This window comes from Phaseolus vulgaris, chromosome 2 (genome assembly GCF_051622355.1).
Source record: "Phaseolus vulgaris cultivar YP4 chromosome 2, ASM5162235v1, whole genome shotgun sequence".
In the NCBI taxonomy this organism is placed as follows: domain Eukaryota; kingdom Viridiplantae; phylum Streptophyta; class Magnoliopsida; order Fabales; family Fabaceae; genus Phaseolus; species Phaseolus vulgaris.
Window position 1 is genome coordinate 10,373,848 of NC_143499.1, and position 144,179 is coordinate 10,518,026.

The following is a 144,179-nucleotide window of genomic DNA, read 5'->3' on the forward strand; positions in this document are numbered from 1 at the left end:
ATTGGCATAAGGCACCTCCCGAGGAGTTGAAGTCCATCCATAGCCTGTGGCCATTTCACACATGGGGAATCGACATCCTAGGACCTCTTCCCCTGGCGATAAGGCAGATGAAGTTCCTCATCGTGGCCATCGAGTATTTCACCAAGTGGGTGGAGGCAGAACCAGTCGCGCACATCACCGCACAGAAAGTTGAGCACTTTGTCTGGAAGAACATTGTCTGTCGTTTCGGAGTACCCAAGAGGCTGGTCTCCGACAATGGCACCCAGTTCACAAGTCATCAGCTAAGGAAGATGTGCGAGGAGTTAAAGATACAACAGGTTTTCGCCTCGGTGGAACACCCACAAACCAATGGGCAGGTGGAGTCAGCCAACCGAGTACTACTCAGGGGGCTGAAGCGAAGACTAGAGAAAGCTAAAGGAAAATGGGCAGAGGAGGTCCCCAGAATCGTATGGTCCTACCATACCACCCCACAGTCCAGCACCCATGAGACACCCTTTAGCCTTGTCTACGGGACAGATGCCATGATTCCCGTGGAGATACAGGAGAGCTCCCCCAGGTTTTTGAATTTCATTGCCGAAGAATCCAACGAAGAGCGAAAGGTGAATCTCGACGTACTGGACGAAGTGCGAGAAGAAGTCAGAGTTAGTGTTGAAGTCGTCAAGAGAAGAGTAGAACGGAGGCACAACTCCAAGGTGAGGCTCAGGCGTTTCCAGGAAGGTGATCTGGTGATGAGAAAGGCGCATTAGAATGAAATGGAAAACAAGTTGTCTCCAAAGTGGACAGGTCCATACAGAGTGGTTGAGGCATTGGAGAATGGAACTTATCGGCTGGAAACTCTGGAGGGAGGAGCAATCCCCAGAACGTGGAACGCCACCCACTTGAAATTTTATTTCAGTTAAGTTGTAAAGTAGTTGCGTTCTCGCGCTAAAGACACACTCGGTGTATATACTGAAAACAGTTGAACAGATAAGGGGGCAGTCTTTTCCCTAAGGAGGGTTTTTAACGAGGCCACCCAATGAAAAGATTATCAGCATATCAAGTGTGCGAGAGTTTTCAAGTTAAAATCCTCCTCGCCCCAGGCGCGAGTGCAGGTGATCGGTTAGGCCCTATTCGCCCTAGGCGCGAGTATGGGCGCTAACCTAAGTCCTCCTCACCCCAGGCGTGAGTGCAGGCGACTAGGGTTCGAAAAGCCAGGGGTGCTAGTAAGACCAAGAGAGGGAAAGGAAGGATTTCGACAAGCGTCCTTACACACTTGGCATATACCAATATTGGCCCAGTAAAGCTCTTACTTTAAACCCTTCTCACCCCAGGAGTGAGGCAGGGAAAGAACGACCCGATCCGCCCAAGGTCGATGACCTTGGGGAAGATAAGAGGGGCTATCGAGAAACACTATTCCTCCCCCAAAACAAGGCATCACCTCTGACGATCGATGTCAAAGTCCTTTATGCACTTAGCGCTAGAGCGACAGAGAAGCAAGGTGAAAACCGAAGAACGATGACTGATGAGTTGTTGGTGGATATGCTAGTGCGTAGTGCCTTGTCGGAGGAAGCTTTTCCAAACAAGTTCTTACGCAACAAGCCGAAGCAGACAGACTATGCCTAGTCAGTCATCTAGTACAAAGCTGTGCATAAGAACTGTTAAAGACAAAGCTAAGGGAGTTGTTAGTCGTGATCAAGGTAGAGGCCAAGATCAAAGACTACAGATCGCGCTAAACCTAAGCTAGTTAACAGTTGGTCGTGTGCAAAAAGAAAGACGAAGCTTAAGAAGATACGAGAGAAGAAACATATAGCTGAAGCAAGTATATATTCACACCAAGGTCTATACAAGTTTCAAGTACAAGGATTGTGCAGAAATATGAAATTACAAGAAGAAAACTCAAGAAGGAGGAATGAGCTTGCCATCTACCACTTCGTGGTAGATGCTGAACTGCGTAAGGTCAAAATCTGGAAAAACGCAACGAATCTGCTCGAATGCCAACTCGAACCCATCAGCAAGGGCGTCAACACCCACGTTCATAAGTTCGGCGTTCTCAGCTTCGAGCTTTTGCTTTGAAGTCTCGAAAGCGTTCTTCTCAGTGGTGAGGGAAGCAATGGAAGAGGCAGCTTCTCCCAGTTTGCCCTTTGCTTCGGCAAGCTCGACCTTCACCGCAGAAAGCTCGTTCACTGCCTTCTCAAGTTTCTTCCCCCCATCAGTGGCCTCCTCCTTGGTAGACTTGAGATCCCCCGCTAGTTGTGAGTTCAGTTGGCGTAGGGAGGAAGTCTCAGCCTCTAAGTTGATTACCTTGCTCCTCAGCTCCACCACTTCGCTGTCCAGAGCATTGACAGCTTGCCCCCCATCAAGATCTCAGTCTTGATGGTCTCTTGGACCTGCGATAGGTACTCTTTCCTGGATTTTTCCACCATATCCCTCATCAGGTCTACGGACCCTTGGGCAGCCTCAAAGTCACTCTGCAGTGACTCCTTGTCGTGCTCAAGCTCCTTGACCCTCTTCTCCAGGACCAGTTGCTTGCGGTGCTGGGTGGAAAACTCTAGGGAAAGCACTATCTGCTTGGCCAAGTGCATGTCCACCTCCTGCCCACTCCATTCGAGAAGCTCCCGCCTGAGTATGAAATGTCGAACCAAGGCAATGACTCGACTGAAATTTTCATTGCTAGCGCCAGAGCTGCTTGGCTGTGAGCTGGCCTCACCACCTTCAGCAGTAGCAGCAGAGGTTGGTGGTGGTGGTGATGCAGGAAGTCTTGAGAAACCCCCCGAGTGGGCAGAATCACTCCCAGCAGGTGGAGGGGGTTGACCAATAGCTTGGCCCGCTGGGGGTGGGGGTGGAAGTGATGCTGGAGACGGAAGTTGGGGCGTTGGAGATGGTAGGCGCTGAGGGGAGGGGGAGGAAGTTGGTGCTGGGGCAGGTTGAGTAGGACGAGGTGGGGGTGAACCCTCCTCGATCTGCACCACTTCGATTTCCCCAGGCCTAAGAAATGAAGCCCCCCCAACCTCTTGGTGTTTCCTCTTGCGATGTATAAGAGGAGAGCCAGAACTCTCCTCCTCGGTTGAGGGGGTAGGAGCAGCAGCGGCCGCAACAGTTGCGGGAAAGGCCTTTACTAGCCTTCGTCTCTTCTTCTCTGGCTCGGGGCCTTCAGCTGGCACGACCGAGAGAGGTGGAGCCGCGATGGGCTCGGTGGTAGAGGAGGAAGAACCAGTCCCCTTGGCACCCCTGGTCCGGGCAAGCTCCAGTAGTAACCTCCTATCTTTCCATGAAGTCATGTCTACATCAAGGGTAAAAAGAAGGGTTAGATGGCATAATTATGCAAGTGGATAAAATGTTATGCAAGTATGCATGAGAGTGTGCAAGTATTCTAAGAGGTGCGAGAAGAAGAGCCTACCTATGTACTTCTTCAGAGACACCACATCAAACTCGTGTTTGATGAGAAGGGCCGAGTTACATTTTGCCCCTAGGAGCAACCTACACAGCTCGCGGTCGTAGGGAGCCATGGCTTCAAGGCCCCGGGGTTTCTTAAACTCGACTCCAGGAACCCAATAAAGGGGAAACCCCTCGAGTAGCGTTGGGCTTTGCTGGGTAGCAGATATCATGTAGAACCTGCCCTTCCAATCTTTAAACGATTGCTGGTACAGTCCCAAGATCACTTGTCCAGCAACTCTATTCAGGCTGACCCAAGACCTATCCCCAGGGTTCTTCGCCTCGAAGAAATGTAGGAAGACGTCTACAGAGGCGTTATGCCCAAAGTAGTTGCAGAGGATCTCGAATGCCCGTATGAAAGCCCAGGCATTCGGATGGAGTTGGCAAGGGGCGACGTTCAACTCCATCATCAGCTCCTTCTCAAAGAAGGTGAAGGGCAAGCGCAGCTTCAACCTTTTGAAGATGGCGGAGTATATGAAGGTGAAGGGCACCCCATTGGTAGCCCTATCGTCCGCGCAGATTGGCATCCCTCGAGGAGGAATGCGTATACGAACGTTGAAATCATTCTCCCTGTCGATGGCACAGGAGGGCTCCTCAGGGTCGTGGCTCAGAAGGGTTTTGAGGTGGCCTTTCGGTAGTTGAGTGGAAGTTTCGGCCAGCAATGCCAGGGGAGCCCAGTCATAGACCCTGGCGTAGTCCTGATAGGAAGTTGCATCAGGTGGAGGTGACGCTGGTGCACTTGCTGAAGGCTGTGCACCAGAGGATGAGGCAACGATGCGAGCAGTTTGCTTCAAGCGAGCCATTGCGAGATAACTGCAATGGAGGAAAGCAAAAGGTCAGATGAACGGAAGAAGAGGGAATGATGAATGGTTCGATGAAAAACAGAGGAAGGGAAGAAGAAAGAAAGGTCCAGGCGAAGAAGAGGAAGAGGGAGAAGTAGAAAGCGAAGTGAGAAACGCAAAAACCCTAGCGCGGGTTGAGAAGAAGAAAAACAGAGAAGATGAATGCATGGTAGTGAAAGGGGTGAATGCAATCGGTGAAAAGAACCTAAATGGATCAAGGAAGAAGAAAAGTCATACCTTTAGATGATCGCGGAAGGTCTTGAGGTAGAAAGCTTGAAGAAAGTTGGGCGCGCAGAGAGGAGATTCGAAGTAAGTCTGAGAGTTGGAGTATTGAAGAAGATGATGAAACAGTGAAGGCGCGCGCCTATTCGAATAAGGGAAGCATTAGCGACACTCCACGCTGGCTGTTGATGCGTCCACGTGTCGCAAGATTAAGGGAGGAAGTCATAACGTCAAAAGGCAACACGTGAGGTGGCACGTGATGTGGCCCCACTTGCCACGTGGACCGAGGGCGCGACCACTTAGTCTCTTCGCTGAGAACGAGTTCAAAGCTCGAGACTGGGGGGCTCGTGCCCGGTCGGTCATCGGTAGTCGATGACGTCAGCAGCAGATAACCACGTGGACCACTCGCAGGGTGACACGTGGATCAGGCGGCAGAGAAATCAGGGAGGAGATCACCCAGAACGGTGATCGGTGGTCAGTAACCGAGTGGCCACCGACAGATCAGTTCCAAGATAAACACCTGGGGGAGAACGCGAGAAGCAGTAGAGCACCGATTAGTCATCGGGTGCATGGTCATCAGGGTTTCGTGTTACACGCAGTTAAACTGGGACTGAGATTCCCAGCGAGAGCGTTACGCATGGACCTCGCATGATCATATCTCAGGGAAAGAGGAGCTGCTCGCCGGTAGAATCGTGCACGAGAGTGGCCTGAGGGAGTTAGTAAACCGGTCAATGATTGGTGACTCTCTTAACCCATTACGTGCATGACATCGTGAAGGGGAAATCGTTTATGCAGAGAGCAATGCTTGGTGAGTGTGCCTAGTCCAGCCACACCTGCGTTCTCCTGGGAGTGTGCGATTCACCCAGATGGAAGAAACGCGCTAAGTTACTCCGCAAGGGAATAACTTAGGCGCACACAGAGATGCGCTAGAGCCCTTCAGGTAGTGGCACGTGTACGGTTAGATGTGGTTGCATGCCTCCACGTGTCACCATCTGAGAGGGGCGCGGCCAAGACAAAGGTGCACTCCGCGTCGTGAAAGGTACACACAGAAAACACAGACACCCACGTCTTTACTGATTGTGGCACGTTTTCGCACAATAGCATAACAGAATTCTGACACACGCAGTGGATAGCGTAACAGAATTCTGTTAGGCACAGACACAGAGAGAGAGAATCAGAAAGAGATTGAGGGGATTATTTTTGTTGGTGGTTCTGTGACCTAACTTGAGCGTCGGAGTGCAAACGACCGCTAGAGGCGCCGTCTGTGTGTTTTGCAGGTTGCGTTTGAAGTTCCCGGAGAAGGTTCTAAGAGCATTCTTGCAGATGGCACAGTTGCATAGGCGGGGTAAGGAAGCGACAAAGCAATTCCTCCACGCTAGAGTTGGCGACAGGATCAGAAGCACTCACTAATTCAGGAGTACGAGCTGTTCAGAATGCAATCAGAAGAAAGTATTGCAGATGTGTAGAAACGATTTACACATATTGTAAATCACCTCACTTGATGGCAAATTCATGAAGTTCTTCTTAGAATCATGTGTAAGATGGTGCGAAAGCCATGGATGTGTATGAGCAAGATCCTCCTAAGAGCTATGGTGATCTTAAAGGTGCATGGTATGTATGGAAGTGGGAGGTTCGGCCAGCCCAATGAGAGGTGAAGGATGTGAAGATTAGAGCCTAGAGACTAGATAGAAGCAAAGCTTGGCACAAAGTTGGCAGCATAACTTCACTATCAATAATCTTGCAAAATACAAGAGATGGCCCTCCTATTTATAGGCTATAGGGTCGTAAAAACTAAGCTAATTCCTAATGAAATGAGAGCCAAATGAAATGCACAATGACAAGGCACATGTGCTCATGATCGGCCAAGTAAACAAGTTCTAGAATGTTCACTCATTTATGCTTTCTAACACTACTCTAATTACTAAGCACCCCTAATGGGCCTCCATGTAACATGTACAAGGCTTTCTCTCTTCCATCCATGGCTTCATCCAATTGGGCGTGAATGTGCTTAGCCATTGACCTTGTAATAGGGCCTAGACGGTCTAGGTCTCCTCCTAGACGCTCCATGTGTAGCCTTCCCTCATCACGTCCTAGACGCTCCTTCTTTGAGTTTAGACGCTCATCATGGTCTAGCTTTGGGTCTTGGCTTCCATGGTGAGATGTGCTTGGCCCTCCTCCATCATCACTGGCCTTGGTAAAGTCTTTGACAAGGAAGAGCTTAACATAAAGGTGCTAAAATGCCTTGATAGGAGCTGGCAGCCTAAGGTAACAGCAATCTCAGAATCCATAGATTTATCCAAGATGTCCACTGCTGCACTTTTTGGAAAGCTGATAGAGTATGAAATAGAGCTGAAAAGATTGAAAGAACAAGAAACTATGGAGAAGAAGGCCAAAGGAATTGCTCTGAAAACTACCATGGAACATGATACAAGTGAGGAAGAAGTTGATCCTAAACATGATGAGACTATGAGTCTGCTCACCAGAAAATTCAACAGGTTTCTTAGAAAGAAAAACCGTGATAGAACTCAGCAAAGAAAGAGGTACTCCAAACCTAATGATTCAAATTCTTCCAATTACACGTGCTTTGGATGTGGTAAACCAGGTCATATAAAAGCTGATTGTCCAAACAATCAAAATAAAGAAAAATCAGCAAGCAAGAAGAGTGAAAAAGGCAAAGGTAGAAGAGCATACATCTCATGGGAAGAAAATGATGTATCCTCATCTAGTAATTCCTCAACTGAAAGTGAAGAAGCAAATTTGTGCTTCATGGTGAATGATGAAGGATCCAACTCTGATTCAGTAAGTGATTTTTCCACTGATTCTGAAAACTATGATCAGCTGTTAATAGCCTTTAAGGAAACACATGATGAAGCAAACAGGTTGGCTATAATTTGCAACAAATTGAATAGAGTAAATAGGGTACTTGAACCTAAGATCAAAGCTCTTGAAGAAGAATTACACAAAGCTAAAACTGAATTGGTAAGCCTTGAATTAACTTGTTTGCATGCATCAATTAAAACCTGTGATAATTGTAAGAAGCTGGAAAAACAGGTTGAATATTTGTTAAAAACACTTTCAAATTTCACTAAAGGAAGAGAAAATCTTGAAACCTTATTAGGTTCACAGAATGCTGTTTTTAATAAAAATGGTCTAGGATATAATCCTGGAATGAAAAGTAATGTGAAAAAGCTGTCCAGTTTCTTTGTTCCTTCCAAAACAGGTTTTTCTTCTTTTAGTTGTTCAAAAACAATGCATACTTCAACATGTTTTTATTGTATGAAGTCTGGTCATGTATCTAGAACATGTAAAGCTAGGAGGTACCTTGTTCCTAAAGGATTGGCCAAATGGCTTCCTAAGGAAAGGTATTAATCATGCTGGACCCTAGACTAAAGGGGTACCATATGTGCTAAATCTGTTTTGTTGCAGAAAAACAGCAGGAAAAACCAGTGGTATCTGGACAGTGGCTGCTCAAAGCACATGACTGGTGATGTGACTCAGTTCATAAATCTGAAACTCAAAGCTGAAGGGCATGTCACATATGGGGACAACAATAGAGGAAAAATTCTTGGAAGAGGAGATGTTGGTACTAAAGACTCAACCACTATTGAAAATGTACTGTATGTTGAAGGGTTAAAACATAGTCTTCTAAGCATTAGCCAGCTGTGTGACAAGGGATACAAGGTCAATTTCGAAGCCAACACTTGTACAATTTCAAATGAAATTTCTGGTAAGGTGTTGTTCACTGGAAAAAGGGTAAAAAACATCTATCTCTTAGATATTATAAAGAGCTGTTCTGAAAATGAGTGTTTGTTATCTAAAAGTGATGAGTCATGGCTGTGGCATAGAAGGCTAGCTCATATTCACACAAATCACTTGAATAAGCTAAAATCTAAGTGATCCTGCCTGTTGACCGGAACGCTGGAAACTGCCTCGTCAAAGGATCATCGTGTGCACCGCTTCGAACCTCCGTTCCTCTTCGAGATCCACCTCAAGAACCTGCAAAGAAACAGAGCAGCGCCGCTGCGGCCGATCGCACTCCAACGCTCAAGTCAGTGACGGTACCACCAAATACTAAGAACAAGAACCGTGCAAATCCTCTCTCACAATCAGCTCTATCACTCGCAAGCGTAAAGTGTATGAACTGAACGTGCGTACCTCAGAAAGTTTGTTAAGAACTCTTATATACCTGGTGGCTTTCTCTCTCCTGGCAGTTACAGACTTGGACACGTGGCTCGCATCCAACTGTACACGTGCCATCATCTGGAGGCTCCCTGACTTGGCGCTGCTTCTACTCTCATTTTGGCTAAGTTACTTATGCATGGTACTGCCCAGTGCATAGCTAACTTGGGAGTGCGATCTCTGCTGGAACTGGCGAGTTTAGGGCCTTCATACACCTTCCCTGTGGTCTCGCCGGCCGCCTTCACAATCTGTTTCTCCTTCATCTTCGGCGATGTGCTTTCTCTGGCAATCTCCAATGACTAGGTCGCCTGAATCTACATCGGGCGACTTCATCTTCAACCTGGCGATCGCCTATTCTGGTAATCTGGAAATCGGAACACGCCAACTTAACAACCGGTGACTACACGTGCCCCCCGACTTCCTTCCCTTCTGCCAACCTGGCGCCTTGTCAACACGCCTATACTGTAGGAGGATGCCACGTCATCACACCCGACCACCAGGGCGGTACACAAGCCCCCCAGTCTTAAGCGAAGACTTGTCTAGCGAAAAGACTGAAATAGCCTTCGTTAACACCGATCTACGTGGCACTGACGCAGAATTCCAAGCGGTTGTACCTTCTGCTGTTCTGACGCTCCACCAAACCCTTCACTCATCGTTCGACACGTGGCTTCATCAACGGCTCTCTTCATCTGCCGTTAGCGCTTCCTAAAATCATTTCGAAAACCCTTAAACCCATTACGCTCCACTGTTCCATCACTTTCTTCGTGCTTGCGAACGCTCTCACTTCCTTCTGCGAAAGCTCTCGACGCTCTTCAACGCTCTAGATCACCATCTTCCTCCACCGTCTTCCTGATCATCGAAAGGTAACTACTTTCCTTCATCTGCTGGGTTTCCTTGCATTTTCACCGATTTGCATCATCCTGTAACTGCCTGGTGCATACGCTGTGGGTTGTTCTTTCCATTTCTCATTCTGCGCAACTTAGGGCTTCGTAAATCGTCGCAACGAACCTTCATTCGTTCGTTCTTCTCCTTCCTTCTATGATCGAGTCAGCCTCTGTAACCCCCTGACCATTTTTCCTTTCTTCTTCCTTTGCAGCTGCTATCATGACTCGCACAAAGATTACCCCGAACCCACCTCCTTCAGCACGAAACCTTCCTTCACAAGCACACGACCCAACACAAGTTCGTGGCGCTTCGTCTTCGTAGGCTGTGAGGCCTGCGTCTTCCCAACCTGTCCTGGCCCAGGCGACTCCATCTAACGCTGGAGGAGCCCCCGTCCCTCTGCCAGACTTCAAAACTTTATACCCCTGGGCTAACTCAACCCTTCTGAAGGAGACCTCGTCGGTGAACATTGCGGGAGCAGTTTTGCGGCTGACTAAGGGGGACGAGGTCCATCAATCGTTTCACAAGGAGCACGACGAGAAGATGATGGTGCTGCCTTGCCCCGCCGATCTGCCCGTGTGTGCTGATGACAGAGTAAGCGCCGACGGGCCCTTCTGCTTTGTCTATACGACTTTTTTCAAGAAGGTCAAGCTCAGGTTCCCTCTCACCCGATTCGAGAGGGAACTTCTGACCGAGCTCAACATTGCTGCCGCCCAGCTTCACCCCAACAGCTGGGCGTTTGTTCGAGCCTTTCAAATAACATGCGACCACCTGGGGTTGCCCGCGTCGGTGGACGTGTTTTTGTTCCTTTTCGAAGCCAAGCACCCAGGAGACCGCCTGTGGGTCAGCTTGAATGCGATTGCTGGGAGATCCATCTTTACCATCTTCCAGCAATCGTACAAAGACTGGAAGGGGAAATTCGTCCAAGTACGTGCAAACGACAAGGACACCTCCCTTCTTGATGGCTTCCCCTTGTACTGGGTGGACAAGGGGAAAAAGGAGTCCAAGAGCTGCTTCAGGAGGCCCAGAAGTCCTAATAGCATGGGAGCATTGGACAGAGACCTCTGTCTTTTCTGGAAGAGGGTGGCGGACGCCAATATAACATTCCTGACCACCACCTTGATCTCCTTCGAATTCTTTGAGGATCAGCTAGAATTCCAAATAGGTTAGGACATCCAAACTGTTGCTTCGATACTGCTTCTGTTTAACTGTTCTGGGCGTCTTGTGCGTTATGCACAAGACTTTGGTTTTACCTTTCCTGCACATACCATCTGCTCTGCTGCTTATTACCTTATACACTTATCTTTTCCTTCTTTGAGCTAACCCATGCATTTTCGTTTCATGCAGACAACATGTTGGGCAGAGGCATGCTCGCCGAATTGAAGGCGCTCGCCCGAAACCACGGGTTGGCGACCGGTTCCCAAACGGTGCCCAACTCGGCGGTCGAGAAGGCCATCGTTCATGGGCGATCACCGCCCAAGGAACCCACCCAGCGCAAGAAACTGGTCCTTAAGAGACCTAAGCGAAAAGCCCCTCAAATCGTCCACGAGGAGGAAGAAGAGGATGACGAGGTCACAGAGGATGGCCTCGTTACGAAGAGGAAGAGGGTGGCACCTTCTTCACCACCTGCTCCACCCCCTCTTCCAACCTCAACACCACCATCGACGCCTGCTCCTCCTCCATCATCGCCAACGCTGCAGGCTCCTCCCTCTCCAGTCCAAGCGGTTCCACTGGCCACTGCGCCACCTGCAGCTGAGGCCCAAGAGCCAAACTTCCTGGAGGACCCCCCAAGCGCCTCTACGCCATACATGTCAGCTGGAGGGGGCCCCCCTTCAAACGCTTCAGCTGCAGAAAATGCTCCAATCGGGAATGAGGTGGCTCATACTTCTCCAATCCTGATTACCGAATCCCCGATTGCGTCGCCACGCCAGGAAGCAACCGCTGAAGATATTGCTAAGGAAGGTGGCGGCGAGAACCCTCAACAAGCCCCCCTGGCGCCTCTCCAAGCAGCAAACCTTTCCCTTGAAGTCACAAGGATGTGGGAGCCTCTAACTGCCAAGCTGAAAACCATAGCAGAGGATATCCCCGCGATCATAACGAGGGCTGTGGAGAGCTCCACCAGGAGGCTTCAAGACGATCTCTTCAACCTCAAGACTGAAAATAGCACTATGAAGGTCGAGGTGGAGAAATTGTCATTCAGCCTGACGCTCGCAGAAATCGAACACTCCCGAGTGGAGGATGCCATGAATACCGAGCTCAGGCTGGCGCGCAAGGAAGCTGCTGACCTTCGCCACAAAGTTCACCAGCTTGCCCAAGAGAAGATCGAGCTGGAGAGCAAAATTGTGCCTCTTCGCGCCAAGGCGGTCGACCTGGAGGCTCTCATGAAAGCTGACGCCGCCAAGGTGCAAAAACTGGAGCAGAGGTCGATCGACCGCGAGAAACTACTTGGGCAAGTAGAAAAGGCGAGAGACGACGCCATGGCTGATCTCGCCGAGGCAAACAAGGAGAAAGGAAAGATGGCTGCTGAGTTGGCCCAAGCTCAATCGGAATCCAAGAAGGTTACTGAAGACCTTCTCCACGCTCAAGAGACCAACGAACAACTCAGAAAACAGGTTGAAGAGCTGGAGCAGCAGAACAAAGAGCTCAAGAAGTAGGTTGATGAACTTCAAGGGCAAATTGAAGAACTTAAGCTAAACTCTGCTCAGATTCTGGCTGCTGGATTCGAAGCCGCTCGGGAACAATTCGCATGCCTATTCCCCGATCTCGACCTCAGCATGGTGTCGCTGAACAACGAAGTAGTGGATGGAAAGGTCGTTCCTGCTGAAGATTAATCAACTCCACCTCGTCTGCTACTTCATGATTTCCCTTGTATATACCTTGTAATAAACTCGTGCATATGTGCTTTAAACAGATACTTATCTTAACGACAAAGTTTGAATATTCTTTCTCCTGACTTCTTTAAGCGCTTTAACCTTCTTTGCATGTTTAACTTTGTCGGATTTAACTTAGTGATTTTGCAAACGCGACTTTTGACTTAACTGCTTCGAGCCACTTCAAACTTAAGCAATAATCACTTTAAACAACTTGTACTCTTGAGGCACTAACCTTATCACAAGAATACCTTCCAAGCAACGAACTGTCACTCAATTATTGGCTCAAAACACCGTCCCACTCGACCTGCTTCATCAAACAGGTATTTTAACCTTCTCGCCGCTGTTTGAACTCTTCCCGATCACCAAGAACTCTTGGTAACATCAGCTTTTCCCAGCCTCATGCTTTGGCAATCGTTTCTTCATCTGGGGTAGAAACGCCCTTTGGGATCTTTCTTTGCCCCCCTGAACTTCAGAGCAAAAGACCGGCTGACTAGGCGTTCTCTTCGAACCTACCTTAGCCGCCTTCCAACTTCTTCCACCCTCTGCGCCATACCTGAACTCGTTCGAGACGAGAAGGATTTTATCTTGCCTATGCTCGCATGTAAGCGAGAAGGTCTTTAACTCGCCTGAACTCGCTCAACGGCGAGAAGGACTTTATCTGGTGCCTCAGCTTGCCCAGGGTGTACATCTCCTCCCCCCTGGATGTACTGAGAACCTTTTCTCTTTCTTGCCTGCGCTCGCTCGACGGCGAGGAGGTCTTTATCTTGCCTGTACTCGCTCAACGGCGAGAAGGACTTTACCTGGTGCCTCAACTTGCCCAGGGTGTACATCTCCTCCCCCCTGGATGCACTGAGGACCTTTTCTCTTTCTTGCCTGCGCTCGCTCGACGGCGAGGAGGTCTTTATCTTGCCTCAAAACGCGCGAGGGCGTTGAGGTCTTTCATCTGGTGCCTCCGATCGCCGAAAGACGATGAGGACTTTGAAAACTTAACTGATGCCTCCAATCGCCGAAGAACGATGAGGACTTAAAAACTTTAACTGATGCCTCCAATCGCCGAAAAACGATGAGGACTTAAAAACTTCTTAGAAAGCACGCGATATATCTTTACTTGCCTTAAATCATGTACAAATGACAAGGTCTTTCTTCAAAACTTTTGAAAATGGCACACATGCAATCTGAAAACGCCTTATACTTCGGAAACTCTTCTTTTATTGGGTGGCCTCATTAAAAACCTTCCTTAGGGAAAAAAGAGTGCCCCCTTCAAACTGTTTTAACAGAAACATTGTAACATAACCTTTGTGTTTGTCTTTACTTACAAAGCTCTTAACTATAGTACAACTTCAGGTGTGTGGCATTCCAGGTGCGAGGAATCGCCCCTCCTTCCAGCGTTTCTAAGCGGTAGGCTCCGTTTCCGAGCGCCTCGGTTATTCTGAACGGTCCGGTCCACTTGGGTGATAGTTTATTCTCCATCTCATACTGGTGGGCCTTCCTCATCACCAGATCGCCTTCTCTAAACTGCCTTGGCATCACCTTTGAGTTGTATCTTCGCTCGATCCTCCTCTTCACCGCCTCAGCCTTCAGCCTCGCCTCTTCCCTGACCTCATCCAGCAGATCCAGGTTCAGCCTTCTCTCTTCATTCGAGTCTTCCTCTACGAAGTTCTGGAATCTCGGCGAGCTCTCCTGGATCTCCACCGGAATCATGGCGTCACACCCATACACCAAGCTAAATGGGTTCCTGACTGCTCGGTGGTGTGGTACGCCCAGACTATACGGGGCACCTCCTCAGCCCAACTTCCCTTGGCTTTCTCAAGCCTTCTCTTCAAACCTCTCAACAACACCCGATTAGCTGACTCCACCTGGCCATTTGTCTGAGGGTGCTCGACGGATGCAAACACTTGTTGAATTCCAACCCCTTCACAAAGCTTCTTCAACAGGTGGCTTGCAAACTGCGTCCCATTATCTGACACCAGGCGTTTAGGCACTCCAAACCGGCACACGATGTTCTTCCATACAAAACCTTCGATCTTGTGTGCGGTGATCTGGGCCACTGGTTCTGCTTCAATCCACTTGGTGAAATACTCAATTGCCACCACCAAGTACTTCATCTGCCTGATCGCCAGCGGGAAAGGTCCCAGGATTTCGATTCCCCAAGTATGAAACGGCCAAGGGCTATAGATCGACTTCAACTCCTCGGGAGGTGCCTTATGCCAATCGGCGTGCTACTGGCATTGTTTGCAACATTGGGCATATCTCTTGCAATCTTCTCTCATGGATGGCCAGTAGTAGCCTGCACGGAGAGTCCTCGCGGCCAGAGCTCGACCCCCGACGTGGCTTCCGCATATACCTTCGTGGAGCTCTGCCATGATTCTCGTGCACTTCTCGCCGTGTATACATTCCAGGAGTGGGTGAGTGAACCCAAACCTGTACAGATCGCCATCAATCAATGTGTACTTGCTGGAATTTTTCTTTACCTTCCTAGCCTCTGTCGGATCCAGCGGGAGGAGGCCATCTGCCAGGCACCGCTTGTATTGTGTTATCCAAGTGTCTGGCTCATGGGCGGCGCAGACCTGCATCACATCCACCTTCTCTCCTCGACATGCTCTAATTCTCGGCGATCTCAAAGTTTCTTGCGTCAAAGACTTATGGCTTCTCGCTGCTCTCTCCGTCGACTTGCTTATCTGAAGGACCAGGTGATCTGCTACAAATGCCCTTGGCGTCTTCAGAGTTTCTTGGATCACCGTCCTCTGCCTACCCCCCTTGCCTGAGCTGGCAAGCTTAGCAAGCAAGTCAGCTCGGGCATTCTGCTCTCTGGGCACATGTACTACTTCAAAATAGGCAAAGGAACTCTTCAATTCCTGCACGTACGCCAAGTAAGCCGCCATTTGTGGATCTTTAGCCTGGAACTCGCCTGTTACTTGCCCCGTGACTAGCAGCGAGTCACTCTTTGCCATCAACACCCTAGCTCCCATTTCCTTTGCCAGCAAAATCCCGGCGATTAGTGCCTCATATTCTGCTTGATTGTTGCTGGCTTTGAAGGCAAACCTCAAAGATTGTTCAATCAGCACGCCGTTGGGCCCTTCCAATATGACTCCAGCACCGCTACCCTGCTGGTTCAACGATCCATCCACCGAGAGTACCCAACGGAAATCGTCTCCTTCAACCCGCGTCGCCTCTAATGAGAGCTCAACCACGAAATCTGCAAAGATTTGCCCCTTGATCGGGCCTCGCGGTTCGTACTTAATATCAAACTCTGACAACTCTACCGCCCACTTCACCATCCTTCCCGCAACGTCGGGTTTCTTCAAGACCTTCTGGATGGGCAGGTCAGTCATCACCAGTATTGTGAAACTGTGGAAGTAGTGGCGCAACCTCCTCGCCGAAAACACCACAGCCAGCGCAGCCTTCTCCAGGGCCTGATATCTCGTTTCTGGGCCCTGCAACACCTTGCTCACAAAATAAATAGGCTTCTGAGCCTGATCTTGATCCTGGGCGAGCACCGCACTCACCGCCCTCTCAGTTACAGCAAAATACAACCTAAGAGGGGCCCCCTCCAGCGGTTTGCACAGAACCGGCGGGCTCACCAGATACTCCTTCAGTTTGACGAAAGCTTCCTCGCACTCTTTCGTCCAAACGAACTTGTTATTGCGCCGCAGACATTGAAAATAGGGGTGCCCCTTTTCTCCGCTAGCTGACACGAAGCGAGATAGGGCTGCCATCCGACCTGTCAGCTGCTAGACTTCTTTCACTGTAGCCGGGCTCCTCATCGCCAAGATGGCGGCACACTTGTGTGGGTTGGCTTCTATTCCTCTTTCAGTCAAGAGGAAACCCAAAAACTTTCCAGCCTCCACGCCGAAAATGCATTTCTCCGGATTGAGCTTTAACTTGAACTTGGCGATCGTCGTGAACAATTCTTCCAAGTCTGCAACGTGCTTGCTTTTCTCCTGCGAGGTCACGACCATGTCATTGACGTAGGCTTGCACGTTCCTTCCTTGCATTGGTGCAAGTACTCGATCCATCAGCCTCTGGTACGTGGCCCCCGCGTTCTTCAGCCCAAACGACATCACCTTATAGCAATAACACGATCTCTCCGTCATGAAGGTTGTTTTCTCTTCATCCATGGGATGCATCTTGATCTGATTATAGCCTGAGAAGGCATCCAGGAAACTCAGCAACTTGCACCCTGCAGCACTATCAACCAGGGCATCAATGCTTGGTAAAGGATACGAATCCTTCGGGCAAGCTTTGTTCAGGTCGGTGAAATCGACGCACATGCGCCATTTCCCGTTACTCTTCTTCACCAGCACGACATTTGCCAACCATTCAGGGTACTGGACTTCCCTGATGTGGCCTGCGGCGAGGAGTTTCTGCGTTTCATCTCTAATCGCCTGCCTCCTCTCCTCGTTGAACTTTCTTCTCCTTTGTCGCACCGGTATTACCAAATTGTCCATCGCCAGATGATGGCACAAGAAGTCGGGATCAATCCCGGGCATGTCCGAAGCGGACCATGCAAACGCGTCCAGATGCCGCTCAATCACCTTGGCGATCTGGTCCTGGAGATCGACCTCCAGAGATCTTCCCAACTTGAAGATTTTCCCTCCGATCTCCTTTTCGAGCCACTGCTCGACGGGTTTAGGCCTGGATTCTCTGGCGATCACCGCCCTGGCGATTCCCTGCTCCCTTGCTTCCTCAGGGCGATTTCGCGCCTCTTCCTCCTCTAGGCCAGCATTCCTCTCCCCCAGCCCAGCGTCTACCATCTCTACATCTCTTCTGGCGGCCTCCTCCGTTACCGTCGATCTGGGCTTTACACCGGGAGGTGGGGTGGTTGTTACATAACTCACTGATCTTTTGTTTTTCAGGCTATTCTCATAACACCTTTTCGCCTCTTTCTAATCGGACTTGATCGTGATCACCACCCCTTCCATGGACGGCAACTTTACCTTCATGTGCCGAGTCGACGGAATGGCGCCTATCCTGTTAAGAGTGGGCCTTCCCAACAGGATGTTATACGCTGAAGGAGCGTTTACGACGAGGTACTTGATTTTCTCCGTCCTTGACCCAGCTTCATCTGTAAACGTGGTTCTCAGCTCAATGTACCCCCTGACCTCCACCTGGTCGCCAACGAACCCATATAGGCACCCTCCATAGGGCCTTAGCTGGTCAAGGGGCAACTCCAGCTGCGTGAAAGTCGGCCAGAACATCACGTCTGCCGAGCTTCCTTGGTCCACCAGAACTCTGTGGACCTTCCTCCCTGCTGTGACCAACGAAATAACTATGGGATCGTTGTCATGAGGCACAACGTCCCGAAGGTCCTGCTTGGTGAACGTGATGTCCACTTCCGGCGAGTGATCTTCAAACATGTCCACTGTCATCACCGATCGCGCATACTTTTTCCTCTGCGATGCGGTGCATCCACCACCTGAGAAACCCCCTGCAATGGTGTGGATCTCTCCGTGGATAGGCATCTCGTGTTGCTGGGCTTCTCCACCTACTGGCTGGGAGCTCGACGCTCCCCCCGCCCTCCTGTCCAGTAGATAATCGTTTAGGAACCCGCTCTTAACCAGATCGTCGAGCTGGTATCCTAAAGACAAACACGAGTCCAAAGCGTGGCCAAAACATTGGTGGAACTCACACCAGGCGTCTGGCTTCGACCCCAGCACCTTGTCGCCCACCTTCTCAGGCGTTTTCAGCCTAGCAGATATGTTAGGGATGGCGATCAGATCCGCTAGTCCCATGACAAATTTGTGCTTAGGCGGGCGATTGTATTCCCGGCGTGCTGGTTGCTGGCGCCCCTGGCTCCTTCCCTTGTTCCTCCTATCGTAAGGATGACGAGTCCTCTGGTCCTTCCAGGCCGCCGCTGCTGTCTCCAGCACCCTCTGCGGTTGAATCCTGGTCTGGGCGCGTGTCCTGGCGGGAGCCATGCTTCCTCTTTTCTCGGCGACTTTATTCTCGTCAGCGATATGGGCCACCGCAAGTCGCCTGACTTCAGCAAACGTCGCAGGGTGAGCCCTGATCAAGGCCTAGCAGAATGGTCCTGGCTGCACGCCTTTCTTGAAGGCATAGACCAGCATTTCTTCATCTTTAGCCGGCGATCTGACCATCTGCGCTCCAAAGCGATTAAGGTATTCTCTGAGGGACTCTCCCTGGTACTGCCTTATATCAAACAGATCATAAGACACCCTGGGCGGTGCCTTATTCACGATATACTGCTCGACAAAGATCTTCGAGAACTGTTGGAAATTAGTTACGTGGCCGTTAGGCAGGCTCACGAACCACTCTAACGCCGTTCCCTGGAGCGTACTCACAAACATCTTGCAGTAGACGGCGTCTGACCCTCCTGACAGCATCATCTGCGTATGGAACGTGGTGAGATGAGCCTCAGGATCCTCCACGCCGGTAAAAACAGCCTTAACCGGAACCACGCTCGCGGGAATGGGCGTGTCCGTGATCGCCTGAATAAAAGGCATGGGAAAAACACGAGGTGGCGACGATGGCGCAACCTCTTCCGCGGCAGAACGCCCTTGCTGCTCCTGAAGAGCTTGACGCAGCTCCTCAGTCATCTTGCTGAGCTCCTCATTTCTGGCGCGAGAGGCGACAAGGTCCTCATGCATTCTCGCCTGCTCCACGCGTGAGGCTTCCACAGTTGCCTGCAACGCACGCATCATCTCCGCCATCTGCGCCATGGTCATGGCAGCGGCACCTTCAGCAGCGGCAGGCGGCACGGGCGCAAATGGACTTGAGCGATTGCTTCTCATTTTTCTCATGAACTTTAGCAAATCACAGGAATACAGCGAACGACACTTCAACCACGATCGAATCAGCGATCAATCGAAGAAAAATCAAGAAACTGCGCAAGAAAACTCAAGAACACCGTAAGCCTTCAAAGAAAACCACAACTTCGACAGAAACCACCGTTTCCCCGCGGACAACCAAACAAGCGAAAGAACTCGAACTTCCATCAAACAGATTGTGCGTAAGCAACAGAAAACCTCACTCCGCCGATCGAAAAGCCAAACGAACGGTACAAAACGCAAATTCACCAAACGAAACTCAGACAAACCGCGAACGATGGTTGCACCAGCGCACAACCACGCAGAAAACAACTTCGAAAACCTCCAAGAATCCACGTTGTGGATGGGAGCAAGTTTTACACGGCCCCGCGGTGGGCGCCTGATGATCCTGCCTGTTGACCGGAACGCTGGAGACTGCCTCGTCAAAGGATCGACGTGCGCACCGCTTCTCACCTCCGTTCCTCTCGGGATCTACCTCAAGAACCTGCAAAGAAACAGTACGGTGCCGCTGCGGCCGATCGCACTCCAACGCTCAAGTCAGTGACGGTACCACCAAATACTAAGAACAAGAACCGTGCAAATCCTCTCTCACAATCAGCTCTATCACTCGCAAGCGTAAAGTGTATGAACTGAACGTGCGTACCTCAGAAAGTTTGTTAAGAACTCTTATATACCTGGTGGCTTTCTCTCTCCTGGCAGTTACAGACTTGGACACGTGGCTCGCATCCAACTGTACACGTGCCATCATCTGGAGGCTCCCTGACTTGGCGCTGCTTCTACTCTCATTTTGGCTAAGTTACTTATGCATGGTACTGCCCAGTGCATAGCTAACTTGGGAGTGCGATCTCTGCTGGAACTGGCGAGTTTAGGGCCTTCATACACCTTCCCTGTGGTCTCGCCGGCCGCCTTCACAATCTGCTTCTCCTTCATCTTCGGCGATGTGCTTTCTCTGGCGATCTCCAATGACTAGGTCGCCTGAATCTACATCTGGCGACTTCATCTTCAACCTGGCGATCGCCTATTCTGGTAATCTGGAAATCGGAACACGCCAACTTAACAACCGGCGACTACACGTGCCCCCCGACTTCCTTCCCTTCTGCCAACCTGGCGCCTTGTCAACACGCCTATACTGTAGGAGGATGCCACGTCATCACACCCGACCACCAGGGCGGTACAGCCTTTATATGACCTTGCTCACCACAACCAAAACAAGTATAGTTATTTGAATTAAAATCATTGGATTTCTTGTTTCCATACCTATCTTTGTTGCGGTTTCTCTTAGGAATTTGCTGAACTTTCTTGACAGCAAGCTAAGGTTTTCCTCATCACTATCATCACTGGAATCTTGCTTTCCCTTGTGCTTGGATGCTTTCAAGGCTATGCTCCTTGTGTGCTTATCTCCACTCTCTTGAACATTGAGTCTATTCATCTCTAGCTCATGTTCCCTAAGCTTTCCAAACAAAGAAGCAACACTTAATGATGTTAGATCTTTGGATTCGGAAATAGTAGTTACCTTTGGTTGCCATGCTCTATCAAGACATTTCAAAGGTCTTGTCAAGGCTCACAAGGTCATTGATGATGTGCGTGAATCTTTTCTGCACCTCAGAAATTGTTTCTCCTTTAAGCATTCTAAACATCTCATACTCTTGGATAAGAGCATGCTTTCTAGCTCTTTTCACCTCATTTGTTCCTTCATGAGTGACTTCCAAAGTGTCCCACATTTCTTTTGATGATTTGCATTGTGAGACCCTGAAAAACTCATCAGAATTTAAAGCAGAGGTTAAAATATTTTTGGCAATGCAATCGAATTTGGCCTTTTTGCTTTCTGCATCAGTCCATTGAAACCATGGTTTCTCAATGACAGATCCATCCTTTTCAAACTTTGGGACAAAAGGACCATTTTCAATTACATCCTAAATTCCTCTGTCAAGAGATTCCATAAATATTTTCATTCTTACTTTCCAAAATTGGTAGTTCAAACCACAAAACAGAGGTGGTCTGTTAATTAAAGCACCTTCCCCAAAAGGTAGTCTATCAACCATTTAAAAAAGGTTTTTAGGATCAACTTGAATAACTTTCAAGAACCAAGTTCTTGATGCCAATTGTTAGAATAGATGGCTTTAAACTAGAGGGAGGGGTGAATTGTTTAAAGAGGATTTTCGTAAACTTTTAAAACAAGAACGAAATTATCTCAAGAAACAATTTATTCAGAAATTCAGTTCGCCAAAACAGCAAGCAAAAGCTGCAGTACCAGAAAAACAATCGGTTGTTTCGCAGAAACAATCGGTTTTTTATACCAGCAAACAACAAAATAAAACTGAATTTAAAGAGTTAGAGATAGAGAGATTGTACACAATTGTTTATATTGGTTCACTCCAAACCGAGAGCTACATCCAGTCTTCTCAGAAACCCTGAGGAAATCCACTAAGCAATTACACCTTGATCACTTACACAACAACCAAGAGAATGACCTTGAACACCTCAAGACACACACTCTTCTTGGCCAACACACCAACACTAAGATTGCAGATCTTGATCCCCTCAAGAACACACAACCAATCTCAGCAAACACAGAAACGAAACTTGTTTAACAAAGTACAAGGATTACACTTGTTACATAAGATAATCTGAAATCAATACAAGCAGAATCCTATTCCATACACTTTGATCAATCACAAACTCTTAGCAATCTCAGCTCTTTGAAAAACTCAAAAACTCTTAGCAAAAACTTGTCAAAGATTAATTGTGAAAAACTGTTTTTCTAAATATATTCAAAGATGTAGTTTGTTATCAAATCTTAACAAACTCTTAAATTGCATTTAAAGATTGGTCAAAGCATTTAATGACTAGAGCGTAAGCAGTTAATTCATTTAAAGCTCAGTCTAAGATAAAATAGTTTTTCTGTTATGGTCCCAAAAAGAACAATCGGTTGTTTCCTCGAATCAATCGGTTGTTTTGGTTCTTAACAGTTCAACCATTTTAAAAACAGTTTTCAATCTTTTTCTCAAAACACCTAAGTATAAACAATCGGTTGTTTTGACAAAACAATCGGTTGTTTTGACAAAACAATCGGTTGTTTTGACAAAACAATCGGTTGTTTTGACAAAACAATCGGTTGTTTTAACTTAGTTTGAAAACATTTTACTTTCACAAAGATTGAGAATGTCTATGCTTTAGATTTAATCAAAGGGTGGATTACAACACTTAAACTACCCCAGAACTATACTAAACCAGCACAGCCAAGGCTTCAACATCCTTCAAAGGGTTTGGATTCTTCAAAACTTGAGCACCACTTGGTTCAACAAAGCACATTCACAAATTTTGTCCCAAGTAAAATTTGATTCTCATAATGCACATTTAAGATGTGGTTTTGATTTTTCTATCAAAAAGAAACAATATATATATAAGAATCTCTTCATAGATGATCTAACCCATATAAAAAAACCCGAAACAACCTTACAACACAACACTTTCCATCCATCCAACTTTTCAAAACTAATAGTTAATTTGTTTTCCTTTCAATATTTGCTTGCTACAACACATATCTCAAAAGCTTAAGATTTATATGTTAAGTACTAAAATGTTCTTTACGAAAGCATGAATATTGCATATATGCAGCAGACCTTGAACTGAAATTCAACTTTAAGAGGATAAGAATTCAAATCTCAAAACCCATTAGGGTTAACTTAGTGGTATAAGGAGTTTAATAGATAGTTAGTGTGAGATTTTAGGTCAGCCACGATTGCTGAAAACATTATTCAACACATTATATATGCAAGGTATCTATTTGTTTTGAAGCTGATGTGAAGGTATTGTGGATGGATGGAGATGATGGAAGACCAAAAGCTGACTGAAGGGGAAGACCAAAGCTAGTCAGTAAGGGGTATTGAATTGCAGTAGGTCTCAATAATGCTTCTGGTGAGTAATGGGGTGTATATTGTCCTGTTTTTGGTGTTTTGTAGCTGCTGGTTGGGATGGTTGGGGTTCTGATTTTGGTTGTTGTGTGGGACGGTTTTTGGTAGCTATGTGGGCTGGTATTCTAGGTTTGTATAAAATGTATTTGCCTTGTGTAGGTGGTGTTACTCATGCAAGAAGAGAAGGAAATGGACAATTGTGCAGTAAGGAGTATTTATGGATAGATTAAACAATCTCTGGTGATTTTTTTTTTTAATATAACAACACTTTATTTTATTTATTCTTATTCTAAAAAGTGACAAACGTATTAAGAAATGTCTATAGAAAAATACTAGTTACAAAAACATAATCAGTATATTTTTAATATAATTATATTATAGCTAGAAGATATTTTAAAGATTATTTTAAATTTTTTCGTGTCTTTTCCTTCCTCTTTTTTTCATTGGTTTATGTGGAAACAAAGAGAGATATAAGGTAAAAAAACAGCAGTGATTAAATTGACTTTTGGTCTTCGCCTTCTGAACTACGTTGGAAGTTGTTTCTTCCCCATAAAGTTCTTTCTTTGTTGGATTTGGGTTGAAGAAGAAAAGAATAGAGATTGAAATTAACAAACAATGGGTTGGGAAGAACCATTTTACACTCTCTTAACCAACTCATTCACCCTCCTTTCATGGTAAATCCAACACTTTCTCTTTTCTTCATTACCAGTTATTTCAAAATTTAGCTATGATCAACCAAATGTAACCCTTCTGTTTCAGTTTTCTTAGTTCTTATTGTCTTACGTTTGTGTCTGTTTTGTTTTTCTTGCACGTGCAGGCCTCCGTTTAGCTTTCTTTGTCCATTGTACGTAGCTGCTATCAGTACTCGTAAATATGATGATAGTAAATAAAATACCCCATTTTGTTGTTAAATTACATTACCCTCTAGCATAAGAGATGTAAGCGATTGGTGTTTTCTGAAAGTATAACAGATGTATGTGTTCCTAATTTTTTTTTCAGGTTTGTTTCTGTTCGTGCAATGGAGAGTGACTCCCGTTCCAGCAACCAGTGATGCCTTGCTTTTTGGGTTCTGTTTTCCTTGTCAATGATCATGGAAAGGGGACTTTCAGTGTTATTGAACTGGTACTTTTTTCTGCTGAGAATTTAATTGATAATTTGAGAAAATCTAAAGTGTATTTAGTTTACATTAATCATTAAACTCGCCTAATTGTTAATCAATTTTTTGTCATTTTTTATTAACTCTTATACTGTCATTCAATAGTTTCCTCTTTGAGGCTTTAAACTCCAACATTTTCTTCCATAGAGTATATAACAAGTCATAGAGCAATGTGATAACACTCACTTCTATAGAGTACAAGTGGTCATTGAGCAATATGATCACAATCACTTCCATAGAGTACAACTGGTCTAAAACTTTCCTTTAAGCTTCGTAGGTACTTTGTGATCACAAATATTTTGAGTTGAAAATCACTTTACAAGTCAAAACTGATTTCACACCATTGTGATATGGTATGATAGTTTTGTTTGATAATTCTTATATATCACTACTCATAGAGCGGTGTTATATTGGCTAATAATTTCATCACTATTATATACATAAATTCTATGCAGAAAAATGGATCGAAGATGGATGTATGAACGACTGTATCCTTCAAGGAGACTTAGCAAACAATTCATTACACATATTTAATAGAAGGTTGTCTTGTTCTATCATACATCCTCATCCCTTGATGAGCTACACTCTTTCCATTTTAATTTGATCATGTTCCAAAGCCTAAAGGATTTTCAAAACCTACGAAACATACTTCGACAGACACATTGAAAAGGCTAATTTATAAAATGACACTGAGACACTGCATATATATGTATGTATATATATATATATATATATATATATATATATGTACCGTCCCGTACCAGGGCGTTGACTAAGTCAAGGTCAGAGTCAACGACTGGAGAGTCAAAGTCAACTCAAGGTATCGCCCAGGTGTAGAGACGCCAAGAGGAAGCGCCGCCAGGGTAAGACAAGGCGTCGCCAAGGCAAGGCGTCGCCTGGGTAGAGGCATCGCCAAGGCAAGGCGTTGCCTGGGTGGAGGCGTCGCCCAACCAGGGCGTCGCCAGATCAAACAGTGTAAAAGCAAGGCAATCACGGTGTGGTTCCCCGATACCCATGGGTAGGAAAGACCATGGAGGGAGCGACGTCGTGGGAAAGCCTCAGGTCCCGATATCTCGGGAAAGTGATAAAGAGAATGAAAAGGTGGCTTCAAGGCCATAGTGATAATACCAGTGAAGGGCAGCCTGACTCGCGAAGTACCCCTGCTGCCCTAGAGACGCCTTCGGGACAGATACGACCCAAGAGGAAGGTCACGCCCAGGATAACCGGGTGCAGGGTGTGAGAGGAAGGCAGATACGCTCTCAGAGTAAGTGGCTAGATACTTGGGGGCATGAGTTAGCACCCAAAAAGCCACCCCTAGCGCAGTAGCACTCCCAAGCAGGAGGACCCACACGTAGAAACATCCCCAGATGGGCAGAAACGCCCCCAGATGGGGTCAAGGCGTCGTGAGGCCCTCCACGTGTATGACAGCAATGCCGGAATAGAAACACCCTCTAGTCAGGTGCCAGGTAATTAAAGATATTCAATACAGTTTCCCTTTTTGGCATTCAGGTACTATTATGGCTCCCAAGCGTTTCAACGTCTTAAATGCGCTACGTTTCATAATTAAGCGCTTTAATGAGTGCGTTACGTTTGAGTTTAAAAGCGCTTTAAGGCGCTTTAAATGCTGGGGGCAGTTTAAATAGCGCTGAGAATGTCGGAAAAAGGGTTGGAACCTTTGGCAAATTTAGGAGAAGGAGACCTTAGCTGTCGATTGAGGCCACGCACGAAGACGTCCCGGTCAACCGGACGGAACATTTGGCGCCCACCGTGGGGCCGATATAAAACATCAGTCCCATCACAAGTTCGAGAAAATCTACCAGGTTACAGTAGTGCTGAAGGAGGTTGGAGTGACAATGGCCCTCACCAGACGAAGATCAGCGCGCGCAGCCCCCGCAGACCTATCCATGCAGCAGGTCCTGGAAATAATGAGGGGGTTGCAGCAGGACATGGCGGATTCGAAGATGGAGCAGGAACGCATGCAGGCAGATCTTGACGCCTCGCATGAGCGCAACGAAGAGCTCCACCGTGCGAATGAGGAGTTGCGCCAGGGCCTGAGAAACGATAGGAGGCGTCCTGGGCATGACGAGACGGAGAACCACTCCCCACCGAGGGAGTTTTCCACTCCGTTCTCGCAGGAGATCCTAGACGCAGCAATCCCGAACACGTTCGCGGGACCCAAGGTAATCTTCACTGGGATGGAGGACCCAGAGACGCACCTCGCGGCATTCCACACGCAGATGGTCCTGATAGGCGGTTCTGACGCCGCCAAGTGCAAGCTCTTCATGAGCACCCTGACCGGGATGGCTATGGACTGGTTCATCAGCCTCCCCGAGGGCCATATCACATCTTTCCGCCAGTTGTCGCGGTTATTCAGAGAACAGTATTTGGCCAACAAGGCCCCGCCGCCGGTCTCATACGACCTGTTTGACGTGAAGCAGTATCAGGGGGAGACCCTGAAGGAGTATATCAATCGCTTCGGGGCCCAGGTCGTGAAGGTTGGTACAACAGAGGAGCCTATGATCGTGTACGCATTTGTGAAAGGCGTATGCCCAGGCCCCTTTGGAGAATCTATTATCCGCAATCGCCCTAGGACTTTCGCAGAATTACGGCGTAGGGCGGTGGAGCATATCGCTTCGGAAGGGGAGGTATGTGTGAAGCGCACCAGTACCGTGCCCTCACGCCCGAGGGGACCGGCGCGAGCTCAACCCGTCAGAGTCAATGAGACCACGACGGGGAGAAAGAAGCCAGAGGCGAGACGCCCCTACGAGGCCAGAAAGCCCCAGCCTCGGCGCCCCGCAGGAGGCGAACGCCCCACCAGAGAAAGAGCAAGACCGGCGAGGTACAACTTCGTAGTTGAGTTGAAGGATTTGATCGCCGTGCCCAACATAGCCGAGAGGCTGAGGCGACCGGCGAAGACCGACAAGGTGTTAGGGCCCCGTAAAGACTCTTGGTGCGAATTTCACGAGGCTTTCGGGCACCAAATTGATAATTGCCTGTCGTTGGGCTACCAGCTAGATGAGTTGGTGAGGACTGGGTTTTTGAAAGATTATGTCGCAGAGCCCACCACGACCGCCACCCTGCCGTTGCCGACGGATGAACCAGCACACGAGATGCCTGTGCTTGGCGAGGTCCACACCATTGCTGGAGGTTTTTCCAGCGGAGGACCCACCGCCTCCCAGCGGAAGAAATATGCGAGGGGGGTAAATTCAATCGAAGAGAGGCTCTCGGGGGAGCCTTGGGAGTCAGATATTGTGTTCACAAGAAGGGATCTCCGAGATGTGGTGCCCCATGACAACGATCCCGTTGTCATCTCGGTTGTCACGGCTGGAAGAAAGGTCCACCGAGTGCTTGTTGATCAAGGAAGCTCGGCAGACGTCATGTTTCTGTCGACTTTTAATAAGTTACGGCTGTCCCCCGATCTACTGAGTCCCTACACGGGATGTTTGTATGGGTTCGGGGATAACCAGATAGAGGTCCGGGGGTACCTGGAGTTGAGGACTACGTTCACAGACGGAGAGGCCTCCCGGACGGAGAGCATTCGGTACCTCGTCGTTAACGCCAATTCTGCCTATAATATTTTGCTGGGCAGACCGGCGTTAAACCGTCTGAGTGCAATATCCTCCACCCGGCACATGAAGATGAAGCTACCAGACCTCAGTGGCCGGGTGATAGTCATCAGATCAGACCAAGAGGAGGCAAGAAAATGCTACGAAAACAGCCTGAAGATGAAGAGAGGCGTTTTCATGGTGTACGAACGTCCACCGAGCGCGGACGCAACGATGATCGAGGCGACGCCCGCTGGGCAGACCCCCGAAGAGGCCATAGCAGAAAGGGTGATGCCCGAAGCAGATGCGCCAATGGAGGAAGCACACGTGGAGGAGGCGGCGCCCGTAGAAGAAGCGGCGCCCGCCAATGATGATAATAGGGAGCAACCCGCGACCAACATCCTAGAGAGGGAGATTGGCGGCAAAGCTTTCAAGTTAGGAAGCTCGCTAAATCCAGAAGAACGGGAAGGGGTGGCGGAGGTGATTTCGCGCCACCTGGATGCCTTCGCGTGGTCCGCCTCGGACATGCCGGGCATCGACCCCGATTTTCTGTGCCACCACCTCAGCATGGACGCCACGGTTCGGCCCGTGCGTCAGAGAAGGAGAAAATTCAATGAGGAGCGACAACAGGTGGTAAGAGACGAAACGCAGAAGCTGCTAAGTGCTGGCCACATTAGGGAGATTCAGTACCCTGAGTGGCTCGCCAATGTCGTTTTGGTGAAGAAGGCAAACGGAAAATGGAGAATGTGCGTTGATTTCACGGACCTGAATAAGGCGTGCCCAAAGGATTCCTATCCGCTGCCCAGCATCGACGCCCTAGTGGACAGCGCGTCTGGCAGCAAAGTGTTAAGCTTCCTGGACGCCTTCTCAGGTTATAACCAAATCAAGATGCACCCCAGGGACGAGAGCAAAACTGCGTTCATGACTGAAACATGCAGTTACTGCTATAAGGTGATGCCTTTCGGACTCAAAAATGCGGGCGCCACGTACCAGAGGTTGATGGATAAGGTCTTGGCGCCAATGCTCGGGAGGAATGTATACGCCTATGTGGACGACATGGTAGTGGCGTCGCAGAACAGGATGCAGCACATGGCAGACTTGGAGGAATTGTTCACCACAATATCCAAGTACCGCCTCAAGTTGAACCCCGAGAAGTGTGTTTTTGGGGTAGAGGCCGGTAAATTCTTGGGTTTTCTGCTCACCGAGAGGGGTATAGAGGCGAACCCCGACAAATGTGCGGCCATTATTGCCATGCGGAGTCCGACATCGGTAAAGGAGGTTCAACAGTTGACAGGGCGGATGGCGGCGCTCTCGAGGTTTGTTTCCGCTGGAGGAGAAAAGGGGCACCCGTACTTCCAGTGCCTCAAGAGAAACAGTCGCTTTGCATGGACTGAGGAATGCGAAGCGGCTTTCGGTAAACTGAAGGAGTACCTGGCGACGCCTCCGGTTCTCTGCAAACCGGTAACGGGCGTGCCCCTCCGTTTGTATTTTACTGTAATAGATAGGGCCATCAGTTCTGTGTTGGTACAAGAGCAGGGCCAGAGTCAGAAGCCCATCTACTTTGTAAGCAAAGCCTTACAGGGAGCCGAGACAAGGTACCAAGCGCTGGAGAAGGCAGCACTGGCGGTAGTGTTCTCGGCTAGGAGGCTCCGTCATTACTTTCACAGTTTCACGGTGGTAGTAATGACCAACCTCCCCATACAGAAGGTGCTGCAGAAGCCCGATGTGGCAGGAAGAATGGTACGCTGGGCTGTGGAACTGTCGGAATTCGACATACAGTATGAGCCTAGAGGATCCATTAAGGGGCAGGTGTATGCGGATTTTGTAGCAGAGCTTTCACCCGGAGGTGAGCAAGAAGTGGAAGCAGGTTCACAGTGGCTGCTCTCGGTTGATGGTTCCTCAAACCAGCAAGGGAGTGGTGCAGGAATAGTGCTGGAAGGACCCGACGGCATACTAATCGAGCAGGCTTTGCGTTTCGCCTTCAAGGCAAGTAACAACCAGGCAGAATACGAAGCCTTGATTGCAGGAATGCTCTTGGCCAAGGAGATGGACGCACAGAACCTCCTGGTGAAGAGCGACTCCCAGTTGGTCACGGGGCAGGTGTCGGGTGGGTTCCAGGCGAAGGACCCACAGATGGCGGCGTATCTCAAATACGTCCAGTTGTTGAGAGGGGCGTTCAACGCTCTTGAGTTGGTACACGTCCCGAGGGAGCAGAATGCCAGAGCTGACCTACTTGCAAAGCTGGCCAGCTCAGGCAAGGGGGGCAGACAGAGGACAGTGATCCAGGAGACCCTCAAAGCTCCGCGTCGTTTCGTGGAAGACAACAGGGTGGATGTCCTCCAGATTTATGCATCAAGGGGAAGGCCGAGGAGTCATTCCTCATTAACCCAAGATACGCAGAGGGCGCCCCGCATCAGTATACACGCGGGTGTGTCTGAGGAAGAGCAGATGCAGGTTTGTGTCCTGTCCACGGGAGACACCTGGATGACGCCCTATAAACGATACCTGGCGGATGGGGCCCTTCCAGTGGACTCTGAAGAGGGTAAGAAAATCAAAAGGAACGCCGTAAGATATACCTTGGTGGATGGGGTGTTGTTCAGGCACGGTTTCACTCACCCTATCCTGACATGCGTCAGTGGCGATGAGTGCACCAGGATAATGGCGGAGCTACACGAAGGCATCTGCGGAAGCCATGTAGGAGGAAGATCTTTAGCCTCCAAGGTAATACGCGCAGGTTTCTTCTGGCCAACAGTGAAAGAGGATTGCGCACGGCACGCCCAGCGGTGTAGGCAGTGCCAAAAGCATGCCGACTAGCACAAGGCGCCGCCTGAAGAGTTGCGGTCCATATACAGCCCGTGGCCTTTCCACACATGGGGTATTGACATCCTGGGCCCCTTCCCATTGGCAATCAGGCAGATGAAGTATCTGATTGTCGCCATCGAATACTTCACCAAGTGGATAGAGGCAGAGCCCGTGGCACAAATCACCGCGCATAGGGTACAGCATTTTGTGTGGAGAAACATCGTGTGTCGCTTTGGCGTACCTAGGCGCCTGATATCTGACAATGGGACCCAGTTCGCCAGTCAGCAGTTAAGAAATCTGTGCGCTGAAGTGGGAATCAAGCAAGTGTTTGCGTCGGTTGAACACCCCCAGACCAATGGACAAGTAGAGTCAGCAAACAGAGTTCTGCTGAGGGGGTTAAAAAGAAGGTTAGAAAAGGCCAAAGGGGCGTGGGCGGAAGAGGTGCCAAGGATTGTATGGGCATACCACACCACGCCCCAATCCTCTACTATAGAGACGCCTTTCAGTTTGGTGTACGGGTCAGACGCGATGATTCCAGTAGAAATACACGAAAGCTCACCGCGTTTTCAAAACTTTGTGGTGGAGGAATCTAATGAGGAGAGGCGGGTAAACCTAGATCTGCTAGAAGAGGCCAGGGAAGAAGCGAGAATAAAAGCTGAAGCGATGAAGAGAAGAGTGGAGCGGCAATATAACTCTAAAGTAAAGCCACGACAGTTTCAGGTGGGCGACCTGGTGATGAGGAAAGCTCACCCTTACGAGCTGGAGAATAAGCTGTCTCCCAAGTGGACCGGGCCCTTCAGAGTTACTGAGGCTAAGGGCAACGGTTCGTATAACCTGGAGACTTTAGATGGAGGCCCTATCCCGCGCAGTTGGAATGCAGCCAACTTGAAATTTTATTTCAGTTGATTTATGTAAGCAGCATGTAACAGTTTAGTTGAAGGGGACGCTCTTTTTCCCTTTCGGGGGTTTTTTAATGAGGTCACCCTAATAAATGGAAAAACCAGTTGAGAAAAAGAAGTGCTTTGGTTTTCAGCCATTATTTTCCCTTGTTAAAAGTAATGTGATGCGTCGCCTAGGCCATGGCGTCGCCAAGGAAGAAGGTGTCGCCTAGGTCTTGGCGTCGCCCAAGTGAAAGCATGCATCGTTGGCAGAACGAGACGAAAAGAAGTCGCGCGGTATATGAGGCGTATGAAAAGTAAAGTGGCATTGTAAAGAATTATGATATTGGAAAATTGTTGTCAACGTTCAGTACAAAATGCAAAAACATAAACAAGCCGCTTCTCAGCGCTCATCAGAGTCATCACTGGAGGAAGGCGAAGCCCCTTTCCCAGCCCGCAGCGCTCGAGTAAGTCGTGACCTCTTTTCTTGGCTTATTTTCGAACCTGTGCAAGGGGACAAGATGCGTTAGAGACGCCATGAAGAAAGACGGGCACAGTTAGAGAGTAACGAAGGTCGAAGTTGCTTAAGGCAGTGGTCCTTACTTATGTACTTCTCAAGAGTCCGAGCGTTGAACTCCAAGCTGATCACCGTAGCGGAGTCAAAACCTCCCGCCTTGGCAAGAATCCGGCAAGCTATTTGATCACTTGGAGCCAGATTCTTGAGGGGTTTGGCTTTGAGGGTTTTTTCCTCTCTCACCCAGTGCAGCGGAAACCCATCGAGGGCGTCGGGAACAAGATCAGTGCAGCAGATCTTGAAGAACCGGCCTTTCCACCCCGTGAACGAGCTTTGGAAGGGTGTGAAGAGAACTCTTCCGGGAACATTGCTGAGAGTTACCCAGAGGTTGTGCCTCTGTCTCTTCACCTCAAAAAAGTGAAGAAAGAGGTCAACCAAGGGCGCACAACCCAGAAACCCAAAGAGGATATCGAAGGCTTTGACAAAGGCCCAGCTGTTGGGATATAACTGGGCTGGAGCCACGTTGATCTCCGTCAGCAGTTCCTTCTCGAACCGGGAGAAGGGTAAGTGCACCCCAATGGTCTTGAACACCACCTGGTAAAAGTAAAAGAAAGGGACCCCGTCGTTCACTCGTCCGTCTCCACACACTGGCTCCCCCAGAGTGCAAGGGAGCACAGCGATGTCGTCATCGTGCCTCCTTGCGAAGGCCCGATGGTCGTAAGAACACAACTCCCCTTTGTGTTCCCGCACGGCCCTAGTGGAGAGCAAACACGAACACTCATCAAGAAGTTCACTCGAGGCCCAAGGGTACAAGTCTTTGGGACGAACTTTGGAGGAAGCATCGTGAGAAGACATTCTTTAACAGGATCAAGATGGCTGGAAATGCAAGGGTTGAGTGAGGGGAGCGAAGGTTAGAACAGCCCTTCGACAGAGAAGAAAGGCTGCAAGAAGAAAGGGTGCAAGAAGAAAGAGCGCAAGTAGGTTATGAAGAGCGAGAAAACGATGAAGATAGTTCCAGAGCTTGAAGAGTTAAATAAAGCGGTTAGAACGCCAAACGACGTGAATGGAGGCACCGCACGATTGATACACGTGGCAGAAGATGAAAGGATGACGCTGGCACCACTGTTTTTAAAGCAGAAAATGTCCCGTCAACAGAATGTCCAGTGGTACGATGCGCCGTCGAGAATGAGCCAGGGGTGCAGCAAGAGTCAGAAAATGAAATGACTAGATACCCCACTGACCATTTAAGCAGCGCCACGTGGATCAAGTCGAATGACAGAAGGTCCCATCAGCTGTACAAGAAGCGCCACGTGGATGGCACAGGCAAAGCCTTGGGCTTTTCGCTGTTATCAGGCGTTGGCCAAGGCAAGAATTAAAGTCAATGTCGAAGTAAAGGTAATGCCCGAGGCGTTGCCAAGGAAGACGTGAAGGGCGACGACAGACGAGAAGTCGCGGGCGTCGCCAACCCAAATACCGACTGGCGTTACCTCCCCGATATCCACAGGTAGGAAAGACTGAGGAGGGAGAAGAAATCAGAGAAAGGCAAAGTTAGGTGAAGGCGTCGCCTCCCCGATACCCACAGGTAGGAAAGACTGTGGAGGGAGACGAGACCGTCAAACACCAGCGAGTCACTGGCAGGATGTTCCCCGATACCTATGGGCAGGAAAGACCATGAAGGGAACAAAAACCCCACAGCACTCAGCGTTTTAGACACCCGGGGACGATACGGTGCTGCTTTGGCAGGCCTCTCCTTAGGCGTGGGCGCCGAGTGCTGAAAGATCAAAGAAAGAGCCTTTCGGTATCAGAGTCGTCCCGTGGACGATACGGCGCCACTTAGTGAGCCTCTCCATGGGCGTAAGGGTTGGCGAGCGACCTTACCTCATCATACCAAACCGCCCAACGAAGTGTGAGAAACGGGCGGGATACAGATAAAATAAGTAAAGCGTATGAAGGGAAAAGATGAGAACGAGATCGTATAGGCGAAGTTGTATGTGAAAAAGAAATAAGGACAACCATGCGAGTGTCTTGAATCAATAACAAGAGTGTGGATAGTTCAAAGAATTACAAGTTGTTGGCAGATGAAATTAAAAAGCGAAGGTAAAGAATGAAGAGTTAAGCTTGAAGAGGAAGGTGGCGGATGAGGGGCAGCAGTTCAATCGTTCAAATCCATGGGCACGACCTTCCCGTCGACTACGTGGTGTGTGGGGTCGCAGTTTGAAAGGTTGACGCCGGGATTCCCGCAGGACGCCTGGGACAGGGCTTCTTGAAACCCCTCCTCGAAGGTGCCCGCCATCTCCTGGATAAGGGAATTTTTCTCCTTCTCCAGCTCCTCAATGGCGGCGTCTCCGGAGGCCACCTGTTTCTCCAGAGCCTCTTTCTCCACACGAAGCCGGCTAACCTCGACCTGCAGCTCGTCGTAGTCAACTCGGAGAAGGTCCATAGCTTTGGCCTGCGTAGCCATTTCCTCCTCTATCCGTTCCACCTTGGCAGTTTGTTCACAGCAGCGGTCCTTCAGGTCCTTTTGGGTTTCCGCGTCTGCCTTGACCAATTCCTGAAGACCCGCTACCTGTACTTGGAGAGCGACTTCACGAGCGTAGAAGTCAGCCTAGAGCTCCAAGGCCTCTGCCAATTTCCTCTCAGCCTCTGCCCTGGACTCTTGTGCTTGTTTCAGAGAGGAACAATAAGCCTCGTTCTGGCGTCCCAGGGCCTTCATCTCCTCCTCCAGGGTGGTTGCTTTCGTTTCCAAGGCCTGGAGGGTTTGGGATTGCAAGACAGCGTTTCTGGCCTGGGAGCGCCATTCAAGAGCCACCGCCAAGAAGGCCCCCAGATAGAAAGGCATACCTTCCCTCCTGTCGGTACCTTCCGGCATAGTCCCGCCGCTGAAACCCCTCATCAGATGCATGATTGGAGGGGGGATGGCAATGAAGTCGGGGGCGGCAGCATCGGGAGCCGGGGAAGCAGTGGTTTCTGGCGGCGTCAGAGGCGGCACAAATTCAGCACCTTCGCCCCTTTCCTCTTGGAGAATCATAGGAGGGAGTGAGGTTGCGCTTGGAGGGTTGTCCATAAAGGGGTTCCCTCCCCGCGGTGGCGTCTCTACCAAAAGAGGAACCCGCGCGGATTTTCTCCTCTTGAAGGGTGCCACGCCTCCTGATTCCTCATCATCTGACAGAATCTCCAAAACCCTTTTTCCTTTGTCAAGGGGGGTTGGAGCCGGTGATGAGGCCGCAGCTAGGGGCACAGCGGCGATAGGCGAAGGGGAGTTGGGAGTTGGAAGCACGTCAGAGCCAGGAGGAGACGTCGGAGATGAGCTAAAAGCACCTTCAGCAGTGACTGGCGGCGGCGGCGTCAGAGCCGGCGGGAGAATCGGATTGGCAGTAGGGCTGGAGGAGGCGCCTGCCTTGGCGGCACGAGCCTCCTTCAGTGCTTTCGCCAACATTATTCTTTTGGAAGTACCCATCACCGATCCTACATCAAGACAGGCCAAACAACAAGGATTAGCACTGGAGCGGTTATGTGGATTCACAATACAGGAAGGGATGCGAAATGCAAGTAACATTGTGCAGTGAAAAACGGTAATGCAGATAACTATAGCAACTAATGCATCATAAATCGCCAAGAACAGATACCGAAGTATGTAGAAAGCCCATGGGCATTGAATTCGTTAGCGATGAGCTTGGCGGTATCAAAGATTATTCCCAATCCCGCCAAGGCTTTGCATATATCCCGGTCAGGCGGGGCAAGTTCGTCCAGAGCCAAGGGCTTCATAGTTATGGGCTTGTCTGTCCAGTACAGGGGAAAGCCCTCTAGAATAGTAGGATCGCGCTTGGTCGCGCGTACCTTGAAAAATTTCCCCTTCCAGCCTTTGAACGAATTCTGGAAGAGCGTCAGGATGATGCGCCCGGCGATACCAGAAAAGCTCATCCAGAGACTTTTCCCTTGTTTCTTTACCTCGAAGAAGTGAAGAAAAACGTCCACAGAGGAGGGAACTCCTAAGTAGCCGCAGAGAATTTGGAACCCCCTCACGAAAGCCCAACTGTTGGGATGGAGTTGGGCGGGAGCAGTGTTTATCTCTGTCAATAGCTCTTTTTCGAAGGGAGTTAGGGGCAGACGCAGGCCCACCCTTTTCAACACCATCTGGTAGAGGAACAAGAAAGCGCATCCCCCAGAGTCCCGTGAGTCCGCGCAAACGGGTATCCCAGGTCCCACCCGGCTTACCAGGACTTGGGAGTCATGACTTTTGTGGAACACATTGAAATTATAGAGGGCAGGGTCCCCCCTGTGGGCCTCCACGTCCTCAACGGAGTTCAGGAGAGAACATTCGTCCAGAAGTTCATCGGGGGCCCAGTCATATTCGTCCTTATAATGAGACTTGGGGAGCGGGGGAGGCGCGGTGGTCTTGGTTTTTGCCATCAACACCAATGCTGAAGATCAAAAGAGAAAGAAAGGGTTCAGAGAAAAGGGGTTTGGAGAGAAGAAAAGGGGAAAATGGAAGAACCCTAGGAGCGCCCTACCCACAAAGGAACAAAGGGAAAAAAGAGGAATAACGAAGCATGCAAGCAACATCCAGAGGAATGCGGTAATATGGACAGTCCCAGGCAGTTCATACAGTAAAGAGAATCATCAAGGAGGGAAAAACCGTACCTTTGGAGGCAGTAGGAGAGCACAGGAAGGAGAAAATCGCGATTGCAGAGAAAGGAGTTTTGAAGGCGATGAACAGTGCGGAGTTGCAGAGCTAACGAATGTAACAGTAGGGTAAGCGCGGGGTTTGGAGTAACTTAAACGTTACATTTCGTAACCCAAGAGGCGCAAATTGAGGGCCGCAGGATCGAGCCACGCGTCAGAAGGTCGATTGCCCGGGGGAAGCGCAAAGGTCTCTAAAGGAGGGCCACGCGATGGGCCACGTGGCGCGAGATGAAAGGTAGCCCAAAAGGTGTAATCATCCCCATTACAGGGAATGTCCAATCGGTCATTAAGAATACCCCTGTGGTTCAGATAATGTCGCGTCAGTAATTCGAAAGTTTGCTGAGTCAGCAGAGAATGGCACGTCATCAAGAAGGCACGTGGATGGCGGGGGCAAGGCTTTAGTCTTTGCGCTGAAGACAAGTCTTCGGCTTAAGACTGGGGGGCTTGTGTACCGTCCCGTACCAGGGCGTTGACTAAGTCAAGGTCAGAGTCAACGACTGGAGAGTCAAAGTCAACTCAAGGTATCGCCCAGGTGTAGAGACGCCAAGAGGAAGCGCCGCCAGGGTAAGACAAGGCGTCGCCAAGGCAAGGCGTCGCCAAGGCAAGGCGTCGCCAAGGCAAGGCGTCGCCTGGGTAGAGGCATCGCCAAGGCAAGGCGTCGCCTGGGTGGAGGCGTCGCCCAACCAGGGCGTCGCCAGATCAAACAGTGTAAAAGCAAGGCAATCACGGTGTGGTTCCCCGATACCCATGGGTAGGAAAGACCATGGAGGGAGCGACGTCGTGGGAAAGCCTCAGGTCCCGATATCTCGGGAAAGTGATAAAGAGAATGAAAAGGTGGCTTCAAGGCCATAGTGATAATACCAGTGAAGGGCAGCCTGACTCGCGAAGTACCCCTGCTGCCCCAGAGACGCCTTCAGGACAGATACGACCCAAGAGGAAGGTCACGCCCAGGATAACCGGGTGCAGGGTGTGAGAGGAAGGCAGATACGCTCTCAGAGTAAGTGGCTAGATACTTGGGGGCATGAGTTAGCACCCAAAAAGCCACCCCTAGCGCAGTAGCACTCCCAAGCAGGAGGACCCACACGTAGAAACGTCCCCAGATGGGCAGAAACGCCCCCAGATGGGGTCAAGGCGTCGTGAGGCCCTCCACGTGTATGACAGCAATGCCGGAATAGAAACACCCTCTAGTCAGGTGCCAGGTAATTAAAGATATTCAATACAGTTTCCCTTTTTGGCATTCAGGTACTATTATGGCTCCCAAGCGTTTCAACGTCTTAAATGCGCTACGTTTCATAATTAAGCGCTTTAATGAGTGCGTTACGTTTGAGTTTAAAAGCGCTTTAAGGCGCTTTAAATGCTGGGGGCAGTTTAAATAGCGCTGAGAATGTCGGAAAAAGGGTTGGAACCTTTGGCAAATTTAGGAGAAACTCTCTGGTTGCTTGCCCGTGCTTGAGGATTACGTACGAGTGACTGGAGAATATTTTTGCCTGGAGGGGACAACACACACACACATATACACGGTTCTTTTACCACCCTTCAGAGTGCTACACGCGGTGCTCAGATACGGGGGTGGACAGTTTTTGGTGTTTCTTGCTGGCTGACTTGAGCGTCGGAGTGCAAACGGCCGCTAGGGCGCCTCTTTGTCCTCTTTTTTGCAGGAAAGTTGCAGGCATTCAGTGAGAAGGAGACCTTAGCTGACGATTGAGGCCACGCACGAAGACGTCCCGGTCAACCGGACGGAACAATATATATATATATATATATATATATATATATATATATATATATATATATATATATATATATCCCCATGTATGTATATATAGAGAGAGAGAGATATACTCAAATGAAATTAATAATGTACATAGAATCTAAAGTGATAATCAATACTTACTCCTTGTATATTCATCTTCTTATAATAGTAAGCCTCAAAAGAATATTAGTGAGTACTCATTATTTTGCAATGAAAGAACTGTCTCTTTATAAAAGAATCTCAATAAGATGAAATTATAACTTAGAAGAAAAGGTATATTCACCTTTCCAAATCAACTATTTTTTTCCTATGATAATGAGCTTTACTAGAAGAGGTGAGAAGACATTAGTAGTTTGATGTCCTTCAAAGTGGAGGTGCTAGCAAGGAGTAACTGTTGAAAATGTATTTGCAATATGGCACTTCAAGAAGGAGAGGTGTCTTTGCTTCATAGTTCAAAGCTTATTTCATCTTTTGAAATTTTTAAGCTGAAGGTATTATAAAAAATAGTTTAGTGGCGCATGCATATTTTCAGAGAAAAATATATCCTTGGCAGGGTCATTCATAGTTGCTCAAAATTGCCAAGATATCCATTTACATTCGGATGAAGCATAACACATCTTCATCTCTCAAGAAATGGAACATGATTTGTCATGTTTCTTTCTTAAAATAGTGGTTTTTTAATGGTGTTTCCCTATATATGCCGCAATGTTTGATTTTCTTTACCATTCATTTGTGTTATGATAATGTATTTCTGTATTATTTGTGTTGACAAACTACAACAAAGAAGAAAATTTCTTCTGCTTTCTCGTTTCCTGCTGAACTTGATATGCGACATAGAATGTCTGAGTTGTCTCAGTTCGACTTGGTGTATGACTTGTCAGTTGTACTGATTCACAAGGGAACTGGTGCTAATAGTGGTCATTACATTGCTCATATTAAGGATGTAAACATTGGGCAATGGTGGGAGTTTGATGATGAGCATGTTACTAATTTGGGTTGTCATCCATTTGGCGAAGGGTCTTCAAATTCTACCTCTAAGTCCATCATGACTGATGCAATTCATTCTAATTGTTCTCAAGCGATAGTAGCTGACAGTAATGGAAATGGTTTGTGATGGCATTCTCATGGAGCTCTTCTTGGATGTTGTGAAAAATGGTGCGGAAGTTATGGATTGAATTGGGCAAGATCCTCCTAGGAGTTGTGGTGATCTTGAAGGTGCATGATGAGTATGGAAGAAGGGAGGTTCGGCCAGCCCTTTGATAGATGATGAAGATGAAGATTAGGTCCTAGAAACTAGGCAAAAGCAATGTATGGCACAATGTGGGCAGCATAACATTACTCTCATTAATCTTGAAAATACAAGTGATGGGCTTCTCCTTTTATAGGCTAAGGAGGCCGTAAATACTCTAAGAGAAGATGAAATGCTACCTAAATGAAATGGAAATTACTCCACATGGAGCACATGGGCACATGGCCGACCATGTGAGGCAATGTTCTAGAATGTGCACAAAATCTAGGGTAAATCACATGTAAGACAAGTTTATGCTTTCTAACACTACACTAACTACTAAGCCACCCCTAGTGGGCCTCCATGTAGCATGTATAAGTTCTTCTCCCTCCCATCCGTTGCTTGACCCAATTGTGCGTGAAGATGTTTGGCCATGGACCTAGTGATAGGTCCTAGACGGTCTAGGCTTCCTCCTAGACGCTCCTTTTGGCCGCCCCTCATCTTGTGCTAGACGCTCTCCTCTTGAGTCTAGACGCTCCCCACATGGTTCTAGACGGTCTAGACTTGGAACTTGGTATTCGTAGTGTGGTGAGCTTGGCCCTCCTCCATTAGTTTGCAGGCCTCTCATTCAAAATCTTCACTTGTGGAGACATTTTTGTCTAGTGATGCGTACATGTTGGTGTACCATCTTAAACATACAAAAAATGTTGATGAAATTGGGAGTGTAATTTGTGGTGCTAAGCATGATGAAAGAGAGGGTGTGGAAGTTGCTTTGCAAAATGGTGCTTCTCTTGCATCTCATCTTTGTAATGAGATTCAAAATTTCAAAGCCTCATATGATGAAGTTTGTCAGGAGTACAATAACAAGAAAGAGTTGGAATTGGGTCGTATTACTGGAAGGAGACAGGAGGTTCGATCTGTTTTAGCTTAAGCTCTTGTTCAACCATTGGAAAAACCATTTTATTGGATTTCTAGCGAATGGCTTCGCCAGTGGGCTGACAACATTATTCCAGTGTTAGTGCTTTTCCTTTCAAACAATTATTAGAGTCAGGTTAATTGATGTATTAGTATTTTATAGGAGGCTTACTTTGCAAGGTATATGCAATCCTCTTGACAACTCGTTTGTCCAATGCTCACATGGGAAAGTCCCAGTTTCAAAGGTTACCTTAATGAAACGAGTGTCTGCTTGTTCTCCAAGGTAACTTTTTGTTGGTCTCCTATTACATATTTTTTGTGGATTATTAATTATCTACATGTGGTATAGTGTTGTTAAGGTTTGTTTGGTGTTCAAGATATGATAGGAAGATACTGGGATAAAAAGAACTTACGATATGAATATGATATAATCCAAGCATGATAAGCTTAAGCCAGCCAAATGTTTGGTGCACCTCAAATAATTAGATAACTAAATTATGTTACCTTTTCCTGTATTCAACATGGACCAAATAATGGTAAGATATGATAAAAATTATGTTCAAATGACAAAATTACTCTTCCATTAAAATTACATATAGTTTCTCATATTTTATTGCTTTCTAACTTAGTTCCTCCCTCTAAGAATAAGAAATGCTTTGCACGGTTAACAATGATTATGTCTTGGGAAAGGTCAAAATTGACAAGCAACTCTTTCAACCTATTTTTATGTTTTCAGTTGGGCAATACTGGTAGGAAAGATGAAAAGAAAATTTACAAGATGTAGTGGAGATAAATCTAGTTCTATAAGTGAACTTTTGAAGTGTGGGGAGTGGTTGTGTTGCCCATGACCACATTTTTTACTGGTGATGTCTGTAAGGAAACTAGTGTTTATTGGGGGCTGATAGAACATAAACTTTCTTAGAAATGCTTATGTGAGGAGGAAAATTTTGTTTACTTAGCTAAATTAATTACAGTTTCTGGCAAGAGTAGAGGTTGATGTTATGGCACTGCAGACTTGGCTTCCAACATTCGCCATGGAGTGTCTTCCCTAACCCAACCTTCAATACGTGCTCCTTCCAGTGATTACTTTTCTCATAATGAACAACTTCATCAACAAGTGATGCAAGCAAATGAAAGAGCCGATCAAGCAACTCAAATAGTCGCTCAAGCAAATCAAAAGTGTGCAATGTCGGAGGATAAAATAAAGTTCATGGAGCAAAAGTTAACCATGATGATGGAGCGACAACAGGGTGACACCTCAACAAGCACAAGTCACGTTCACCCTCACTATGCTCGGAACTTTGATGATCAACCCCTGCCTTGAGTTCATCATTTTGTAAGTTTTCTTAAAACAATATCTGTGTATGGTACTATAACTTGCTTTTCCTTGTATTAACTAGATTATGTTTCATTACCACCCTAAAGTTGCTTTTGGAGAAATTACCTTCATTGATGTCGCATACTGCTCTTGAAGAAGTTTGATAATGTACAAAATAATCAAAAAGTATACGTTTCTTTTCCTTTGGTGGGTGATTAGATAGTAGCATATATTGATTTGTTGTAAGCAGGGTAGGCTTTAATAGCTCAACTTATGGTTATGATTATGATTATGCAGGGGGAGTTAGATATCACGAAGTAGCTGCTAGGATTATGATGGTTTTCTGTTGCAGTTTTGGTGCTGGTTTTGCTGGTTTTTATGTTGTACAAATGCTGGTTTGCTGCTGCAGTTTTGGTACTGCTTTTTGTTGGTTTTATGTTGTATAAATGTTGGTTTTCTGCTGCAGTTTTGGTGCTGGTTTTATAATGTGCAAATGCTGGTTTTCTGCTGCAGTTTTGGTACTATTTTTAGCGGGTTTTTTGTTGTATAAATGCTGGTTTATGCTATAGTTTTGGTGTTGGTTTGGTGTTGTTTTGATGTTGTTTTTGCTACAGTTAAAGTGCTTTTGATGTTCTTTTTGGAGACTAGGCACTGTTGTTTTTAGGTTTAGTAGCAGGGTGTTAAGCATAGTTTGTTTGAGTGTGTGTCCTTGTTCTTTGGGAATGTTTGTAGTCATCTGTTATGTAGATGATCTCTTTAGTTTTAGGCTCTTTCTTGTTATGTTAAAATAAGAAAGGTTTCAAACTGTTTAAGATTTAACTTCTCTAGGTTGACATGATCAGAAAGTAGAAGTTTCTTGGAACCTTATATAACTCAACTTCTGTTTGTCATCAAGTTACTATTTTTTAAAGCGTGTTTTCTATTTTTCTTGGTATTTTGAAGAGTGTGAAGGTAAGCTTGTCTTGGTATCTATCAGCTCAACCTTAGTTAATTAAAGTAACTTTAGTTCAATTTCAATCAAAATATCTTCAATCAAAAACCACAGATATCACGTTTCTACCTTTGTATTTTTGTACAAAATTCCAAGTTTATTATCGTGGGCCTTGTATTAGAAAATAACTTTTCTTGTTCTTTTCCTTGTTCCTATTAAAAAAATATTTTTTCTTGCTCATTTTAAAAACAATATTCAATTTTCAAGACAAGGAAAAAGTATAAATAAAAATTTATAAATAAAACTTTTTTAGTAAGAAAAACATTTCTTCATATTAGATTGCTTCCTAAAATAATTTTATCTTGAATAATTATATTGAAAAAAATGAAAGAGGTAAAAAATAGGATAAATGCAATAAGAAAAAGAGAAGTAGAGTAATATAAAATTGATTTATTTTAATAAAAAAATAGTTTTCTTTTTAAAATTGATTTATTTCAATAAAAATATATTTCAAACTGAAATTCTTTGTGTGCTTGTAGGCTAAGCCTACACTTTTTCAAATAAATAATATAAAAAATATTTTGAAGGCTAAGCCTACGCTAATTTGTGGCCAACATGAAGGCTTAGCCTACGCTTATTGTGTGCCCCTCGTAGCTAAACTCACTCTACTTGGACATTTTGAAGGTTTGGCCCACGCTAATATAATTTTGTGTGGGCTTAGCGTGGGTCAAACTCACAATTTTTTATAACTACTTAGACATTTTAAAGGCTTGGCCCACGCTAATATAATTTTGTGTGGGCTTAGCGTGGGTCAAACTCACAATTTTTTATAAATTTCTAAACTCCTTGTAGGCTAAGCCCACGCTTCACCTACGCAAAAAACACCCGCCATGTGTCGCCCACACCCGCCAATATATCCTTACGTCGAGTATATTAGCTTCAAAATTCTTATTAACACTATGCCGACGATAATCACCCTTTTGTGTAGGTTTTTCATACTTAGCCTCTGTTTTTGGCCCACGATAATAAAAAAAAATTTTGTAGTTCTAGTTTCTTCCTAAAAACTAACGCCTAAGGTACTTACAAAAGAGGTGTCTTTTTGGTTTCCCTCTTAGTAACTTCCTAAACATTACTCCTATATGTTTTACAAATTTATACAAAAGAAATTACAAAGAAAGATATTAATTGGATCCCATTCTTGAATGTGTGTAGTCTTCTTGTTGGCTTTGGGCTTGATCCTCTCTTTATTTAATTCTTCTTTAATTTTTTAGAAGACTAGAAGGAAGAACTTTAAATGTTTTGGTTGATGGCCTCTTCCTCTATTAGTAAAATCCTCTTCTTTTTTATCTCCATCAAAAAATAACCAATGGTGGACACATGTTATCAGAAACATGATTTTCCAATAGGTCACAAATTCAAGCAAGGAGCAACGAAATCTACTAATATGACTGCATTTGTTAATGTTCAAGAAGATGTTGCTCTTTTTTAGGCTAATCCACTAAATTCTAACATTTACATTTCTCAAGAATAATGCAATAGTTTAATGACTTTGATCCAACAATCATCTTCTCAAATCAATTTAGCCAAATCAAGTAAGTTTTATAACTAGATATTAGACACACGGGCTACAAATTATATATGCTATATAATAAAAATATTTTCTTCCCCATTCATAGTATTTATCTTGTACTAGTCTTTTTACCTAATGGAAATTAATTAAGTGTTAACTAGTTCGGTACAGTTCAAATCCCTATCTTACTCTTTGATTGATGTTTTATATGAACCTTCATTCTAAGTCAAATTGATCTTTGTATCGAGATTGACCACAAATCACAATTGTTTAATCATTCTTCAGCCTTCTACTTGTTTCATTGTTCAAACATAACCATGGAGAGTGATTGGTACGACTGAGAGATCACAACCTTTATCAATTGAGGACTTCCAGTAACCATCAAGTGTCACAAAGCAAAATTGGGATAAGTAGAATTTACACTAGGGTTTCATCTATTCCTAATAAGACTCTCAACATCAATAAATCTTGTGTAAATACTGATAATGCTAAACTTTGGCATTTTAGAATGGGACATTTATCTCATGATAGGTTGAAGATTTTGTCTTCAAATTACTCAAATATTTCCATAGATTTTGTTGATCCTTATGGTACATGTCATTTTGCCAACAAAAGAGACTACCTTTTCCTTCTAACGTTACTAAATGAACTTAATTTTTTAATTTTTTTTTCATGTTGATATATGAGGTTCTCTGAATCATGTTTCTCTTGAAGGGAATAAATATTTTTTAACTCTTATAGATGATTTTACCCAATATACATGGATTTGTCTAATAAAATATAAAGATGAAACATGCACACATTTACAGAATTTCATCAACATGACTAAAAATCAATTCAATACTCATTTGAAAGTATTAAGAAGTGAAAATGACTCTGAGTTTCTTATGACTGATTTCTTTAATAAAAAAAGAGATTATTTATCAAACTAGCTGTGTCGAAACAACATAACAGAACAATGTTTTTGAACACAAACACTAACATATTTTTAATGTCACTTGAGCACTGATTTTCAATCTTAATTATGTCTTTGTTTTTGGTTATATGTTGTCAAATACTTTGTTCATTTAATCAATAAAACTCATACTTCTCTTTTACATAGTAAATCACCCTATCAAATGGTTTATAGTGCAATACGAAATTTGTCTCATATAAAAAATTTTGTTGATCCTTATGGTACATGTCATTTTGCCAACAAAAGAGACTACCTTTTCCTTCTAACGTTACTAAATGAACTTAATTTTTTAATTTTTTTTTCATGTTGATATATGAGGTTCTCTGAATCATGTTTCTCTTGAAGGGAATAAATATTTTTTAACTCTTATAGATGATTTTACCCAATATACATGGATTTGTCTAATAAAATATAAAGATGAAACATGCACACATTTACAGAATTTCATCAACATGACTAAAAATCAATTCAATACTCATTTGAAAGTATTAAGAAGTGAAAATGACTCTGAGTTTCTTATGACTGATTTCTTTAATAAAAAAAGAGATTATTTATCAAACTAGCTGTGTCGAAACAACATAACAGAACAATGTTTTTGAACACAAACACTAACATATTTTTAATGTCACTTGAGCACTGATTTTCAATCTTAATTATGTCTTTGTTTTTGGTTATATGTTGTCAAATACTTTGTTCATTTAATCAATAAAACTCATACTTCTCTTTTACATAGTAAATCACCCTATCAAATGGTTTATAGTGCAATACGAAATTTGTCTCATATAAAAATTTTTGTTGATCCTTATGGTACATGTCATTTTGCCAACAAAAGAGACTACCTTTTCCTTCTAACGTTACTAAATGAACTTAATTTTTTGATTTTTTTTTTCATGTTGATATATGAGGTTCTCTGAATCATGTTTCTCTTGAAGGGAATAAATATTTTTTAACTCTTATAGATCTTTTTACCCAATATACATGGATTTGTCTAATAAAATATAAAGATGAAACATGCACACATTTACAGAATTTCATCAACATGACTAAAAATCAATTCAATACTCATTTGAAAGTATTAAGAAGTGAAAATGACTCTGAGTTTCTTATGACTGATTTCTTTAATAAAAAAAGAGATTATTTATCAAACTAGCTGTGTCGAAACAACATAACAGAACAATGTTTTTGAACACAAACACTAACATATTTTTAATGTCACTTGAGCACTGATTTTCAATCTTAATTATGTCTTTGTTTTTGGTTATATGTTGTCAAATACTTTGTTCATTTAATCAATAAAACTCATACTTCTCTTTTACATAGTAAATCACCCTATCAAATGGTTTATAGTGCAATACGAAATTTGTCTCATATAAAAAATTTTGTTGATCCTTATGGTACATGTCATTTTGCCAACAAAAGATATCGTAAACTGTTTTACTCATTTTGATATGAATAAGAAGAATATTTTTGTGAGATGATGCAATTTTTTATGAAACCTATTTTCTTTTCTATAAAGATAAAACTGATACCAATTTTGACAAACCTAATTCATTTAAGTTTATGCATTTGCATTTTTTTTCATTTTTTGATAATGATATTATTGTGTCTACATTTATTAGTGATTTTGTTCCTTCAATTTTTGAAAATGCATTCTTATTCAGGACCCTTGCTACCGATTCTTCTCATCCGTTGCATTTAATTGATATTGATATCTTACAACACCAACATTCTAATTCACAACCTCCATATGTTTGAGCAATCAAGTAGGCAATGAAACTCAAAACTAGCTCAGGCTGTAATACAGTTTGGTTATGTTCAAAGTGTAGTTGATCATTTTATTTATTGACACACAATCATTCTTTCATAGCTTTATTAATATATGTTTATAACATTATGTTGGTTGAGAATAGTCTTTTAGAAATCCAACGTGTTAAAACTCATTCATAACTCATTTAGTATCAAAGACTTTGGTACTCTTTGTTATATCCTTGGATTTAAAATAAGTCGTTCACCTTCTGGTATTGTTCTCAATCAATAGAAATATTGTCTAAATCTTCTTTTTGGTAGTGGTTTATTGACTTGCAAACTTGCCACTTCTCCCATGGAACCATCATGTCCTCTCCCTGAAAGTGAAAGTTTGTTGCTTTTGGATCCAAGTGAATATAGAAGATTGATTGGGCTTTTGTTATACCTTACTCATATTAGGCCTGCTATCAGTTTTGTAGCTCATAAGCTCAATCCGTTTATTTAAAATCCAAGAGAACCTTATATGACGACCACTCTTTGTGTATTATGATATTTGAAAGGATGTCTTGGTTTTGCTCTATTCTTTCCTAGTTATAATCAAATTGTTATCAGAGTTTTTCCTAATTTTGATTGCGAAAATTGCATTGACTCCAGAATATTTATCACTTGTTATTGTGTGTTTGTGAGAAACTCTTTAATTTCATGGAAGTCTGAAAAATAGTCTACAATTTCCAGATTTTCTTCAAAGGCAGAATACAGAGCTCTAACCTCGCTTGTTTGTGAACTTCAGTGGTTACAATATCCATGTCATGATTTGCATACTAATATTTCTGAATCTTTTGTTGTTTATTGTGAAAATAAATATGCTATATGCACATAACAAAGAATTCCATGTTTCATGAGAAAACGATGCACATTAAAATCGATTGTCATTTTGTTCAGACTAAACTTCAAGAAGACCTCATTTATTTAATTCTTGTTTCTTCTTCTAATCACGTGACTGATATATTGATCAAACCTCTGCATTCTTAGTTATTTCATGACAACTTATTCAAACTGAACATAAAAAATATACACATTTCAGCTTCTGGAGAGAGCTATTAGTTGATAATCTAATCTCATATGAACTTTTTAATTTTTCAATTATAAATACATATTTTAGTCCTATCGATTGTAACTACATTTATTTATTTATTTATTCTATAAAAAGAGTACTGAATCATCTAAATATATGTATAACATTTATTTGATTAATAAAATATAATTTTTTCTTGAATTCTTTTCTCATAATATTGTTTCTTTTTCTACAAACAAACAACATTTATAAAACTAATAAAAATCATACATCAAAAGCTTTCACAAATTACACTACAAGAAAAATTATTTTTACTGGGGGTTATTTGTTAGAATATATGGCTTTAAACTAGAGGGGGGTGAATTGTTTAAAGAGAGTTTTCGCAAACTTTTCAGCCTTGAATGAAATTACTTTGAGAAAACCTTGATTAAGAAATCAGTTTTTCAAAACATAAAGCAAAAAGCACAACACTAGTAAAAACAATCGGTTGTTTTACTGAAACAATCGGTTGTTTATACCAGTTAACAAATATCAAAACTGAATTAAAGAGTTAGGGATAGAGAGAATGCACACAGATGTTTATACTGGTTCACTCCAAATCCAGAGCTACATCCAGTCTTCTCAGAAACCTCTGAGGAAATCCACTAAGCAATCACACCTTGATCACTTACACAACAACCAAGAAAGTGACCTTGATCACCTCAAGACACACACTCTTCTTGGCCAACACACCAACACTAAGATTGATGATCTTGATCCCCTCAAGAACACACAACCAATCTCAGCAACAGAAATGAAATTATTCAGCAGAGTACAAGGATTACACTTGTTACAGAAGATAATCTGAAATCAATACAAGCAGAATCCTATTCCATACACTTTAATCAATCACAAATTCTAAGCAATCTCAGTTCTTTGAAAAACTCAGAAACTCTATTGAAAAATCTTGTTACTCAAATCTGTTTTTTTGAATATATTCAAAGATGTTGTTTGTTATCAAATCTTAACAAACTCTTAAATTGCATTTAAAGATTGGTCAAAGCATTTAAAGACTGGAGCGTAAGCAATTAAAAACATTTAAAGCTCAGTCAAAGATAAAACAGTTTTTCTGTTATGGTACCAAAACAAACAATCGGTTGTTTCCTTGAATCAATCGGTTGTTTTGGTTTTAACAGCTCAACCATTTTAAAAATAGTTTTCAATCTTTTCTAAAAACATATAAGTATAAACAATCGGTTGTTTTGACAAAACAATCGGTTGTTTTAACTTAGTTTCAAAAACATTTTTCTTTCAAAAAGATTGAGAATGCCTATGCTTTGGATTCAATCAAGAGGTGGATTACAAACACAATCTACCCCAGATCCTAACTAAACCGGCACAGCAACAGCAAGCACAGCTAAGGCTTCAACATCCTTCAAAGGGTTTGGATTCTTCAAAACTGGAACACCACTTGGTTCAACAATCTCCCCCTATTTGATGAAGACAACTCCCTGGTGCTTGTGTTTGATCTGATTGAATATGAAGCAGTACGTGCAAAAATAGAATTTATACTATCCAATGCTTCTTTAACAAGTTTGAACACCATTTGGTTCAACATTATTTTTAGCGTTGCAGACGGTTTTAACCCCCGCTAAGCGCGTTACCCGCGGTTTGTTTTTCCCCTGAAAGATCCACCATTGTTAACAGATTACCAACAGTTTTTACTAACCCCTGGAATGACAGTGATTTCCCGGCGGTTCTTGAAACCCTTGTTACTATCAGCCATTTCCAAACCCATGGTATTTTCAATTGTTTCCAAACCCCTGGTATTTTTAATTATTTCCAAACCCCTGGTTTTCCTGGCGGTTTTCAAACCCCTAGTGTTTCTGGCGGTTTCCAAACCCCTGGTATTTCTTGGCAGTTTCCAAACCCCTGGTATTTCCAATAGTTTTCAACCCATGGTATTTTCGACAGTTTCTAAACTCCCGTTACTTCCAGCGATTTTCAAGTCCCCATTACTTTTAGTGATTTCTAAATTACTTCCCACAATTTCATTTAAATTTCCAATATTAACGTGGATTAAATTTATTAAATTTTTAAATCATAAATACTTAAAAATATATGAAGAGGGCATTGCAAAATAAAATCATATTAAAATTTAGAGAAAACACACAATAGTTTATTCATAACATAAGTCTAAAGAAATGTAATCCTAACACATTGCCTCCACAAGCCTCTTCCTAACACTTCCACATGTGATTGGACTAAATGTCTTCTCCTTTTCTTTTGGGGTACATTAATTAAACTATTATAATTTATTTATTCAAAACCTCGAGATTTTTTGAAAAATAAGGTTTACATATTAAATTGTGTTCATTTTCTTAAAAATATATCTAGAACATTTGACACTAATGATCATAAAACCGGGTCATGTAACTGGGCCAGATAGGTTCAATGTTTTCACCATTAATTCAAACATAGCCTTTTCCCATTCCTTTTAGACCCACCACAACAGGGTCTAACCTCATTGGAGTTTTGAATATAGTCTTCCAATTATTAACACATTAGTTAGTTTTTAAGTTATAATTAAATCACAATGTTATTGTAACTCAAAACATTATTACAAAAAAAGATTAATTACCTTGTACCGAGTGAGCATTCTGTTTGTTGGTAAGTTTAGAGATTCCCATTTGGCATGCGAGTTTTCACTAAAGAATTTGTGGTTCCTACCATTCAATCCAATTATGTATAACCATTTGTGTGATGATAAATCCCTAGTAATAATATTACACAGTAATCCAGAATCAAATCTCAAATTTAAACTTAAAATGTTAGGTCACATGCTCTCATCATCTAACCATTCTATTTTGAGAACCAACATTGAGGCAATATCAACCAACCATTCCTTTCCATCCATCTCTTGAATCTACTTATAGGATTCCTTGTCATCTTCCAATATTCAATCTCATAAATTGCCCGATACTTAGTTGAATCATCAGACGTAGAGTGATGTTCTAGTATATAAGTGAGAGCCTGAAGGTTATATAGTAATTATCATAAGATTGGTCAACACTAAAAAAGACTATGGTATCAAACAATGATCATCTTAGCTTGAAGGGAGCCCAATATAGTTGAATGTATGAAATAATGAAAAGATGTTGTTGTCAATTGATTCCTTGTAGTAGTCTAGCATCTCTCTAGTACCTTTGCTTCTTTCTAGTAGCCTTGCATCTCTCTAGATATACCTCTACAAAAATAGGCATTCACCTTCTGAGTAAATTAGATAATAAACAAATTTTATTGTAAAATGCTTGACTATGTTATTCAAGGAACAAAATGTGGTAAGCATGAAAAAATATCGTATAGTCTACAAATCAAGATTTTTGCAAACACTTATGACAAATATCCAGAAAAAAAAAAACACTACCTTCCAAGTCCTAGATACGCTTGAGCCCTGTTACTATAGTACATTGCATTATCACTACAGAGTTTGATAGCTTTTGTGTAAAATCCAATGGCTTTCTATCATTACTTATCTTTATAGGCTTGATTTCCCTAACATTAATGGCAAACCGAAAGAAAATAGAGGGTTGAGGAGAAAAACAAATGCAAAACTCAAAATTAAACAACCAACATTACAATATGTGATTTAATAAAGATTAAAGCCTATCTCCTAAACGGACTCTAGCGTAAAAACAAAACTATGTAAGTAATCCCCTAAATATTAAATATTGTTCAGTTATGAACTTTATTAAAATACATAAACTTTAGGATACTAAATACTAAACTCATGGACTATGTAGCACAGACACTGATACGACACGAACACGGATACGAACACAGAGATATGTATAATATCTAAAATGTAGGATACGGGGACACAAATATATATATTACATAATTATGAATTATATAAATTGAAAATAAAGATTTATGTGCATAAGTATGTTCTAGGTTTGTTTTTGGAGCAGAAAGATGTTTTTCATGACTGGTTCAAAAAGATTTGTTTCTTATTTTTATAATCATAATAAAAATTTATACAATTAATGTATTTTTCTTTTTTAAAATTATATTAGAATCGTACTATAATTGTCAGAAATCCAACAAATATTGTTTGAATTGGACACTTCACGGATACGTGTCCTACAAGTGTCATACGAGTGTCAGTGTCCAATACAAGTATCTGACACCGACACGCTAAATACTTAAAGGATCACTTACAATTTATTACATGTCATCACTACCATCTACAACATGCATTTTCTTGCCACCGTCCTTATTTCTTAATTTCTGCTATCTATTATTTCTCCACTTTGTCCTCCACTTTATCTTCCTCTGTCGGCTTAGGAAGCAAAAAAGATGCATAAAACAGTTAACTATAAATCCCTTTTAAAATTAATTTTTTTTTAGTGACTAAACAACAATTAACTGTAGGTTCACAAATTAAAGCAACACAGCAAATAATTTCAAGGGATTAAAAAAACCTTTTCAGTAGAAATTCACAACGTTATCTTTTCAAAAGATGAAAATGTTACTAATGAGCAGAACACAATGAAGATATATAACATGAAATTACAAAGTAAGGGTCATCTTTAGCAATTTGAAACAAAGTCCATGCACTAGAGTTTGATTAAAAAGTTCTTTTAGAGAGAATATAATTATGGAGATGCTTAACTTGAATGAAATAGATAACAACTTACCTAACACAAAGCAACTATAGGATTTTTCTCTAGGAGGCTTCCATTTGCATCCTACAATGAATGATTAAAAATACTGTAAATATACACTTCTTTAAAAATAACTCATTAGAGAAAAAAAATCATTAAAAATATCCTTGTAGCATTTGCATCAACATTTATTCTTAAACCATATGAAAAATCTTTCAAAGGGCCAACATTAATCAATGAATCCCTCAAAACAAACAAGAAAGATTTCAGCAGCAAAAATATAACTATTTAACTAGTTTGGTACAACTGTCAAGTTAGTAGGAGGGGAGTTGGGTAGGAGATTTTGGTGTGATCCTATTTTATGTGGGAAGCAGAAGAAGAAGAATGAAGTGTATTGGTGGGATGGATCAGTGTTTTGCTTAACAGATAGTTGCAACCACTCTACTGGTTGAGTTGCTTTCTCACCAGTTTGTCACATATGTTTGGTTGGTTTAGATTCAGGGCAAGCTCTCTCCTTTTGTTGCAACTAATCATACTGATAAGCCTTCAGCTTTTCGTATCTTACGCTCTCTTAGTAGCATTCAACAAAGTTATTTGGACTGGTATTGGTAGTATTAGCATCTTTATTATGATGGAAACATTATTGGTGGAGGCAACGTTAATCATTGTTGTTAAAGTGTAAAAGGGTAGTTATGTACCAACTATCATGAAGCACTTTGATGCACTCAAGATGGTCAAAAGATGCTCTAAAAGTGCTGTTGAGTGGTGCCAAGAAGCTCTTACTAGGCAGCTTATGTCCTTTTGGGTACTTGAAAGCTAATCAAGTGGAATTTTTTCGTGCTTTATATGTCAAAAGCTGTTTAGATTTTTTTGGGAGTTTTGAGCCATGTTCAAGGGTTGAGACACCCCTGAAGTGTCCCTATTAATATATTTATTCATTACCGATAAAAAAAAAACTAGTTTGGTAAGTTTACTATGCAAAAGAATTTCAGAAAATACCACTTAAAAGACAAGAAGGAACATATCCATAAACAATTAAAAGACGTTAAGATGCCCACTAATTCTTTTAAGATTTTCTCTTCATCCATATCGAGACACTACCTGAGCTAATTTTGTTATATTTGGAGCATACCCATATAAGAAGAGCTCCTCACCACTAACCATGTCCTGCAAAATTTGAGAAAGTGACATTCGTAATTTCTTTAATGGAGCATCAACCTACAAATTTGCAGGGAAATATTTTATAAGTTACTTAAGTGATAGAGAACACTAAGTAAAAAAAAAAGATAACAGTAAATTTGCTAGAAATATTTATAGAACCAAAAAACAAACCTCAACTTCCCTAACATATTTGCATCTCTACTAAAAAAATGGCCTCGAATTGAATCCCAGAGTGTTTCAAATTATCAAATTTAAGGAATAAATATCTAAAGATTCTTTTAAAACAAAATAAGAAGTTCAAATTACAGTTTGTACTAATTTAATTTATGTATGATTGATTAAGTGACAATACCTTCACGACATCTTGCAAGCTAAAAATTAGTATTATCATTTTTTCTCTCACAAGATTTGAGTTACCTAATATCTACCATTCTATCTGCAATATTTTCAAAGAAAGATGATGCAATAATGTTGCAAAAGGAAGTCTTTGACAAGATAGATAAAATAAGGTGAAAACCAAAAGAATGGTGTGTACAACTAGAAGAATCGTTCTTATCCAGATGTTCCTAACAAAACTATGTCATTATTATTCTCATTGCTAAACCTATTCACAAACAGGGGCAAAAAATAATGACAGACAGAAGCAAAAAAAAAAATTTAAATTACAAAAACCAAGGAAATTCCAAAATTAAGTTACCTTTTGAAATACATTTTTGCATTCCTCTCGACGAATGTTGGATGTAGGCAAGAAAAACATGGCAATTGCATATTTTCCAGATGGTGAAGGTCAAAATCTAGAACTTGCAAACAACAAACCTCTTAGAATCACCAGCCTCAATAGACAACAAGTTAAAACAAAGTAATAACTTATTATATCTTAACAATATTAATAATCTACTTCCATAAAAATCTCATTCATTCCGATTAAAGAAGAGACAAAGATACCTGAGCACCGAACCCAAAACTTAGCACATCCTTTACTCCTCCCCGGGATCGAATCCCTTGGTGATGCGAAACGAGAAGAAGTAGTGCGAAACGTTAACTTTCACGATGGTCTCATCCTTCACCAACGACCATTGGATCTTGTCTGCGACACGCGCGTGTTATAATTAATGGCTTAAACAAGAGGGGGGTGAATTGTTTGTCAAAAGATTTTCGCAAAGATTGAATAAGAATGAATCTTTATCAACAATCACATATTAAGCAATCAAGAAAGGCAATCAAACAATGTAAAAGAAACTGTTTGCAGAATTTCAATCGGTTGAAACTTTGTTTTAATCAGTTGTTTATGGCAGTAGCAAAAACAGAATTAAAACAAACAGTTTATAAAGAGTGAGAGAGAGAGAGATATTACTCAACCAATTTATAATAGTTCACTCAACTTGAATGTCACAATCTCCATTACTAACATGGTCACGAATAAAGTGATGCCTAATCTCAATATCCTTGGTTCTGGAGTGTTGAACCTAATTTTTTTGTGAGATTTATTGCACTCGTTTTATCACATAACAAAGGGACCTTGCTGACTTTCAATCCAAAGTCCTTCAGCTGTTGTTTGATCCACAAGATCTATGCCCAACAACTACATGCAGCTATATACTCCTCTTCAGCAGTTGACAAGGCTACACAAACTTGTTTTTTGTTGTGCCATGAGATAAGACTTGACCCAAGTAGATGGCATGTTCCACTTGTGCTCTTTCTATCTAGTTTGCATCCTACAAAATCAAAATCAGAGTATCCTACTAAATGAATAAGAGAGTGTGAATGATACCATAAATCCACGGATGTTGTTCCTTTAAGATATTTAAGGATTCTCTTGGAAGCTTTGAGATGAGATTCCTTTGGACAGGATTGGAACCTTGCACAAAGGCAAACAACAAACATAATATCAGGTATACTTGAAGTGAGATATAGTAAAGAACCTATTAACCCCCTGTATTTAGTTTGATCCACTGTTGTTCCAACTTCATCATCACTTAAGTAACAATTTGTTGACATAGGTGTTGTTGTAGCTTTGCAACTCTCCATCTCAAAATTTTTGAAAATATCATTGCAGTATTTGTATTGACACAAGAAGATGCCTTCTTTGGTTTGCTTAATCTGCAGTCCAAGAAAGAAAGAGAGCTCCCCCATCATTGACATCTCAAATTCTCCCCGCATAGCTTTTACAAAATATTCACACAATTGATCATTAGAAGAGCCAAATATAATGTCATCTACATATATTTGAACTAAGATTACAACATAATCAAATGGCTTAAACAGAAGGGGGTGAATTGTTTGTCAAAAGATTTTGACAAAGATTGAATAAAAATGAAGCTTTATCAACAATCACAGATTAAGCAATCAAGGAAGGCAATCAAATAATGTAAAAGAAACTGTTTACATAATTTCAATCGGTTGAAACTTTGGTTTAACTGGTTGTTTATGTTAGCAGCAAAAGCAGAATTAAAATAAACATTTTATAAGGAGTGAGAGAGAGAGATTACTCAGCCAATTTATATTTGTTCACTCAACCTCGAGCTACATCCAGTTCCCAGAACAACCATTGGGTTCCATTAGTAACCAATCACATATTACAACTCACACTAACACAAAGAGGTGATCTTGATACCACAAGAACCACTCACCCTCTTTGCTATACACACCCTTAGCCATAACACACTCTGTTTAAAGGATTTCCACACACTTCACAAGTTTATAAAAGAACAAATACAAGAATAATGAAAGGAACAAATCACACCTGAGTTTACAGGAATCACAGAGCTCCTAGGATCAAACCTTAAACCAGTGCACAACTATTTAGCAATCTTGCAAACCTTTGAAAAACTTTTCTCAAAATCAATCTCAATCTCACTGTATTTGATATCTATCTTGTGTAATTTGTTTTAAAACAAAAGGCATATTTATAGCTCTCAAAACTACTCGTTCTAGGCAACAATTATGAGCCAAAATAGTTTTGATTAAATTGCAAAACAAATTAATAGGTTTTTGAAAAGCTGTTATGAAATGTAACAATCAACTGGTTGAAAAGTCGTTTTAACCGGTTGAATTGGTTAGACATTTATTTAACCAAGTAAAAAACAATTAAAACCTTCAAACAAGCTAAGTGACAAACAACCGATTATTTTGTGGTTTCAACTAGTTGTTTTTCTCTTTACTTAGAAAAACATTTTTCTCTCTTAAAATAGATTGAGCAAGCTTGTGCAAGGGACTAGGAATGATTTTTACAATAATTCTAAACAACCTAGACTAAGCTCAAACCAAAATCAGCACAGCTCCAACCTTCATCATAGATTTGAAACATCAAAGCTCCCATGTTCTACAACACGTACAAGATGGATGCGTTGTCTCCATGCCAGAAGTGAATGACGAAAAAATCACCGCATGCAAGGTCGACATTGTATTCCTTATCGATGAAGTTGAGGATCACTCCCGGGATGCGGAGGAGGATCTTCTTGCTGGCCTCAGAAAATGCGGAGGGGGAACCCGTAGCGGAGGCATCCTCAAGGAAAAGGTTTTGAACAAAATTGTTGTAATCAATGGAGGTAGAGTGTGGTTTGCGAAGAGGATGAACGATTGAGATCGAGGAGAAGTGAGGGAGCATCGGATTAGAATCATTTACTGGATGGAATTTCTTTAAGGTTTGAGAAGTCATAGGAGAAGAGTAAACATGTTGCAGTAACAAAGTGATAAGTTTTTTAAAGTGCAAAAAAGAAGAGATGAGCTTAATTAAAAAAAATAATAAAAACACTTTATCTTTACTAAGATTTATTAGAAAAACTGTTTGATATTTACTGGGATTTCTCTACTACTTGATTGTCTTACTAGAGGTTATTACAACCTCTAATAATAAACTCCTCTTAAAATTAATTATTTTTGTAGTGTTAACTAGAGTTGGAAGGATTAGATTCTGAAGTCACATGTATAAATAATTCAGAAGTATTAATGTAAGTGCTTTTAGGAAATATTTGTCCTAATTTATCTAAATTTTCTAATAAAATAAACAGTGAGGTTCATAACATTAAACATTATTATAGGTTAGAATATGCTATAAACCGCCCTATTGACAAAATGTAGGAAGTGTTTGGATGAGTTTGCCTATTCCAATACACAAAACATAGAAGCAATAGTTCTTATGGATTGGAAAAAGCAATACTTGGTACATGAAGAAACATGCCACGTGAATGTGTATTCAATCACCATAAAGTGAGGGCTTTCTCTAGAACCCACTTCAATTCTGTCCTTTTCCCCTTACCTCTTATGTTCATCATCATCTTAACTTGTTACACACAACTCACTACACACATGGCAAACATCAACATGGTTTGCTCATTTTTTTCACCATCTTTTAAACTTGGGACTTGTGATGTGAATTTCAGTAGAACCAAACTACTAAACATGTTTTTTTTTTTTGTCTGAGTTAATTACCCTTCTTTTTTCAGCATGCCAAATTCATCTTTTAATACACTATAAATCAAATTTAATATATTGTAATTTATATCTGACTATTTAACTCATAAGTTATTAGTTATTCGCATTACGAGTTAATTTGGACATATTATTCGGCTTTTATTCATATTATTTAGTATTGAATGAAAAAATATATCAAATCTTTAATAAAATTAACATGAATGATTTCTTTTATATTATTCATACTACAAGAAAATCATTAAATAGAAATTAATTTTAAAAACCTAAAATAATTAGTTGTTACAGTGAATAAAATAGAGATCACTTTGGAGATTAAAAATAATTTTAGTTTCTAAATTAGTTTCTATTATTGTTAAATGGTTTCTAAATTGATATCTAATTAGCTATCAAGATTTTAAGTACCAATTATTTTGATTCTAAATTTGGTAGAAAAACTTTGATAACTAATTAGATACTAATTTAGAAATCATTTAACAATAACATAAATTCACTAGCGCAGAAATGCTAATCAAATGCGGCTATTTTACATTTACAAATGCGGTTATAGAGCCGCATTTGATCAGCACGCAGTTGTAAATCAGATAAATACAAATGCAGCTATAGAACCGCATTTGTAAATGCGATTTACGAATGCGGTTATTTGAAATAACCGCATTTGTATATTCTTTTGAATGAGCTCGCATTTGTATATTCTTCTGAATGAGCTGGGGTTTTAGGGGCACGTTGTTGGTGAAGAGTGGAAGGGGAGAAGAGGAAACACGGCAGCTGCGGCGAGTGCGGCGGCGGAAGCAATGGAAGAGTACACCTTCAAAATGCAGAGCGAAACCCATTAAAAACGAAAACAATATGGAAAGCGAAAGCCATTGAAGTTCAATGCAGTTGCTAGGAGCAATGGAAACAAGAGAATAAGGGGCAATGCAGTTACGTACCTTCGAAAATGAAGAACTTCGCAACCAGAGAAAACGAAGAACAAATATGAGCGCAAACGAAGAATGAACGAAACTGTTGAGCGCCTAAAATTTTTAGGGTAAAAACCATTTACAAATGCGGTTATTTGAATAACCGCATTTGTAAATGGAAGCTCTTGATTTACAAATGCGGTTATTTAAATAACCGCATTTGTAAATCAAAATAATTTCAAAAATGCCACCGCGTTTTTTACGAATGCGTTTAAGCGCTGAACCGCATTAAATAAGGAGCATTCTTTTCTTATTTTTGTACTAGTGATTAATTTATAAATAATTTTTTTTTCTTCAAAATAATCTTTAAATTATTATTTTTCTCTCAAATTAGTTTCTAATCAATGTTTTTTTTAGTATCAATAATAAATTTTAACATAAAATTTGGAATATACTTACAAATTTATAGATATTCAATCAAGTTACGTACTGAAATAAGTGGTTTATTGGGTGCTGTTCACTAGAAATAGTAAGTTTCTTTAACTGCTTCAAATCAAGCTATAAATCTTGTTTTATATGAATATTTAAGCAGTAATAACTCAGCAATCATTTTCTTTTCTTAGGGCCCTAATCCATGCATAAACTCTCCTCTAAAATCCATTATTCAATGTAATAAGTGATTCTTTTATGCTTTTTTCTTCACCTTAGAGCAAAATTAATAAAAAAAAAATAGAGTAGCATTAATCTTTGTTATCACAAAAATAAGGACCAATTCAGAGTTTCAAAGACACTTGGGCTCTGTGGAGTTTAAATCTCTTCCTTCTAAAATCAGTACAAAGATGGTAACAAACTTCACTGAGGAAGAGGTGAAAGAAGCTGTGTGGCAATGTGAAGGATCAAAGAGTCCAGGGCCAGATGAATTCAATTTTACGTTCATCAGGAAGTGTTGGGACATCCTTAAAAATGACATTATGGAGGCAGTGCAGGTTTTTCATGAGACCGGGGTGATACCAAAGGGGTGTAACGCTTCTTTTATTGCTTTGGTACCTAAAGTGAATGACCCCCTCTCTCTCGATCAATTCAGGCCTATTTCCCTTGTAGGAGTCTTCTATAAGATTATCACTAAGGTTTTAGCAGGTCGAATGAAGGAGGCTCTCTCGTTGGTCATTGACGAAGACCAATCAGCTTTTTTGAGGAATAGAGGGATGTTGGATAGTGTGCTTATAGCAAATGAGGTGGTGGAGGAGGTTAGGAGGAACCGGAGGAGTGCACTTTGCTTTAAGGTGGACTACGAGAAGGCTTACGATTCAATAAGGTGGGATTTCTTACTTGATATGTTACAAAGGTTAGGTTTTCACAATATATGGATAAGATGGGTCAAGGGTTGCCTGGAATCGTCCACCATTTCTGTGTTGGTTAATGGAAGCCCAACAGAGGAATTCAAACCATCAAGGGGGCTGAGACAGGGTGACCCTATGGCCCCTTTTTTGTTCTTGGTAGTAGCTGAGGGTTTGGCTGGATTAGTGAGACAAGCGACCAAGCAGAACATGCTTACAGGTGTGAAGGTGGGAAGGAAGGAAATAGTCTGCAGTATGCTACAGTTCGCAGACGACACTTTATTCATGTTCGAGGACTCTTTTTCAAATGTGTTTACTGTAAAGACGATCCTTAGATGCTTTGAACTTGTGTCTGGTTTGAAGATTAATTTTCACAAGTCGAAATTGGCAGGGATAAATGTGGATAGATTCACTCTAGAAACCTATGCCAAAACTTTAAATTGCAATACCATGCAGATACCTTTCAAATACTTGGGGTTGGAAGTAGGAGGTAATCCAAGGAAGGTTTTGTTCTGGGAGCCTGTCGTCAACAAGATCAGAGCTAGACTAAGTACTTGGAAAGGGCGATGTTTATCCATGGCGGGTAGAATCTGCTTAATCAAATCAGTCTTTGCTTCCATTACTCTCTTTTACTTATCTTTCTTCAAAGTCCCGGTATCAGTTTGCAACAGAATCACGAGTTTACAAAGGAGTTTTCTATGGGGTTGGGGCAAGGATAACAGATCGATACCTTGGGTAAGATGGGAAACTATTTGTAAACCTCCTGAGGAAGGCGGGCTAGGAATTAAAGACATCAGGAAGTTCAATTATGCTTTTATGGCGAAATGGAAGTGGAGGTTAAAGAGTGAGGCGAAGGGGAAATGGAAAGACATTTTGGAGTCTAAATATATGATGTTACATGGGTTTAACCAGGTTCGGCCTTGTTGCCAATCCTGGTGGTGGAGAGACTTAGAGAACATATGCAGGGAGGGAGATGGTGTAGGTTGGTTCCAACAAACAGTTGTTTGGAATGTCAGAGCTGGGGACTCAGTACACTTCTGGGAAGATCCGTGGATAAGTAATAGTACCTTTAAGGATTCATATCCTAGACTATTTTCCTTATCCTTGAATCAAGGGATGAAGGTGGGTGAGGTTGGCTTTTGGGAAGAAGACGTATGGCATTGGCACCTTGAATGGAGGAGGGAGAGATTCAACTGGGAGTCGATTTTGGAAGAAGAATTACTAACAACCTTATCTAGGGCAGTTCTGAACAAGGATTCAAAGGACTTCATTACTTGGAGAGGGGACCCTAAGGGGGTTTTTTCCGTAAGATCAGCATATGATGTTCTAACCAACCAAGGATCCGGCCCAGATAAAGATGTTTTTAGTATGTTGTGGAAGGCCAAAGCCTTTCCAAAGGTCCTCTGCACGGCTTGGAGAATTCTTTTGGATAGAATTCCAACATACCAGAATCTTGTGCGACGGGGAATTATGGTGAACTCACCCCTTTGTGTTTTTTGTAAACAATTAGTGGAATCCATCCAGCATTTAATTTTAGACTGTGGTTATGCTTATCGAGTCTGGATGCTTTGCTACAGATGGATAGGGGTCTTGGGTGCACAGAACAAGGATATTTGCAATCATTTTCTGAATTTCTACTTGCCTAACCTATCAGTGAAACAGAATCTGGTCTGGAAGGGAGTATGGGCGGCGATAACACGATGCATATGGGAACACAGAAATAATGTGATCTTTAAACAGAGCATTCCTGACCTTGAGGAAACTCTCCAAGCAGCTCAACTTCTGTCATGGTCCTGGCTTAAACATAGGGAAGGTCATTTCTACTCTTTCACGGACTGACTCTTAAACCCAATTCAATGTCTGTTATGTGTGTGTTGAGATCCTGTTCAAGTAAGGTCGTGGTCGGTGGTCGGTGGTTGCCGTAGGTATGCAAAGGTCAACATGATCGCCGGTTGTGTGTAGTCGATGATGTGTAGTCGGTAGTCGCCGTAGTCAACAAGATCGTCGGTTGTGTGCAGTTGGAGGTTGCTGAAGTTATACAAGTCAAAATGATCGCCGGTCGATGAACGACGATCTCCATGTGTGTAGTCGGGGGTCGTCGTAGGTATGCAAAGGTCAACATGATCGTCGGTTGTGTGTAGTCGATGATGTGTAGTCGGTGGTCGCCGTAGTCAACAAGATCGCCGGTTGTGTGCAGTCGGAGGTTGCTGAAGTTATACAAGTCAAAATGATCGTCGGTCGATGAACGGCGATCTCCATGTGGGTAGTCGGTGGTCGCCGTAGGTATGCACATGTCAACATGATCGCCGGTTGATGAAGTGGCGTTCTGTCAACATGATCGTCGATTGATGAAACGACGCTCTCCATATGAGTAGTCGGTGGTCGCCGATGTTGGTTATTTAGGAAGTCCACTTCTGGATATGTTTATGGGTTGGGATACCCCTGAAGTATCCCTTTAATTTTATTTATTCATTGCTGATAAAAAAAAAATCTGTTTTCTCAACATTTCCTTTGTTTTGTTAGATTTACTGTCACGTTTAAATTAAGAATATAGACAGACACATAAAAAATTTGGTTAATATAACTTTTTCATATTTAGGAATCACACTTCATTTGAACTTAAAGAATATGGGCTAAAATCTTTTTTTTTTCAATAATTATTGTGATTATTACACTTCAATATTATTGATTGAATTATTATTCCTAGTACCTTGATGACAGGCTTGTTCATTTCCAAAATTAATTTTTTTTGAGATGTTGTATATCATTATGTAAATACTTTCAACGATGGATACAGTAATTGATAGGTTTTTTTTATTAAATTTGCGTGTAAAGGAATCTTCAATTTTCATGGAAATACATAATTGAAAGATTTCTTTGAAGATAAATTTGGTTATTTAATTATATACATATATATATATATATATAATTAGTTAAGACGTGTACACATAAACAGTGAACAAGAACCATAATTGTATGTAAATACTAACATTGCAAGACCTCATAAAAAAACATTGGAATAAACTCTTAATAGAATAGTAATCAATTAATGAGTATTAAATTGTTGTTTAATCATTGGCACCGCAATCTGATAACATCAGCTTATTAGCTACAAGACAAAAACAAACAACACATGATCCTTTTTTTTATAAAATAAATAAATAAAAATTTAAACTTTTCAAGATCATTCTCCCGTGTAAACAGCAACAACAGTGTTGTATTTTATCTCATTTGATCCCCAAAAGAGCGAACTTTAAGGAGAAAGAAGCGAAAAAAAGTGCTCCTTTTCGAAACCCAGATTTCAGTTTCAGGTATTTCACGTTTTTTTTTTCCATCAAATTACGGTTTTCCCTTTTGATATATATCAGAATTTGCCCCCTTCTGATAGAAGGGAAATAATATGATTAGTTTTCTTCTTCATTTTAGCGTGAGAATTGAAAATCCAGTTTTTCTATTTGTAATTGCATTTTCTCCCTGGCTGCACAAATGTTAGTTGAAGAAAAGGTTTGCCCTTGAAGTTTGTTTTGGAATCTGATGTTTTGTTTCATAGGAGGTAATTATGGTTGAGATTGTGGGGATTGAATAGCTAAGGTGTGAATTTGGGATTGCTAATGTTCAATTGTGAAACTTGCAAAGGTTATCTGGAAGAACCTTAACATAGGGATTGGTGCTGTTGATTTTAAGAGTCCCTGAAATGTATAGGCCTGTGGCTACTCCAGATTCAGCCACATCCCGGGGTGGATTGCCAAATGATAGTGGGGACTCTGTTGTGACTTTGGATCAAGTTCCAAGGTGGATTGATGCTGAGCATTCCTTAGTGCATAACGACGGAGACTCAGCATTTTCTAGTTCATACTTCCCTGATCCCTTGACATTCAAGTCCGGGACGGACAGCGGTGACAGTGGTTCTGTGTCAAAGTTTCCTGTTAACCATGAAGTTAATTTGAAGATATACTTGTGGAGGGGGAACCCCTGGAACCTTGAGGTGGATGCTGTGGTAAATTCGACAAATGAGGTGAGTGAGTGCATGTGTTTAGTAATGTAGTTTGATTTTTCTTTATATATTTGTATAGTTTGGTTTAGGTTTTCTTGGTTTGGTAATTGCAAAGTTAGTTAATGTTATGTTATTTTCTTTTTTTTTACTGTAATTCAAGTTGTGTAAACAAAGCAAGAAAATAGGATCACCGGTTGAAGGAGTTTACAATCATTACTTCTTTGTGTCTACACTAGAAAACAATTGGCACTGAACTGTTTTGATAAACTATCAATTTCTACTGCTGTTCTTAGGTTAATGATTGTTTTAATTTCTGACCGATTTTCCTTTCTTCATTCTTTAATGATATTATGATCTGTAAGGACTCCTAGGGAACAGTTTGGACCAAAACGGACACCAGAGTGATTGTTTTATTGTATAAAGCGATTGTTTTTTTCATGTTCATGTTCTCTCCAATTGAGAAAGTGTTACTGTTCTTCAAGCTCAATTTATTTATTTGCATGCATCTCCTATTGGAACTGGCATTAATGATATTAGAATATCTAGAAAATATCTCATAATGTCATTGTTTTATTTTTTGAAGTATTTTTAGATTGTTGTAAATGTTTTCTTACAATTTTTCTCCACCTTTCATAATATTTTGTTTGCTTAATTAATTAGAACTAGGAGTCTAATATTTTAATAAACAAGGGCTAATGGTTTGTCAAATGAATGGCATCATGCCATCATGGGGGTGCGTTCTGCCCTCTTTCTGGTCATTGTTACCTCCGATCTTCTGACCTTATTGTCTTTAGTCAGATCAGACCTCCTTGCCCTGATTAACAATTGCCACCTTCCTGAGCTTTTAAATGTTCATTAACAAGTTGTAAGCTTAATGAGATTTAGCTTGAGAATATGTAGAAAATATCTGATAGTACCTTTATGGTATTTTAGAGTATTGTACATGTTCTCGTAGTCTTAATGGTTTTTCCATATTTCAGGATGTTTTCCTTTATTTAACTAGAATTAGGATTTAGGAGTTCAATAATATTACAATAGATACTAAACAGACTATTCAGTCTCTTTATTCTCTCCTTTCCTATTTCCCTAATAATTTCAACATATAAGAGGCCCATCTATAGAGAAATTGCATACATATTTCTTTGAGTCATTATTCTTAGAGGCACTTGCTCTCTGATGCTTGAGTGTAATTAAATTTTCAGCTAAGAGTGATTTTATTGCTGATAAATAAAATCACATAATATTGAACCCTTAAGAAAGAATATCTGTGTAAATTTATTCAAATAACGTCATTAAAGCAGGATTTATATTTTAAATAAATATAAACTTGACATTGACCAATTTTTGTCTGCCTCTTATTCACTTTTCACTTGTTGCTATCCTATGTCTCTCGTGACATTGGAAATTGAGTCACATATAAGTTCTATCAATTCTCAACAATTATGTTGCACCTTAGACTATTGTATGTAATGATACTATGCAGCATGTCAGTACTGGGCCTCAAGTAAATATAATTGAGCTAATAGCATTATATTTCTTAGCTTGCTTTTATTTATTGTCTACAGGTTTTGGATGAAGCACACAGCAGCCCTGGATTGCATGCCGCAGCTGGACCTGGTCTTGCAGAAGAATGTGCAACTTTGGTATAGTTCTTATAAGTTATAAATTGTTCTGCAATAATTTTGTTATGTTCTGTGTTATTTGAGCTTGTAAATTTAGTGATTATTATATTTTCTTTGGAATTTTTTATTTGTTGGTGATAATATTTTGGTTGAGAGATTGAGCTAATGATTGCAGCATTGTGTTTCTACAATACATAAAATGACATGCCAGGAAGCAGCTTTCTGGAAATGGTTATGATAATATAATTGCTATCACATATCTTAATTGTTCTCAGGGTGGATGTCGAACAGGGATGGCTAAAGTAACCAATGCCTATGACCTTCCTGCAAGGTTTGTATATTAGCCCCCTTTTTTTTCCTTTTCAAATCAAAAGTCGATGTATTCATTTACCACATGGGAAGATGAAAGCCACTATGCAATCACAGTATACCTTTTTTGCCTCCTTTCTTGGCGAAAAGAAACTGAGATTGTCTCTTTAAGTCAGTGCTGTTGCATTCTCATGCTACCTTTGACCCTTTTGATATTTTTATTGTATATTATGGATGGCAGATGTGATTGTGAGTGCATGTGTATAAGTGGACATTGGCAAAAACATGTTTTCTATTTTCCTATGTTTTGGTGTGAGATCATTAAGTCATTTGTCATGCTACACAAATTATATTAATGGGTTCTGCCCCTTTGTTTCTGATCTGTATTTCTTATTTGCATGTATAATTCTCTTGGCTGAAAGTTAAATTCATTCCATATGAAATTTACACCGTCGATAAATTTTTTTGCAGGAAAGTTATCCATACAGTTGGGCCAAAGTATGCTTCGAAGTACCAAACAGCGGCAGAGAATGCTTTAAGCCATTGCTATCGTTCTTGCTTAGAACTTTTAATTGAACATGGGCTTAAAAGGTTTTTGTTTAAAATGTCCTAATTTTTTGTTTTCTTGAAATAGTTTGTTTCCCATGCAGCTTTAAAGATCTGAAACTTACTTTTCTTGTTGGCATATATCAATCAGTATTGCTATGGGATGTATTTATACCGAGGCAAAGAACTATCCCCGTGAGCCAGCTGCACATGTAGCTATAAGTGAGTTTTTTTGCACATTTTACATGTTCATTATTGTGATATTTATTCTAGCCAAAAAAATTAAACAGGTTAACTCTGACAATCTCATAGGATTTAAACTGACCTTCTTTTGGAGATAAATTACTTATTGCTGTTCCATCCATACAGAAAATATCAGCCTTTAACGTGAAAAACGAAAAAAAATAGCATGCTAACTTTATCTTAAGTAGAGAGAGTAAATCAATCATTGGTTGAAAGGGAGAGGAAGAAGACAGAATGACAAAGCATGCTCTGGTGCGAATCAGTTTACTTCTTTTGTTTTCCATCTTACTAACCAGTCTTAGATTATTGATTAAGGGGATGACGGTGCAAATTATTTAGGAAAGCAGTGGTTTTTATAGTTGCATCCCGCTTGCAAAATTCTACCATTTTATGTAGTTTCCAAAAGCGTCATTTCATTGTAATTATCATTAATGTTGAAACATAACCTCGGGATACTTAGTCATGTGCATGCTGAATGCATCTAGTGTAGACATAAAGAATGATTGTTATTAACCGTTTCTGACGTCTGATTATTATTATTATTATTAAGTTTCTACACTTTGTATTCTTTTATATTTTTTCTAAGGTGTTTTTATTCAGGAACTGTGAGGCGATTTCTTGAGAAGCAGAAAGACAATATAACAGCTGTCGTCTTTTGCACTACCAGCACTATTGATACTGAGATATATAAAAGGTAATTTGTTTTTCAGTTATTGACATATGCAGTGCTTTATATAAAATAAACTTGTCAAAAGTATATTTGTTTTCTTTTTTTTTCTTTTCAAGTTTGGACTTTCTGTTACTTTTTACTGTTACCTTTCATATAATGTCCATGTAGGTTGCTTCCACTCTACTTTCCCCGGGATAAACAAGAGGAGTTGATGGCTTTGGCAAAGCTTCCTGCAGATGTTGGGGATGAAAATGGTGAGACTGTCATAGATGCGCGCAAAATCAGAATAAAACCTTTGCCTAAAAAAGTTGTTTCAAAACCTGCTAAAGCTCCAGTTGATCTTCCTGTTAGCGATGTCGGTTCACTTCGCAGGTTAGTAAATTTTAATTTAGTGCAGGATACTTGAATATACATTACCATTCTAAGCACAGATTAATAGTTGATCTCACTGAATCTGATAAAACAATCTATACTGAGGCCCTATAGTAGTCCATATCGTCTATAAATTCACTTTAGTTTGTCTATCTATTAATATACTAGTTATCTAGGATTCACTATTAGAAATGATGGGATACTACCATTATGATATTACTTGCCATTTGGAATGTGGGATGTATTATTTTCTCTCTTCAAATGGTAATCGACGAATGAAACTAGCATTTTAATTGTTGTTGTTGGAGATCTCACAGTAGGTGCAAACATCACCTTATAAGTCGGTTTTATAAGGTTGAGTTAGACTTAAAGTCCACTTTTTGATATGATATCAAAGTTATTTAGAGCTTTCTCTAACGAGTTTTTGTTGGGCTTATCGGGCCATTATCAGACCACCCATTATATATAGTCATACGCACGAGTTGGTAGCCTCAATGTAAAAGGAGTGTGTTGGAGATTCCACAATAGATGCAAACCTCACCTTATAAGCCGATTTTATAAGGTTGAGTTAGGCTTAAAGTCCACTTCTTGATAGTTGTCATCCAGTCATTCTATCGATTGTCAACTTGTCAGATTTGTTCTTAATGATGTATCATCTCTAATGGTAATAAGTTGGAATTGTTGAAATTACGTGGTCTTTGGTATTGTGGGACAAGGAAAAGATACTTTGTACCATATTTGTTGCGTAATTAGGAGATAATTATTCCATAATTAGTACAAATTTTGTTTTCTATTTATTAGGATAGATTTAGTATCTTTTGGTGATTTTATTTTATTTGTATAACTTTAATTACCTATTATTTCTTTCCTTAATTAGATTGTAAACCGTCTATAAATTTAGACTGTAATCACATTTGTAAATACATTCAGAAATATATTCAATTTTCTTCTTTCAACTTAGTATGAGAGCTCTTGATCTGGGAGACTGTGCTTATGCAATTATTTTTTTTCTAGGCATTCATTGCTACAACTGATTTTTTTTTCATTTTCTTTTTTCCATTGACCACCACCTTGCACCGTTGACCATCATTGCCACTGTTGACCACCGACCACTACCGTTGACTTCCGGGAACCGCTGTTGACCACCGTCGACCGCCAAAAACCGCCGTTGAATTTTTTTTTCGGTGAAATTGTTTTTTGTGAACAGGGCCAAATTTTGCCCATCTGCAAAAGCTCAGTTGGTTTTGATCTCTCATGGACTCCCTTAGTAAGACATCTAGCTATTGTTCCTTAACTATGAGTGATAAGAGTTCTAGTTTCTTATCTTTTAATATTTCCAGTATTGAAAATATCTAGATTATTGACATTGGTGTTAGTGATCATATGACACCTCATTCCTCTTATTTTCATCCTACATTGCTTTATCTAGTAACCAACATATTACTGTAGCTAATGGTTCCAATACCCCCATTACTGGTTGTGGTAACATCCACCTTCAACCTTCCTTTCCTTTAAAAAATGTGCTTCATGTTCCCAAACTATCTAATAACCTCTTGTCTATTCAAAAGGTTACCCAAGATTTAAATTGTGTAGTGGTATTTTTTCATTCTCATTGTGTTTTTAGGATCTTGCTACGGGGAAGACTATTGAAATTGCTAAAGAGCAGGGTGAGTTATATTACTTACAGCAAGAAGAAAATAAAAAGTGTGTTAAACTACAGGCACACACTTCTATCATTCTATTCCCATTTTGACTAGTCTTCATAATTGTCTTTGGTTGTCTTGCTTTTGTCGATGTTCATAGTCTTTATCGGGGTAGGTTAGATCCTCGCACCATCAAATGTGCCTTCATCGATTATGCCCCCAACAAAAAGAGGTACAAATGTTATCACCCTCAAATTCGTAAAGTCTATGTTTCCAAGGATGTCACCTTCCATGAAATAGTCTTTTTTTCCTAGTTTTCAGCTTGAGGGGGAGAGTATCCAAAAAGATGAGGTTGTTGGGTTGCCACCTTTTCCTTTTGTTGCATGATTTCATTCTTAGGGAGGATGACAAAGACCCTACACCAACATCATTACCAAAGAAGAATAATGAGGACAAATATTTTGGGAAACAATATCAGCGAAGGCAACAAGAACCCATCCCAGTTGAACTACAACTTCAATTGTCCGAACTAGAGGTAAGAACTCATACTCGTGAGACTCTTGAGGACATCACAAATACTGCTTTTGAGCCTAACCTAAATGATTTATCCATTGCCTTGAGAAAAGAAAAAAGATCTTGTGCCAAATATCCTATATCCCAATTTGTGTCTACAGAAAAAAATTTCTATGCAGCACCAGAGTTTTGTTTTAGCTATTGAGTCTATCAGAATCCCTAAATCAGTACAAAAAGCCTTAAAAGATGAGAACTGGATTCGAGCCATGAATGAAGAAATGGATGCATTAGAGAGAAATGAGACTTGGGAGATTGTAGAGAGACCAAAGGATAAAAAGGCAGTGGGTTGTAGTGGATATACACAGTTAAGTATTAGTTTGATGGCACACTGGATCTAAGGCAAAGTTTGTTGCAAAAGGGTACACCTAAACCTATGGGATCGATTATGAGGAAACTTTTGCTCTAGTGGAAAAAATGAATACAATCAGGATTATTCTCTCTTTGGCAGCACACTTTAGTTGGGAGATGCATCAATTTGATGTTAAAAATGCCTTCTTGCATGGAAGCTTGGAGGAAGAAATATACATGGAGATTCCACCTAGTTATGGTGTCACTAATGAAGGGAATAAGGTGTGCAGACTTAAGAAGGTCCTGTATGGTCTTTAAACAATCACATCGTACATGGTCTCGAAGGTTTACTCAAACTATGGTATCTTTAGGATATCGACAAAGCCAAGGTGACCATACTCTATTTATAAAGCATTCTCAGGATGGTAAACTCACTCTACTTTTGGTCTATGTAGATGATATGATTATTGCAGGTGATGATGAGATTGAAAAACAAACTTTGAGAGAGACTAACTACTCAATTTGAAATGAAGGATCTTGAGAAGCTGAAGTATTTCCTTGGGATACATAGGGCATTTTTATTTCTCAAAGAAAATACACCTTTGATCTCCTCAAAGAGACTGATAAGTTGGGGTGTAAGACCACTGGAGTGCCAATAGAGCAAAATCATAGGATTGAGAATGATGAGGAAAGTCCAAAGGTGGAGAAGACAATATCAAAGACTTGTGGGAAAACTTATCTATCTATCACACACTAGGCTAGACATAGCCTATGCAGTTAGTGTGGTTAGCCAATTCATGCATGATCCAAAAGAAAGACACTGCATGCAGTAAATAGAATTATTCAGTACTTAAAAGCTTCTCTATGGAAAGGATTACTATTCAAAAAAGGGGAAAACTTATCCATGAAAGTATATACTGATGCTGACTATGCATGATTAATTGTTGATAGGAGATCCACCACAGGTTATTGCATGTTCTTTGGTGGAAATTTGGTGACATGGAGGAGCAAGAAACAAAATGTAGTTGTAAGATCAAGTGCAGTGGCATAATTTAGGACCATGACTCAAGGGGTTTGTGAACTATTATGGATGAAGATCATACTCGATGACTTCAAAATTAAATATGAAGCTCCTATGGGTTTGACGTGTGATAATAAGTCCGCCATCAGTATTGCACACAATCCAGTTCAACATAATCGAACAAAGCATGTAGAGATAGACTGACGTTTCATTAAGGAGAAGTTGTATAATGGTCTTATAGTCACCGAGTACATTCCTTCAAAACTCCAATTGGCAAGTATGTTCACTAAGGGACTTCTCATAAAACATTTTAAAAATCTTACTTGCAAGCTGGGAATGATACATATACATTCAGCAGCCTCAAGGGGAGTGTTGCATAATTACGAGATAATTATTCCATAATTAGTGCAGATTCTGTTTTCTATTTATTAGGATAGATTTAGTATCTTTTGGTGATTTGATTTGATTTCTATAGTTTTAATTACCTATTATTTCTTGCTTTAATTACCTATTATTTATGCTTTAATTGCCTATTATTTATTTCCTTAATTAGATTGTAAATAGTCTATAAATTTATATTGTAATCACATTTGAAAATATATTCAATTTTCTTCTTTCAACTATATTCTATAATGTATTTAAATGTATTACATCGTGTTCATATTTTGTGAAACCTAAAGCACTAACACATGTTCATTATCCTAACTAAAAGAGAAAACAAATGAGATAACAAAATATGGAAACCAATGGATATGATAAGATTTTTTCATATGTTTTGACAAATATTTTTGTTTGTTAGATGTCAAGTAGGTAGGGGGACTAAAGTGGAGTATATAAATGTCAGGGACTAAAGTGAAAAATGCTAAATGTTAAGAACTATATTAAAAATGAAAGATGAAAAAGCAGATGCCAGACTAAAATATGGTTTTGGTCAATAATCTAAATTTTCTGTTGCAATTTTGCGATGCTACTGTGCTTCATCTTGCAACAGACACAACAAACAATTTCTTACTTCTTTAAATGCCCCTTATCAGCAGAACTAAATGTATGTTGGAAATGAAAAACATGGTCAAAATTTACTTTTCCATTTCCTCAAATATTTTTGGCGTGCAAATCAAACAAGCTCTTAAACATCACTGTTCTTGTGGCTTTATGTTTGTTTTCCACAGTATTAATTGCCATAAGCTGTATTTTATTGGATCTTTTTCATTATATTCGTCTAAATAGGTGTCATCCATTTTTATAACTTGTATAATTCTCCTTATTAATTTGGCGTTTACAGGACTTCATCTTATTTAGATACATTTCTGGATCCTGCCTTCATGTCTTTGATTAAGGACCCTGATGAAAGACGTCTGGAGCAGTGGGAAAAAACTGTTCAAGCACAAAGAGGCTGGAATTTCGCTAACTTGCTTGGATTTGGTGAAATAGGTGGAGCTCCGTTGTCTGCTGCCGAAGAATATTCTCTGCACTCTAGATATCTTTCAAAAGCAAAATCCTTAAATTTGTCTGAAATTGCAGAGATGAAAATTGTGTAAGTATCTATCTATTTCATTGTTTGTGTTATGCATACTCTTAGTTCCTAAAATCTCAAGGATTTTTATATATTTCATTGTTTTGATTTATAGAATTGAAGGAAAATATGTGGCTAACGAGTCTGCACATGTGCATACATGGTCTGTCAACTCTTAAAACATACAAGCTTACGTGCTTACATTCCCCCAACCTGTTTAACTCGCAAGAAAACTTGGTGTTGAGTAAGCTTGAGGTAGACTCCTTGAGCAAAATTGGTAGACTTGGCCCAACTCGTGAATTCATGAATGAGTGGGCGAGTTTCATTGAGTGAATTTTTTTGTCCACAACTGCACTTTGTAGGGGCATTTTGAGTCCTTTTCTTCAAAGCAAGGAGTGAGGGCTTCTCTTCTATTCTCGCAACCAAACTTGTTGTATAGTCTCCCAATGTTTATCCTTTCTCGAATATTCTCCACAGCGATTTTCCTCTTTGTGACTGTGATAGTGATCAGGTTCTTCACAACTTTGTTCAGCAACACCCATCGAAAGCAGCGAAATAACAAAAATCAGTGACAGCCATCCTCCTTCCTAGTTCAATCCAAGTTCAAGTCTCTAAAGCTTTCTTTTTTTTTTGGTCAATTCTGAATTTTTCATTTAGCGAATTATTTACTCTGCAACCTGACTTCTAGACTCATTTTTATAGTGATACACTGATATCTAAAACATTTTTACATATATTAGTGATATACTTATATTTTTTTAATTTTATATATTATATTTTGTAATTTTAATTTTATATATTTATGCATGATTTGAGTATAATTTCATTTTATCTTACTGTAATATACTACAAAACTATGGTATTTTATTATGGTAGTTTGTTATTGTATTTGTAGTGTTATTTTTTTATAGTATATATTATTTATAATTTATTGAATATTTTTAAAATATTAAATAAACTCTTACCAGTTTACACTTTGAGTTTGAGTCTAGCTTACATGGTCTCCATGAGCTTACGTCTTTTTAGTTTGACAACCTTGTGTATGTATTTGTATGAATAATATTATTAATCATAAGAGGAATCAGTTAGTAGTTAGTTACTGTTGAGAATAAAATTAGCTTATAGGAATGAATATCTCATTTAGGGGAACAAAATGTCCTCTAGCCATGTGTAATTAATGCACTAAGCCTATATAATCATGCATCTGTGTGCATTTAAGCACACGGTTTAATGCTCAATGTGCCTCTATTTTCTCTCTTGTATCAGTTACAATAGGTTAGTACTTAACTATTTGTTAGTTATATTGGTGATTAGTTAAGATAGTTTGATAATAGCTAGTTGCCTATAAATAAGAAGAGTTGTTGAGGGGGAGCCAATTTTTTTTTGGGGGGTGGAGGGGGGGGGGGGGGGGGGTGAGCAGACCTTCTTAGTCAACTTTATGCAACTCTTTAGCCATTTTATTATTATTTACTGGTTGCTTACAATTGCTTGATTACTGGGAAATGAGAGCTCTGTTCTTGGAGTTGTGGGTAGTGAAGATAGGAGGATTCACGACAAGAAGGAAGAAACACATTGTTGAAGAAATGACGAAAGAGATTGTGAATTTTAGGTGAGAACTCCATGAAGAGCATTAAGGAATCTCAATCTTTCAAAGAAGTGATGTGAATGGATGATTCATTCACTTTGAGCAGCACTTCACCACTAAAGGAATAAACGAAGAGAGGTTGCAGAAGCACTAGAAGGACATGCTTACTGTTGACAACAGTGGAATGTTAGCAATCCTAAGCTCTCATGGGAATGTTTCTGGAGGGCTTTTGATGGCAAATTTCATGGAGCTCTTCTCGGAATCATGATCAAGGGTGCGGAAGCTATGGATTGAAATGTGCAAGATCCTCCTAGGAGCTATGGTGATCTTAAAGGTGCATGATGTGTATCGAAAGAGGGAGGTTCGGCCAGCCCTATGGTAGGTGATGAAGATGAAGATTAGATCCTAGAAACTAGGGAAAAGCAAAGTATGGCACAATGTTGGCAGCATAACATTACTCTCATTAATCTTGAAAATACAAGAGCTAGGCATCTCCTTTTATAGGCTAAGGAGGCCGTAAATCCTAAGCTAATTACACATGAAATGTGAGCAAAATGAAATGGAAATGAGAAGGCACATGGCACATGGACCACATGGTCGGTCATGTGTGCTAAAGTTCTAGAATGTGCACAAAATCTAGGGTAAATCACATATAAGACAAGTTTGTGCTTTCTAACACTACACTAATTACTAAGCCACCCCTAATGGGCCTCTATGTAACATATACAAGGTCTTCTCTCTTCCATCCGTGGCTAGATCCATTTGGGTGTGAATGTGCTTAGCCATTGACCTTGTAATAGGTCCTAGACGGTCTAGGCCTCCTCCTAGACGCTCCATGTGTAGCCTCCCTTCATCATGTCCTAGACGCTCCATTCTTGAGTCTAGACGCTCATCACGGTCTAGTCTTGGGTCTTGGCTTCCATGGTGAGGTGTGCTTGGCCCTCCTCCATCAGCTTTACTCAAGCATTTTGTCAGGTTAAACATAGAGGAGTTAGTTAGAATTAGAATAGTCATGAGTTAGTTATTTGATTTGCTAGTTAGATATAAATAAGAAAGGAGAGGGGGAGCATACCTTCTTAGTTCTGCAAGTTTAGACAGTTTTCTTTATGCAACTTTTTAGCCATTTTATTATTATTTACTGGTTGCTTACAACTGCTTGATTACTAGGAAATGAGAGCTCTGATCTTGGAGTTGTGGGTAGTGAAGATGGGAGGATTCACGAGAAGAAGGAAAAAACACATTGTTGAAGAAATGACGAAAGAGATTGTGAATTTTAGGTGAGAACTCCATGAAGAGCATAAAGGAATCTCAATCTTTCAAAGAAGTGATGTGAATGGATGATTCATTCACTTTGAGCAGCACTTCACCACTAAAGGAATAAAGGAAGAGAGGTTGCAAAAGCACTAGAAGGACATGCTTACTGTTGACAACAGTGGAATGTTAGCAATCCTAAGCTCTCATGGGAATGTTTTCGGAGGGTTTTACTCAAGCATTTTGTTAGGTTACACATAGAGGAGGAGTTAGTTAGAATTAGAATAGTCATGAGTTAGTTATTTGATTTGCTAGTTAGATATAAATAAGAAAGGAGAGGGGGAGGGGTAGTGTGTAATATTTTTGTAGATTGAGCTTTAGCTCTTTATGAAGGGGAAGCCCTTGAAGGAGAGAGTGCTCTCCTATTTCTTGTTCTTTCATTTCTATTCAATAAAAACCTTTCTTTTCTTCTCTTTATAATTCTTGGTTCCTAACAAATTGGTTCGATCTGCCAGATTTGAACCAACGACCTAAGGATTGTTAGGTTACACATTGAGCAGGAGTTAGTTAGAATTAGAATAGTCATGAGTTAGTTATTTGATTTGATAGTTAGATATAAATAAGAAAGGAGAGGGGGAGGCGCAGTGTGTAATATATTTGTAGATTGAGCTTTAGCTCTTTGTGAAGGGAAGCCCTTGAAGTAGAGAGTGCTCCTATTTCTTGTTCTTTTCTTTTTATTCAATAAAAACCTTTCTTTTCTTCTCTTTATAATTCTTGGTTCCTACAAATTAGTCCGACCTGCCGGATACAAAAAAACAGAGAGGGAGGAAGAAAAGATGGAACAGAGAATGGCGGCAATAGAGAAGTTTATCAGCGAATAGGGTAGATGGAATTCGGAAATAAGAGCGGAAATTATGGGGTTGAAGGAAAGCATGCTGGACCTGAAAGAAATAAAGGAAATGCTGCGGGACATCAAGAAAGGAGACAATATGTACGAGGGAGGAGAGGAATCTGTTAGAACGGACACCAAGTTCTTGAAGGAAAGCTTTATGGACTTGAAAGAAATTAAAGAATTGTTGCGGGACATCAAGAAAAGGGACAAAATGTTGGAGGGAGGAGAGAAATTTGTTAATGATGAAGAGAAGAAGACCCAAGATGTGGGAGAAGGTTCAGATAGGAAGAATCACACTCTGCAGCAAAGAAAAAACCAACAATGAAGTGAGATTTGCAAGAGAAACTGAAATGATAAGGGCAGAAGGGGATGCATCAATAAAGAAATTGAAGACTATGTGTTGTAATGATCTTTTTCTTGATAGGCCAATTATAGAGCTAACTAGTAAGAAAGTTGAAGGTGGAGATGCAACCAAGCATCATTTTTTCCCAAATTCAGATTTACTTCATATGATAGCCAATGGGTTCCCTCCCTATGATAGACAATATCACAATACTTTCAGGAAGCGTAGATAAAGATCATGGTGTTGAAGATGAGCCACAGAGACAAGGTTCACTGTTCCAACCTTGAGGACAAGGTTGTTTTTTTGGAAGAGTGTATTGTTAGGTTACACATAGAGGAGGAGTTAGTTAGAATCAGAATAGTCATGAGTTAGTTATTTGATTTGCTAGTTAGATATAAATAAGAAAGAAGGGGAGGGGGAGGGGTAGTGTGTAATATTTTTGTAGATTGAGCTTTAGCTCTTTGTGAAGGGGAAACCCTTGAAGGAGAGAGTGCTCTCCTATTTCTTGTTCTTTTCTTTCTATTCAATAAAAACCTTTCTTTTCTTCTCTTTATAATTCTTGGTTCCTAACACATTTTCAGCCTACATATGACCAAGATCTGCTAGTTTGGGTCCAAGAAAAGGAAGTGGAATCAGGGGCATGCAAGATAACAGGAAATGGAGGTACTTGGATTAGAGAAAACGTAGAAAATGAAGGTTCGAGGGTGGAAGAAGACCAAAGAGAAGGTGAAATCTGGAAGGATGGGATATTAACTAATCTGAAGAAACAAAGGAAAGTGGCTAATAGGCCAATAGTGGAGATATGATTGGAAGTGAAAACAATTTTGGGGAATGGCTGAACAAAGAAACAGACATGGAAAGAACAACTAACAGCAGCAGAGGTTGGGGGTATAATGGGTAATCCATCATCACTGTTAGAGCCACAACATGCAAGTTCTTCCGTAGGAAAAGATAGGTTCCGAGGGCTGAGTTCTGGAACTCTAATATCTTTTATGCTTCCTATCATAGCATCAATTGATAACCACTCAAGCACTTGGAGAATCAACCCTTATTATGTTTTAAGGGAAAAGAATCAAACACTTCAAATACTCCATCGAGGACCCCATATTACTCGATGTGGGTTTTGGGCACTTCGTAACACCCAAGTCCCTATTAGAATCATCTCCTAAATTAGAGCTAATCAACATGAATTATAAATGAGGAACTTGTTGGAGATATCACATCAACTAGAAATTTGACCAAATTGTAGTATAAAAGTGAATCCAAACTTATACAAGCCAATTTTCTCTGATAGTTAGGCCTAAATTCACTTCCTAAAAGAACTAATAGCTAATTCCTAGTACTATTCAATTTACACATGGTTAACTCTAGCAAGATTAATGAAATTCAATTGATAATGTTAGTAAAAATTTTAGGTTGAGAAATTTCTGTCATTGAACAAGTGATAAGTGAACAAGTGGTAAGGAACTTTGGCTTTTTCAAAAACTATAATTTCTAGTGACACAAGACACTTCTACAATATTTATGATACACATTTTATTTTTCATAAAAGAAAAAAAAATGTTTTTGGATTATATCGGTTGGAAATCCCAAGTCGACTAATGATATGACCAAATTATAGTATATAAGAGGGTGTAATCCCCACCTTACAAGCCGATTTTGTAAGGTTAAATTAGACTTTAATTTTACTTTCTGAAGAATATATAATTCTTGTAAGATTTCAACCATAAATAAATAAATAACAGCTATATGCTCTTTAAAGTTTTCTGGTATTCTTTCATCTCTTGATCATTCAAAAAGAAGATTTCATGCATGTGTTCGGATTGATAATTACTTTTAATTTCAGAGATACTTATGTTTTTCAGCTATCGTGGAGGGGTAGACAGTGAGGGTAGGCCCGTCATGGTTGTTGTGGGGGCTCACTTTTTGCTTAGATGTCTTGATCTGGAGCGATTTGTTCTTTACGTAGTGAAGGTGATTCAGTTATATCCTTCAGCTTGACATATTTTACTGCTGACGAGCATAAGTTCGACTATTATAAATTTATCTTCAATGTTTGGAATGCGTAATTTTCTTAATTTGTCTTCATTTATGACTAATTTTTAATCTTTATCCTTTTGGTTTATGCTGTTTACTTTTTTAATATACTAAAAGTTGTGTTAAATTTCAGGAGTTTGAGCCTATAATGCAGAAACCTTATACTATTGTATACTTTCACTCTGCTGCATCTCTGCAAGTGTAAGTGTTAAAGGATGGAATTCTGGGATTTCCGTATTGGTCTATTTCTTTTATGTGTGTTATAGATATCAAATATGTCAGGGTTGTATTTCAAAAGTATTTGGATGAGCTAACTGTCTGTACCTTACTTGTTGAGCTAGTTGTTATAATATGTGAATTAGTTGATTACACAAACAAAAAATTCTTTCATTTCTAAAACTCTTTAAATTCACTTTCTTTTAGAAAAAGGGAACTGTAAATTCAACTGTCAATGTCATAAAATATGACTGAACATTTTTGTTTGAGCTAGTTATGGTATTTGTCAAAATCGTGATTGTTCTTGATGCATTTTAGGAAGTTTTATACTACCCTGGCTGTATTTTTTATTTTATATCATTACAATATATCTTGCTATTAATACTAGGGTTATATATGTACAATCAATCCCATAATGACAGGGATTTGTCCACTAGAATAAGTTTTCCCTTTTTCCTAAAATTGGCCACAGGTTCTTGTATATAAACATGATGTATCTCATAAAATAACATATCACAGATTATTCCTAAACTTGAGAGTATTTAATGGCAAACATCTCACATTGTATCAGTAGTAGTTTTTATTGATGCTGGAAACATTAGGTTGACCATTTTTTATGTGTGCAATGGTTTCTTGATGTTACATTACTATATGTCGTCATGTACCTTTGTTGTGGTTGGTTCTGCATTATTTTTCTGCCTGTTTAACATTGCTAAATAAGGGTACGTACTTCATTTAAATGTATTGATTTGATGTATTGTGGCTTAATCTATGCTCTTTTATCAAGGGTTGATTTTTTTTGATAAATTTGAATTCATTATTATTCTCAAATTTAGAAAGAATATTTCTTTTGTATTTCAATAATGAAGCCATTGGACCTATAAATACACGAGTTTGTTGGTTATTTTAGGAAATATAGAGAGATAATTCTAAGGAAACAAATCCCTCTAATTATGAGATTGTTTTTAAATACATAATCCTAGTATTAATAGCAAGATACATTTGTAATAAAGAATAAAATTATAGCAAGGATAAAATAAAAAAACTTCCTAAAATAGATAATGAGTAGTCTGGTTTTTACACTCCCTCTCAAGCTGGTGAGTAAGTGTTTTCCATTCCTAGCTTGGATATAATTCTTTCAAAGTTAATGCACTTCAACCTTTTGGTGAGTATGTCTACAAGTTGATTTTGAGTGGACAAATGCGGTGCAAATCAAGCCACTGTTTACCTTCTCCTTAATAAAATGTCTCTCCACCTCAATATGTTTAGTTCTATCATGATGCACCGGGTTGTGGGCTATACTAATATGATAGGTTCCTAAAATAAAAACAATGACTCCCTCAAAGAACACAGCTAAGAGAAAGAAAAATCTGTTTTATTCCAGCACGGTTCAGAACTCACAAAAGAATTACAAAGGAATATAGCTCCTTTCACACAGGTTTGACAACAACTCAGCTAACCCTCACCCTCACCCACACCAGGTTGGTCTTTATTTAAAGACCCCCCGTAACTACTTACTAACCCCCTTATCCCTTATTTTTAAATTTCCTTCTATGATACACCCTCCATTTATTGTCCTTATTTTCCTGTCTAACATTACTACCTTCAAACAACCTTGTCCTCAACGTTGAAATCTGGAAATTGCTCCTTGATGGTTGCCATGTCTTCCCAGGTAGTCGTCCATACACAACTTCAAAAGGTGTACACCATGTTGCCCCATGAAAACTTGTGTTATACCAATATTCTGTCCAAGGAAGGAATACTGCCCACATTTTGGGTTGCTCCGAGCTAAAGCAAGAAGGTACATTTTCAGCGTTCTATTCAACACCTCCATTTGACCATCCGTTTCTGGATGATACACCGTGCTCATCCTCAGCGTCGTCCCCTGCAATTTGAATAATTCCTTCCAAAACAGACTTAGAAACATTGAGTCTCTATCACTGATGTTAGATATTATTATATATTATTAGATATAATTAGATATTATAGATATTGTTAGATATTTCATATTTATGTAATGGGCTTAGTCCATATGTTTCTTTTCCTATATAAACATAACCCTATGTGTTCAATATACACAAGGGATTTACCCTATTCTTTCTTTTCCTTTAATATAGTATCTAGAGCATAGGGTTAGAGTTCAATTTTTATTGGTGAACCCACCTCCTTGTCGGAGCCGTCGTCGAACCCTCGCCGGAGCCACGGTAAGTGACAGTCAGGACGGCTTCTCCCAGTAAGATCTAGGAACAGTCGTCTAGAAGAGTAAAACTCTAGTAACCTCAAAGAGATGAGGATTTTTCCTTTCAGCAATCCCATTTTGTTGAAGAGTATCTACACAAGTTAATTCATGAACAAATTCATTTTCCTTAAAGAACTTGGAAATGTTTTGGTTCACATATTCTCTTCCATTATCAGAATGCAATCTCTTAATTGGATTTTCAAATTGTGTTCGAACCATTCGGTAAAAAATTACATACAAGTGAAAAACTTCGGACTTATCTTTCATGAGGAATATCTAGGTCATCCGAATACAATCATCAATAAATTAAACAAACCATTTGGCACATGAGATATTATGAATAGGTGAAGGTCCCCATACATCTGAATAAATAAGATAAAAAAGTTTAGAACTTTTATTATTATTCGGAAGAAAAGTTGTTTTATGGTGTTTAGCAAACTGACAAACATCACAATGAAAAGACTCAACCGATAATTTTGTAAATAAAACAAGAAATAAAGACTTTAGGGTATTAAAAGGAGGATGACCAAAACGTTTATGTTGAAGCCATATCTAAAAGGCTGACCAAGATTCGGAGCCTTGCTGAAGATTAGAAGTGTGTGCCTGCAGTCTAGCACACTTTTTATTTTCTTCCTATTGTAAGTAATATAACCTGCCTTGCTCTTTAGCAATTCCAATCGTCCTCCTTGTGGCAAGATCGTTGAAAACACAATGTGAATGAAAAATATATATCACTACACAATCTAAATCTTGGGTAATCTTATGAATAGACAAAAGGTTATAAGATAATTTGGGAACGTGAAACACATTTTTTAAAGGAAAGGAAGGTTGAAGATGGATGTTATCACAACTAGTAATGGAGGTATTGGAACCATTAACAACGGTAATATGTTGGTTACTAGATAAAACATTGTAGGATGAAAAATAAGAAGAATGAGGTGTCATGATCAATAGCACCAACATCTATAATCTAGATATTTTCAGTACTAGAAGCATTAAAGGATAAGAAGCTAGAACTCTTACTACTCATGGTTAAAGAACAAAAGCTAGAAGTCTTGCTAAGAGAGTTCATGAGAGCTCGTAAACATTCCAACTCTTCTTTGCTGAGAGTTGGGACCTCCTCTGCTACTTGAGGGAAAGGTAAGGCTGCCGCACTTTCAGAGTCAGACGATGCTTGATTAGCATGGCTTTTTATGGTACCTTTGAATCCTCCGATACGATCCAAGATCTTCTCCTTTCTATGAAGTTTGAAGCACCTTTCCTTAGTATGACCTATCTTACAATAGTTGCACCAGCGATCATCATGATTAGCCTTTGTGGGAGGATTTCCAAATGAAGGGAATGGACCTCTTATAGGGGGGCCTTGTCAGTAGCCAGAGCTAAACTATCAACAAAGTTGCCGCATACTGATCTCCGAGTTTCTTCCCCTCGTACAATGTGAAAAACTTATGAGAGAGAAGAGAGTTTTTCCTTACCCAAAATCTGAATCTGAATTGGATCAAATCCAGAGATCATTCCATAAATAAATTTAAATATTCGTACCTTTTCAAGGAGATGTGCTAGTGTGATAGAGTCATTTGTGCACTTCATTTTCAAATTCTGATACTGATCTAATTCGATCCATAAACCATTCAACATACCATTGTAGTTTGTTACTGAAAGGCTCCCTTGGTTGGTATTGAAGATCTTGTTTTCTATCTCGTAACATGTTACAATATCCTTTTTCATGGAGTACGTCTGACAAAGGTTTTCCTAAATCTCCTTAGCAGTGGAGAAGAACATACAATTTCGGCTGATCTATGGTGTCATAGAATGCTATAACCAGGTCATGATAAGAGAGTCTTCATCGTCCCAATCTTCATATTTAGGATCGGTATTGGCTAGAGGGTTCCCTTCTAGGTGATTCAATTTCTTCCTTCCCTTGACGGTAGCACGAACCAACTGGGCCCATTGTACGTAATTGCGTCCATCAAGACGATAGTTGTTTTGCAACACCTACAGCTAAGAGGGGTTATCTTTTCATCCGACATCGATAAAAGTTGGCAGCAGTGAGACAAAACCAATTGAACTTTACAGATCGCAAAAATTATGATGGTCCGATTCGGAAAAAAAATTCTAGTGGCGGCAGTCGGCAATCAATGAAGGTGGTCAATGGAGCAAAGACGTGGTCAACAAAGAAAAAAAAAACAGTTGCAACAATGAAGGCTGTTTAGAAAAAAATAATTGTAGCAATGAGCTGCCCAAAAAAAAATTTACAGAAGTAGAGTCTCCCTAATTGGGAGCTCTGATACCATATTAAGACGTGGTTTTTAAGCCTAATTCAACATCATAAAATCAGATAATGTGGGATTTGCATCACTTATATACTATGAAATGTCATAATTTCTAGTCGATATGAGATTTCCAACACGCCTCTCACGCTGAGTGTGACAGTTCATGCATGAAACTATATATTTATGGATGGTCCAATAGCGGGTGGTCTGATAAGCCTAACAATCTTTCACTAGGATATATTTAAAATTACTCTAATACCAATTTAAAAGAAATAGAGGAAATGTATTTCTTATATATGTTTACAAATGTGATTATAGTCTAAATTTATAGGCTATTTACAACCTAATTAAAGAAAGAAATAATAGGTAATTAAAGCTATACAAATCAAATCACTAAAAGATATCAAATATGTCCTAATAAATAGAGAATGGAATCTGCACTTAGTTATGGAATAATTATATCCTAATTATGCAACATAAACATATCAGAATATATTAGAGAGCACATACCTGTGGGCTGAATATTATTCAATTCTCTAGTACTTTGGGATTTGTCCCCAGTTTTCATTCTAGAATTCGTGATCTAAACCATATAGGCGGATTATACAGCAATAAAGGTTACAATATTGATTAAAATGGCGTAGCAATGAGGCCGCATTTGAGGGTGGATAGACATGGTCAGAGACTCCTAAAGATTTGGAGTTCTGATACTATCTCAAATTTAGAAAGAATAATATATTTCTTTTGTATCTCAATAATGGAGCCATTGGACCTATAAATACATGAGTGTTATTTTAGGAAATATAAAGAGCTAATTCGAAGGAAAAAATCTCTGTAATTATGGGATTGTTTTAAGTACATAATCCAAGTCTTTAAAATAGGATACACGTGTAATAAAAAAATAAAATTATAGCAAGGATAAAATAAAATAAAAACTTCCTAAAATACATTAAATGCAACATGATTTTGACAATTATTATGGTAGCTTATTTGCATTTATGAGTGGTAGATTTTTGTGAATAAAAACTGTTGGAAAAATCAAAATTAATTCTCCTACCTTTATGTATATACAAAATAGGCACTTGCAGAAGCAATAAGCAGACAAGAGAAAATAGAACAAAATAGAATAATGATACTGGGAATTTTTTTAACGTTCGTCAACTTGAGAAGTAAAAACCACGGGACATAGTCCAAAAAAAAGTCTTTACTATGAAAGTAAGATTACAATATTTGTTTCTCTCACTCTATGAGGGTAACACTTAATGTCACCCAAGTCTGATGGAATACAACAATGTCTCTCTAGTCTCTCACTAGGATTACTAGTCTCACACTATGGTGGATTTCAATTCTTTCATTTACTCTCTATGTTACACTTCTTACTTGCTTGTTTTTCTCTTCCTCACAAGTTAGAGAAGAAGAGAAAGACTTCTTCATAAAGAAATAATGGATAGTTAATATTTTTCACATTTTCAAGATACCTTAAAAAGACTATCTTGAACTTTCTAGATTGAACTTCATAGTCTTCAAGAGAGGTATAATTCCAAGACTTTGGAATGTCCATCATTAAATATATTCAATGGACCAATTACAAATTCATTAGTCATGGTCTCCCATTAATTAAGGAGAGATTCCCAACAAAAACTTAGGAGGGGCAAGGTGAAAGTAATTGGGAGAAGTTGTTTTATAGCCAATATAACATGCCACTGAAGTGAACCATACTTGAATATAGAATACATAGGAAGACAATACTTTGATGGTAGGTTAAGAATATTTTAGATGAGCAGGTTGGTTTGTGAAACTGTGTTTATTAATAGAGCTTATCATTGGTTTCTTAAGATTTGTATGCAATTCTCAGTGATGTGGTTTCTTGATGATTGCCTTTCACCTTTGTCCACCTTTTTTCTTATAAATAGGCAACCGGACCTAGGTTGGATGAGAAGATTACAACAAATACTTGGGCGCAAGCACCAGCACAACCTGCATGTATGCATGCAACACTTCTGTTTCCTTAAATGTCTTTCTGTATGCCTTTATAATCTTTGTTCTGATCTCTCAATCTGATACGTACAGGCAATATATGTCCTTCACCCAACTCTTGGACTAAAATTGACGGTTTTCGCGCTTCAGTTGCTTGTCGATAGTGTGGTGCGTTATGAATCAGATTTATTAACAGACATAAACTTATTTTAGAACATCATTTATATGTTATTAACATTGATGATTAACTCTTAGGTATGGAAGAAAGTGGTGTATGTTGATAGATTACTACAGCTCTTCAGATACGTACCCCGAGAACAGTTGACCATCCCAGATTTCGTCTTTCAGTTGAGTCTTTATGTTTTCCTGGGTGCATCATTTGTTCCTTTTCAAAATGCTATTCCATGAACGACTACTAGTTAAATGGGGAATGAGATATGCAAGATTTTGTTATCTGTGGTTATATTAAAACTGTGCAAATGTTGAACCCACATCAGCATGCACTTCTTGTTAATGCATTAGGCACTTGTCCACTACATTGCCTTGCAAAAGCAAAGGTAAACTGGTTTAGTTTTCAATAAATATCAATCAATAATAAGCAGCGTATTTAAAGAGTATGTTAAAGAAGTTGTTGCTAGCGTTTTTGTTTTCATAAAATGCTGTACTTCATTTCCAAAAGCATTTTGGCTTCAGACAGGTTTAGCATATTTTGTTTTTTGTTTCTGTTTCCTGGTAAATGTTGCTTAGGTTATAGCTTCTAATTCATTCTTTGCTCATATTTTCATAGGCATGACTTAGAAGTGAATGGAGGAAAAGGTCTGATTGTGGATCCTAGAACAAAATATGTCTATCACCGACCATGATCATTCCATCATCAGTGGATACAAGAGCAACCCTGAATGTAGTTTCTTCATTATTTTTGCCATGCCATTGTTGGCTCTGGCGAGTGGAAGAGGGTCTATATATGTGTATGCAAGAATTTTTGTTACTTTGTTCAAATATTGCCAAGTTTCTCTGTAAGTAAAATAATGGTATTTTTTTCTTCTTTTTAATACCTAAGCGAGTTGTGAATATAATTTAAAGTTGATTTTGATCTCTGTTGAAGCTGGCTTGTTGTGCTAGCCTTTTTACGTTTAGGATAGCACATTGGCATAATTTTTAAATTAAATTCAATTATATATTACATATGTGTTTAATTTAATCCACTTTCGTCTCAAAATCAAACCAAACATATATTTTTATATGTAGTAAATCCCTGTTGGTTTATGTTTATCCAAATTATCGTTCAAAGATTCCCTGTTGGTTTATGTTTATCCAAATTATCGTTCAAAGATTCCCTGTTGGTCGATGTTTGCACGTTAAAGGTTTGGAGTATAAATATACTTAGCATATGGATCACGTTACTACTGTAGAATAGCAACAAAAATTAGAAAATATGCTAATTTATTTCAGGTTTAATAACTTTTTTTAGTAATTTTATTTCTTTCTTTTTTCAATTTAGTTTCACTATTTAAAGGTCTTAATTTGATTTTTTTTTTTAAATAGTTAATTTAAGGTGTTATCATGTTAGTACCAAAGGACATATTCAGAAATAATGACTAAATTATTGTATGGTGGATCAGTTGTTTCATAGGCTAAGTCATAGTTAAAACGTGATGCTTAGGTTGTTATTTTGGTTTTATGCTCTTAAATAAAAAGATGTTTAGGTTATTTAGGTTTTATGCTCTCAAATAAAAAGATGTTTAGGTTGTTATTTAAGTTTTATACTCTTAAATAAAAAAGTTGCGATATGATTATTTATTATTATAACTTGGTCAAATTAAAACTTTTGAAATAATGAAATTGAATTGATAAAAGTGAGAAAAAAAAACTATCAAAACTTATATTTAAAGTTGAAGTTGAACTGGTCTTTGTGGTAAAAAAATAGTTTTATTTTTCTTCAAATATTGGAGAATAGAATTAAGTGAGTTTGTATTAGAATAAATTTTAAAAAAATTGACAAGCCTAATAATAAATTTGGCCCTGAGTTGCATTTTGACCAGTGTAATGATTGTATGTGCAAAAGTGGAGTGGAAACAATAGTGAGATTGGGTAATTGGCACGGTGCTTCTCCAATATGAATATCAACATCAAAAATTGAAATATTGGACTGTGAGATGAAGTAACTGGCAATCCACGGTCTCAGGTGCATGTTGTGCTATGTTACCCTTATAAAAAGGTCATTTTGATAACACCATGCATCAGCAAAAGAAAACATATACTTGTTTTTGTGTAGTTGTTTCAACAGAAATGGCAAACTTGGCAACCTCATTCTCATTCTTCACCTTGGCACTGTTGGCACTAGCAAGTGGTTCCAATGGTGGCAGCATTGCAGTGTACTGGGGCCAGAATGGCAATGAAGGCACCCTAGCAGAGGCATGTGCCACAGGGAACTATGAGTTTGCCATCTTGGCCTTTTTGCCAACATTTGGCAATGGCCAAACCCCAATGATAAACCTTGCTGGTCATTGTGACCCCTATAGTGATGCTTGCACTAAGTTGAGCTCAGACATCAAATCTTGCCAAGCCAAAGGCATAAAAGTGTTGTTGTCTTTGGGAGGAGGTGCTGGTAGCTACTCACTTGCATCTCCTCAAGATGCAAGGCAAGTGGCCACTTACCTTTGGAACAATTTCTTGGGGGGAACCTCTCCTTCTCGCCCTCTTGGACCTGCTGTTCTTGATGGCATTGACTTTGACATTGAAGGAGGATCAAACCTCTATTGGGATGATCTTGCAAGGTACCTCAAAGGGTACAGCAACAAGGGAAGAAAAGTATACTTGACAGCAGCCCCTCAGTGCCCCTTTCCTGATTCTTGGATAGGAAATGCCCTCAAGACAGGTACTTAAATAATGCCTATCTTTTTTCTATTTCTATCCTCTGTCATAAGACATATAATTTACATACAATTTTATGATAGTATTTTGTTGTTCCCTGGTTAAAATTTAAATTATAGTTTAACATTTTGATTGAATTGAAGCTTTAATTCTAATTGTAAGACCATACAAACAACATAGAATCTTCATACAATTTTTCCTCCTGTCATATTACTTAGAAAAGTTATATATGGATACTCAAACATGCTCAATGATAGTTAGATAGAGAGAAAAATTACAGATATTATATTTAATATGATATGATAAGAATGAGAAAAAGTAAAAGTATTAATTAAGCATTTAAAAATAATATATATGTGTGTATCATTTCATCTACTCTCTTCTTTATATAATGTATATTTCTCTTTCCCCTTCTCTCATATTTCAAATATAATTTTTTGCAGGTCTTTTTGACAATGTTTGGGTCCAATTCTACAACAATCCTCCTTGCCAATTCTCTAGTGAGATTACCAACCTGGAAGATGCATGGAAGCAATGGACTTCTGATATTCCAGCCAACAAGATCTTCTTGGGGCTACCAGCTTCCTCTGCTGCTGCTGGCAGTGGATTCATTGATGTGGATGACCTTACTTCCAAAGTGCTTCCAGCAATTAAGGGCTCTTCCAAATATGGGGGTATTATGCTGTGGTCTAGGTACTATGATGGCCAGAGTGGATACAGTTCCTCCATCAAGAGCCATGTCTAAAATATAAACTTATCTGAGTACAGTCATATTGGTACATGTGGATGTAATGTATAACATTTTATCTTGTACTGATGCTGTGAGTCATCAATATATATACATATATATTATTTCATGTACTGTGAACAAGTCCTCACCAGAACTATCCTGCACTATCTCTGAGTTATTTTGAGAAGCACTCATAATAGAAATTAAGAGATAAAGCCATAAAATCACAATTGAATATGAATATAACATAAATCAATCCTAACAGTATACATATTCAAATAAGAATTTGTACTCGGTGCTGCTAGTGTTGCACTCTCAAATAATTTTTTGGCACACTCTTGCACCTTTATTAATGTGCAAGAAGCTTCTCTCTAGTTAGAAAACTCAATCTGATCTTATCAAATATTTCTACCTGAATTCAAAGTCATGCAGGTAAGTGTTTCAGAACTAGGCACTTCTTCATTTTCTTTATTCACCCTTTTATAACAATACCATTTCTAATCAAATAATCTCATTTTCCATTATTAAAAAATCTATTGTACTGGTATGGACCGAACAGTCAAGTACCTTGACTCGGTCTCCTTGACCGAGCCGACCAAGCCTGACATGTTCATGCAGGCCGACCGACTCACCTAAACCATTAACGTTCACATCAAGGTCAACGCTAACATCAAGGTCAGTAAAGTTAAACTACCATTAAAAACTAGGTAATATGCCCATAAGTGTGATCCACTCCACTAATCCGGTTCAATAGTTCTCTAAGTCTCATCTTCCTAGTAGGAACAATTGGCGTCACCGTGGGGCCGAAAGAAACTAGCTGAAAAATGAAAGTAGATGGTCTCGACCAGAAACATGGAAAGGATGACTGAAGCCGATCAGGCAACGCTGCTGCTATCTCTACAGAGAGAGATGGCCGAGATGAAGAGGAAGACCGAAGAAGCTGGCAATAAGAACAAACAAGAGATGCAGGCTCTCGGAAAGGAGAATGAAGAGATGAAGAAGAAACTAATGGAGGGAGGACAATCTGTTGGACCGACCAATGTTGTCGGCAGACCCTACACCTCCCCTCCCAACCCGAGACCGGTGGAGGAGACGAGAGACAAGGTCCCCACCCATGAGATAGATGGTGAATCATGTCTCAACAAGTCGGCAAGGACAACTGTCACACTGGACTCGGCTCGCCGACACCCCTTCACCAATGCTATCATTGAAATTTCATTGTCGGACAAGTGGAAAGGTTTCAACAGAGATCGGTACGACGAATCTACTGACCCGAACAAGCATATGGATGCCTACACTACCCACATGAGTCTCTACACCTCGGACGACGCGGTGCTATTCCGAGTGTTCCTTACATCTCTAAAGAGAGCAACCCTCAGCTTGTTTACCAAGCTCCCACCCAATTTCATTGACAGTTTCGCCATACTCGTGGTGAAGTTTGAGACTCAGTTTGCTACCAGCAGGTCACATCACCTGACCTCTATCGCCCAAGTAGGCATCCGCTAGGAGAAGGGAGATTTGCTCATAACCTTCATTGACAGATTCAGCAAGGTGGCCATGAGCATCTGAAACCTTAGTCAGGACGTGGCCATGCACCATATGTTGACAGCCCTTCGACCTGGACCATTTGTTGATAATCTGTGTATGCAGCCAGCCACCAATCTGGACAAACTTAGGAAGAGAGCTGCTAAGTTCATGCAGCTGGAGGAACTCAGGGAGTTCCGCAACCAAGCCCATGCTGAGGCCAGCAGGGAGAAAAGCAAGGATGAAAAGGACTGCCAAAGCCGATTTGGCCAACGTGGTGACAGACGCAAAGATAATCGAGGAGACCAAAGAAGTCGATTCTCAAGATATACCCCCCGAGAGGGGGGGAATCTTGGATGAGGCACTCAGTGCCGAGCTAATTCCTCCTCCCAGAGGTGGTCAGCCCAAACAACGCCGACCAAAGGAAGCTGTGTTGGTATCACCATAACAGTGGGCATTCCTATTGGTTTTTAGAATAAATCAGAGGAAGATATTTTATTATCTTTGCTAACAATTACATTTATATTATATGCAGTAATTGATTCTTAAATGATTTTATGAGCAATTACCTACAAATATTAAATCAAAAATTAAAACATAATTAAAATAGAAGAATAAAATATCACGTGCACTTATGTGCATTTATATTCAGTTACAAAAAACACAATATCCAACACTCCTCCTTGATTTTTTGAACTGTAAATTCCAATCTTCTGACTTAAGAATTCAAACTTGTTGGCTGGAAGTGGCTTGGTAAACAAATCTTCACAAAAAAAAAAAAAAAATCATCCTCGCTTTGCTTAATCTCCATTCAACACCTTTTGATTTGACATAAGGTGCAGATTCTAAAAGACTTTTGTCAAAGCCGAAACTGATAAGATAATCATCAATTCGGTTATACCATGTTCTGGGAACATCTTTTAATCCATAAATAGCTTTAGACAACTTATAAAATTTTTCTTCTTTTCCTTCCACAATGAAACTTTTAGGTTGCTCAACAAAAATTTCTTCTTCAAGAAATCCATTTAGGAATGTTGACTTGACATCCATTTGATGTACCTTTCTATCTCGAGGTATGTCAAGAAGCTCCCGAGTTTTGTTCTTCTCAATCATATACACCTCTTCCTCCATTTTCTTTTTCGACTTTGGGTCATTGATAACTTCTTTGTGATTAGCAGGTTCTTTGTGATCAGCAGGTTCACATACTGCAACGTTACATCTATGATATATGTCAGAGAGTAATCGATTGCCTATAATTGGTGGATCATCTTCCATTTCAGATTTTTGCATCTTGAGAAGCCCTTGACCAGTTAGCTCCTCCTGAAATAGATCTAATGAGAAACTTTTGCCTCTCATTTGTACCTTGAACAAATTTTGTCATGTAGTATCCTTGATCAAACAGTGGTTATCTTCAAAAAATACCTTGAAGCCTTTTTGTAGCAACTGACCAACACTCAATAAATTTTGGTCTATGTCAGATACATATAACACATCAGTAATAGTTTTAGTACCTGAATGTGTTGCTACAACAATGGTTCCTATTCCTTTTACTGAAATTTGACTCTCATGGCCTATCTTGACCTTTGAAATTTGTGAAGGCTTCAACTCCTTGAAACATTTGTTGTCATAAGTCATGTGATTTGTGCATCAACTATCAATTAGCCAAGATGCACTTGAAATATTGCTGGAGAAACCAGTTGCAACGAAAAGTACATCCTCCTCCTCATTTGCAATGTGAGCATCTACATCTTGTTGTTCACTTTGGTTTACATCTTGTTGCTCACTTTGGTTTCTACAAATGATAGCTTCATGCCCAAGTTGATTGCACTTGTTGCACTTAGCATCAGGCCTTCTCCAACACTTAAACGGTGGATGACCTAACTTGTTGCAATGCTTACAAGGAGGGTAATTTCTCCTGTGTGCAACAACTTCTCCATTTTCTTGTTGGTTCTGCTTGATCTTGCTACCTTTGTTTCTCTAGCCACCTTCATGTTTGGCTGTTAAGGCTCCTTCTATTGCTCCATCTTGTCTCATGGCTCTTCTTTGTTCTTGTGCTTGTAAAGCATTTAAGAGCTATTCAAGAGAAATTTTTTATAGGTCCTTTGTGTTCTCTAGGGTTGTTATGGTGGTTTCAAACCTATCTGTACAAGCAATTTTTCCACAATTCTTGAATCTTTTAACACAGATCCAAGCAACCTCACTTTGTTGGCAATGCTTAGAAGTCTGTCAGAGTACTCTTTTATGGATTGTGACTCCTTCATTCTCTGCAATTCAAACTCCCTTATTAGATTCAGCACTTGCATTCCACGAATCCTCTCATCACCTTCATATTCTGCCTTGAGGTAATCCCATATTTTTTTGCTGACTTCAAGGACATTATCCTTGTGAATACCATAGGAGATACAGTTGCAAATAGACATGCTTTTGCCTTTGATCTTTTCATCTTCTTTTCCTTCTATGATTTTATTTGTGGCACAGTAGGTTTTTCTGGAAGGGACTGAATTTCCTCTTCTACAACTTCCCATAAATCTAATGCTTCTAGGTAGGTCTCCATACGAACAGCCCACATTTGATAATTGTCTCCATCAAAGACAGATGGTGCCAATGTTGAAAAATTGAAACCTCCTTCCATTTATGCACTCTACTAACCTCACAGATCCCTCAAGAAGATAACTCTGATATCAATTGTTGTAGTTTTAGAATAAATCAAAGGAAGATATTTTATTATCTTTGCTAACAATTACATTTATAGTATTTGCAATAACTTACTCTTAAATGATTTTATGAGCAGTTACCTAGAAATATTAAATCAACAATTAAAACAAAAGAATAAAATATCACGTGCACTTATGTGCATTTTTATGCAGTTACAAAAAACACAATATCCAACAATTCCACTGAGGAATGCCAAGCTTTGAAGGACAAGACTGAGGAGCTCATCCCATCCGGACACCTATGCCGGTTCTTCAGGGGTGGCCGAGATATGAGGCACTCCCCTCGCAGAGATGAGCCCGCCAAGAGAAGACGGTCACCTCCATGAACCAGGGACGATCGGGACCGCAGGGAAGACTGCCAATCCCGAAGAGATGACCCTCCACGAAGAGATGATCCTCCTCGGGATGCCGAGAGAAGGGGTAACCGAGAGGTCATTAACACCATAGTTGGCGACTTCACCGGCAGAGGAAGTACAAACAACACACAAAAGAAGCACCTCCGAGCGGTGCACCAGGTGAATGCGGTGACATTCTAACTAAGGATGCCACCCATCACCTTTATAGACAATGATTTCAAAGGCGTAGACTATCGGCAAGACGACCCGATGGTGATAATAGTTGATATAGACAATTCACCATCAGAAAGACTTTGGTAGACCAAGGAAGCTCAGTAGACATCCTCTACTAGAAAACATTCAAGGCCATGATAATACCCGAGGCCGAGATGGTGCCTTACGACGACCATGTGGTTGGCTTCTCGGGTGAGAGGGTGGGAACCAAGGGCTACATTAAGCTTTACACCACCTTCGGTCAGGAAAAGAGCTGCAAGACGATCAAGATTCGATATTTGGTAATTAACGCCAATACCTCTTACAACATCCTCCTCGGACGACCATCCCACAACCGGCTAATGGCGATCGTATCAACACCTCACCTGGCAATGAAATTTCCTTCATTGGCGGGAGATAATCTCACAGTCCACGTTGACCAGAAGGAAGCAAGGGAATGCTATGTTGAAAGCCTCAAAGTAGAGCCTCTGAGGAACGGCTGCTCTCCAAGGCGAAAATCCTCTCGGAAAGACCGCTCACCCCGAGAGGCCCGGTCGGTGCTGTTCGAACCAAATTTTGCATTGGTGGATCTCGACCCTCGGACAATCGAGGATAGGCTGGAAGCCATGAAAGAGCAGCGACGAGTACCCTTCCTGAACAAGGAGTGAAGTACTACTAATGGAACGACCATGGCAGCAGTTGAGGCCGAAATAATGCACGCCACGCTTAAGAAGAATGTAGATTTGTTTGCATGGACACCATCTGATATGATAGGCGTAAGCCCAGCTATCATCACACATAGGCTATCAATGTTCAAAGAAGCACGACCGATCGTCCAGAAGAAGAGAGATTACGATGATGAGAACCCCTAGCAGCAAAAGCAAAAGTCGATAAGCTTCTATCGGTCGAGATCATATGCGAAACCCAGTACACGACTTGGTTGGCCAACTTCGTCATGGTTACCAAGCCGAACGGTAATTGAGGATGTGCGTCGACTACAGGAACCTCAAAAGCGCCTACCCAAAAGACTCTTACCTCTTACCGAACATCGACTGGCTAGTGGATGGGGCGGCCGGCCATAAGATCCTTAGCTTCCTAGACGCTTATTCTATGTATAACCAATTATGTATGCATCCCAAGGATAAAGAAAAGATAGCTTTCATAACGGTCGACGCCAATTACTATTACGAGGTCATGTCGTTCAACCTCAAGAACGCAGGGGCGACCTACCAACGCCTTATGGATAAGATCTTTCGAGGGTTGATCAGTCGGTGTGTAAAGGTGTACGTGGACGACATTGTCGTGAAGTCCGACTCTTTTGACCAACATGTAGAGGACCTTAAAGAGGTATTCAAAGCCCTCAGGGCGCTAATAAGAAGCTCAACCCCGAAAAGTGCATATTCAAGGTTGAGGGAGGGAAGTTCCTGGGTTTGAAGCTACAAAAGCTAAAAGCTAATCCCGACAAATGTCGAGTCATCATAGACATGAGGAGTCCGAAGAACATCAAGGAGGTACAACAACTCCTAGGGCGCCTGACAGCCTTCTTCATGTTCATCCCCCGATTGGCCAAACGAACAAAGCCGATAGTGCAGCTACTTCGGAAGGCACCCAAGTTCAGCTGGGAAAACATATTCGAGAAAATCATCAAGCAATTGAAGGATTTTCTAACATCTCCATCAGTCATCCAAAAATTGCCCGACTAGCCCATCCTGGTGTATTTGGCGGTCTCGGAGGAGGCGATCAATGTCACGTTGGTATAGGAGGTCGAAGGCAAAGAACGACTGATATTCTTCGTTAGTCGGAAACTCCATGCGGCCGAAACGAGGTACCAAATGATCAAAAATATGGCTCTCGCTCTAGTCCTGACGGCAAGACAAATGCGCCCTTATTTTCAAAACCATTCCTTCACGGTAAGGACCGATTATCCCATCTTTAAAATTTTATCCAAACCCGATCTTGCAGAACGAATGATAGGATGGTCGGTCGAGCTCTCTGAATTTGACATCTGGTATCAACTGAGAGGGGCAATCAAATCTCAGTGCCTGGCCGACTTCTCGGTCGAGCTTACCCCGCTGCCACACCTGTCGGCCGGATGAACGCTCTATGTGGATGTCTCCTCAAACAAAACAACATGTGGAGCATGAGTCGTCCTAGAAGGACTGAGCGATCTCCTCCTAGAGCAAGCACTCCAATTTAGATTCAAGGCAACCAACAACCAAGCTGAGTACGAGGCCTTGCTCGCTGGGCTAAACTTAGCCTACGACATGGAAGCATGCAAGGTCATATGCAAAAGCGACTCCCAGGTCATGGTCGGCTAGATCTTAGAGGAGTTCAAAGTGAAAGAACCCCTGTTACAACGATACTTCCATGCCGCCCAAAATAGCATCACCCGCTTCCACAAGGCATCTGTGGAATACATACCAAGGTAGGAAAACAAAAGGGTCGACGCCTTATCTTGGCTCTCAATCACAAAGAAGAAAATCCACCAACGATGAGTCATACAAATATGGCTAAGACACCCCAGCGTGTCAGAAACCGAATGCCTTGCAATAGCCAAAACCAAAATCGATAGTTGGATGGCCCCCTTCATCCAGTACCTCGAGCACGGCACATGCAAGCCAGAAGAAGAGAAGACGGTGAAACAACAATGCGTTTGGTACACCATGACAAACGAAGATCTATACCAAAGGGGCTACTCGGCCCCCCTGATCAAGTGGATCACCAATGAGCAAGCTGAGTATGTCCTTATCGAGATACATGAGGCGGTGTTCAGTAACCATTCGTGGGCACGAACGATGGCTGCTAAGGTCCTTAGAGCGGGCTACTATTGGCCGACCATCCAAGGAGACTGCGGCGAGTACGTGAAGAAATGCGCCAAATGCCAAGAGTTCGGCCCCCTCCCTCATGCTAAACCAAAAATGCTACACAGCCTCATGTCCCCATGGTGCATTATGAGCAAAGTCAAGATCAATTGGATCCATATCATCAAGGAACACATGCAGAAATCTATGAGGTTAAGTGACTATCATTATCTTGATGCCATCTTGATTTTTAAATTCATAAAGTATTTTGAAGTAGATCTTGAAGAAGATACATCTTAATTGGTGAAATCAACACAAGAAGTGAACAATGGTTTACTAAGCAAGATGTGTTTTACCAAGATTGGTGGAAGATGGGCAAGCAAGGATGGTGAACATGGTGGTTCATCAAGTGGTGCACATGGTGAACATGACGAAGAATATCAAGAAGTTGATGAAGGGGTTGATGATGATGCTCAAGATGAAGACCAACCTGCTGCTGACATAGGTGCTGGAACAAGTGATGGAAATCAAGGAAATAGAATTCTCTCAATGTCTTCTTTTGAGAGATTCATGGTCAATAGGTTGGACAACATTGCTGAAAATCAAAGGAATATTCATGAGCTTTGTGCTACAAACTTCTAGAACTTTGACAACAAATTTCAAAGCATGGATACACATTTTCAGACCCTTTATGAACAGGTTGAAACTGTTCAAAACCAACTTTCTGAGCTACAGTATCGAAAAGAAGATTGAAGCCAAGTTTTGTTATTTTTTCTATGCTTCTATTGCTTTATTTTGAACTATTTTGTTTTTCACTCTTCTTAATTCTATTTGTGAAGAAAAATAGGGGGAGAATATGGTTTATGTGTTGTCTTAAAAACCACTATAACCTGCTATAACTTTGTTTTAAGGTTTGGTTTGGTGCTGCAGTTTTGGTGTGTTTTGGCATAGATTTTGGCTGGTTTTTCTGCTTTTGTGTTTATGCATCATCTAGTTATTGTGTAATCATAACCTGCTATTAGAGATGCTCTGGATTGCATAGTTTTTGGTTTTGCAGGTGTTGTTTCAGATTCAATCAAGATCAACACAAGCAACCGAGGATTTGTCTTCATCAAATAGGGGAAGATTGTTGATCAAAAGTGATCAAGTGCTTTGAAGAATCCAAATCCAAGATGTTTGACAAAAGGTTGGTATTGTTGTTGTGTTTGGGTGGGATCTGGGTAGAATAAAGTTTGATCCATTCCATTGTTGAATCTAAAACTAATGTGAATTAAAACCTTTTTAAAACCCTTGTTGTGTGTTCTGAGGTGTTCAAGATCAATACTCTTGGTGTGATTTGCCAAAGGTAGTGTGTTTCTTGAAGGGTTCAAGGTCACTACTTTGGTGTGTTGTGTTTTTGTAATTTGGTTTGATTGCATAGTGGTTTACCCAGTGGTTTCTGGGGACTGGATGTAGCTCTTGGCTTAAGAGTGAATCAATATAAACTGTTTGTGTGATTCTCTCTTACCCTGAACTCCTTTAAATTCTATTTTAAGCTGTTTGATATTTCAACTGATATAAACAACCGATTGTTTCGAAGAAACAATCAATTGTTTTTCTGTTGTTTTGCTGTATAATTGTTGATGTTCTAAGCTAACTTGATTCTTGTTCTAGATTTATACACGGAATTTCATTAAACCTTCAAAAGCTTTCAAAAATTCTTTAAAAACTATTCAACCCCCTCTTGTTTAAAGGTCATATATTCTAACACAACGGTCGAGCTGAGGCTGCAAATAAGTTCATTCTGAACGAGTTGAAGAATTGCCTCGACAAAGCGAAAGGTCGATGGACAGAGGTCTTATGGGCATACAGATGCACCCCTCAGACAACCACACAAGAAACGTTATACAACCTAACGTCTAGGACCGATGTAATGATCCCAGTCGAGGTGGGCGAGCTCACCATCCGAAGGCAAATGTTCGACCTTACCTTAAATGAGGAAAGCCTAGCGGTTAACCTCGATTTGGTAAGCGAGCTTCGTAAAAGCAAGATCCAAGAGACCGCATTCAAGCTTCGAGCGTCAAGGCGTTACAACACCAAGGTCCGATCAAGGAGCTTTCAAAAGAGAGACCTCATCTGGAGGATGCGAAGCGACGCAAGAAGAAACGAAGGAAAGTTCTCGTCCAACTTGGAGGGACCATTTCGAGTCCGAGAAATCGCAATGGGGGATGCTTATAATTTAGAATGGCTTTCAGGCAAAATTGTACGAAGGATGTGGAATGTCACGCACCTCAATTTTTATTACAACTAAAGAAATAAAGTTTACGTCCTCTTTCTCGCCCAGCCACGTCGGTCAGGGAGGTTATATAGAGACGATTTTGTTCAATGTGTCCTGCTCGCATCTCTCGGTTCGATTTGGATGTAGCCCTAACTAGCATACCCTGGCGACACTACTCAACTTGGTTTGGTCTAGACGTAGCCCTAACTGGCATACCCTGCCAATACCTCACATTCGGTTCGATTTGGAGGTAGCCTTAACCGGCATACCCTACCAACACCGTTCAACTTGGATTGGTCTAAACGTACCCCTAATCGGCATACCCTATCAATACCTCACATTCGATTCAGTTTGGGCGTAGCCTTAACCGGCATACCCTACTGACACCGTTCAACTTGGATTGGTCTGGACGTAGCCTTAACTGGCATACCTTGCCAATACCTCACACTCGGTTCGGTCTGGACGTAGCCTTAACTAGCATACCCTGCCGAAATCACTTAACCTGGTTCAGGCTGGACACGGCCTTAATCGGCATACCCTGCTGAGATCGCTTAACTTAGCTCGGTCGGGATGAAGCCCTAACAGGCATACCTTGCCGACACTAAGTAAATTCAATTTCTCGTTAATTACAAACCAAAAAGAATTACAAAAGCAAATATCGACCACTGATGTTTTAAATTCAAAGACTTGTATAGCCGACCGATGTTTTAACTTGCAAAATTTTCAATTGAGAAAACGACTAATGCATTAATTAAAAGAAGGGGGAGGCCACACCTCAACCTCAGGGGGAGAGAATAACAAAAAAAGACCATAACCCGGCCAAGAGTTCAAAAAGAAAAAGCCTAGAGGCCTAAGAACCTTCATCCTTGGCAGAGGTAACAGTCTCCTCGGCAACAGCAGCGGTCTCCTCGGCAACAGCCTTCAAGGATTCCACCTCCCCACAAGGCAGCATCCGGCCGTCATACACATCCATCTCAGCGTCAAAGCTACCAGATGGAGGAGGATCGCCATAGAGAAGGTGGGCCTATCGAACAACCTGATCAAAACTTTGGCCTAACATGACCAAAGTTTCGTCTATGTTTTTGTCAAGCACTGCCTTAATCGATGCCTTTAACGCCTGCAGATCTTGATTCTCAGCCTCCAACAAAGAGACTCGGCTAGCATACCTTTCCAAGGTTTCCTTCAGCTTTCTATTCTTAGTCATTGTCTCCTGGTTCTTCTTCTCCAACTCGGCCGCCCGGGCCTCAGCAAACTCGCGGTCAACCTCTGACCAAACGAGCTTTTCCCCATAAGACGAGTTGGCCTCATTGGCCTGCCTCAGATTATGGTGAGCCTCAACCAACTCGTGTTTCAGTCATACAACCTCCTCCTTATGCCGAACATGGGCATCAGCACCCAAGCAGGTCAAGACAAGGCCACGACAAAATAGTTCCAAGCCATTGTTCAGATCCTCCTCTGGAATGGTTTTCACCATGGCATGTGAAGAAGAACCAATGCCTACCTTCACCCCTTTGGAGAAGCGTACATCAGCCTCAAACAAGGTCCTAGGTGACTTAGGCGCTTCAACAACGACTCTGTTGGCGGCCCTCGACAATAACGATCTCAATAGGACGACCGAAATTATCAATCGGTGGCGAGTCCACCAGGATAGGAGACGGTAATGGCGGAGGAGGTGTCGGCAAGGATCCCAGGGATTGAAGAGTGGTTGCAATATCCCCCCCCCCCCCCTCCCGCTGCCTTTTCTTGCCTTTAGCAAGAGGGACCGAAGAACCCGCATCAGCAGATGCATGAATGCCCCCGGCCGCTATATCTATGATCGAGTGACCCTTACCCCATTCGAGAGCCTTCGCGCCAAAAACATTCACTAAATTCTTCGCCTGAGACACCTCTCGGCTTATGGTTTCTGCAAAAATCAAACAATACAAGTTAAAATCACCAAAAGCAAATAGAAAATATCTAAACCGACTGAGAGTAAGCAAGTTATCGTACCCTCGGAGACCTCCTAGCGTTGTGGCGACATGTAAATAGCCACCAACTTCCGCGTTGGAAGTTTACGAGGGAGCCCATCAAAAAGAGAATAAATCTCTTCTTCCTCGACGCTCGGGGGCGGACGAGGCCATTCCTTAAACTCGGTCGGCTTACTGGTCCAAGATAAGGGGAACTTGGACCGACCGGCTTCATCAAAAAAGTAATTCGCTCCCTCGGGGCGAATGAAAACCTTAAGAAATTTCTCTTCAAAATTCTTATAAGAAGTGGAAAAGGAGCCAAGGAGCACGTTGCCCGAACAACCAACCAACGAATGCCACAAAGCCAACTGGTCGGGTGAGAAGTGTAGTAACTAAGAAAAGTCGAAGGACTAGGAGAAAGACAAAATACATCACAGATAAGGCGGGAGGCCTGGATAGACGCCCAGGTGTTGGGATGAAGTTGCGTAGGGGCCATGTTGAGTGCCCAAAGGACACCCACCGTGAAGTTATCGAAAGGAAGAGAAACATGCAAGTCCAAAAACAAGCAAGCATACATGTAAAAGAAAGGACGCTCGGTAGTTGACCGAGCTGAGCAAACCACATCGGTCGGCTCACAAGGTTCGATGCTTATCACGTCCAGACTCACGTCCGGCTTCAAAACACAGACCTGGTCCAAAAAACTAGCAACCACATCCCTCTTCACAAACGAGCAGGTGATCCGGGTCACCTTCGGATCCACCCTGTCAAACCCATGAGGAGATGACTGCTCGGAATCACCCGACCGATCAGAAGCACCAATCGGGTCATCCTCTCTCACCACTCCCACATGGGGCAACGTTTGAATTGCCCCAACCGACAGAGTTTCGGTCGTGGAAGAATCGGACGATGATGAAGAAGAAGAAGACTAAGACGAAGAAGGAAGAGATGGAAGAGGAGAAGCGGGACCCGAAGAAGAAGAAGTGGGACGAGACAAAGAAGACATAACTAACCTCTTTAAAAGCTAAAAGGACGAGTAAAGATACAAGGATCGTTCGGCGAGACACTAAATCACTCGGCTATCGGAGCAAATACGCACAAAGAAACAGTGCCTCAACACTATGAAGGCCCCTATTTATACCCTTAAGGGTCTTGGAATACGAAACGCCCCAATCACCTCAACCGTTAGATCTCCTAAGATCCAACGATCCTAAAGATACCAAAAATTGGAGTAAAAAAACCCTTCATTAATGAGGGTCATATCAGGTGCAGAGGCGCCACCAAAACATCACATCGAAGAGCCCATTCGTTACATCAGATCCCGATATATCCCAACTGCCGTCACAAGCACCCAATCCACCGATCGGCCAAGAAGACTTCTCGGGTTAAATACCCTCGAGCATGGGGGGCAAGTGTACTGGTATGGACCGAACGCTCAAGTACCTTGACTCGGTCTCTTTGACCGAGCCGAACGAGGCTGGCACGTCCATGCAGGCCGACTGACTCACTTAAACCATTAACGCTCAAATCAAGGTCAGTAAAGTTAAACTACCATTAAGAACTAGGTAATATTTCTCTAAGTGCGATCCACTCCACTAATCCGGCCGAATAAGGTAAGTTCATTAAAATAATATTAATAACACATATCCCAAGAACAAGGTACGTCTTATCACTATACACCTCGAGTGTCAAATCCCTTTTTTACTGACTTGAGCGTCGGAGTGCCTTTTGCAAGTACCCTCATTTGGATTCACCTGAGATAGAGCGACCGAGACCTGAGGGTGCAGCATCAAGACGAGAAGAACTGCAGTGAAGCTCTAATAATCTGCCCGAAGGAAGGAAGGAGACAAAGTCATTCAATAGTTCTCTAGGTCTTATCTCCCTAGCATAAACATCTACACTTAAACACTAAAAAAAAAATTATATCTTCCAGCTTCTATATTTTGGGTTTAACTATCAGTATTTTATTTTAACTTCACAATTAGTTTAAATTAGCAGCATTTACAAAGTAAATATAATTCCCTTTCTGCGTAAAACTCAAACTTAAATCTTACTTGCTTCTAAAAACAATTGTCTTCTGAGAAATCAAACTATATTATCTGAATAAACTACTTTTAATTACCAAAATAAATAAATACTGTTTATATTGACACCATAAAATTAACTACTTAGCCATATTTTTATAGTTTCTTGAGATGAGACCACTAAAAAGTATAATTAAAAAATTCAGTTAAAAAAAAGTAACTGAAATTTTCAATATACTCGTTACATTTTTTTTAACTTTTATGTATTCTTGATATTATTATTTGCTTTGTTGCTCGTGACTGTGAGGCCATCGTCGCAGTTTGAAATCCTTCCTACGTCCTTTTCTGCACTGCTTTTTGGTAATGTTTTTCTGTTTATTTCCCGGGGAAACCTATCTCTAATTTTCTGAAAAGAAAAACTCATGTACACAGTACCCTCTTGTTATTTCTAGCTTCCATTTCTAATCCTCTATTCTCTCGCAATAACCAGATAAGAAACGGTTTAGTTTAAGTTCAATTTAACCAAAATTTCACTAACTTTGATGAAAAAGTGAGTTTTTTTCTCTGCTTTTTCAGTGGAGTGTGCATATTGAATAATTGAATTTGCATATTATGGTTTTGAAATTGCATAATTTCCCCTCGTGTAATTTCATTAATGCAGGAACATTCTTCTCTGGAGGAAAGGGTGAATTTGAGTTTCTATTTTTCCTTTTAGGGAGAGGAATAATTTTTTTGCTTCCCGCACAAAATGGTGCAAAGTGTGTCATTGAGTACTCTAGCTACTTGTGGAAAGAGCAGATTATGTGGATCATCCCCATATTGGATGGCACCCTTTGAGCCATCAAAAAGATCCCAAATTACCTCTGCTTCCGGCAGACACTTGGTTTGGAACCATTCTGTGCAAAGCTTTTTCTTGATTGGGTACCCTTATGTTTCAAGGCACAGTGGTTTTAAGGCTGAAGCAGCATGGATGTTTAGAGGGGGAGAACAAGGGTTGGATTCAAGTTCAGAGCACAGTGAGAGTGCTAATGAGGATATCTTGATGTTCTTCTTTCAGCTAGACTTGGCCACAAGAGTACAGGTCCGGCTGCTTTTATTCCTCCCTAAGAAGTTAAGTAGGGTAGGGGTTATTTCAATTTCATGGAACAGTTTTTAATGCTTCATTTGTTTGGAACTTTGAATTTCAGTATGCTTTAAATATGGAGCAGTATGACACTGCACAGCAACTGAGAAACAAACTTACTGAGGTTAGATAAATTGCCACTTATCCTATCCTATATGGATATACGAGTTTGGTTGATTGTGTAGGCTTAATTGAGGTTGAATTTACACTTTTCAGTTTCTGTCAGTGATTTTATTTTCTGTCGTTTTTTTTTTCACCCTTCATAGGAATCTAGTCCCTCTATAGCTTGCAGCAATAACATGTTCATCAGTTTATCTTTGTCTATATACAAGTCTTCAAGAGATCTAAATTTTGTGGAATTGGAGCATTGAATGACTTGCAGCTTGTTTGGATGTTTTTGGAAGGTTGAAGAAGAGGTAATCAAGCAACAACAGTCAAAAAGGGGATTATCTTCAAAAAGTGAAGCTCAAGATAAAGGTCTAAGTATTATACGTCTTCGGTGAGTTTTCTTCTTCTTTTGTGTCAAGCTAATTTCTTCATCATGATAAATTGCCTTTTTTCCCCTTCCACTTATCTGTGGGTCAACTTGAATACTGACAGTGATTTTTGTTTCCTTGCAGTTCAGACCTTCAGAATGCTGTTGAGAATGAGAATTATGCTTTGGCTGCTGAATTACGGGATGAAATTTCCAAACTTGAAGCAGAGTCTCTAGCTGCATCAGCTAAAGCTTTGGCTCATGAAAATGCACAATATGCATTTCGCTTGGGTCAAAAAGTGAGACATAAAAAATTTGGTAAGTGGTTGAAATACCTTTCATTTAGTACAGAAAACTATTATTAATTTTCAAGTATGCAAGATGATCTGACAATGAAAATGATGCTTCTTAGTTGTAATCTGAAGCTTTGCAATAGATAAAGTAATAATTATGTTGCAATAATTGCCATTCCCAGCATCGGGTCAGGAACTAAAATATTGATGATGCAGGAAAAAATAACTTCATTGACACCTTGTAAATCTTTCATATGGATCATTGATGTACACAATCATAAGTTGGATATTGACGATTTCCATTCCGCTTCCTACATTTTGATTGCTCAAAATACGTTGCAGGCTATAGAGCTGTGGTCTGTGGAATGGATCCGGTATGCAGTGAATCAAGTTCATGGATGGACAATGCACAAGTTAAGAAGTTGTCTCGTGGTTCCACTCAACCATTTTATCAGGTTTGATTAACTTCATAGAAATTGCATTTGCAAGAATTATCACGAGAGAAAGAAAATAAAAGAATTCATTGAATCAAAATATCTATTTACAGATGAGAGAGCACTACATATAATAGTATTACGAAAGTGGAGTTTAAGCCTAACTCAACCCCATAAAACCGGCTCATAGGGTTGAGGTTTGCACCCACTTATATACAATGAAAGGCTCTAATATCTAGTCGACGTGGGATCTCCAACAAATAGCAATATACTAACAAACTAAATATTAAAGGAAACAAAATAACTTATTGTATATATTATCTAATTATATTTGATTCTAATATCCTCTCAAGTTGGACAAAAGATGTTTATGATTCTCAACTTGTCGATGAAACGATTGAAGGAACTGGTAGGAAGGGTCCTTGTGAATATATCAATTATTGGATGCTTAGTTTTGATATGAATGAGAGTGAAGAATTGCTTTTGAACAAGTTCCCGAATAAAATGATAACCAATATCTATATGTTCAAATCTCTCATGGTGGAAGGGGTTAAAAGCAAGGTCCATGACAAATTTGTTATTGTAAAATAGCATAGTTGTGTCAATTGAAACTTCAAAATGTTTGAGTAATTATTATAGCTAAACCACTTCATTGGTCATTGATGATAAGCATGATATTCTAATCCTACCGAAGATTTGGAGAGTGTACCTTGTTTGACAGACTTCTAATAAATCAAAGAATTACTAAGGAAAGCACAAAAGCTAGTGATTGATTTCATGGTGTCTAAACAACTGCCAAGTCTACGTCAACATACGCCGAAAGATGATATTTGTTGGTATCTTGGAAAAAAAGACCTTGATGTGGAGTGAACTTCAAGTACTGTAACAAGTGGTGGGATGGAGTTAAATGTGTTGTTAATGGATTCTTCATATACTGATTTAGTGTGTGAACTGCAAAGGTAATGTCTAGTTTGAAAATGATCAAGTACATAAGTCACCATCATTGAGACTGAGTTTTAAATTGGGATCCATAGGTAGTGTAACCGGTTTGCTACCTAAGAAATCAGTATCATCGACTAGAGATTAGAGCATTTCATAGTACATAAGTGGGTGCAAACCTCACCTTATAAGCCGGTTTTTGTGAGGTTGAGTGAAGCTTAAAGTTCACTTCTTAATACCAATAATAGCTAATAAGACCCATAAGACCCTTACAGAAGTAAGTTTGACAATTAGTGAAAAAGTGTTTGAGAAATCAATCTTAGCCTATTATGTGTAGCCTTTGGCTGCCCATTGAGCTTTGTATCTGTCGATTGAACCATCAACATTGTATTTTGTTAAGAAGTGACTTTAATCCTAACTAAACCTTATAAAACTGACTCATAAGGTGAGATTTGCACCCACTTATATACTATGAAATGTCTTTATATCTAGTCGATGTGGGATCTCTAACACACCCCTCGCATCGAGACCTGCCAACTCGTGTGTGAAATTATACAATGGGTATTCCGATAGCGGGTAGTCTAATAAGTCCAACAAGCTTCGCTAAGATAGACTCCAGATGACTTTGATACTATGTTAAGAAGTGGACTTTAACCCTAACTCAACCTTATAAAACTAACTCATAAAGTAAGGTTTGCACTCACTTATATACTATGAAATATCCTTATCTCTAGTCGATGTGAGATCTTCAACATATTTCAATTTGAAAACCCATATGTACTCTCTGTAATACCTTTGAGAACTAAAGACTGGGTGTCATTATCTTCCAAAGCCTTAATCTCTAGATCCATGACATCTCTCCATTCATAGTTGGACATTGCTTGACGATAGAATTGAGGCTCATTAGTGAAAATTTGATTGACAAATATTTTGTATTTTGAATTGAGTTTTTCTAGAAAAATTATCAATAGAGATAAGGATTTGACGTTCTAGAGCACACATAGTCAAACAAATAAAATGGTTTCTTAGACACTTTCAATGATCTCCGAACAAAGGCTTCAAGATCATCAATACTACATTGATGTTTCAGATGCACCATTAGACTCACTACATTGATGAACAATAGAAGTATCCAAGGACAAATTATTAGCAACGAGAAAAGGAATTACCATAGCATCAATGAAAAGGAAAATCTCTAGAAGAAGTCACATCTTGAAAGGAAATTTTTTCATGAAAGAGCACATTCCCAAATAAAAAATTGTTTAGTCTCTAGATTGTACCATTTGTATCCCTTGTAACCTCTAGGATAACCAACAAAAATAGATGGAATGGTGCAAACATTAAATTTGTTTATGGAGGAGAGCCAAGTTCATGCATAAGCCAAACATCCAAAAGTTTTTAAAGAGTGATAATTAAGTTTGGATCCATATAGGATTTGGTAAGGTGATTTTTGTTGTTGTACCGGAGAGGGAACCATGTCAATTAGAAAGGTAGTAGTGTAAACAGAGTCCCACCAACTTGGATTGAAAAAAATAAGACCTGAATCAATTGATGTTGATGTTTTCTCTTAACTGTTGAGTTTTGTTGAGGTCTCTCCACACAAGAAAATTTATATAAAGTATCTTAGAAAAAAATGTTTGTCATTCCATCATAAGTAGGTCTACCATAAAGCTCACATATATCACAATGTAATATATCAAATAATGATTGAGACACCTTACTGATTAAAGTGAATGATAATTTTCAAAACATAGCAAGAGGACAAATTTAACATTTTAAAGTAGAAAAAATATGTGGAATACCAAAAAGAATTTCATTACTCAAAAGTTGAACAATTTTATGAGAGACATATCCAAATTTAGAATGCCAAACAAAAGCATTCTTACAAGAATCAATATTCTAAAAAGAAAAAAACATAAATATTTGTATTATTATTATTAACGAAAACAAAATTATAATTATTTGATGAAAAAACTTAACAGACAACATGTATATTCCTTCAATAAGATTATCACCGACAATCTTCCTTAAGTAAGCATCTACTAGACAAAAAAAATGATTTTTAAGAATTGTGATGGATAATTCACTATGCCAATAAAGTAATTAAAATTGAGGTAAAAAACATTATAAAGTAACAATGTAGGAGAAAGTTAAACAACGACAATAACTACTAAAAAATAATAGATCGATTGGGTAACACAACTTTTATCAATCACATATTTATAAGATTAAAAACATGATAGAGAATAAGTAGCATTGTTGCAGATGACATCAATTGTCCCGTGACGGAGGTCAGATAAGTCAAGTCACAATCAAATCGTGGCGCTTACTACGCTTTTAAGTAGAAAGAGTTGCATCTTGACTATCAGTTATAGTTTTCATCCTAGTGGCAAGTGCTCAATCCAATAATTGGTATTAGAGCCAAGGTCACGAGTTCGATTCTTAGCGACACAATTCCTAAGGAGGAGATTGTTGCAGGTGACATCAATTGTTCCGTGGCAGAGGTCTTGAATCACTATTCATGCTGGATACATTGTTATTCGTCATTGTACATAGCTTGTGTTAGTGTTCACTCTCGATGACTTCCCCGCAAGTTGTTTCCAACTGATGTTACTGTTCATCCCTAACAACTTTCAAGCTGTTTTTTTCTTCCAACCAACATTACTATTTACTACTTTTGGCAAGCGTGGTTTTTACTGCCAACATTTTTCAAAAAAGTATTCTTTACCACTAGCATTTCTCTCATGAGAACTAATTACCATGTGGTTTCTTTGAGAACTTTTGCTTCCAACCACTCCAACAAAATAAATTCATCATTAAGATGTGTTAGATGGTTAATGTAGACACATCAGACTGTCTAGTACAAACATAGAGGTTGAACGACCAGACTAGACAATATAAAAGAAAGACTTTCTATCTCTATACCAGGACTAGATGATCTGATGGGAGACCATCTACACACTATAACACACTAAACCGTCTACACCGAAAGCATTATGCGAAACAAAGGTTTATGATTTGAAAGGACAAAACATATTGAAGAATGATTGTAACTTTGACAAAGAGAAAGTTATGTCCAGGAAAACCAAATATTCACTTAGTCACTTCAGCGGTCTTGTGTTCATGACATTTGTAACAAAGAAGCTTCCCTCATGTTACATAATCTCTAACTTGAAGGGGAAGGCTTAAGTAAATATCTTACTAAATATTTTGTACTATTAGATATTGACTTTGTTCCTTGTTATTATATCTATTTTTCCTTGTAAATAAAAATATTCGTATGTATATCTAGAATTCATTATATTTCTTCTCCGTTTCTCTCCTCTCAACATAGTACCAGTACACTACCATTCTCTGTTACTTTGTTTTGTCATTAATCCTTTCAACTTGTTTTGTTACTAATCCTTTCAACAAGTAGATTATGCAATAAAATACTGTGTTCTAATTGTTACTCCCTCATTTCCAATGAGTATAGTTTAAGGTTTTTTCACAAATGATAAGAAGAATAATAAATACACTAATTTTTAAAACAGCTTTACTGAAATAGTCTATTTTTTAAATGAATGCAGTACTTTGATCGAGAGAGTAATTAATTTTGAACACAAATTAAGGATAATTTTTTTTATTGGAATATAAAAAATCACTCAATTTAGAATTTAGAATTTGTTAACATAGATGGAGCATAGGAAGTAATTAACATTAACACTGGAAAACCTTATTATCATTGTCATATGTCTATTATTTTTTGAAGGTTGACTTTGATAATATCTGTTATAGCTTGATAGGCTTCATTAAGGTGGCGGAAGGACCCATTTGCTTCTTTAAATTCTTTCTCTTCGTATTGAGAAGACATTTTGGTTAAAACATCATTTTCATGATTACTTATGCAAGACAATGTGGTTGGAAGTGTATAAGTTGTATGTTGATCCATAGCCATCTTAGTTTATCTCATTTTGCTAATGGTTGAACTGGCTCTGTCCAAGAAGTGTGCTACTGCTGGAATTTAATCAGTTTTCTTTTATAATGTCTAGGTTCTTGTTGATGTACGTGCTGAACCAAATCTATTAGTGGCATATGGTAAAGCTGGATTACTTAATTCTTCAGGCTTATGTGTTTATCTACATTACATTTAATGGTGTTTGTTTAGTATTGCTTATCTTTTACATTTTCTCAGAAGTGAATTGCTTTGATGTGCATAGTTATTGGTTTCTTTCTGAATACAAGTAACTTGCAGATTGATTTTTCTGGTATTCTTTTGTAGTTCCAGAGGATAATCTTTTAATACCTGATAAGCCAGACATGGTGAGTAGATAGATCTATACTTGAAAGCCATGCACTATGCTATTATTTCTATCATTTAATTTGCACTTTTGTTGGTGTCCAGGGAAGATTTGATCATCCCTACATCTCTTTTCTATTCTATGGAATGGATTCAGCTGGAGATTTCATCCCAATTAAGCAACTACGGGAGAAGTACAATAGAGCAAGGCATGAAATACCCATTGACCCACCAAATGATGAATGAAAAAGATGGAGTCAAAGCTTAAATACCAAGGTGAACTATATGCCCTGTTCAATTGGGTTGGGGATTGAGAGGTTGAAAATATTCTGCTACAAAAGCACCTCTTGTGTGACCTGCACAATTATTATGGCCTTCTATGTCATCACTCACTTAGCCACGTCTTATATTCTAGTGTATAAGTTTACATTTCATCACACTGGTGAAGATACTGATTAACTACATAACCTTACCTCATATATAATGTGTATATTGTTCAAAAGTGTAACCTCCTGAAATGGGAGAGGTTGTCTTTATAATTGACCATATTTTCTTGTAATTCTAGTCTTTCAAATGGTTGGTTTTTTTAGGGAGATTTATTAGAAAGATTTAACAATAATAAAATATAAATTAAACTCACATAATTTCCAACCTAAAAGTTTAATACAATAGGTTTATACGTCTTTTTTCTGATCTTTATTTAATGGGTTGAATTTTCTAACACAAATCTATACATAAAGGATTCTCCTCTTATTTTATTCCAATTTTATCCTTATATTTATATTTTATTTTATTATTTTAAAAATATATGAGAGTAGATATTTGTCATTTTGTGAGTACTTTTAATTTTATATCTCAAAAGAGATAACACTATTTTTAAATTCAAAAAATTTATAATTCAAAACTAAATATTGCAAAATGAGATTTGTTGAGGAACATTGCACAATTGCATCTTTTTCTCCCGTTTATCTTCACTTTTATCCCATCAAACACCTTTTTCGTTTTCTATTTTCATATCCAAAATTCAAAATATGAGAAGTCGTAGTTTCCTTCCAGAACCACGAAACCAACCAGTAAGTGTTGTTTTTTAATTATAAAGTAGAAGATGGAAATGCAATGTCTGAATTTACTTTTCTTTTTTATTCATTTATGCATGTCTTTAGCATTGTATGATGACAATATTGTTATTATTGTGCTGACACAAATAACATCATAAAATATGCAAACAACAATTTAATCAAACTTATAACTGAACTATTTGTGAGTAAAAGGGGAGAGAGAGAAAAAGAATATAGTGAGAGAATAAGTGGGAAGAGAGAGACTCAGTATTATTTCTCTATGTAAAACCAATTACACCAACAGTGCCATGCATAGTTATATTTATATATGGGTGTGAGTACAGTGGCTAGTGGCTGGTATAACAAAGTAACAAAAGTTGTTACAGAGACTAAGTAACATCCCCCTGTAAACTAATGGTGGGATTAGAGACAACCATTAGTTTAGCCATAAACTTGTGAAAGGAAGACCCAGTGAGAGGCTTGGTGAGAATGTCAGCAAGTTGTAGATGGCTTGGAACATGAGAGAGCTGAAGTTGGTGTTGTTGAAGGGAGTCGCACACAAAGTGTAGATCAAGGTCAAAGTGTTTAGTCTTGAAATGCATAATGGGGTTAGCAGTAAGAAGAACAGCTCCTAAGTTGTCACTATAAATCTTTGGTGTTGGAAAAGAGATGCTCAGTTCTTGAAGCAGATTGGAAACCCATTTGATCTCTGCAAGGGCAGCGGCAATGCTTCGATATTCGGCTTCAGTTGTACTGCGGGAGACCGTCTTTTTCTTATTGGAAGACCAGACAACAGGATTGGATCCGAAGAACACGGTATAACCAGAAATGGACTTACGATCATCTGGATCGGACCCCCAGCCAGCATCGGCAAAGGCGACAATGGTGAGATGAGGTGAAGGCTGTAGAAGAAGACCATGAGACTGTGTTCCAACTAGGTATCGCAGAATGCGTTTTACAGCTTTCCAATGGTGAAGTTGAGGATTATGAAGATACTGGCAGACTTTGTTGACACTGTAGGATAACTCAGGTCTGGTGATTAGGATGTATTGCAGTGAACCAACAACGGACCTATAAAGAGAGGAATCATCAACTGTTGTAGTACCATCACGAGTGAGACGCATGGAAGATATCATGGGTGTAGGCTGTGGTTTGGATGAGAGCATTCCAGATTTGTGAAGCAAGTCGGTGATGTACTTTGTTTGGGATAAATGTAGAGATCCATGAGTTGTCCAAGAGATCTCAATGCCGAGGAAGTAGTGAAGGCGACCAAGATCTTTGAGTCCAAAGTGTTGTTGTAGGGAAGAGATTAGGGACTGTATAGCAACAAGAGAACTACCAGTGATTAGGATGTCATCAACATAAATTAAAACAAATAAAGTAACAGTTTTGGTAGTTTTGATAAATAAAGAAGTGTCTAATTTAGTTACAGAGAAACCAAAGGAAAAGAGAGTTTGACTTAGCTTATGGAACCACGAACGTGGTGCTTGTTTAAGACCATATATTGCTTTGTGAAGTTTGCAAACTAGAGTGGGATCATTGTTGACACTAGAGGTTGAAGCATATAAACGGATTCTTGGAGGTCATCATAGAGGAACGCATTGTTGATGTCAATTTGATGGATGGGCCATTGTTTGGAGAGAGTTATGGTTAAGATGATGTGGATGGTTGTCGGCTTGACTACAGGACTGAACGTTTCTGAGTAATCTATTCCTGCATGTTGATGAAAGCCTTTAGCAACTAGGCGAGCTTTGTGACGTTGAAAGGAGTCATCATCATTGTACTTGTTTTGAAAACCCATTTACAACCAATTGGTTGAATGTCTTGTAGTGGCTGAGTGAGAGTCCAAGTATGATTAGCGAGAAGCGCATGATACTCTTCCTTCATAGCAACAACCCAGTTAGGAAGTTTGAGGACTTCTTTGACTGTGGAAGGAACAACCTCGATATCAACAGTAGATGAAAATACTTGTGGTTTAAAGATACCAGACTTTCCTCTTGTGATCATAGGGTGAATATTTTGAGTGATAGGTGGATGCTCAGGTGGTGTGTCAATAGGAGATGGAGAAGAAATATGGGATGGTGATGCAGAAGAATGAGAAGAAATAATGTCTAAAGAAGGAGATGATGATGGAGATGCAGGGGAAGCAAAATCAAAACAGTTAATGAGGGTAGAGATGAAGAGTTATGCAAGGGTGTGGGGTTAGTATCGGGTAAGGTAAAAAATTGTGAATATGGAAAAAGAGATTCATTGAAAACAACATGTTGTGTGATATATGTCTTACCTTCGTTGGAGACACATACATACCCTTTGTATTGAGGGCTATAACCAAGAAATAAGTAGACAGCAGAGCAAAAATTTAGTTTATTTTTGAAAAATGGGCGCATTAAAGGATAACATGCACAACCAAAAATCTTAAAAAAGGAGTAATCAGGTTGTTTGTTAAAAAGCAAGTGATAAGGATTATCAAATTTAAGAATTGGTAATGGTAAAACATTTATGATGGTTACGACAGTGGTGAAGGCTTCACCCCAATATTTAATAGGAAGAGATGCATGAGCAAGAAGAGTCAAACCAACCTCAGTAATGTGACGATGCTTTCTTTTAATTAAACCGTTTTGCTGGTGTAGGGACAAGTTAAACGGTGATGGATGCCATGTTCAACAAGATATGATTTAATGCATAAAAATTCTTTTGCATTATTTGTTTGAATAGCTTTAAGTTGATACCCGGTTTGTTTTTCAACAAAGGTTTTGAAAGATTTAAAAATAGGTGTAGCTTGGGATTTACGTTGTAAAAGATAAAACCAAGTATATTTTGTGTAAGCATCAAGAAAGCCAATGTAGTAATATGATCCATTAGAAGATGTAGTGGGAGATGGTCCCCAAATATTAATATATATAAGTTGTAAGGGGGTAGTGTAAACAGTGTGAGAATCAGAAAAAGGTAATTGATGAGCTTTACCAAGAATGCATGAATCACATAAATCAGTTTTTTGCAGAAAATGGAAATTTACAGTGTTTGATAATACGATGAATAATAGTGTCATTAGCATGACCAAAACTTGCATGCCATAGAGTGTAAGTGTCAGTAGTATGTGAAACAGTAGTATTATGAGCAGATGATGGAGAGTAGGGAACAAAATCTAAGAAAACATATAGGCATTTCTAAGCCTTCCTTGAAGAAGTATCTCCTTGGTGTCCTGCTTTTTGACAAGACAATGGTGAGGATGAAATTCAAAGAAAACAACATTATCATGAGCAAATTGAGAGATGTTAAGAAGGTTTTTATAGATATGAGGAACATGTAATGGTTTATTCAGAGAGAATATATGATGATTTGTTGGATTAATGAAATCTGCAGAACCAGTATGTTTGATATATAAGCCAGAACCATAACCTATTTTGACAGTTTCGGATCCAGTATAAGGGATTTTGTCATGGAGAGTGGAAGCATCATGCGTAAAGTGATGAGATGCACCACTGTCAGGGTACCAAAGAGATTCAAGGGTAGAGGGAGGAGAACCGAGAATGGATGGTTCATCATTGTCACGTAATGGAGGAGCAAACTGTGAATGGTTAGCAGAAAAAGAAGATGAAGGTTTTCTGTCATACCTATGCCAACAATCAGACACATAATGGTCAGTTTTCTAGCAAATTTGACATTGAATCTTGGTGGAAGAAGTGAAGTTGGAAGAAGATAAAGAAGAGAGCCATGATGGTTTTGGTGTTGATCTGTCACCGACAAACTGAGAAGACTTTGAACTGAACTTGGATCTTGAGAAGCCACGAGTATTTTTGTGCGCATTTGGAGAAGGTTTAACATGATTAAAAGAAGTGGCATTAACCTAATAAAGAAGATCGTTGTTGTTACGATATCTTTCTAAGCGTTCTTCTTGGGCCAAAAGGAGAGCCTCAACTTCTTCTACCGTGTAAGAGTCTGTGCGAGATGTGACAGAGGTAATGAAGGCATTGTACTCTTCGGGCAAGCCATCAAGAATTATTTCAATGTGTTCTTCTATGGAGATGGGCGATCCAACGGCAGCCAGGGAATCAACAGATTTCTTGATGTCTTGAAGATAAACAGAGATGGAACGCTCTCTTTTGGGAGTGCATAAAAGCATGCGTAATTTCTTGATACAGGCTCGGGTCTTTGATGCATAGTGAATCTGAAGATTGGACCAGATTTGATGAGAGGAAGAGAGTCCCACCATGTTGGTAAGAAGAGGGGGAGAAATGGAAGAAAGGAGTCAGGCTACAATGGCCTGATCTTGGCGTTCAAAAGAAAGAAAAGAAGGAGAGAAGGTGGAGGTAGATTCATCTGTAGCGAAGGAAAATCGGGGAGGAGTAGATGCAGCATCCAAGAATTTGGTGAGATTGAGGCTCCGAAGAGTGGCCATGACTTGGTTTTGCCAGATGAGATAGTTACCTTATTCCAATTTGAAGTGAATAGGAGCAGAAAAAATTTGGGTTGTGGTGTTGCTTGAAGATGCAGCGGCAGCGGCAGCGGCAGGGGTGGGTGTTTCATCTGCCATATTGACTCTGGATACCATGTGAGTAAAAAGGGAAAGAGAGAAAAAGAATATAGTGAGAGAATAAGTGGGAAGAGAGAGGCTTTGTATTATTTTTCTATGTAAAACCAGTTACACCAACAGTGCCATGCATAGTTATATTTATATATGGGTGTGAGTACAGTGGCTAGTGGCTGGTATAATAGAGTAACAGAAGCTGTTACAGAGACTAAGTAACACTATTAAAGAAAACAACAAAAAATGAATAGTAAGAATTTATTCATTGAATAAAAAATTGAAAGGGAAAAAAACCTACCAAATAAAAGTGTGTCGGTGGGACACCCCTAAAGTGTCCCTTTTAATTTTATTAATTCGTTGCTGATCAAAAAAAAAAGTGTGTCGGTGGGAATGAAAAGGGTTAGTCTATGAGAAAAAGAGGGCTTAGGGAGAAAAATAGGGCTTAGGGAGTAAAAGGAGGCACGTTAGTAGCGAAAGGAGTGAGAAAATGGATTGAGAAAGGGAAGAATAAACAAACGAAACGCTTACATTTTGGGATTTGATTGAGATGGTTAAGAATAAGGGGGTGGTGGTGATGGAGGATACGAAGGGGAAGTGGTGAACGATGGTGGTAAAGGATAAGAACGATTTGACTAAGTCTCTTTGCGAATCCAAGACAAAGAAAAGAGAAGCATATTTCGTTATATTTTCTTCTTTTGTATATAATATTTTTCATGATTAATGTTGATTCAACAATTGAGGATAAACTTTTGATTCATTACTTAATGGTGTTAGATGTGTTATAATGATAAAAATAAAAGAATGTGGATAGAGGTACGAGAGTGGGCACGAGAGTAGAGTGTTTGTCCCGCTAGTAAATATAATAGGTATGAGACTATCTTAAATATTAACAAAATAAAATTTTATAAAAAATAAAAATCAAAACGAAAAAATTATAATTATATAAATCTTAAAATAAAGTAACTTAAAATAAAATATCAAATAGTTATAATAAACAAATTTGGAATTTTAATCTATATCTACCAATTAAATTCTTAAAACAAATTTAATTTCTATGTAATATGTATAATATTATTATATGGGTTAAATTATATAAATTATTCATTATCTTGAACTTAACTCCATTAATATTTAAAAAGTTAATCATTCATCTTAGTTTCCATCTTCTCTTCTCTCCTCCATCTTGTTCTTCCCTTCCACCCCTTCACTTCCGCACCCAGGTGCAGCCAACCCACACCTACACTTCCTCTTCCCTATTCACTGTTTATCCTAACTTAATCTCTCTCACATTGAAATTTTGCTTTTAAGTTGTCACAGAATGGTTATCATGAACCACTTTATGAACATAAAAAGTAGATTAAATTGAGTTGTTTAAAAGTTAAGGAACCAAACTGAAGATAACATTTCATGGCTGCAATTTAGAAGAATCCAAAAAATTTGTTTTCCCGCGAGCTTGATGCCTCTTCTGAGTCTTCTCTTGTCGTCTCTTCTCCCCTTATTTCCTTTCCTTCATCCTTCCCCATCTTTCTCCTCACTCCATTGCCTTCTTCATTGTCAACCAAAACACAAACACAAAACTAAATATAGCAGAAGAAAAAGATGACATTGTACATGCCATTGTTCAGGTCATGTTTTACCTTAAGATCACTCACCCAACTCCATTCCCACCTCGTCGTCACTGGTCTCCACACCGACCCACTTGCCTCTACCAAGCTCCTCGAGTCCTACGCCCAAATGGGTTCTCTCCCTTCATCAAGACTCGTTTTTGAAACCCACCCATCTCCCGATTCCTTTATGTTCGGTGTCCTCATCAAGTGTTACTTATGGCACCAATTGTTTCACCAAGTGGTTAGCCTTTACAACCATCACATTCAAAAGGGTTCCCACCTCATCCAGAACTGTACTTTCCTTTACCCTTCTGTTCTCAAAGCTGTTTCTGGCGTTGGGGACTTGGTTATGGGCAGGAAAGTGCATGGAAGGATAGTAAGGTCTGGTTTTGGCAATGATCATGTCATTGGCACTTCGTTGTTGAGCATGTATGGGGAATTGGGTTGTTTGAATGATGCCCGGAATGTGTTTGATGAAATGCATGTCAGAGATTTAGTTTCGTGGAGTTCGGTTATTGCGTGTTATGTGGAGAATGGGCGACCGCAACAAGGGTTGGAGATGTTGCATTGGATGGTTTCCGAGCGAATTGAACTGGATTCTGTTACAATGCTCAGCGTGGCTGAGGCTTGTGGCAAGGTTGGTTGCCTTAAGCTGGCAAAATCGGTCCATGGGTATGGAATCAGGAAAGAGATGGTTGGTGATGCGAGTTTGAGGAATGCTCTTATTGTTATGTACAGTCAGTGCAGTTACTTGTCTGGAGCAAAAGGGGTGTTTGAAAGTGTTGGTGACCGAAGTATTTCTTGTTGGACTTCTATGATCTCTTCGTGTTATCAGAATGGATGCTTTGAGGAGGCCATGGATGCTTTTAGGAAAATGCAGGAATCGGAGGTTGAAGTCAATGCGGTGACAATGATCAGTGTTCTGTCTTGTTGTGCTAGGTTAGGCTGGTTGAAAGAGGGAATGTCAGTTCATAGCTTCATATTGAGGAGAGAAATGAACGGTGCTGATCTTGATATAGGGCCTGCACTGATGGATTTCTATGCTGCGTTTTGGAAAATAAGCAGTTGTGAAAAGCTTCTCCATTTAATTGGAAATAGCAGTGTTGTCTCATGGAACACTCTAATATCAATTTATGCGCAGGAGGGTTTAAACAAGGAAGCCATGGTGCTCTTTGCACGTATGTTAGAAAAGGGGCTAATGCCGGACACATTTAGCTTAGCAAGTTCTACTTCAGCCAGTGCAGATGCTGGTTCAATACTATTTGGACAGCAGATACACGGCCATGTGATGAAAAGAGGCTTCCGGGATGAATTTGTTCAGAACTCATTGATGGATATGTATTCAAAATGTGGCTTTGTGGATTTAGCATACACAATTTTTGACAAGATTAGGGAGAAAAGCATTGTGACATGGAACTGTATGATTTCTGGGTTTTCTCAAAATGGCATTTCAGTAGAAGCACTCAAGCTATTTGATGAGATGTACTTCAATTGTATTGACATTAATGAAGTAACCTTCTTAAGTGCAATTCAAGCATGCTCCAATTCGGGTTATCTGGAGAAGGGAAAATGGATTCACCATAAGCTCATTGTATCTGGTGTGCAGAGAGATTTATACATTGATTCAGCTCTGGTTGACATGTATGCCAAGAGTGGGGACCTTCTAACAGCCAAAGGAGTTTTTGATAGCATGGCGGAAAAAAGTGTGGTGTCATGGAGTGTCATGATTGCTGCTTATGGCATACATGGTCATATAACTTCTGCCACCACCCTCTTCACCAAAATGGTAGAGTCACATATTAAACCAAATGGAGTAACTTTCTTGAATATCTTATCTGCCTGCAGACATGCTGGATCAGTGGAAGAAGGAAAGTTCTATTTTGACTTAATGAGGGATTATGGCATAGTGCCTAATGCAGAACATTTTGCCTCTATAGTTGACCTTCTAAGCCGTGCCGGTGATATCGATGGAGCATATGAAATAATTAAGTCAACATGTCTACCTATAGATGCTAGCACATGGAGTGCTTTGCTTAATGGTTGTAGAATACATGGCAGGATGGATTTGATTAAAAACATTCATAAAGAACTTAGAGAAATAAGAACAGATGATACGGGACACTACACTTTGTTATCTAACATATATGCTGAGGGAGGAAACTGGTATGAATCCAGAAAGGTGAGATCAAGGATGGAAGGACTGGGCCTAAAGAAGGTCCCTGGGTTCAGTTCAATTGAGATAGATAAGAAAATTTACAGATTCGGAGCTGGAGATACTTCTTCTGAATGGCAAATGAAAGAAATTTATATGTTTTTACAAAATTTTCAAAGTTTGGCACAGGAACAAGGATGTGATGTAGAATGTCATGGCACAATGTTTGGACCTAGTATGTTTTTTGAGGACCATAGAGCGTATAACTTGCAGAGAGAAACCAGAAGTTGCATTTTGAACAAATCAATTCCATCTTAGAATGATACCATCTTTTCAGGTAAATGTTTGTAGAAATTATTCTGTTGTGTCATACTGGCCAACAACCTATAGAGAATATTTGTGGAGATTAAATTTTTTCTTCTTCTTAATTTGCACTGAAGTTAATTACTCTCTCTATCTCAATAAAAGCAATCTGTTTATTGAGTAAGATTATTTTAGTGAAGTTGTAAAAAATGACATATTCACTGTTGTTTGTAATGTGTGTAAAAATTCTTAAAAAATTGGGGATAATATTTGTAATGTAAACATATATGACTGCTACCTTAACATGGCCAAGGTATAAAATTTCTAATTAAATGGGCATCTTGATGTGAAACTCCAATGGACATGAAACGTATAGCAAAATTTATTGAAAAGGGAAAACAAAACATCAAGAACGTATTAAGGAAGGAACATATGGACAAAGATGAAAGAATTAGAGAAGAAGATAGAAGAAAATAGCATAAAATATATCAAAAAAAAAAACTTCATTTTTTAAAACATAACTCTTTCTTGTTTTGAATATGCTAGAATTAGAATAATATTTCTTCTAGAAGATTCTAGTATTTTCTAAATCAAAATAGTTAAGTGTTTTTAACTAAATCTAACTAACTTAAGAACTAGAGTTAATTAATACACCTAATTATTACTCCCTCGCCATAATTAGGCTAGGAAGGTGAATGTTATGACGCGATTTGTGGCTCTCCTTATGCAAAGTATACTTGAAAATTAATGTAAGATTTAAGTGTTTTGAGGATTTGATAATAAGTTTTGTTTATGAAACACTTATTGTTCTTTTTCCAAAGCAATGTGGTGTTTTCTTTTCTTCCTATGCCTTTTAATATTTTCATTTTTACTCCTTTTTTTTTGTTCAAACATATAGTCTTTCTAGATATTTGCTTGAGTTATTCGGTTGAAATTCTTTGAGAGTTGATAGATCACATTTTTTATGGAAGGTTCCAAATGGCTTTATGACTACAAAAGAATTAAGAGTTCATAGACATATGACTTAATTTGATGATAGAAGTAATACATGTAGGTTGTTATCTTCTTTTTTTTTCTATTCTTCTTTTTACTTTCTTTCTTCACTTATTATTTTTTTTCTCTCTCTCTAATTTCTTTCTTTCTTTATCTTCATTCTAATTTTTTGGAAAGATGTCTCTTAACTTACACAATCAAATCACACTTTAGTGTAGAAAAGAAATAATGAATTGGTGAATGTTTAGTTTTAATTTGGTTTTGTTGGTATTGGAATTGTCAATTAGTGCATTGGAATGTTTGATTTAAAATTACTACTACCATGTTTTTATTGGTTTTCAATTTGTTATTTAGTTGAACCAGTGAATTTGAGTGGTAATAGTTGTGGTTAACATATGATGAATAATATTTATTTTAAGGTTTGAATTTAGTGAAACTTGAAATTTTCAAAAACTAATTGTAAAGTGATGGCTGAGATAAAAATAATTTGTCTCTCTCTCTCTCCTTTCTTTTTCTTCTCTAAAGATAAAATTATTTTTTATGTCCTTCTATCCATGGTAGTAAAATCATATTTTATTCATTCTCTTTTAAGAAAATATTCCACTTATGATTTCTATAAAATGATTTTTATCCTTAGTTATTTAATTTGAGTCCTTTTATTATATTTTTTTAGTCCCTAGAATATGTAGATTTTTTACATTTATTTTCTATTTTTAAAAGAATAAGTTTAAATGAAAAATAAAAGCTAGAGATGGAAACAAGAACTAATAAATAAATAAATTATAAGTTCTAATATGAAAAGCAAGGATTTAAACCAAAAAATATATAAAAATTATAAAATTGTAGGAACTAAAAAAATATGACTACATATAGAAAACCATTTAAGTTAGGATTACAGCAAATATATAGAATGATATTAAAAGATGGGTGATGGTAATTAGCGAATGATTTGGTGAAGAAGGAAGATTGAAGATGAGAAAGAAGGAAAAAAAGTGGGTAGGGGAAAAGGACAAAGAAAGTAAGAGCAGAGCACTGAAATGGGATATGAATTATGATAAGTTGGGGAATGAATGAATGACAAGAAAGGTACTTTGGCTATGTTGTGTTAGAAAAACAGTGATAGAGAGAGAGAGAGAGAAAGATCTTCAAGAACAGAACCAAATTATGTGTTATTTTATGGTAAAAAAGTAAGTACCAACAACAACTAAACAGAGACATAGCCAATCAAAATTAAGTATTTATTTCACACTCTCTCTCTCTTTCTATGTGGTACCATCTATGTATGTCCCACACAACACTTAATAATATTATTCTATTATGTTATTTCATTCTTTTCTATGTACTGTTTCCCTCATTTTAAAAATATTATTAAATGTAAACCTTAAAATTGTGCATGGTTTAATTTAATTATTACACTATTTAACCTATTTTTATAATAATATACTGAAATAAAAAAGTTAACCTATTTTTCACCAGATTTTTTTCTAGGTCACCGGTTATCTTCTTCTTTTTTAATTATGTAGTTTGTTGATAAAAAAAAATGTGAAAAAGGATGTAAATCTTGGTCAACTAAAATTCGGATTTTTATTCTTTTATCTTTTTTCCTTAAAAGAGAATAATTAGTTTATAAATGATAGAAAGAAGAAACTTATGTCTCTTATCCTAAACCAATGAATTTACAAAACTCATCAACAGAATGGTATAAATAAATTAAACATAAACATATTATATTACTGCTAAAACAAATTAAACATGTATCTTTCAAGAAATATTTTATTTTTAAAAAATTATATTTATCTTCCTCAAATTATAAGTAATCTTTAACATTTTTTTCTAGTTTGGAGCAGGAGTGACAAAAAAGTTTGATCAATTTGATATGTTTTGTCCTGGTAAAAAATAAGACAGAATAGAATGATCCACCATAATAAATTGGGTTTACAATTTTTGTGGGTCCTGTCAATTCTCTTTTTATTTTTGTCTTTTTAAAATATGAGTTATATACATATATATTAAAAACATAATTAATTATATAAATATTTTCTAAATTTTTAACTAATTAATTATATCTGTAATTGGATAAATTAAAATAATTAAAATATTTATATATTAAATTAGAATTGATTGATAAGTGTCAATAATTTAAGTTATGATACTAGTACAAGTTGGCAATTTTTTAAATAATATAAAAATTTAAGATTTTTAACTATTTTTTATTTTAATTTTTAATTTTAAGAAATCAAATTCTAATTCTTCAATTTGGTAAGGTAGGTGAGACAGTGAAAACGGATTTAGGAATTGACAGTTTGACAAACCAGTTTACATGCTAATGTTTACTTTTTCGCCTCTAATTTTAAAATATACATTCACTTATTTTAGTAATAAAACAACATTCATATTTTTAACTTTAAATAAATATATATTTTTTATCATTTTTAATAAATAATATTCATATTATTTATACTTTTAATAAAAATGACACTCAATTTCCTTATTTCATTTAAAAATAATATATTGACTAAAATTTAAATAAAAATTATGAAAATTATTAATTAAATTTTAAAATATAAAATTAAATATTTTATTACAAATAATAAATTAAAAAATATCTTATTGCAAATAATAAATTAAAAAGTATTTTATAAATAAAATATTGAAGATGGATATTACTTTATTAAAATATAAAGAAAATGGGTATCATTTTATAAAAAAATATAAAAAAGTAAAACACAATAGAAATGGGTTTCATTTATTAAAAACACAAAAATAATATAAATTATAAAAATATGAATATCATTTTATTGAAAACACATAAATAAGTGCCTATTTTATTTATACTAAATACGGCTTTGAAAAAATTGTTTAGAATTAATTATTTCTTATAGCCTATTAAAAAAAATTATTTAATGAAAACTCAAACACACAAAAATCAATTGATATTGAAATGCTAAGAAATGTGTATCTTTCTCTTTATTGATCTTTAGAAAAATAAATCCTTTTATCTCAAAAGATGAAAGCACAAGGGGAAAAAATGGTAGAAATTTGAATCATAGACAATTTAAGATGCCCTCAGAAATCTAAGAAGTCATTGTCATCTATGGAAGGTGTCTCTTCTCTAGAATTTATAAATAGAAAATATCAACTTTATTTTTCATTCTTATTTTACAATAATTGTGCCATTTGTAATAATCAACACTAGTCCAACAAAACATAATTAATATGTGGTCAAGATACAACTTAAATCAATAATTGCTTAAAAAATTACAATTCATTTATTTTTTGCACATATATTTTTGTCTCTTGTCACTTTCATGTGTGTAGGACTATTCTTGTCTAACTTATTTTAATTTAAGATATTCTTTTGCTCCTTTACCAATGAAACAAAAAGGTTAAAAAGTATAAAAATAAATAAATAAATATGATAATAGACCAATGTATTAGAATAACAATATGCACTTGTGAACAATTCTGTTTGGCATCTTGTCTTGTTTACTCTTCTTTTTTTTCTTGTCTTTACCATGTGAACCAATCTTGTATGTAGCAGGTCAGAAAAAGAATCAAAAAAGACCACACAACCTTTGCCTTTTTTTTTCCTTCTATTGTTTGAGTTAAAAGAGAGAAAAGTAAAAGAACAAAAGATGAGCATTTTCAGTCATCTAAATGACTTTTTCTAATATGGTCAGGGGTGGACAAACATGTTAGCATCCTTTGTTTTGGTTTTCTGAGTCAATCATTCAAAAGCTTCACTTAAATTATCTTCTTTTATTGTTCCTGCACCTATTCAACAGAGATGACATTAGTTGCACACTCTCACTAATAGTTAGACAGAAATAACAATAGTTTGGACATAGAAATTACTGAGACTTCTTCATAGAGAAATTGAGTGAACACAAACAAATGAAATAGAAAATAAGAGTGAACATTGAGTTGTCTAGTTTAATAGTTTATATAAATTTAGAACACAAGTAAAACTAGATTTAAATATAATTTCAATTAGGGTTTGAGTTTGTAGTTTGATCTATTAAAATTTGGAAATGATTGTTTTTTACTGTGACAATGGTTCAGCACTTATGTATTGCATGGAAAGAATGTCAAATGATAACTAGAAGTGATATTTACTAATTTTGTAATATAATATTAATATTGATAAGTATGTGTTTCAAAATATTTAAAAATATAAAATATAAGTTATTTATCTATCTTAAGATTATTGTTATGTTGAATGTTTTAAAAAAAACTCCTCTCTCATGTGGGTAGAGAACAAAAAAATTATAGAATCAATTATCTTTTAAGCTCTTAACTTTCTATTTTAATTGTATTGAACACACTCATTTTTCAAACATTCTTAAAATAATATTTTTGTCAAAAATTAAAATTGTTTCAGTTCAAGTAAACTAATTCTTGTATAGAAATTAATGAGAAATATTTTCAATTCAACTTTCACATAAAAATAATTTTACCTAAAAATATTTTTATTTTCTTCTCCCCGAGTCTAGAGATTATTTTTGTCTCTCAACAGTTGTAAAGTGTAACTGACAATCTTAGTAAAGTGTTTAATGCTTACTTTAACTTATTTTTTTGTTTTCTTATAACATGTTTTGAAACACTTTAAAACCTATGTCAAAGCAACAAAAGATCCTTAAAACATAAACCAAGTTAGAGAACAAATGCAAGTCCCACTTATGACTTAGTGATGGTCATCTTAAGCTCAAACATGGATTTTATAGTAAAATAATATCTTTTCTCCCACACAGACAGCACTCTTTGCGTTAAATTTTAGTATTTTAGTACTTCTTCAACCAACCAACGTGCAACAAAATTAACAAACAATTCATGTATCACCCTATGGGAGCATTCTTCTCAGACTAATGCAGAGGGAAAGGTACACTGCACTGCAACATATTCCAATAATTTATTGGTGTGTTCCTCAAACTATCTAATAAGCCTGAGATTCCAACATTTATGAGACAAGTTTGATCAATTTTTTCCTCCACCTACCATTGACCAGCTTCAAACGGACCATAGAATGAAAAGAGAAAACTTTGCACATGCTTTGAAAATAAAAAATAAAAAAAGAATAAAATATAATGGGAAAAATTTATACCTATGGTTCCTTGACAATTACAAACATTTTATTAAGTCTATGATTACACAACAAAATGAGCTGTGCTTTGGGACCACAATATGACCATACATATCCATAACAAAGGAATAAATATAATAAATTGACACTATAATGTCAAAAAAATGTAAGCTAATATAAATCCTATTAGATTAAGATGGAGAATCAACTCATGCAGAGTGAGACTGTAATCATAAAATCATTGATAAAAATCCTAGAATGTGAGAGCAGTGAATGGAAGGAACACTGTATATATCTCAACAGTTCTATAGAAAAAATGAGAAGAAATCATGCAACATTATTTAAGAATAATACAAGTTGTTACCACCCCAAAGACTGAGAATCAAGCATAAACCCAAATACGGGTTGAAAAATTTACAAGAGAAATCTCCATGCCTGAGAACATCATGTGTTCCATTAATATGAAAACCGGCACTGCTTACCTCTATAAATTGTCATCTAAAAGTTTTAAGCCTCTTATAGTGATTAGGTTAACTGGATCAATGGAGGGTTACCAGCCGGGCACCTCTGTCGGCGGGGCCTTCTGGTTGTCTTGCCCCAACCTGTTAGGCTTCTATCCTCCAATCCAATTTCAATGTTATTAAGCTGCTGCATAAGTGGGGTGCTAGTTTCATTCGTTGCCATTGGTGTAGGGGGAGAGGGGGCAACCTGTGTCCGTCGCCTCCCCCGGCCACCACCATTCCTAGATGAGCTTCTCCTAGTTAATCCTGAATTCCATGAATAACCTGTTCCCCTCATGATCCCACCAAATGTCTGAAGATCTTCTGTTACTTCATGCCTTGATAAAGATGCAAGGCCTGGAAGAATGTCCCTTTGGAAGTCCCTTCGCTGCCGCCCTCTCCTTGCTGGCCCCTTTCGTGTCCGAGTTGGCAACAAAGTAATTGTTTCTTCCACTTTGAAGTTTTCAGGAACAAGAGGCTTGGGCATGTAGTCTTCTTCCTTGGTGTGCGGCAAGTTCAATGTCATTGCCTCGAAGTAATCCAATCCTCCATAGGAACGCTCATCGTTGTCCTCAGCATCTTTTTCCCTTGAAACATCACACTTTCCCTCTTGATTATCTTTGCATGAGGAAGCTATATCTGCAAACCAATTTAGCAGGTCCACCTTTGGACATTCTGATGGACTCTCACTGGTCACAACGTCCACTTCACAGGAAAGAGATGACAGGACAACAATTGCCTCTGCTGCCTTTGTCATAAGTTCATTATCCTTTGGCTGTTCAACTGTATTCTGTAGGACTTGCGATGATGGTAGAGAATTTTCAAGAGGCTTTTCTTCTGAAAGAACATTCTCCTCTGTCTCAACAACAACAGGGGCTTCTAAATCTATATCTGTCTTCATTTTTACATTGTCACTTGGTATAGTTGTGAAAGATCCTTCATCCTCACTCATACTCAAGTTCAGATCAATTTGATTTCTAGAGTCTGCTTTTGCAGGAGACCTTGTCTTGCTAGCAGCAGTTTCAGTGAATGCTTCATTGTCCAACTCAACTGCAGCAGCATCACAAGGCAAGTTAATATCAAATATCTGTTTTTTCTTATTTTCCACTGTCTTTACATCAGATGGATTAGGGTTTGATACAGATGGAGAAGTGATTGAAGACAACTCCTTGGCAGAAATATGAGGCTTCTCAAATATGGGAACACCAAGAATTTTCTTATCCCTGGGTCTTTCATATACCTCTGTCCGCCTCACCTCAATGTCATTGGAACACAAAACTGAAGTTATATTGTGCATAGGTTCCTTTCCAGTTTCATCGTTGTTGGACAATGAGGCAGCACGGAATAAGCCTGACTCACCTGCAGAGTTTTGTACTCCATTCTTACAAGTTGTTTTTCCTCTAAGCCAGGGTAACATAACATGACACTCCTCATTCTTCTGTTCTCCATCAATTATCCCAGTGCCTGACTGGGGAACTAGGTTGTTGGATGAACCATTTGGAAGCAGAACATTCAAGTCAATATCTTTTCCAGACCTTAAGTTATTACAATTTGAATCTGAACCCCTACAGGATTTCGATGAAACATTGTTGATAAAGTGATCAAGCATTATCTTAGAGTCATTTTTATGATTGAGATAGTCGTAGCTAATAGAAGAGATGTTCAATGATGGTTCCTTGGACCCAGATGAAGACCCAGGGCAAAATCCATTCTGTAGAGGTGCATCACAACGAGAACCTGTGTTAGGCTTGGAATTCATATTTAGAGGCCAGCATTCTTCCAATATCCCATTGCTTTGTGACTGGGAACTCCTAGTCAAAGCACCAGATGCATGACATGGAGGTGTCTGAATTGGCATCAACCTCTGGCTTAGGCTGCTATTGGCCATTTCCCAAGAAGAAGCTGAATGAGACCAAGACTTAGATAAATCAGATGAAGGAGCAGCTGCAAAAAGACCAGGTCTAAGTAATGGTATCACAGACTCAGGTTGCTTGTTGATGGGGTATTCATGATTTCTTTCACTGATATGCAAATCACTAACTGTCTTTTCCCTCCATATGTCAGCCTTGTTTCGACCATTTAGATAATCAGATGCAGGTTCATGAAATTTGCTAAGTGCATCTTGTAATGTTTGGGAAGATAAGGGTGATTTCTCCAGTCTGAGGACATGAGGACCAGATTGTGTGTTGATGGTTCCTTTCCCTGTCAATGTTTGCAACATGATTGTCATCGAATAATTATGATCAGAAGTAAATATCAATAGGGATTGTTTCCAGATAAGAAAGACAAATGTACTCCAAAAATATAGAAACACAAAGGAAATTTTACTTGGAGCAAAAAGATTCAATTGTACTACTAATAAAAAATAGTTTATAAACATGCACCAAGAAGAAAGGCAACAAAGTGTGTAGTGTACAGTAGTTCATTCTCTAACCTGCCCCAGGCACTGATTGATACCACCCTTTTCCACCCCTATTGATCTCAAAATAACCATTATTTTGGGCCCAACTGTCCGTTCCATGATGTGAGTTGAGCAATTGTTCCCTAGATAAACCAAAAAACTCTGACTTTTGTTTGGGAGCGGCAGAGAGACCAGAACATTCAGCTGCCACTTGACAAGGATTACGGTTCAGAAGGTGAACATGTGGAGAATTGTACGTTTCTTCCACCTGAAGAGGTTCATTTAAGTCAGCCAAACCATTTCTTCTCCTTACAGATTGCTCAGATCTTGAAGTGTCTTCTTGATTGCCAGTCTTCTCACCATTGCCAAAAAAATGTTCCACATCACCCTCCTTTCCATTTTTACAGTTTCGATCAGGAAGAAAGAATGATGGATCACTTGTCTTTTCATCACTGAGCTTTTCACTTTCCTCGGTATCAATGTACTCATCAGCAGGAAGGTGAAGGTCAAACATTTTTCTCCTCACCTTCGAGGGTCTGGACTCAAGCACCTCAACATCTTTTGAACTACATCCATTTGGGGATGGAAACGGACTTGTTTGTTTGCCAATCCCTTTCATTGAATCCAAAGGAGAATAAATGCCCTCAACTCCAGACACAGATGTTTTAGCACAAGTAGAATTTCCCAAGGGAATATGCCATTTTTGTCCGGCATCATTTGTTAATTGAGATGCCATTTGACCTGTGGAACATGATGCCTCAATTGGTATCTGATTTCTGTTTAATTCTTTCTTTTTAACCTCACTCATCAAATCCCTTTGTATTCTGTACAGACGGTGAAGTTCATAGACCTGCTCGAAAATACATAGTTTAAATACATCAACAGGTTCAACAATCATGGCATACAACAAGAACTTAAGCTTAAAAAAACCATCACCATGTTAAAGGAAATCTAAAACTGAGTGAACTTAATCTTGCAACATAATAATAATGATAAGTTACTAAGTTATCAGCTCCCGCTGCAACTATTGAAAAATAACACGCTGACAAACATTTCTAAGATGCATAAAGAAAAAAAAATACAAGAAAAAATGAACTAACAAGACTCAATCCATAAACACCAAAACCACACCATACAAACTATTCATGCTGCAGGGAAAAGGACAAAGATCGAAACTGGAAGTTTCCTACCTGATTTTTAAATATGGCCTCGTGCTCAAGCATCATCCGCTTTACAGCATCCTTATCATATCCAGAACATGCATCTGTTGCAGAACTTGGCAAATAACTATTATAGTACTGCCCATTTGAGAGCGATTTATCCCCATAGAATAGGGGCCAGCCACAACTGCTGGATTCCTCATTAAGATCTCTCATTGAGTAATATCCTGGAAGATTCTGGACTTTGGTTCCCATTCCTGAAAATTGATCAGTGACATACAAATGAGCACAAATTCACATTTAAGATGCTGCAATGTATCAACTACTACAAACCCAATCAACAAAAAGCAGTCAAACAACTGAACACAAATCCAGACTTACTGGCATAACATGGAATAATAGCACAGAATCTCAATTTTTAACAAAAAAAATTGAATATCCAGAAACTTCCTGTTTTTAACAAAAAATTGAATATCATTTGAATGGCTTAGTAAATCTCTCAACACACAATCAACATGGTAAGAATTGGATTGATTGAATTTTCTGCACTTCAGTTCATTTTACCCCAAGAATAAGGGTGTCAAAACAAAGAATTGGATTCTTCAAAGTAAACCCCCGCCTATAAAACCCCTTTCACTCCCTCCTTTGTACTTGTTCCTATGACATGCATCTTAAATCTTAACCAGTTGCAATTATAACTTATTTCTTTCTATTTCAAGCAATGTAAAGTTTTTAGATACTGAAGCTAAAAGCCTCTAAATGCATGATGATACTTGAGCTAATTTTGTGGAATGCACTGAATCAGAGCCTACTACTTTTAACATTATCATCAACTTTTATGATACAAGAAAGATGTACTTCATCCAATATAGAAAAGGAAGGACATGCATTTATGAAAAGGATTTAATTTCAAACAAGAATTTCCATGTTAGCTACATAAAATATATTATATGTTCAAAATTATTGTAGGATACAACAATTACCAGTTCACATTACCAAAACCAGTTGAGAATTTTTAAAATTACAAATTCTTCCGGTTGCAGATGGAAATGAAACACCCTTGAACCGAGGATTTTCCGCCACTGAATGCGTAAATGCATTGTCGTTACATTACACTAGTGCTTGCTTTGACACATAAAAGGATTTATAGTAGGGATCATTATTATTGTTAAAACAAACCGAAAACAACAGTTGACCAGCAAACCACCCACCATTTGTTAAAGATGCAACAATAGATTTGAAGTCAATTAATAGAAGGAATATAACAATTACTAGTTCACATTACCATAACCAGTTGACAATTCACAAATTACCAATACTTAGGTTAGGGATGCAGATAGGAATGCAACACCCTTAAAAAGAAGATTTTAAACCGTCAATGCGTAAATGCATTACCGTTACTCTACTTCTTACTTACTTTGACACACCAAAGGTTTTATAATAGGGATCATTATTATGGTAATAACAAACAGACAACAACCGTTGAAGAGAAAACCTCCCACAATTCGCTAAAGCTGCGATAATAAACTTGAAGACAATCTAAGGCACCAATCCAAACAATATAAACTGGCCCATTTACCCCAATCTGGAAATACATCATTATATTGAATACCCACTAGATTCTCTTGGTGTGTCCAAATATTTTGTTGTTGAGAACTTGTCCAAGAATGCCAACTAGTACAGTTGAACACAACCATTACCCCTGCCAGTAATAATCACTCTATGAAAGTAATAACCAAATCCGCAGAACAACATTTGGTAGAAATGTGGAAAAGGTTTACAAATTCATAGACTATCAAAACAAGGCAAACAAAAGCTGAAATATATGCATAAAAGCAGCACAAGCACAAGTGATTACAATAAACCTAAACCTTGGCAAAGTAAACAACCTTCTATAACACGAGTTTTATCAATGCTTTCAGATGCATGAAACACATTCAAACTTACCAATTAATCTCAGGCCTGGGAAATTTACAAAATCTTTGCAAATAGTTGATGAAAAATTTCCAGAGCGATTACAAACAAGGCACATCATAAAGTCACCCACAATTTTAGGGAACACTGATCCCTCACTTCAATTCAGACTTCATAGGCAGAAAGATTGAAGGACCAAACACAGGACAAATGAATGACAAAATTCAATTAAACAGATCCACTTTAGCAATTATCTAAACCAACACAACAGCAGATGCTTTCAACCTGAAGAAGCATTTGAAAGCCTAAAATTAAGTATCAGAACATTCCATCAACGAAATTCAAAGCCTAATTTAAAACGAAAACAGCTGTGGGTCGGAGTTCATTGGAGTAACAATCCCCAAACAACAGAATCCAAGGAAAACTTTCAACACAGTAAAAAAAGGACAGGAGATAAAACAACAAAACCAAAAATTCACCAACTGAAAAAAAAATATATAGGCACACATAATTACATAAATTAATAAAAAAAAAACAGTGAGAGTAAAAGCAAATTTACCTCAGACCCACATCCTCTAAACACCTCCTTTCAAGAATCCCACAGAGATTCCACCATTCAAGGCACCAACACAATCAGAGGGAGAAGAGAGGAGAGAGAGAGAGAGAGAGAGAGAGAGAAAATTCAGAGCCTTTTTAGTCTCCTACTATTTGAAGCCCAAAAGGGTAACTAGAACTGAAACCAATAACAATTATAAGACAAAATAACACAGAGGGTCTTGTTGTAACACCATTGAAGGAGCTTAGATCGTCATCAGGTTGAAGAAAAGGAAGAGATTTCGATCTGCTGGGCCAGCCACTCTTCCTTCTCTCTCTTTCTCTCTCAAAGAACACTCACAAAATTAGGAGAAGAAAGAATGGACCTTTTTTTAGAGAGAGAAACATTTTTAAAGAGAGAGATCCCAGATAAGAAATCTTCACACAAACAAACGACCTTCTAAGAACAGTGACATGAAATTTGTCAACATCCGGTCTCTTTTTATTCTCTGCTTTTTCATCACTCCTCTCTCTCTCTCTCTTAACCTTCCTTTACCATTTATATTATATAAAAATAAAAATTATTTTTTGGCTTTTTTTTTTTCAGAATATATTTTTATTTATCAGAAATAAATGGGCATTTCTAGATTCTCTCCATCTTCCTTGTTTTTTCCAAACCATATCAATAATCAAATTACTGTCTATTATTATCATTAAAAGATAACAGAAGATTTCAGCATAACTATCCATACTATCAGACTTCAGATTTAACATTTGGACATACATAAATATATATCAACTTTTATTAAAAACTTACACAATTTAATATCTTTCCATTAAATTTTTTTCTTTTTCAAAAATGATAGTTGTATTTAAAGCTTTTTAACATAGACTACATATACCAAATAATTTTATATTGATCCAAAATGACTAAATAACTATTACTCAAAATTAACATAATATATTTTTCTAAGTACACTAAAATATGAATAATTTAATTATTTATTATTTCATCTTAACAAAATTTTATATAAACAATCATAATGATAAAAAATTATATAAAATTATTGACGAGCTAGCATTTGAAAAAAATATTTATGTAATATATATATATATATATATATTAAATTATATAATAGTTTAAATTTAGTCGTAATGAACCTATAATGTGAGAAAATTTCCCATTATTAAATAATTAGTTTTTCAGTATAGTTTTAAGACGATTATTATAAAACATAATATTAGTATAAAAATAACAATAGATTTATCATGCATACATATATGTGGTGATTACATTTCCGAGTGAAAAGCCTTTAAATAGGAAAATTAGTTAATATTTTAAATTTGATTGCATGAGTAACTTATTAAGGAGAATAGATTATTTTGCATTAAAGTTTTACATTGACTTATCATAAAGATATTTTGTATTGATTTTTTTATTTTTATAACTATTCAAAAATGCTAAGTCCTTTTATAATTAACATAAAATATATTTTTTTTCGCCTTGAAAATAAATGCATTTCTCTTTGAATTAAATGATGTAATTAAGGTTCGAGCAATTATATTTATCTTTACTGTACTAATTATACTAATTAAATAATGTAAAGTTTATGTTCAGTTATTATAACGGACCACGAATAATATGTATTAATATAAATATTATCAAATAAATACTTGCATCAATTTCATTTAGAAAATTTAAATATTTTTATTCTTTTCAATTTTGTTTAATTTTATTTTTCATTGTCTAAATTTAGTATTCATGGTTTTAGTTCATATTTTTTAATAAGACTCTTTTAGTTTTATTAATTTTTTTTATCGACTTTTTTTTTAAGTCCTCTATCTAAACGTAGTTAAATATTTCGTTTATATGACTAATACTTACAACTCATTTATATGACCATTTACTTTAATTTTATACTCTTTATCATATTTAACCACATGTTTAGTTTCCTTTTTGAAAAATTATTTTAACAATGTATTAATATCTAATTTAGTCAAGATTTTTTTTTTCAAATTGTGAAAACTAAAAAGATCAATTTAAAAATTTAAGGGCGAAAAATACTCAAATTTTAGAGAATAAAAACTTGTTTTGATTTTTGAAAATTATATTGGTACTTTTTTATGTTATTTTTCTTTAAATATAAAAAACATATTCGATACTATAAAAAAAATCATTAAATATAAATCAAATTTAGAGACAAAAAATAATTAGATGTCATAGTGACTAAATTAGATATCATTTTAGAAACTAAAAAAATTATTGGTTTCTAAATTAGTTTCTATTATTGATAAATAGTTTCTAAATTAGTATCTAATTAGCTACCAAGTTTTTTGCTACTAAATTTAGAGTCTAAATAATTGGTAGTTAAAACATTGGTAGCTAATTAGATACCGATTTATAAACTATTTATCAATAATAGAAACTAATTTAGAAACCAAAATTTTGTTTAGTCTCTAAAATATTCTCTAATTTAGTCAATATATAAAATATTTTTTTTTTCTAAAATTGGTTTTTATTTCTATTGATTTTATCAAATTATACAGACATGCAATTTTTTTTTAATTTATATGTAAATCTTGTTTTTTTTAAACATAAATTTGTCTCTATTTTTACATTACATATTCTCCCTCTAAATTCTTAAAACGTTATATTTAATGTCTTGATAAAGAAGACTATTCTAAAAAAAAAAGTGAGTATAGAAGAAATTTGAAAAAATTGTAAGAACCTATATTCTCTTAACAAAAATATAAGTCATGATATTAGCTTAAAGTGAATAGACTAAAGTGGTAGTAGAGGGTGTGAAATTTGTAGAATTTGTAAGTTGTAACTAATGCATGGAAGGGCTAGAAAGTGTTGGTTGGCCTCATTACTAGCTATGCTTGTTGTTGATGCATAGTGAAGGGATCAAGGAAAATGGTTTTTGTTTTCTATCTTTAATATCTTGTTTAGCTCTAAGTTGTAAAATATGTAAAAAAACCTATTGGAATACGAAGGCATAAGTAGTTGAATTATTGAAGATCTCTGATGATTCTTGTTTGGAATATACGTTTGTTGTTTTAAATAATTGTAATGAATATCCATAGGCAAATTGGTAAATTTTTTAGTGTAGTTAGAGTCCTCTCTTCGAGGATGATGTGTGTTTTTTTCATGTTATAAATAAATTTATGTCATCATTGGCAACCAAATGTTAGAAATGTGTGTTTACATGACACGACTTTAGTATGACATGGCAGAGTCGTGTCAAATTGGAATGATTTGTGCATATGAAGTCGTGCCGAATTGACACCTAAATTTGTAATTTTTTTTAAACGGACCTCGTTTTGGTAAAAAGCAAAAAAAATAACATCATCATGGTCAAAAAACCCTCCAATTTTATGTTTGTTTATAGGTGTTTATTGTTCTTCAAGAAAGGAGGAGGAGCATTGTCAAAATCATCATAATAGCATTGTTTCTAAAAATAAGAATCAGTCATCTAATGATTTTATAAATACTTTTAAAATCCATTTTCGAATAAAATAGATAATAGATAATGCACATGTAAGGAAGGATAAGCAATAACACAAATTTATATTGGTCCAGTTCAATATGGACTTACATGAAGTCCACTAATATAAATTGTAATAGGTTTTACTATATAAATCAAATTATAAATATTATTACTACCACTTCTAGCATACAACGAGTACATAAAGTCATTTTTTGCTATACAAGTAGACAACATCTCTCTAGACTAAGTACATAATATCTCTCTAAGATGTACACTTATACTACTCCTAGGATTAAACACAAGTACACAATGTCTCTTCAAGGAAAGTAAACATACACATTTTCAAGTTATACAACAATAGAATGTTGTTTGGTAACAATGTTTATATTCACATGAGTTTATATGAAATACACGCTCCTTATTTTAGAGATCACTACTAAATGTGAAGAGTTTACAATTAAAATCTCTCTCTTTTTCTATCTCATAAAGAAGAAAAGTTGTTATTCTAATAGTCAAAGTATGTTATCACATTTTCACATGCACATGAGATTCTTGGTAATTTCCTAAAACCTTAGTTCTTCTTGATGTGTGCTCCCTTTCTTAATGTGTACTCTCTTTATAAGTGTTTGAAAATGAATGTTGAATGTTATGTGTTTTACATAATTTTTTAGTCAAACATTTTGCATATATTTATGATTAACTGTTGATATCCTCTAACTTGTGATATGATAAGATGATTAAATCACACTCTGTATTCGTGTGATGTCTTTATGTTACTGAGAATATTAAAAAAATATTAATACATATTAACCATAATTAAAACTTGTATCACATCTTTCTAGAAAGTTATTTTAAGTTTACCAAAGATATTAGATATTATGATATTTATATAAATCACTTTTCATATAACATCTATTTTACTTAATTTGGATTGCGTAACAAATTAACACTTTACCGTTAATTCTTAATTCTCTTAAGATATTCATCTACTACTAAATACACTATACATGTAAATGTTGAAGTTTAAACTGTGTTATCTTCATCTTGTATTAAAATGATTAAAATAGAATATAATTATTAGATATTTTTTTGTTTTACTGCAAGCATACTTAAATTTGAAAAAAAAAATTGTTACAACTTTATAAAGTTGACATTAAAATTCTAAACAATGTTTTAATATTTTAAACTAGGAATTAAAATTTTAAATTATATTTTAATATTTTAAATTAAGGATTAGAAAATAAAATAAGATTTAATATTTGAAAACAATGAATATATTGTGTTCAATTTAAATTTAAAGTGGGTATACAAATTTTAATATTGTTGTATGTGTTTATTACTTCATTATGTAATTTTATAATATGGTTTAAGATTCGTATCTTGTAGTATGGATTAATATTTGTGTTATATTATTCAAATTAAATAATATTTTTTAAGTATAAATTTTAAACTACTTTTTTTCTTTTTAGAAAGAAACTGATATTATAAAATGATAGATGAAAAAAAAGTATGAAAATAGAAGAAAAAGAGATACATAATAGCAGAAATTGCATATACTTAGGACTGACTGAACTACAAATGATCATAATGGTGTTGTGTTCAAACGTATCCTCGAGTATGATTCTTTTTTAATGTTTTCTTAATTTAAATTATTGTAAATTTAACTTATGTTTCTACATTATTTTCATTTATATTTTTTCCTTGGATTTGAATAATCTACTCTTAATTTTTCTATTCTCACTCTTTTTATTTATGATTATAAAGGCATCACTCTTTTTTAATGTGTAACATTTAATTACTTTTATGCTGTAAATTAGTATTACTAAATTTAAGTTTATTATTTTAACTAATACAATTATATTAATCTATCAAACATTAAATTAATTAATATAAATTTGATATTTTATGGAGTAACTCTTTTAATTTATTTATCTAATTTTTGTTTATAATAAAAACACTTTAATTTATATTTTTAAAATTAGTTTTTGAAAAAATATATAATTCTACAAAATTAAGAAGTCTCACTTACATAAAATAATAACAATTATTTTATTAGTAGATACTAAACGGTTAACATAAGACACTCTTTAAAATAACATATTATTTAAATATAAGCATACCATAAGTATTTGAACATTTATTTTTTAATATAAAGACACCTAATCATTTTATAATTTATCAAAATAATACATATTATTTTATTCTATCATAATAATTAAATCACTCCCTCCCAAATTTCTTCTTAATTCAAAACAATCTCTGTTTTCTTACTCTATTTCTTACTTTCCCTTTATTTTTTACTTCATTATTCTCTACTTTTTAATCTAAATCTAAGGAAGTCAACATAACTATGATAGAATAAGATTTAGTTTGCAAAAATGTGCATCCGACTCAAATAGCAATAAACTTGACAAATCCATCTTTTTTTCTCTAAACTGGTTGTTAAGGTTCAGGACTAATTAAGTGATTAGTAGTATTAAATTATTTTATTCCTAAAGGTATACAAAGTTGAAAAAACTGTGATTCATAAGCATAGTTTTTAATTAGAATAAAGTTTGTTCCACACTCCAAATAATAAAAAACGACTAGTTTATAATTATTTTTTAAATAAAATATTATATTATAATAAAATAATAATTTATTTAAGTGTTAAGGGAATGTAATATTCACGTATCATTACTCTTTTAATTAGCTAATAGAGCAGAGACAAGAAGTACTATAGGGCCCTTGAAACTGTGGGAAAATGAGGTTATTTTAGAAGCATTTTTTATTAATGGAAATGCCTCTGTGGCCACCATCAAATTACAACAAGGACTTCTTTTCATAAATAAAATAAAATAAAATATACTAAGTGGACCCCTTCAATCTATATGATTTTATTTTTATTTTTTAGATCAATTTTTAAAATATTAATGGTAATGTAAAAAATCTCTAATTATAATTAATTTCATAAACAAAGAAATGGTTCCACACGTGGCTGCTTTTATGGTTGAACCATCTTCATTACAGTGTTTAATTGCCCTTTATGGCACCCTACCCAAACAATAATTCAAATTCAATTACAAAACCCTTTTTTCATTTCAATGTTCTTTATGCAATTCTGGATCAGTCTTACCTAAACCAGTTTTACTGAAACCAAGATAATGTTACTAAATTGTTGTTAATACTAAATTTGTGAAAGGAGAGGATTTGGATTTGAAGTTGTTGATTGAGTCAAAAATTGTGAAACTCTTGTTGGATGTTAAATTAATTGAATGTCAAATCCAATAAAGCCCTCCACCAAACAAATACTCTATTTATGTCTTTCTTTTTCTATTAATAATAATAATAATAATAATAATGTTTCAACTCACTTTTTCATAACTATTTTTCTTTTAAATTTGACTAGAGAATTGAGTAACATTTTTTTCACAATTTAAGGAAAATTTAAATTTTATTTAAAGATAAATTTTAAATAAATAAGAAATAAAAAATCTATAAATAATGTTTCAGTATTTTTTTTTATTTTATTTATTTTAACCTCTCTGAATTTAAAGAAAAAAAATACTTTTATCGTTTTGATAGATTTTTTTAATCAAATTTATTAAAGAGAGATGTTGTTGGAATAAAGATTGATAGTTTTCAAGATTATCCAAATTTTTATTGGATTTTTAATTTTTTTTAAAAATCAATTTAGTCGAGATTTAGTTTTTTGTTTTAACTAAAATTTATTTAAAAACTACCACTTTCTTATATTTAAAACCGAAATCATGTTTTAGAAACTAAGTATCATCTATATTCTTTGAAATGTACTTTTTTTTTTTTTACATTTTAAGGATGTTAAAATTAATACTACATATATATTATCAATTATTCTCTTCATTTTAAAATAAAATTTCTATTTTTTATATTTTAAAATAGTTGGTCTAGTTTTAAAATATAACTTCAGTAAATGAATAAATAAAAATAGAAGTTGCTGTTTGAAAAAAGATATATTAAAAGTTTATAGTTTGAAGAAGTCTAATAATGTCTTGATTTGATTTTTATACTTTCTGACGTCAGGAATGATTAAATTTGCTAATTATTTTTGGTACAAGTTTAATCTATTTCTAATAAAAAAAAGTGGTACCATATCCGTTATTTTGTTCCCTTTAGAATAACAAATTTTTGGGAAAGTTTTAGTTATTGAAATAATAATTAAAGTATAATATAAAATATTTCTATAATACCATTTAATAGAATATAACATAATAAAATTAATTTTTTGTTAATAACTATTCTGTATTTAGTAACTTTCAACTAACTAATAATATAAAATACTTATTTACCTACCGATATACAAATATATGTATAATAATATAAAATTATATTTATATAATAATATAAAATTTAGTCGAATCTAATTCCATCTAATCTAATCAAATAAGATGAAATTGGATAATTTATATATTTATAGGATAATAATTGATTAAATGATAAATATTTAATTTTTTTTAATTTGAGTTTAAAAATATTTTTAAATATAAATCAATCTCATATAGAATATTTATTTATATAAATGTAATTTTTTTACTAATTTAGATGTTGGAGAATCTTTTATTGATAGATTTCTCTCATCGTTTTCAACAAACTCGTCAATTGATTCTATAAGACACAATTTGATTTGACAGACAAACCACATTTCTCACATCGGGAGATCTACATTTTTTTTTTCTGTAAGAACATTTGACGTTCACTATGAGACTTGGAAAAAACTTTTCTTAGACCATAAAGTTTTATTCTTTTTACTAAAAGTCGAACTATCATTTTGGCTTCATCTAATTTCGAGATAGACTCATCCTTTGTCAAAACCTTCAAAACACACATGTAATTCTATGAGGACACTCTCCAACACACAATAGTCGGCATGCAACAATGGTAAGGAGAGGAAAATTTCTTAGTTTTATGATCATTCAATAAAGTATAATACAACTTGAAGATATACTATAATTAATTCAAATTGTTGTGATGAAATGATGTACTCTTTTTCCTTAGCTCGATTTTTGTTCAGAAGGAGGACTTTTCCAAACAAGGTTTTAATGAATAATAATAATTGATTGAATGACAAGTATTCAATAATTAATAGTATCTCTTATTTATTTTTCTTTAAAATACCTCAGATCCAAAAAGACTTATAAATACAACTCAATCTCATAGGGAGTACTCACTCAATTCTAACACTCACTTATATATTTTATAATTTCTTTTGTTCTTACTAACTTAAATGTTAAAAAATCTTTTATGGGTGGATCTCCCATTGTTGTTTTTGTATCGATCGGTACCCGACGACTAGGGAGTGACCAACCAAGGTGAAATAACAACATAAAGAACACAATAAATAACTATTATTACTAGCAATTACCACTAGCATTGAATAGGTAACGATTGTCACTAGTAGCTATGAAGTGTCATCAGTAAGAATCATTAGCATTAAATGAATCAAGGAGAATATCTCCAACGATAGCGAAGAAAGAGGAATGACATTCGTATAAAGGGGGGGCTAGACAAAGGAGGAAGGTACGTTTTTTAGATCCCACTATAACACACTTGAAACAGAACACTGACTTGAACGTCGGAGTGCAATCGCAGGTACCCCCCCAACCGACCGAGCGATAACAATAAAGGAAGGAGATAGAAGAAAGGATACAGATACATCAGTCACTCACCAATAAGCATAAGTACTGTCTTGACCCCTCATAGTCCTCGCAGGTACAATTGGTGCCCACCGTGGGGCCGAGACAACACAGTTTCCAGCAACAGATTACAAACAACAATAGTGTTAACAAGGAACAACACCAACCATGACTGGATAGTGGAAGAGCAAATGACCTAATCCAGACCTTCCAAGTGCAGATGGAGGAGCTACGCCAGAAAAGTATCATTGACCAACGAAAGCACGAGGGAGATTGACGCCGACAAGATGAAGAAATGCTCTTGCTAAAAAGACAGAATGAGAATTTGCTAAGACGAATCGAAAGTCCCGAGAGGGAGGAGCAATCCCGAACACCACACCCAACAACCAATCAATCCAAAGCCATAACACTGGGTCCCCAAACTCACCAAACTTCCCGGAATGACCTAGACCTGACTGAGGAAGCAAAACCAATCAAACCATTCATAGATGAGATAATCGACGCTCCACTCCCTCCAGTGTGGAAAGGACTAACCATCAAACCCTACGATGGCTCCACTGATCCAGATTAACACATGAACATCTTTAAAACACAAATGACCTTCTACACAACTGATAAGGCATTGTGGTGTATGGTGTTCCCCACCTCTCTCTAGGAGGGACCACTCGGCCGGTTCACCAAACTTCCCACTAATTCTGTGGGGAGCTTCAAAGATCTGACGACGAAATTCATCATGCAATATGTGACCAGCCGACCACATCACACGTCATCCTTATCCCTCCTCAATGTGAAGCAAGAAAAAGGTGAATCCCTACGAGCATTTATGGACAAATTCAGCAAGGTATGCATGACCATCATAAATTTGATGCCCGAGATAGCCATGCATCACCTAGTTGGGCCATCCGGTCGGGTAGGTTCACATAAAGCTTAATCAAGAGATCGGACAAAGACATGGATGAACTAAGAACCCATGCCACGAAGTTCATGCAGATCGAAAAGCATGTCGATTACCATAAGGCACACCAGGCTGAAACCATGAGTAAGGAAAGTGAGAAAGAGAAAGGTAGAGGCAGTCGTCTAGAACTGAAGTTGGCCGACCGGTTTAAAGAAAATCGCGGCCCCCATTTCCACAGTTACACACCTCTCACAGTCCTAAGAGGAAGGATCTTAGATGAAGCATTACAGGCCGAACTCATCTCGACCCTCAAACAATCGCAAACCCCACGAAATGATGATACGTCAAAACATTGCCAATACCATTGCAACTACGACCATACAACGAAAGGATGCCAAGCGTTGAAGGACAAAATCGAAGAACTCGTCTAGGCGGGTCACTTCCAAAAATTTGTCAAAATAGATGTCGCAGTACATCGGTCTCCCCGGAGAGACCGACCATCATCTCAAGGACCGATCGAGTCGAGGAGATGGACGTCGGTAGTACGACCACCAATGTCTAGCCAGAAGAAAACAAAGTGAAAGCCTAATAAGACAGACCCGCCAGCTGAGTGAGAGTCCCGAACGGAACAATCGGATCAGGTGCCAAGTGCGGGAAGTCATCAATACCATAGCAGGCCCAATATCACTT

General features: G+C 38.5%; 5 protein-coding genes and 1 long non-coding RNA gene across 14 annotated transcripts; 5 read left to right on the forward strand and 1 right to left on the reverse strand.

Annotated features, from left to right (window-relative positions):
* The first annotated feature begins 23,743 nt into the window (after positions 1 to 23,743).
* On the forward strand, positions 23,744 to 24,159 carry LOC150028990 (uncharacterized). The gene is made up of 3 exons (XR_016519006.1): positions 23,744 to 23,785; positions 23,929 to 23,955; positions 24,111 to 24,159. It is a non-coding gene; the product is annotated as an uncharacterized LOC150028990 (long non-coding RNA).
* A 39,631-nt stretch (positions 24,160 to 63,790) lies between these two features.
* LOC137810622 (uncharacterized) lies at positions 63,791 to 87,465 on the forward strand. 6 transcript variants are annotated; one of them, XM_068612000.2, is made up of 16 exons: positions 63,832 to 63,968; positions 64,084 to 64,210; positions 64,294 to 64,672; positions 66,217 to 66,294; positions 66,549 to 66,604; positions 67,054 to 67,173; positions 67,280 to 67,350; positions 67,972 to 68,065; positions 68,210 to 68,413; positions 73,221 to 73,472; positions 79,388 to 79,496; positions 79,693 to 79,760; positions 86,201 to 86,270; positions 86,358 to 86,432; positions 86,520 to 86,611; positions 87,052 to 87,465. In XM_068612000.2, exons 3-16 carry the CDS (start codon positions 64,352 to 64,354, stop codon positions 87,125 to 87,127), a joined length of 1,686 nt encoding a protein of 561 aa, XP_068468101.2. In that variant the 5' UTR covers positions 63,832 to 63,968; positions 64,084 to 64,210; positions 64,294 to 64,351; the 3' UTR covers positions 87,128 to 87,465. The 6 variants fall into 6 exon arrangements, 5 of the variants coding, with proteins under 5 accessions (XP_068468097.2, XP_090154382.1, XP_090154383.1 ...); XM_068611998.2 differs by having other exon boundaries at positions 63,844 to 63,968; positions 64,151 to 64,210; XM_068611996.2 differs by lacking the exon at positions 64,084 to 64,210 and having other exon boundaries at positions 63,791 to 63,968.
* Positions 87,466 to 88,488: 1,023 nt separating this feature from the next.
* Positions 88,489 to 89,995, forward strand: LOC137810623 (acidic endochitinase). The gene is made up of 2 exons (XM_068612002.2): positions 88,489 to 89,142; positions 89,582 to 89,995. The coding sequence occupies exons 1-2, from the start codon at positions 88,500 to 88,502 to the stop codon at positions 89,881 to 89,883; spliced, it is 945 nt and encodes a 314-aa protein (XP_068468103.1). The 5' UTR covers positions 88,489 to 88,499; the 3' UTR covers positions 89,884 to 89,995.
* A 13,902-nt stretch (positions 89,996 to 103,897) lies between these two features.
* Positions 103,898 to 111,781, forward strand: LOC137810624 (uvrB/uvrC motif-containing protein). Of its 2 annotated transcripts, none has more exons than XM_068612003.2 (9): positions 103,898 to 104,039; positions 104,341 to 104,760; positions 104,867 to 104,926; positions 105,207 to 105,301; positions 105,423 to 105,595; positions 105,913 to 106,025; positions 110,975 to 111,020; positions 111,205 to 111,245; positions 111,328 to 111,781. In XM_068612003.2, exons 2-9 carry the CDS (start codon positions 104,428 to 104,430, stop codon positions 111,466 to 111,468), a joined length of 1,002 nt encoding a protein of 333 aa, XP_068468104.1. In that variant the 5' UTR covers positions 103,898 to 104,039; positions 104,341 to 104,427; the 3' UTR covers positions 111,469 to 111,781. The 2 variants fall into 2 exon arrangements, with proteins under 2 accessions (XP_068468104.1, XP_068468105.1); XM_068612004.1 differs by having other exon boundaries at positions 104,003 to 104,229.
* Positions 111,782 to 117,980: 6,199 nt separating this feature from the next.
* Positions 117,981 to 121,014, forward strand: LOC137810625 (Tetratricopeptide repeat (TPR)-like superfamily protein). Its single transcript, XM_068612005.2, has one exon. The coding sequence runs from the start codon at positions 118,408 to 118,410 to the stop codon at positions 120,883 to 120,885; it is 2,478 nt and encodes an 825-aa protein (XP_068468106.1). The 5' UTR covers positions 117,981 to 118,407; the 3' UTR covers positions 120,886 to 121,014.
* Positions 121,015 to 127,213: 6,199 nt separating this feature from the next.
* On the reverse strand, positions 127,214 to 133,987 carry LOC137810626 (uncharacterized). Of its 3 annotated transcripts, none has more exons than XM_068612006.2 (4): positions 133,478 to 133,987; positions 131,035 to 131,261; positions 129,878 to 130,694; positions 127,214 to 129,645 (listed from the first exon to the last, which is right to left on the reverse strand). In XM_068612006.2, the coding sequence occupies exons 2-4, from the start codon at positions 131,257 to 131,259 to the stop codon at positions 127,469 to 127,471; spliced, it is 3,219 nt and encodes a 1,072-aa protein (XP_068468107.1). In that variant the 5' UTR covers positions 131,260 to 131,261; positions 133,478 to 133,987; the 3' UTR covers positions 127,214 to 127,468. The 3 variants fall into 3 exon arrangements, with proteins under 3 accessions (XP_068468107.1, XP_090154384.1, XP_068468108.1); XM_090298258.1 differs by lacking the exon at positions 133,478 to 133,987 and adding an exon at positions 132,952 to 133,284; XM_068612007.2 differs by lacking the exon at positions 133,478 to 133,987 and adding an exon at positions 132,621 to 132,701.
* Positions 133,988 to 144,179: the final 10,192 nt, after the last annotated feature.

Coding starts and splice junctions, on each gene's coding strand:
- LOC137810623 (XM_068612002.2), top strand. CDS start 88,500: ATGCATCAGCAAAAGAAAACATATACTTGTTTTTGTGTAGTTGTTTCA. Junction 89,143..89,581: donor AGGAAATGCCCTCAAGACAG/GTACTTAAATAA, acceptor AATTTTTTGCAG/GTCTTTTTGACAATGTTTGG.
- LOC137810626 (XM_090298258.1), bottom strand. CDS start 133,039: ATGATGTGCCTTGTTTGTAATCGCTCTGGAAATTTTTCATCAACTATT. Junction 131,262..132,951: donor CCCAGGCCTGAGATTAATTG/GTAAGTTTGAAT, acceptor ATCAATTTTCAG/GAATGGGAACCAAAGTCCAG. Junction 130,695..131,034: donor AGGCCATATTTAAAAATCAG/GTAGGAAACTTC, acceptor ATTTTCGAGCAG/GTCTATGAACTTCACCGTCT.
- LOC137810624 (XM_068612003.2), top strand. CDS start 104,428: ATGGTGCAAAGTGTGTCATTGAGTACTCTAGCTACTTGTGGAAAGAGC. Junction 105,596..105,912: donor AGTGAGACATAAAAAATTTG/GTAAGTGGTTGA, acceptor AATACGTTGCAG/GCTATAGAGCTGTGGTCTGT. Junction 111,021..111,204: donor AAATCTATTAGTGGCATATG/GTAAAGCTGGAT, acceptor ATTCTTTTGTAG/TTCCAGAGGATAATCTTTTA.
- LOC137810622 (XM_068611996.2), top strand. CDS start 64,352: ATGTATAGGCCTGTGGCTACTCCAGATTCAGCCACATCCCGGGGTGGA. Junction 73,473..79,387: donor ATTGCAGAGATGAAAATTGT/GTAAGTATCTAT, acceptor TATGTTTTTCAG/CTATCGTGGAGGGGTAGACA. Junction 86,433..86,519: donor AGTTGCTTGTCGATAGTGTG/GTGCGTTATGAA, acceptor ATTAACTCTTAG/GTATGGAAGAAAGTGGTGTA.
- LOC137810625 (XM_068612005.2), top strand. CDS start 118,408: ATGACATTGTACATGCCATTGTTCAGGTCATGTTTTACCTTAAGATCA.